This window comes from Anopheles cruzii, chromosome 3 (genome assembly GCF_943734635.1).
Source record: "Anopheles cruzii chromosome 3, idAnoCruzAS_RS32_06, whole genome shotgun sequence".
In the NCBI taxonomy this organism is placed as follows: Eukaryota; Metazoa; Arthropoda; class Insecta; order Diptera; family Culicidae; genus Anopheles; species Anopheles cruzii.
Window position 1 is genome coordinate 9,138,472 of NC_069145.1, and position 112,936 is coordinate 9,251,407.

The following is a 112,936-nucleotide window of genomic DNA, read 5'->3' on the forward strand; positions in this document are numbered from 1 at the left end:
TGCTCGTCGTCGTCGTCGGCTCTAAAGGTCCGCGGCGTTAGCTCGGCTGATTCGTTCAGCCTCGTGATCGTGCGCCAGGCCAGGCCGCGACCGACCGGAGGGGTGATCTCAGCAGCAGCAGCAGCAGCAGCAGCAGGTTCGAGAGCTCGTCGAATAGTCCGGCTATCTCTCCGACCGCGGGCTTAAAATTCCTGCCACGACCGCGCGAAGCGCACCTAGCTAGAATGGGGGCCTCGCGTCGCGGGGGCTCGGAATTGTCAGATATTTCTGAACGAACGTGCTCCAAGACACACACAAACACACACGCGCACAGAGGCACACTCGCACAGTTCGATCAACTTTGTAGAGCCACCGTAGAACACTGGGCCAGGGAAAGCATAAATCTTGAACCTGCACGTACGCAATCGCGCTATCGCTCTCACGCTTACGCCACCTCCGGCGGGGGGGTTGAAAACATAAAATTGCACACACCTTGCCGGAGAACACACTGTGAAGCGCACGGACACTAGGAAGGCACGGCCGACACGGAACAACGCGATCACCGCGAACAAGAAAACAACGGCCAAAAATTACACACAATTTTATCGCTCCGTCGGTCGGTCGGTCGGTTGGTTGGTTTGGTTCTGCTCGTCGCCGGAGATTGCCGCCTGGACCCCCGGGGGACCTCTGCACTTACTTGATTTACGCAGTTTTGAGGCACACAACACACACCAACATGCGCGAACCCACAAACAGCCTCAGTATCAACGATCGAGCTGCATTCGGGGGTGCATTCGACAGCCAGCCTGCGCGACAGAGATTTCCCTTCAACCCCTTCACTTCGCGGGCGCCAGGGCCGTTCGGTGGAGAACTGTTTGTGGCACACACAACGGCACAGAGAGAGCAACCAGAAAGAAAAACAACGACGAAACAATCCAGACGCTCCAGAGATCGACCAAACTGCTCGACGATCGTACGGTGACTGGTAGCTGAAACCTGCGTGTCCGCGGCTTTCGAGTTCCCTCCGCGCCGCTCGACACAGCTGCTTCTTCGACGCGATCGCGGCTGACCTTAGAGAGCTCGCCGTATAGAGCTGGTTGGCGCCGAACACGAACAACCGCAACGCTGTGTCCTGCTCACGCTCACGGTGCTCTCGGATCGTGACGGGAAGGTGACGGCTTCTTCATGCGACCGCTTGTGTGTGTGTGTGTGCGATGGTGTCTTGAGACACCAATTTTATGACTCCACTTTGTGTGTGGTTCTCCACACGGTCCGCGCATTCCGTCGCAGGAAGGGGAAACAGGTTTAGGGTTACATGCGCGGCTGCCTCACCAAACACGGAACGGCTTTCGAGAGAGAGAGAGAGAGAGAGCAAGAGAGTGAGCTGAGAACTTCTTTGCCGAGACTGCTCGAATCCGTGAGCGTATCGTTGTGTATGTTCGATCGTGCGTGCGATCGTGCAGTTTGGGTGCACCTTTTAAGCTCACTTTTCACGGCGAAGTGAAAAAATGGCCACCTTTTGCGATATGTGATTTCAAACTGCTCGCAGCGCATCGTTTGAGCTTTCGAGCAGTCGATCTCGAAAGCTCAGCTCAGATGAGATTTGTTTCGAGCACTTGCGAGTAGTAAACAAAAAGTCGTCGTTTGCTCTGATCACCGACAAGGCTATTGGAATTGGAAGCCTACATCGAATCGAAGCAACCTATGGTATGTTGACAAACGGTAAATATAGAATTTTATCTTGCTCGATGCTAGGATTACAAAATTTAACTTAATTTAACCTTACTAACCTCTTAATCTAATCTAACGACACAAAAACAATATCTTTGCAGTTGTGAGTTGCGGACAACATTGTCTCTCACCTTTACTGTGCCCACTATTGCAGTTTAGTACGTCGTTCTTGTTCTCCTTTCTGGATGCTGAACAAACACCTACATCCTTGGGGATGAACCGATTCATTTCGCCCCACTCGGATCGCAAATCCGATCCGATCATCCGATCGCCATTCGTGCGGTTGTTCAACCGGATTCACCACGCGCGCCGCTAGGAAATTATGCAAGCCAAGGAAACACGCTTTCGCAGCCAGTCACGGGCACCCAGACGGTTCCAACGAAACACGAACTCGGACGGTTGTTTCATAAAACAAACGAACGAGTTGCGTCGTGCATTGCGAGTGAACCACGGCGGTGATGATCTTCATCCCCGTACGCGGGCTGGGTTTTGGTTTCGCGTGAAGGTCTTTCGAAAGGTTCCGCGATCAGTCTCAAGAGTTGCTCAGCACCTGACGGGCACACATCGGCACCGTCAAGAACACCTTCTGCCCAGTTGCAACTGGGAAGCCCTTCCCTTCGGTCTTCGATCTTGTTTGTGCCTACGACGTAGAAAATCTGTGTTTACGACGAAATGGCGAACTCGACGCAGTTGGTGAGTAATCCTAGCCCCGATCCTAGCGCCATCGTGGTGACGTTTGCGTTTTGCAGTGCAAATACGTGGTACTGGCGCTGTTCGTGCTGTTCACCGGAACCTGTGACGGTGCACGACGCGATGTGGCCCACCTTCCGCGCCAGATTGTGGTCGTGGAGGAGTACGAGCACGAGAAAGTGACCACGCTGCCGCCACCACCGCGTCCGTACGCCTTCACGTACTCGGCCGGCCGGGCCCCAGGGCACGTCGATCGGACGCACAGCGAGGTGTCGGATGGCAACGGAGTGGTGCGTGGGTCCTTCTCGTACGTTGATCCTCGCAATCAGGTACGTACCGTCGATTACACGGCCGACGCGCACGGATTCTATCCGGTGCTGAGTCACCTGCCGAAGAGCCCACAGCAGACGGAAGCGGTTGCACGTGCGCAAGAGAAACACCACGCCCTGTACGCCAAGATCGCCCAGCAGCATGCGGACGCCCACGGAGGGCTGGTGGTGAGTCGAGCCGGTTCGAGCGAAGGTAGCGGTGGCTTTTAATATGCGGCCGTTCGATTGTTTGCAGGAGCCAATTCTGCCCAAGGACACGGTGGCTGTGGCGAAGGCAAAGGATCGCCACCTGACGCTGTACGAGAAGATTGCCAACGAGCACGCGCGAATCGGAGCGGAACAGGAGGCGCAGCGTTTGGCCTTCGAGGCTACGTCGGTGACATATGATGAGCACTGAACCCGAGCCCCCTGAGATCGGATAACGAAACCTTTAGACCCTTACTGGAACTGCACACCCTGCGGCATGGATTTAGATAAACGAGGATGGAAAAGGAATGGACAGCAAAACTGAATTAGTGAAAGAAATTACTTTAAAATTCATTCGAACCAATACACCTTTAATGTTTTGATTTTCAAACATCCTTGTACGATGACTACAAAACAGGATAGCTTCGGAATATGTAAACAGTTCTGTTATTGTAGGTATTTTTCCGTCCTCTTGTTCAGCGGAATGAGAAAATGAAGTCACTGCGTCAATCAACGAAGAATTTTAACACATTTGGTGGCAGATAGTGGTAAACACAAACATTTGGTATCTGTTTCCACCAAATCACATTTTAAATGGTGCTGCTGACGATCGGTGACAATTCCGCACCCGGGCAGCAGGTTTATTACGTTCGCATTACTTCTACTAGACAGTGTGGCCATTGTTATCATCGTGGTCAGTTCAATTCCGTACTTGAAGCATGAAGATGCTTTTAATTTTCAGCGTTGCGGTAAGAGTTGCTGTGCTATTCGTAAACTTACTATCTTCTGGTGATCGTTGGTTTGTTAGTTTTTCAGCTTAGCTTACGGGCAGACTGATTACGGGAATCAGGACTACACGACGGACCCTTACTCGTACACGACCGATGGCGAGGATTATCAGTACACCACAACAACAGACTACCCCGACTATAGCTACGTGGAGGATGTAACCACAACCAGACGGACCAGGCCAACCGTCAGAAGAACGGCCCCTCGCCAGACTCCACGTCGCCCAGTGAATAGAATAGTTCGATGGTACTTCCTGAACGATCAGGGCATTCCGATTCGGATGAGACGACGCCAACAGAGTTCGAACACGATACCGTCCCCGCTGAACTCGCTCTACCTCAACCAGATCTCAAACAGACGATACAGAACAGGCACCAAAGGGCGTCGCTTCAGACAAGTCCGCACAACGTGGTGGTTTCTGTAGTAATCCGATCTTTGGCATTAATATGGTCCGAAAGTTGTTTCTCGGTGGACTCTAAATAAAACACATCGTTCTTCATACGATCCTCTATTCTATTAGCCCATTGCGCCCATTAGGGCGCAAAAGCTACAGTGGTTGGGAGCACTAAACCCTGCACCGTATATTGTTTCGTAGATGTTGGCGGTCTCAGTTCTCGGTCTAGACGCTCCACGGAGCCAGTCGTTGGCGTAATAGTCACCGTCGTAGTAATCACCGTAGGTAGAGGCGTTGTCGGCATAGGATTCCTCTCCGTATGACCCTGTCGGTTCCCTGCTGTCGTAATAGTACTGGTCCTCGGTATTGCCAACGCCAACCGGTGGTGTGGCCGTGGGTGCTGATGTCACGCCCTTATAGCGCCGGTCATCGACACGCACGACGACGTTTGGGTGTGATTGCGCTAGACTTGACCCACCCCACGACCCGAATCCGCTATACGAACCGCCGGTCGATCCTCCCCAGCTGGATCGGACGGGAAACCGCGAAGAGCCAACCATGTTGTACCACCGGCAAAGGCTAGGCATGGAGGCAGTTTGCACCGAGCTCGAGCTCATCCCTGCGTCCGGATAGAAGTTGTAAATCGGAAAAAATGCGTCCGCTTGGGACACGATCTAGGGTGGGAAAAGATGCCTCAGTTGCGATACTGGACGGAGCGACATTACGTGTTTGACCTCACCAACAGCAACCCCAAAACCTTGGCGCCCGTCGAGAACATCCTGTTCAGTTCACTTGAAGCTTGAAAGTGATTACAGGCACCGCGCCGGACGTGTCAGTATCCGGGTTTGATGCAAAATTAATCATTCCAACAATTGTTGCCCACTCACTAAGTGTAGCTAAGTGGTGAGAAATTTTGAATGCTGACTGAGCTGAAATGCTTTTATCCTTGAAAAATGTCAAACAATAAAATACCTTGTGGAGCATCTAAAAATCCCACCATGAGGTCATACATAGGTTTTACCGCGTTGTTGATGTTGATGTGTTATTGGCATGTCTACGATTTGCCATTTTTAACAGAGATCATTTTCGTATTAACGTAATTTTAATAGAACCCCACAATGCAGAGCGTAGCCTTTAAAAGAGCAAACCTTCGGCCCCAAGGTCTAGTGTTATTAGTGTTACTTCAGTCGACCATGCAAGCGCTGTGCTTTGTGATGATCGTCCTCCTGGGGATCTACGCCCGGGCAGAAAGCGACAATGACTACGCGTATTACGACGAGGAAGTTTCAGGCATCTGGAGTCCAATTTACCCTTTGGTGTCGATGCTGACAACTAACAAGTTCCTATTTTGCAGAAAAACCAAGTGCTACGAATGTCACGACGGTAATACCATTGACCAGTCCATACGATGAAATCTTGGACTCACAGGAGGAAACCTCACAGGCGCCAGCGCAAGCCACCGTAATTTCGTTAGTGAATGTGGACACATCGGTGAATCCTGTAACTCTTTCTCCTACTTATAATATTACGGGAATCAGTGCCGTCGTTATTCCTCCTTTGAGCAATGTGGTTCCTTCAACCAACATTCCTGCTTTAGTTACTGATTCGCCTTTAGTAACTGACCCTCCTTTGACGGGTTGCAACGGTACATCCAACAGCACCTGTCGTAGGAAAACTCCAACAACCAGCAGTAAGACTTGACCTCTTTAAACATTCATGCCATTTAATTTACAACAACAAATACGTTCCAATTTGCAGACCGAAGGTTGGGACAACGCCAGCTTGTGTTCAACATATTTACCGGCATGTACGGCATGTCGAGCCGAGGAGGAACTAGCCGTGGAACCAGCCGAGGAAGCAACGTCCTCACTGGCCGCAATCGCTCTTGGTCTAGTGGCATGAATCCTTTGCAGGGTATTTATGGTTTGCAGAGAACTAGTAAGTGGTTTGCCCAACATCGCTGTTGTGGTGCAGCAGATAATGGTTTTTCTTCTTCTTTGCATTCAGGTGGCAGACAATCGTGGCAACAAAATCGAGCCAACCCGATCTACAGAGGGCGAACCCCGATGTACGGAAATGGCAGCAATAGAGCCAACTCCCAACAGGCTAACCAAGCGTTGTACAATTTTCTGCTGAACATGCTGGGGTCTCAAGGAAGTGCTTCGAGGACCGTTAGTAACGTTCGAAAATCGAATCGTAGACAAAATTAAAGCACAGAAAGTGTGGCAATCTAATAAAGAAGCAACGGACACATGGAAGCAAGGTGGCCTAAAGTATTTTACTCATTCTTTACATCCTCTTATAAATTAAGTGCATCTTGTGTGCATCCTTTCGTAAGTCTATTATGCTTAGAAGAACTTACGCAAAGTCAACGGTTACTAATTTTTCAAACAATTCAAACGGTTAGCCGCATGAAATCTCTACACACAATAATCAACAATAATGTTTGACAGTTGACAGCCGACGTCAAATGGCTCTCTCTGATTTGTGAGCATCCTCTCACCGTTTGTACTTCTCGCGGTCACGAGCGAATCGTGTTTTGTCGTCTTCTGGTGGTCGCACAATTCACAATAATTTTGATTCGGTATCTCGAAGCATGGCTGCGCGATTGATAAAGAAAATTGTAAGAAAAAAACCCAAGTGACATTTCCAAACTCCCTCCCCCGGTGGTGATCCCGTCGTGTGTAGCTTTCTGTTTAAAGCCGTAAACTGAAAGACCTTCCGAGGCGATTCGTGCGCGTGTTCAATATACACATTATTCCATAACACGGTGCTTCCCGAGGTCACGGCCTTTACGTGCAGTGTTTGGCGATCAACCGACACCCATGAAAATTCCCATACGCCTCCTCACACCCTCCGTTGATCCTTGTGTCTTCTAGTTGGATGGCGAATTCGGAAGTTTGCTGGCGAAACTGTCCAACCAACTGAAGGACAATTGGGTCAAAATTTACATAACCTCGTCCTCCCGAGCAGACGTTGCGAGAAGCGACACGATTGTTAAAGTAATTAATGCCTCACGATCTGCACTCATTGTTTTGCCAGTACTTTCGGATGTGGCACGGAAAATGGCTTCCAGGTTCATTTTCTTAAACTCTTATCACCCCCTCCGAAAAGCCCCTCTTGTCATTCTACTGTGCACTGTGTAGTAGACAAACCAGGCACTGAAGTGTCGCGTCGCTGCGCTTACGTAACGGAGAACTTTTCGTTTGCGGTACATACTTTCCCCGTCTGTTTTCTTCTTGCCATCTAGACGGTCACCCCGTTCGGGGCGCGTTCGTTTGCGTCCGGCTCCCGCAAAGTGACGCTCATCCCGGGCGACGGGATTGGGCCGGAAATTTCCGCTGCCGTGCAGAAGATTTTTGCCGTCGCCAGCGTACCGATCGAATGGGAAACCGTGGACGTGACCCCGGTGCGGGTAAGTCAACAAATCTGCGGCGCTGATTGATGATTTTCGAAGATAAATAATTTGATGATTTACGTTGCAGAATCCGGATGGAAAGTTTGGTATCCCTCAGGGGGCCATCGATTCGGTGAACCGCAACAAGGTCGGCCTTAAGGGCCCACTGATGACGCCGGTCGGTAAGGGCCATCGGTCGCTGAACTTGGCCCTGCGCAAGGAGTTCAACCTGTACGCGAACGTGCGCCCGTGCCGCAGTCTGGAGGGCTACAAAACGCTATACGACAACGTGGACGTCGTGACCATCCGAGAGAACACCGAGGGCGAGTACTCCGGTATCGAGCACGAAATTGTCGACGGAGTGGTGCAAAGTATCAAGCTGATCACCGAGGAGGCATCGAACCGCGTGGCGGAGTATGCCTTCAAATATGCCAAAGATAACAACCGCAAGAAGGTGACCGTTGTGCACAAGGCCAACATTATGCGCATGTCGGACGGTCTGTTCCTGCGCTGCTGCCGTGATATGGCCCAGAAGTATCCGGAGATCAAGTTCGAGGAACGGTATCTGGACACGGTCTGCCTGAACATGGTGCAAGATCCCCGAAAGTACGATGTGTTGGTAAGTGGTCACCGCAGTTCAGGGTTCAGTTTTCTGTTTTTTCTACAAATGTTCCATTGATCCACTAGGTGATGCCCAACTTGTACGGTGATATTCTGTCCGACATGTGTGCCGGACTTGTTGGTGGCCTCGGTCTAACGCCGTCCGGTAACATGGGCCTCAATGGAGCGCTCTTCGAGTCGGTGCACGGAACGGCGCCGGATATCGCCGGCAAGGATCTGGCCAACCCGACGGCCCTGCTACTGTCGGCCGTTATGATGTTGCGGCACATGGAACTCAACCAGCAGGCGGACAAGATTCAGAGCGCGTGCTTCGATACGATCAAGGAGGCAAAGTACCTTACCGGCGATCTGGGTGGCAAAGCCAAGTGCTCAGAGTACACGAATGCCATCTGTGACCGGATCAAGTAGAGGGTGGCAATGCCATAAACACCTTCCGCCCGGCCATCGTCAACGGTAAGAAGCAAATGAGTGGCTGTTCTAGTGAATTGTGACGCAAAACGGAAGACAACCGAGAAGCAACTAGAAGAAAACTATTTATTTGTAATTTTAAATTCACAACTTCAGTGGAGTGCCGCCGTAGTCCATCCCATCTCCCTTCCGTTTTTTTTTTTTCTTGCACCGATCGGTCATTTTTGTTTCTGTAACATCGAAAGCAATAGCAAAAAAAAATGACGCGGAAAACAAAACTGGCTTTTGTTGAGCGGGAGACGGAACCCAGTATTACAGTGACCAACACCAAGTTCAGTATATCGAAGGCAAACTATCCATCCACCACCGATCAAAAGATGCTGGTGTCTACCGGTGTATCCGCTGTTCTGCGCCAAGCTGACAATAACAACCCAACTGGCCATCGAATGACCCGATCGTACCGTTTCCACGCCATAGCGGAGCGCTAGAATCTTGTACCACACAGAGCCCCACAAGGAAAATGAATGCATACTTAAGATTTGAATCGCGGTAGGCCTCGCCCGAATAATGGTGATTCTCGTAGCCAGAAGCGGCTCCTAGAGCTGCTACACACCACATATGCCGAAAGTAGGTGCTGCTGCGTTGGAGACGCTGATAAATGTGGGAAAAACTAAAACTATTCTCGCCAGCGCCACTTGTGTTGTGTACGCCACGATAAACGCTACCCCGAAACTGGAATAAAATTGTTTCAAATTTAGCTAATTCGAATACGACAAGCCTACTTGACTTCCCAGAATGAAAGAACGAAACATTCCTTCCTCAAACATTCACTGTTCTGACCAATAACGATCTACAGTAGGCTACTTTTGCAATATGCCACAACACATTTTCCATCAGGCTTTGCCCCGAATGACCTTCACTATTTCGCACAAGCATTCAAATTAATAAATTTACGCGTCGCTTGGAACGGTGACTCATACCAGTCCTCACCTAGTGCACAGCAAAATCAAACACAAACACTCGCGCCCAGTGTAGAGTATCGTACCATTGTTTTATTATCCGTAGCATGTTATAGATGTTGCTAAATATAGTCGTGAGTGTATATATTTTTTGTTCCATTTCTTATTAAAATGCATCCGTGAAGAAAAAACAGTTAAGCAGCAAGAGCTTTTCGTTTTCGTTTTGTTTGTTTTTGCAATTCTTTGATTATTCTATACACTTGAATTATATACCGTGTATTTGTTTTTAATTGATCTCGATGCAGAAAAAGGAGCTCAACGTGAAACGGAAGTGGCTCAGCTAATTTATTATTTTGTTTCTATTTGTATGAGCCCATGCGATTTTAACTCCCCGTCACTGCAGTTTCTGCGATAGGAGACGCTATGCAAGCAAAATGTTTAGTAAAACAGATTCGGAAAGAAAAGCAGAAACAATGAGCCGAGATGATAATTATCTTTGAATGTCTGACACAGAGAGAGCACATGTCGACAGCACGGCACTAATTTTGTTTCAGTTGTCAGTTATCAGTACAAATGGAGAAAAAAGCATAAAGATGGAAAGTATTTGTTCGTTTTGGTTACCGTTACAAACGGTTTCGCGCTTCGTCTGTCTTTTTACCCATCCATCACGTCACGTCAAAGTCATTGTTTGGCGTCGCCTCTACTATGCATCGCATTCGTTTCCTACATCTAAAACTGGGTTCTTAAAATTCATTACTGTGGCGTGAGTTATGCTTCGTTTTACTGTCGGAACCGAAAGGAAATACATAAAAGATAGCATATTAATCGTGAAACGTGCGGGGATCACCTTGAAGAGAACCATTGCCCACGGCGCCACGTTCATAAAATTCAACAAGAGAGCACCGGTTACACGTGTGGTACACTGTCCACCCAAAACGCAAGTGTTGGCGATTTCGCCACGTGATTGGCAAAGCCATACAGATGAATGAAAATGGTTTTGAAAAGAAACAAAAACACTAATATACGATCGAAAATAAAAGGCTTAAGTCTACACCACACTCTACACGCATCGACCCTGAGTCTACCCTATTGCTATCGGAGAATTTACTGCGGAACTAGCGCACAGATTAACATTGGCGCATTAGATCTGCTTACACAGTGCTTCCGTATCCGACAGTATCTATTGCGAACAGGGGGAACGAGTTGAATTCCTGTTTTGTTTACTTGTCCTACACAACAAAATCGATAGAGAACACACGTGGAAAAACCGCTCGCGGCCACGTAAGACGTAGTATCTTTTCCGAAGTCTCGCGCAACATGCTCACGGTGTGTAATATCATTATTTTAAAAATGGGACCACATTGTCTTCTTCTCTATCGGATGTCTTCATTATCTTTGTGTCTGTGTGTAGATTGTTATTTCTTGTCCTTAAGTTTTATCGTTTATACTTGCTTCGTTAAATCCCTCCTGACTTAAATCTTGCTCATCATTTTATGCTTTCATTTCATGGAACGCTGCAACTCACCGACGGGAGGGCAACCAAAACAATAGAGTAGAAAATGCAACAGAACCAGAACTTGCTGTCTGCATGCAGTGTGTGAGTGAGAGTTTGAATTTGTTTCGTTTCTTTTTAATTAATTTTTGGTTTCCATTTGCCTTCACTGCGCCAGCACGCTTCTGAGCGTGCATCACCACCAGTCGTATCAGTCGTATTTATGCCTAAAGATAGTTTATCCTGAGTCTCGATAATCAATTGTCTCACACTGGGACACACACACACCGATCTGGGCGTATAAAAACAGCGAAATGTCGCCAAAGAGCGAAAAAGTGTGTTTTTTCCATAAAAATAATCAGACCGTCGCGCGGAAGCTTCAGTGACCCACATTCGGGGCACAGTTCTTCGATCTGTGTCTTCTACCAATCGATTTGTAACAAATCGATTAAACAACTATAAAAAAATTCGACCAAATCAATGCCAACCAATTCCAGATTACTGGCGTGCTTTGTAGATGAAGGAAGGAAAACGAAGATACATACTCGTTGTACGATTTTAGCGCGCTATACCGGACGCTGATTAGCTTATGATTTCGCGGTACTTCAGCTTGTGCTTCGACAGCATCTCCGTGACCGTGACGAGCTTCTTGAGCGAATTGTTCGTCTTGCTCATGGCTTGCAGTTCCGGTAGGTACGAAACGCAGATGTGATGCAACGTTGCAAGCTCTCGACCTTTAAATAAAACGATCATTAGACACGATGGCCACTTGCCAGCGAAGGATATCACTAACCTGCATCCGAGCTGGACAGCGTACAACAGCTGCTCGGTTCCGGGATGCATCCCGGTGGTGGGTTCGGATCCGTTACGGACGACAGCTGATCAAGAAAAACGATCATACGCTCCTTGTTTTTCAGTATAAACGGGTTGACCACTTCCATGTACGGTTCCTGTTGGATGGCAGGATAGAACCGATTAAGGCTGAAGCTTACTTAATTTCAGAACCGGCCCCATTTCGCGGCCCTTACCTTTCCACCGAACTCGACCAGATTGGCCAGATTCTGCAGACATTTTGCGACCATAATCAGCGATCGGGTCGCCATTTGGTGTGGCGTTTCATTGACTAGACCGAATTGACGTGGGTTGAGCAGCGAGGGGCAGAGCAACCGCAGAAAGATGAATCCGGACACGACGCGCGTACGGACGAGCCGTTCGTTCGGCGACGGCCACTTGGCCACCACCGACTTCTGCAGACAGTTACAGATGTAGCGCACCGTTCGCGGGCACGCGTCGGGCGAGGTGAAGATCGATTGCGTGACCTGATCGAGAATCATGAGCAAAAATTCGGCGTTCGAGCACGCGTCATCGCTGACGTCCATCTTGGTCGGGTTCAGCTCGGCCGACTGCTTGCTGTCCAGTATCCGCTGGATCGTGTCGGAGACGGCCGACTGCAGGAATAGCGTGCACTCGGCCCGCATGTACAGATCCATGAGCGTCGTCGCGAGTGAGGCACCCCGAAAGAGGGTCGATGTTTCGTTTTCGCGACTCACTTCGCCCTGGCACAGGATCCGAAGCAGCTCCGTTTCGCGTTTCTCGTGCCGAAACACCTTCAGCAACGAGGTGGCCAACGGGATACGATCGTTGTGGCATATTTCCGACAGTGCGCGCACCGCGTTCAGCTCCGATTCGACCAGCAGCTGCTGCAGCGGGCTGTACTCCTCGCACGGCATCACCAGGTCGTCCAGGTATCGTATACGCAGTCGAATCGAGCCCCACTCACCCATCGGTGTCATTCCGTTCAGCGGGAACCATTCCTCCGTTTCCTGCCCGTTCTTAAGGCTGCACAAGTCAACCGTCAGGTCGGCCACTTCCGAATCCTTCCCACGCTTGCCGCGACTCAATACTGTGATCGTTATCGTGACTACATCCGGTGGAACGTCACTAGTAGAGGGAAAAAGTATCAGTATACAAACGAGCGTGAGTGAACAATCTAACGAAGGACTTTAAGGCACTTACTCCAGGACAAATTCCTCCTCCCAAACCGGATCCGGAGCGGTCTTGACACGCGTTTTGCCAACCTTGACCTGGTTCAGTGACACCACGCAGTACGGATGCGGGACAAGCTTGAACGGTAGCCGGTGGGCTTCGAGAATTTGCAGATTGAGGCAGCGAAGCTCGCGCAACCGTGGAACCTTCGATTGCGCTTTGCTCAGCTGCGACACGCAATGCGACTTCAGGGCGGAAATCCACTCGATGTAGCTTTCCTGATTGTTGGCACACAGATAGGTGATCGTCGCTAAGCATGGAAGCGCACGTTCGACGATCTGGAAGCAGTGCTGCCGCTCCCAGAATGATTCATGGCACTAGAAAGTAGAATTCAGATAGGAATTATCCGCTTCTGTCGATTTAAGCAAGCGCCACACACCTACCTGATACAAATAAGCACACGACAAATCGATCAAACCCTTCGGTTTTGTCTTTTTGGGACTGTCGTAGAAGCACAGGTGTGTCTCTGACCCTTCCACCAGCAGGGCAAAGAACAGCTGCTTCCATTTGGCCGTCTTGTCGGACTTTTTCAGCATATAACCGTGATGCTTGATGCCCTTTGTCTTTTTCAGCATATTCTGATCGCGGCACTCGCGCAACGTGGCGTAGATTTTCTCCGCCGCACTGGCCAAATTCGTTGGCGGATGATACTCCGGCTGGCTACCGTTAATGACCGGGTGCATTAACGTGTGGCCCTCGACTATCTGCTCCTTCCGGTAGCGATTGATCACTGCGTCGAGACACTCGAACGTTCGGCCACCCATCAGGTACCGGACGCCCTTCTTCTCGATCCGGAACCGCTGGATCTGGTTGTTGATGTGAAAGAAGAGCGAATAGTCGCCGGGTGAGTTGTCGCTGGGGCGCACCAGGAAACTGCCCGGGCCCGCCTTTACGAGCATATCGACGGCCTCGTTCTTGGTGCACGTCGGATGAAACCACGGGAAGACCGTGTTCGGATCGATGGCCGGGTCGAGGTCTTCCACTAGCTCCCGGAAGATCATACCCTGCTCACCGGTCCGGTGTGCCGTTACCCACAGCCAGCCGTCACCCATATCGTTGTGAACGAAGAATATGTCCCCCTTCTGGAAGGTCAGTTCATCCGTGTCCGGCATCTTCGTGTAGGGTAAGATTGCCACCACACGTTTCTTATCGTTGACCGGTTCCGGCGGTGGTACCGGAAAGGCGAGCCGTTCGCGCTTCAGCAAATCACTGCACGACGTGTAGTAGCCAACCAGGTCACTGAGCGAGAAGAACTGTCTGCCACCGATGTAGAAATCACCGCACACCGCCGTGATGCGGAAATGGTTGATTCCGGTTCGCCCAAGGTAGCTCAGCACGTACGATCCTGGCTTACGATCACTCTCGCGAACTATTCGAACCGCGGAAATGGACAAAGCGAAGAAAACACTATAGCAACACGGACAAAATGTGTGTGTCCCGTAACTCACCCAAATAACTTCCAAGTCTCGACGCCGTCTTTAGCCGCTGCTCGGCACTGTACCGATCGAGCCGCCCGTGATACCATTCGCTTTCCGGCGGAGCAACAATTGCCGGACGATCGCCTGAGGATTGATCGAAAGTTGGCAAAAAGGCATAAAACAGTCGGCTTCCCATTGGCCGGACGTCTGGCCGCTTACCGTTCAGTGTTTGAGGACCATCGAACTCGTCGTGATCCAGTGCTTGCACGATGTCCTCCAGATCGATACCTCCGCCACCGTCCTCCGAACCGGTCGACGGTGACCCAAGTTTGTCGCGCTGGAAGCCCCCTCCCAGCGCTCCGCCGCTGCTGCTCAATCTCATCATATCGGCCATGATTTCCGAGGCCGTCCTTCCCGTATTTGATCTTTTTTTCCTTTGTCTCTCACCCAGCCTGCGCCTTTTGTGATTCTGTTCCGTGCCGACGGAGATTCTCTCGCTTACTTTTTCTTTGTCTGCGGCGTGTCACTGACACCCTAAATGCAGCTCAGTGCATTACACCATTGCCGAGGACCGAGACGACACAACCGAGACTGCAACCACTGCACTGCAGGGAGGAGAAAAGAAACGAAACACATAATAGAAACAAGAAAGCCCGACCGAGTTCGGTGATCCCAATTCCTTCCTCCTCCCCCCATCGAACGGACACTGGATAAGATACGAAAGGAAACGAAACCAATCCGCCGTAACGGAAGAAAGTGGAGTGATTCTGCTTCGCCACCAAAACTGACCCCGATGTTTGGCACACGAACGGGAGGAGCCGATAATAATCAAACGCACACACTTCGGCGGCTGGAAGGTGGAACTGGATTTGTTTTTCTCTTCGTACGGAGCACGCATTACTTCCGCACCAAGGCCAGCTCGCCGATACTCACATCACACCCATTATTAGCAGGACCTCCAGGGACACTCGCGGTCTCCTCCCTCTGCTACACCATTTCACGCACAGCACACCGAAGCGGATGGTTGGATTGGCACGCCGTTGGCTTCCAAATTTCGATCTTTCGACCGTCACTCAGCCGCAGCGGTGACACGACGCACCGATTTCTCTTTGCATATGAAAATGGATTTTCCACTTCGCCACTCCGATAGCGATGATTAATCCATCCACCCGCGAGAGTGAAAACCGCGAGCGCAAAGTGAGACGGTCGGATGAGAAGCTCGCTCTCGCTCACGTCCGAGCTGTCAAACCCAGAAGGAATCCGATTGTGCAGAATTCGTTTTTAGAGTTTTAACATTTTTGCGAGAACCACAGAGAAGAGCTCAAGAACAAATATTAATCGCAATCCTGCAGAAAGACGGATCGAGTGAGAGAGAAAGACAGAGCGAACGTAAATATGGTGTGTTCCAGGAAGCTCCAGCAGACTCTGAGTCCATTGTTTACATGTGCGTTCATGCCGCCTGCTTCAATTCTACAGCATTGTCAAATCGGGGTTCGGTTGGTTCAGCAAAGCGTTTGAAGGAAAGTGTATGGTAGCCAACAACAAGATTTATTTAGAACAATCAATTGCTATACTAAACTAAATTGTATATGTACAGTTGTCACACTAGCATTACAAAAACAAACTCTAGCACCTTCCATGAAGCCTCCAAGCGATGCGGATACTTCTAGCGAGAAGATTCGGCCTTAAGAAACCAGGCCTATGTCGAGCCGTTGGCTCTCACATTCAGATGCTGAAGGATTCTCCACAGCCGCAGGTTCCTTTAATATTGGGATTGTTGAAAACGAATTCGGCCGATAAATCTGATTGCACAAAATCCATTTCCGTTCCTGCAATGGGGTATAGAGCGAGGTTATTTGATGCCGATTTTGAGCCGCTATCAACCGCCTACAACCTAACAGAGAGAGTTGAGCTTTCTTGTCTATTAAAACCTTCACTCCATCCTGGACCACTTCCTCGTCCATTTTGTCTGCAGCACAAGAAAAGGAAAAATAATTATTCATTAAAAGAATAACGCATTACGGGTAGACAGCTCGCAGGCAGATTGTGTGGGTTTTATATAACCCCTTGCGATTGGAAAATAATGCTGAGCTGTTGTAGTTAGGCTTATGCAATGTTCAAGAATTTTGCACACCTTTAGTTGCGGCATAATCTAACGTGTAGGACAGCCCATTGCAGCCTCGTTGCCGAACGCCAACCTTCAAGCCAATCTGAAACGATGATAAACAGATGTAGATTTGTTTTCGTTTCCCCAATTTCCACCACTTACGTATTCGTTTTTGCCTTCCAATAGCTGTTTTATTCTGTTCACTGCCGCCGGTGTCTAACAAAATCAAAGAAAGACAATGTGAAAAAACCGTGTCCCAGTCCCAGCAATCAATAACCTTCCTACCAATGATAAAGCGGCCCTGATCGGAAGCAGTTTGCGATTCTTGACGGCGCGCACCGTAGCCGTGGCCACTATTTTGGAAGCCATTTAGCACAGCTCTGCACACCACCGCCTAAATATGTTGTGAAGCAGAGGAATTACGGTCGATTTGGGAAACTTTTCGTCTGATTTCTTAGTTATTTCGCAATTTTGCCACACTCACTTGGATTTGGTTTGTTTTTCCCACGAAGATTGACGTTCGGTCTATTTGTTTTGAAATTCTCTCTCGTTACGCAATGTTTGAGAGGATAGCTGGACAGGCTGTTCGTGTCGCACATGACAGCAACTTTGGTGAATTTCCATTGCCAACCATATGTTTGGTCGGTTGAAATACAAGTAAAGTTTTACTATCCAATCGCTTTTATGTAGCACTTATTTTTACTAGAACTGGGGAACTAAAAAGTAGTTTAAAACAGTCGCTCGCGAGATACTTTTTTCTCACTCGATCCCAAAGGTGGTGAGTTTGAATGTACCACGTGCGAGTAGCACCAGCAAGAGAGAGAACAGAATAATAACATTCATCTTCCGTTTCGCTCATGACAACGTCCTTCGAGTTGTCACATCACCGCAATAGAGAGTTTCAGATTGTTTTCCGCGACACGATCGGACAACGGCTGAGGCTGAGGCGGAGAAGCGATAGCTTTTGTCTTATTTCACGGCACCGCGCTTGGTACGTGCGTATATAAAGAGAACGAAATTCTTCGCGAGAGGTTCATTGTGATTTCAATTCATGGCCGTGCCGTTCACCGTACACTTGGCTAGTGCTGCGTAGCAGATCAGTTGCGGAGAAAGAGTAGAGAGGAAACAATTCGGCCAGTGCGCGGCAGCGGACAAGCAAAAGTCAGTGGCCTTTCCGAGTTTTATCCTTTCTATCACGATGGGACAGGACGAGGACGATGCTGCTTTCTGCGAAAAGATTATCAACGAGATCGATGCCGTGTTCGTTCGCGATCCGGAACTGTAAGTACGCAGGGCGCCCACTATCCGCAGAAGCGCAGTATCTTGCTAAGAAGAAAGTAGATCAGCCTCGTAGCAGCATCAATCGAAGAGGTCAAACGAATTAAAACCGAGAGCCCACTGCTCGGTTACTGCTCGTGGGGAATTTAATGTCACAATTTTTCTTTACACATTACAATAAAGATCTGTTTTTTGGTGGAACCTTTGTTATGATGTGAAGAAATAACCTCGTAAAACTTTCGTACATTTTCTTTGCTACTCAATGTAATGTCGGACTGTCTTTTCCGGGCCTGTTTTGCTGATCGCAGGCACACTCTTCGCGTAGTGGCCTTGAGTAGGCAGAGCGCCGAGCGGGCACGCAAGCAGCAGCACCATCGCGTAGCGATAGCGGCCACAGATAGATCTGCAAAACGATCGCTTAGACCCGCCGCTAGTGACCGTCACATCGTTCATTTGATTGAATGTAATTCCGCATAATTGGTGGCAGCAATTTATTTTGATTAAGATAGTTTCTCGCGTGCCCAGAAATGTGGTATTCGGGTCGGAGGTGGATTCGAAAAAAAAATTCACTGAATGGCGTACGAACTGGCTACACCACGAGCTAAAAAACTCTCTCCCTTTCGCTTTCGTTTCAGAATCGGATTCGAGATTATACCGATGCCGCTAAACCAAAATAAGTCGCCCGTAATTCACGTCGAGCACAATCTGGGGCTGCAATCGTGGTGCGTCGAGTTCATCTACGCCTATGCGCACCGATTGATCCTACGGTATCGCACCGAGTGGTTGGCATTGAACACACTGCCATCCGGTTGTGGCGCAGGATGTTGGGGTGCCGCCGATAAGGGCAAGCTTACGGGAGGAGGAAGCCTCAGCGGGACGGGTGGTGGTGGTGGTGGCGGAAATGGTGGAAACCCCCCGAACGGTGGCAGCGTCCCGATCGTCAAGTATCTTAACTGTGCCATACTGATCAACCCGGACGTGGCCACCTTCTGGAACCTGCGCCGGCAGCTGTTTGCCAAGAATCGGTTAGACATTTCCAAAGAGTTTTACTTCTCGGCACTCGTCCTCAGCAAAAAGCCCAAATCGAACGAAGCGTTTGCGTACCGGCGGTGGTTGTACCTGTTCCAAAGTAAGTTCGCAGGTCGTGAAATGTGGCACCGGCGGCTCTAGTAGCCGTCGGTAGCAGTTCAATCGGAGCAGATCGATTATCGGTTTACTACTACTTTTTGCAGGCTACGATGCCATCGATTGGTCGTTCGAGATTAGTCTGAGCGAGAAGAGTGCGGACAAGAGCACCACCAACTACCACGCGTGGTGCCACCGGCAGTGGGTGCTGATGAAGGCTCCCCAGCTGCTCAAGTACGAAGTGCACAAAACGGAAAAGTTCATCCGCAAGCACATCCACGACTACAGCTGCTACAACCATCGTCAGTTCGTGCTGGCCAAAATGTTCGAACTGTGCTACTTCGACGACGAGGATGACTTCATCGCCGGTGACGCCGCTAGAGAGGGCCACGACGGCGAACCGGGAGTCCGGAAGCGTCGGTATGAGGCACTGTGCACGCTAATCGAAACGCTGACGGGTAACAGCAGTGCCGTTCCGTCGGCCACTCCGAACGAGTCTCCGTTGCACAATCTGCTCTGCTACCTGTTACCTGCCATCACCAAAGAACACGAGTTGAACCAGCGGCGCGTGCTTACGTTCCTGTTTTGTGTGAATCTCGCCGCGTACGATCTGCGGATGTGCGAAGAGCTACGGGCACTTTTCAGTCCCTCGCAGGCCCTGGAAAACCATCGGAAGTTTATGGTGAAGTTTCTCATCGATAAGCTGCGGCTTGCGCCGGGCTGGTTGCTGAAGGCGTCGAACGAAGCGCACGCATCAAGCCCTGTCTTTCAGCAGCCACTGTCCAAGATTACTCGCCTGGATGAGGATGCCAGTGAGCTGCTGCAGGCACTGAAAACGCAAGAACTGCGCCGGACGGCCAACGATCCCCGGCACGGGCAGTGGTGTAAATATTTTCTAGGAATCGAATCGGAGCAATAGGGAAGGTCGACCTCGTGTTCCTAGTCAGTGTGCTATTAGCCTTCCTGGAGAAGCTAAGGCTTTCGAGGACGGTCCGACCGAGTGGACCGAGGATTGTTTATTTTTTAACTGCTACTAAGTATGGCCACAGACGGCCATGGCATGACACGTGCACCCGCTCGACTTGTTAGGAATTAGAAAATTTTACTATAAAGCAATCAATAAAACAAAATATTCTTAAATTGCCTAATCAAAGCCAATTCGGATATGGGAGCAATAAGTACATGATGACTTACGATTAAACCACAATGACCTTTGAAGAAATTGCAATAGTCTTAATGTTCAAAACTTAATGAGTCCGTCGTAAGTACCTGTTGAGTATAGTTTTCGGCTGCGGTTTAGTTACTTCTGGACGTTTGTTTCCACGGTCGGAATTCGAGCCGACTCGGTCGAACCATCCGACAAATCGAGACATTGCCGATCACAAGCACGGGCTGTTGCATAATAAATAATCGATCAGCATTATGCTGCGAACATAAATCCGCCCAACCGATGTGAACTTAAGTGAGCAGCTCGCCGTTCACCGCGAACTCCGGTGAGAAGCGTGAGCGGGACGGAGCGTTTCACGTGCGTTTCCAAGTCGTACGCTTGCGCGTGTGTTGTGCCGGCGTTCTCGGTGTTTCTCGCGGCAACGCGAGAACCGCGAATGCACATCGCGCGCTCGCACACCGGACGGAAGTGTGCGGTGAGTTGGCCGGTCAGTGTGTGCGTGCCAGTGCGACTCGCGGCACCCGTTTTCTTGAAGAAAGTTATCCGGCGGCGGCGGTACCTGTCAGATAGTGATTGAAGTGATTGGAATCGAAAATATTCAATGAAAAGTTGCAACCAAGGTGATGCCACGGGCTGCTTTCCGTTGCACGGGCCTGCCAACATTTGCCCGTGAACGGGGGGAACGTGAGTGCAGAAGGTTTACTGTACGCAAACGGCGTGTTGCGTATTTTGGGGTTCGGCCAAGTGCTGGTGAATTTTGCAACCGAAAGAGTACCTGCTGGGTGCGCGCTAATCATAAGCAATCGAAGAAGTGAACAGTGTGAACGACTGGCGCCGCTTCCTGTTTCGATCTTCGCGGAAACCCTCGCACCCACGGCTCTGCTGGGCAAAAAGGTCCGTGGGGTGTTTTGCGTGTTCGTTTCTGGCTAACCCCCCGGAGCCGGGGCTTCGCCCCTTCTAGTGCCGCAGTCCCTCGTCCGTTGTTTGTGGTGCGCAATTTTGCTTTTTAGATGATTGTTTACTTGCCGTACACAGATCGGGCCATGTTCCATGCCCAGCGCGATGGGGTTGTCAAAGGAAGGCAAATAAGAGCAAAAAAATGGGGTGCTGTGAGCTGCGGATGAAAATGAAATCGGGCAAGGATTACATCACACCGCGTGTATTGGTGAGAATGAAGTTGTAGAGAGTAATTGCTGTCCTGGTGGCAGTTTTTCACCTGGCCGCGGTCGCGAAAGGCGCGTCACTCTACTGCCTAGTATTGATTTCGAGCGGACCGTTATGCCGATCGCACTACCGAGCACTAACACCACCGGAAATGCCAGTACAAAACACACAATACACATGCGTTCCAGCGTTCTCCGTGGTTCGCTCTTGTCAACCGGCGCAACATTATGCTGCTCCCACCAACCCATTTATCCTTTCGACAACATTAATGAAACTGTCGCCACGATACAGCATATCTCAGAGAGAGAGGGACAGAGAGAGCGAGAGATTGAGAGAGTTAGGCTTTGCAAGAGAAAACCATCGGAGCGAAGAACGGAACTGAGACTTGAGCAAGAACCTTCCACACTAAGGATTTCCCTTCGAATTTCTAGTCTTCCACCTGATTTTCTTGAGGCGTGTTGCAGTCCACGTCCTCCCGGTCGCGGTCGCACGCAGAGTCGGTTGACACCTGGTTAGTGTGTAGGTTTTATCTGGCTAGATTGAAGAACAGTGAGTCCGTTTCGCAGGTCACGAAGCCCTAGGAAGGAGCGTACCGCAATCCGCGAACCAAGTGAAACCGTTGCAGTGTGCCAAGAAATGACCTAACCGTTGCTGCAGATCGATCCGTAACCCCCTTATCGATACATACCGTCCACTAACTGGCCGGACCAGCTAGGCTCGGTGCCCTAGCTGATGCCAAGATGAACCGGTTCGAGCCCAATCCTTCGCCGAGCGAGGCTCGCAGAACACTTCCTCCTATCGGCCGATACCGGGATCACGGGCCCTCCTCGGTGGTGATCGCGCACCGTGAATAGTCGCAGTTCCTCCACGGCGACGGTGTATCCGGTCGCGTTCTAAGGACCTCCTCCGCCGGCACGGGGCAACCCAAAGCCAAACGTAACCAAAGAAAAATGCTTCGCAAAAATCGCAGCTTGGCCGATTTGAAGGGGTATGTCTGCGATTTTGTTTCTAATTCTGTATTTATTCCGTACACGAATGGCGAACGGAGTAGATTGGAGGCGCATCGTCCTCCACGAAACATATCTCACCGCGTCACGGTTGTATATAGTGTGCCTCCCGGAGACCTCCTGTTCGTCCTCCTGTTCCGGCATCGCCATCGTTCACTTCATGCGCTCGTACGCGGGCTGGAAACATAAAATATAGTTTTATTACATAATTTGAGCCCACACACTTTCATTGATTTTTCATGCCACCCACCAACACCGGGCCCGCCCGCCACTCGGTGGCTGAAACGTGGGTCATCCGTAACCTTCAGAAGCTTAAATATCGTTCGTTTTTCTTTCGTTTTTTCTTCTCCGTCCCGTATCCGTGGGGCCAGTTCGTGTTGTCGAAAGCCACCGAAAGCGGTGGCTTGGGAGGAAATCCTGCGCGCGAGAGTAGCAAATAACTGGCCAAAATGAGAGCCCCAGCGAGACGAGAATACACAGAGAGCTAATTCTACACATTTGGAGTGTTTTATAATAATTTGGGGAGGAAAGTTACCCGAGCCCGATGCAGAGTCAGCCCTTTTCTGTGTATTGTTGAAACGCTCTGTTAGTTCATAGAAGTAGACCTTCCGTTCGTGGGTTGTTTTATTTATTTTTAATTTATTCTATTAGTTCAGCCAATGTCCATGAAACGTGTGAGAAAGTGAGGCTCCTTGTGTGAAGAGCATTACGACATTATTTCATGCACATTTCTGTACTCGACCCCCGAGAGATCATCCTTCTCATCTAAAAACTCACGACAGCATGTAACTAAAGCAAACTAAGCACCAAATCAAAAACACTGTCCTCCCAAAGAACTTGCCGTTTCTTTGGAGTTGGTCTCGTTGGTCCCAGTTAAGACAGGTTTCCGTTCCCCGTTCATTCCAGATCGCCCCGCAAGGGTTTGGCGAAAACTTTTCATGCCAAGGGCGGAATAGTTGCGGCCGAATGTGCTCGTCTGGACATTGAAGGGTAAGTGTGGCTTTAATGGCTTAACTCCGTGCGATGCGTGTAGAAAGGCGCTTGTTGCTGCAGGCAAACGGTGCAGACCAGTAGACAGTGCTACGCATGTGAGTGTGCTCAATTTGGTCGCGGCTGAGTGTTGCAAAAAGCGAACCTAGAATAGGACACTTCACCTCACGTAATCCGTAGCAGACCGCAAATGAATACATCATTCACCACATAAAGTTGTCGCATATTCTGGCTGTTTATCGTTGCATGAGAACATTCTCCTCACGTTTTGTCTCAATCTCTTATTCACCAATTGATTTTTCTCGTCAACACAACGGCACACAGATTTCTGATTATGCTGAAATAACAGCTTTTGTTTCTTCAGTTAGTAGTGTACAGTTGGGTTGACCTTCCGAAGCGGAATCAGCACACCCTGTGCCGCATTTTGGCTTCGTTTTCGCGTGACTTACAAGTGGGGCGCGTTTCGACAACCCACTCCTTCATCGTGGCTGATAAGACACACGCCGTCGTCTTGAGCAGGTGTTCCGCTAAATCGGTCGGTATCCCTGCCACGAGGCCCGCACAATCTGGCAATCTCGTCCGCAATCGCCAGCAAACGGACCACCACCTGTGGCCGCCACCGTTTATCATGTTTGACATCAGCAGCCGGCGGATAACACTTGAGCCAAATGCCCGCCAACTCGAGTTGCCCAAAAGTAATGCTAATTAAAACATAGTAAAAACGTGTTCAGCCGATGCGAACGATGTTTTGCCAAAAACCCACACACACACGTGTGTTAGGCCATTGACACGGTTCAATCCACTGCCCCCGGCAGTGAACTCTGGCGAATGCGGCCAGAAAGTGTTATGCTCGTTGTATGCTCGCACAGCACACAATGGTGATTTGATGGTCCACCGGAGCAAAACTGGGCCGGAGCTCATGATCCGTCAGTCGAATCGAGTATCGCAATAGAGACCCAGGTACCGCGGTTGGATTAACCATTTCATGGCGACTCAGCTTCATTCACCGTTCAGTACGACGGCGGCGATAATTAGAGGCTTAAAAAAAACAATGAATATTGAAGCCGCGGATCTTATCTTGCACAACAACCACCAGCGCACGGGGAGGTGCTCTATGCTCGTCACGATTGCTCCACAATCGTACCATGCGGCCCACTCGCGAATGTATGGGTTATGCTTTGCTCAGACGGTGTGTTGAGTGGGGTGGAGCAACCCGCGTGGACCGCGAATACGCGAAACAAGAACCGAGGCCTTTCATTAAACCCTTGACGACGGTGCGCCGCGGTCGTTTGGGTGTAAAGTTTTAACGGTGCCACGGTTCCCCCATATAGTATCTTCTTCTCGATTCCTGGTGGACACTCGACCGACCGACCTGATCGTTCGGAGTGGTTCGCATCCAGGGGTTAATTATGTACCACGGCAGCAGAGCAGCCGCCGATACCAATACGTGCAGAATCTCGCGCAAAAAGTGGAACGGAAGGCGGAATGGTGCGCGCCGGGGTCAGCGAAGAGAGAGAAAGGCAACGGCGGGCATCACGGACTCCCTCACCCAACCCACGGGCGTTGGGGGTGGAATAGCCGCAATTGGAGAGCGTAAACATTTACCACCCCGCGTCGTGACAGTCGCGCGCACGCTTCACGGGGCCGTTCACGCACCTCACGGGGAACCTGGCTGGTAGTCGGCGTTGTTGTCTGGCGCGGTCCGGTCTGGCAGTTCGACATCGCGACTGGCCTGGCTAGTGCTCTGGCGTGGCAGCCTGCACAACCCAATAGAGAGACACAGAGAGAGTGTTAGTGTGTGCGCGGTCGAAATTCGTTTTCTTTGTGCCGTGTGTGCGCGGTGGACAAAAAAGAAACGCACGATCTCACGACGATCGCCAGTGACCATCCAGTAGATCGCAGTGACGTTATCGCTGCACGTATTGTTTGCAGTGCGTGCGCTTCCGTTTTGGAGGTGGGCTATAGGCAGCTGCTGAATGTTAATAACACCACCCTAAGTAGGCGTTGCGCAACTTGGTCCAGTGTCCAGTTGGCATTTGACCGTTGCCAGAAAAGATCCCATTGCAGCCCCCCATTTTAGCTGATGGCCATCAACCGCCCCTTTTTTGCAATCCTGTCAACATCATCAAAACGATGCGCAGCGCAAGGGCACAGGGTATTTTTAGCGTTGCGTGTACCGCGGAGGCGCAGACCATACGCACCACGTTAGTAGCAGTTTTCAGCCGAGCCGCCGCCGGAGCTCCGGACCTGGTGGTGAACCTGGTCGGTGGAGAAAGTGCTGGCGAAAGCGTGATTTTTTTTGCTGCTGATGATGCTGCTACGAGTTGACCTCCATCTATCCGCCATCGTCGCGATCCACGCCACGAGATCGGAATGAGTTCGGAGCCCCCTGGCGGCTCCCGATCTACTACGCACTCGGAGTGAAGATGAATTTTCTACTCCCCGCCGTGGCGTGGGTGAGCATGTTTTCCTTTTCGGTGCCCCCAGACGTTGTTGGTGGTTCGGGGGAGGGATCGCGACAAACAAATTTTCAAAGTAAACATCGTGACGTCTCAACCAATTCCACCCTCTGGTTGGCCCTGGTTGTTGTTTATTTTCGTGTAGCCTTCGATTTTCTCGAGTTGAGTGATGGGAAAACTTTTGGCGAAGAAAAAGACAAGGTCCCTGTCAGGGTCTGGTCACGTCTGGGAATATCCAATGACCAAACACCCCGCAGCCGGAAATTTATTCCCTACTAATTAGTTGCTGGAACGTGTTGCTTTGCGACGTCGGTCGGTCGGGCGACGGACGACGGAAACGTCACAGACCCCGGACATCCAGTGTTTCCGGTGTGGCCATTTGTGTCGTGACGTACGGGTCGGCAACGGCAAAGATAAAGCGCCCGTAACGTTATCGTGTACCGATTAAGACAAGCCAACCCTTTGATGCGTCGGCGCCACTGGTAGTGGTGTCGATCAACGGCCGACCGGAACCCGCACACACACACACACAACCGACACGAGGTCGCGATTTTCGCGAGCCCAGCTGAGTTGTGTTGCGGGGTTGCAGCAAAAAAGGAACACACACGCCGAGCGCACGCTGGTGTTGGTTTGCGCAATTGTGGCGTGGCTTGTGTGTGCGATCAGCTGACGGTCTGCGTATCGGTGCGCGACGCGCAGGGTGACCAGCATGCGCCACGCGCGCACCCCCTATTGGGTTGTTCCGAAAGTTTGTCGCTCGGAGCGCGAAAAACACTAAGCCTATCAGTGAGATGAGTGATGCGTACTCGAAATGGTCATCGGAAAGTGACCTTTCGCGGGCTCGCTTCAATCCGTTAGCGCTGATAACAAGTAACTTTTGCCAAACATTAACAATATTTGGGATGGCGGGATGCTTGTCTCCGAAACGCTAATCACACGCAGATAGGAAGAGCCAAGAGTCCATTATGTCACGGGTTGCACGGGTCGCAGATTATGTGTCGTCTGTCCGGCACGCCGCTAGTCGGTTTAGCAAACGGTTTAACAAACAAATTCACTTCGTTTTTGTAGTGGCCGATTCGGTGCAGTGATAGAGACGCGGCCGTTGGTGAACTGTTGGTGAACGGCGCAGGAAACGGCGTTATCAGCCTCCCCTCGGATAGTGCATAGAATGGCAAACGCTAGGTAGTGTAACTGTGGAACTGTGAACTGAACATCTCCGACTGTGGTGTCAAATCCTTGCGCCCACACAGTCTCTCGTGCGTCGCATAATCTCAGCTAGAGACGTACCCCGGGCGGGCCCACTACAGTATGGTGTCCGTGCCGAGTGACCCCGCGTACTATGAGGCGGGGCCGAAGCGGAGCTCCAAGTTCCTGACGCACTTTGCCCGCCGGCTGCGCATCGGCAAGGGCTCGTCGTCGTCGAAGTCGAAGTCGGTGGTGGGCGGCGCCGTGCTGGAGCTGGACTCCGAAGAGGACCGGCTGGTGGTGGGCGACACGGACGAGATCGTGATCCTGCGTAACGGGGCGCTCGCCACGGACGAAGCCCTGACCGGCGGCAGTTCCGGGGCCGAGTCGCCCACGGTGGTGCTGGTGGTGCCGGCCGTCATCGCCCGGCCACCCTTCAAGCGGGGCAACTCGTTCCGCCAGAGCCTCAACTATCTGCTGAAGCGATCGACCCGGTCCAAGCCGACGGAACGGTCGTGCACCAGCGACAGCGACGTGGTGCACGAGCTCGACGAGGACATGGCGAACGCGCGGCACCGGAAGCTCCCGGTGCTGGATGCGTTCCTGCCGGAGCAGGTGCCGACCAAGCGGCACAGTACCGGCGACATCTTCAACGAAGACCTGGACGCCGGTGGCACCCGCGGACGGGAGTCGCGCACCGCTGGACGCCACCGGCGCGTACACTCGGACTCGACCAGCTACGGAGCGGCCGGGGCCAAACATGCCAAGGCCACCGTCGTCACGATCGCGCCGATGATCGGCGGGCCGGGTCAACCCAAGTGAGTGCTTTCTTTTGATGAACTCTATTTAACGCTTTCGACCGGCCGGGGGGGCAATTTCTTTCTTTTTGTGGGCCGGTCAATCTGTCTATAGAACTAAATCCTCGGCCCAACCCGGCTTCTGATATTGCCTCGGTGTGCTCATTACTCAGCCGTTCGGTGTTTATCTACATCCGGTTTGCGAAGCCCCAAAGGATCTCCGGCCAGAGCCCGAACCCCTGACCTTCGCGGCGGATCTCTTGAGCGGGTGCCATTTTCCTGTTGTTTACTCTACAGTACCGCTCCCCTTTTTGCATAGGTTCACCGTTACTATTAGGAACTATAAATTAATTCATGCAGTTTGTATTGGACAATTGGCGCCTAGCTACAACAACAAAACATATGACTACTTTAATGAATGTCCGTCGTTAGCTACTACTTTTTTCCATTTTTCAGGCAATTTCTCAATTTCGTGTCGATAGAACTTCTTGTCTTTAGAAGCGATCGAATCAGAATATCTTGCACTAATTGTTGTCGATAGTGTTGTCCATTAATAATTTAAAATAATAATTAGTGTTGTCCATTCATTATCATTAGCTAAAGTGTTGTTTACACTTTAACCAAAAAATTTTCACTCCGTTAGATGCGTTATGACAGGAGCTGTCAAACACATATTTCATTTTAAAAAAATTTGTGACATTTAGTGAGTAATGCCGTCTATTGTTAAACCGCATGAATTAATTCAAAGTCCAAATACCACTGCACTAATTCAATTACATTACTGCTTCAAGTATAAATAATGCATTTCAATTTGTAACCATTTCGGTGGCGGCCACCATCGCGCCCAGTAGTTGTTGCATGCTTTGCTGTTGTTCTTGCTTTAATTATTGTGTTATGTCCATTTCTTCACTTGCGTTCCAAAATAATTACCAGCAGTAGTGGGCGCTGAAAGGTGTGCTCGCTCGCTCGGTCGCTCCGAAACATGGCACAAAGGTTATGGTGTGGTGTGGCCCACATCGCAGCATACCTCCCGGACCGGTGGAACCAGCCAGAGTGAAGTGGTTACTGCTACTGCCGCCACCGCCCATCGATTCAGGTCAAGGACATTCGGTTCGATTCGGACCGATTCGGAGCTTGGTCCGGTGTTCTGCCACCGTTCTCCCGTTGCCCTTTTCGATCATATTCTCTACCTTTCCGCCATCGGAAAGGAGTGCTGTCGAGACCCCTTAACGGTGGCTGTCACTCCCCGAAAAGTTAATGATCTCCACGAACCCGTTCGAGAGTGCTCACAAAGTCACATTGAGAGGGGTTTTTTTGCCTCACCGTGGGGTACCGGCCGCGATGGGCGGTGGAAAAATACGGATCTTATGCATAAAAATAGAAAAGTGGCGATCGATTGGCGTTCTGAGCAAGTCCTTTACGCGCGCCTTCTCGATGTTGGACGCCGGTTTTTTTCGTGCTCCTGGTTGACTCATTGCGTCAACGTAAAGACGCATGCCAGGCTCGTGTTGGCTGCTTCCAGTCTCAGAGACCATGCGCAACGCTGGCAATTCGGCGACGCACCTGTAGACGCACACGCGGCACATGTCTGGTGGCAAGTCTTCTCCTTCTTTTCGCACCGACGACTCTCTTGACGTTGCGCCCCCAGTTCGGCCCACCAACCATGAACCGGTGCCCTTATTTTTGGCCTCTTTTCCTCGAGCGTGATCGTGCTGCTGCTGCTGCCTGCTGCTCCGTCTAATTATCCGTCCAACGATACCAGTTCCATCGATGTTGGATGAGGTTTTAGCATCTAGGAACGTCTAAGGCTTTCCACAGCATCCAAAGAGAGCATTATGCTTGATCGTCTCTGGGTATTTGATAATTTCTTTTTGGGGTTTGCAAAGTATTTTGAAATTCTCGCAGCGCACGAAGAGAGTTTCGGTTCCCTCTTGGAGCTATCGTTTCTGGACACCGGCAACCGATTGACCAAGTTTCCGGTTCCACGCAAAATTTCCTACACACACACATACAGTGCCAGCTGCTGTGTGCGTGCGTGTGTTTGCGCTGATCGTATGTTGCAGCTGTCCGTTGTTTTTTTTTTTTTGTTGTTTAACTTCTCCCCTTTTTCATGCGTTTGCCGTTTGCCACACAGCACGACACATGCTTCAGAGCCCCGCGCGGAACCTGTTTTTCAGTCCAACGGTTTTTGCTGGGTTCGAAACGGCGGTCGTTGGTTTGACCGCGTGTGCCGGTTTAATGAGTTTTCCCCGTCATTTTGCAGCGGACGTCTTTGCTTCGACGATCGATCACACATCGACATCGAACCGACCCAGCCGAAGCAATAAGATGATTCTCGTTCGATCAGTCGTGCTCCGGTTTCGAGTTCGATTTTTGCGTTTTAATTTGAAGTTAATTTGTTAAACGAAAACATAACAGAAAAACGGGTTACGGCACCGGGACCGTAATTTATTGTGCAAATTTGCCATAGAGGGAAAGAGAGACAACGAAGACAATGTGAGGATGAGAAAAGCGATGTTAATGAGAGCGAAGAGTGAAACGCGAAAACCACTCTCCGCCGTAAGCCGGGCCGGACCTGGGACCACCGTTCTCGCCACACGCACAGCCGGCCGGGCAACGTGTTGTTGTTGTTGGGACTGGCCGGTACCAAACACTCCCGGGTACCCACACCGCTGAAAGAGCGGCCACCGGTACTAACACCAGCACTATTGTTTACGCCACATGCTGCGCTGGTATGTGGCGCCCAAGCGGATCGCCATTGTGGTTCCGTCCGGCCCGTCGGAAAGGTTGTTTAGCTGTCGAGTCGCGCGTGGTGTTAAGGACTGCTTATTGGCCGCCCAAGCAGCCATTGCAAATCGATCGATCGTGTTCCGGTGATAACGTAAGGGGACTGGAGCACGAATCCGCCCCTTGTCGCGAGTGCGAGAAAAACACGTAAACGGCGGCAGTGCTGTGTTGGATGCACTTGCATCTTCCTGCCACCGGTTTACTACTACTTCCGGCGCGCATGGTTATGAAAAAAACGGTGTGATAAGAATCGGTGGTGGCGCACAAAACAGCGGTCTACGTAATTGCATCCCACGCGTGTGAGATAATAACCCGGGGGCGGCTATTAAGCGTGGTGTTGGAGGGCTCCGTCGGAGGGCGATATGTAATTCGCAAAAAAAGGAATTCAATGTATGATCCCAGCTGGCAACCATTTGCCCTGGCGCTGTGTTGTAGCCGAGTGTGTGCTACCGAGAGCTGTCAGAACAATTGAAGTGAACCCGTTCCGTTCCCGGGTGGCGGGTGGCGGGTGGCGGGTGCTCCTTTGTGCTCCTCCCACTGGCGACCCATTTTTCCCGTGCGAATCCGATATGCACATTGAATTATGCAACGCCGCCATCCCATTTATTTGGCGCACGAGCGGATGTGCCAACTCGCGGATCGCGGACAGTCAGTCTCAACACCCGTCCCCGTCCGTCCGGTGTATCGATTTCGGTGTTTTCAGCATAAACCACTCGACGTGCCGTGTTGTTGGAACAAAATCGCTTACCTCGCACCGCGTGTACCGCGGGTTCCGCTTTCCGGTCGGGCGAAACCCCGCTTACAGCAGGGTGGTGGCCCACCATAACTCCCGGTCATCGACCGGTCCAGTTTTTGACGCCAGCAAGTCGCCACTCCGGCTCGAGTCTATGATTAAAGGAACGAGCAAAGCAAAAAAGTAAAATACGGAAGCAAAACCGCGCTGGGCCGTGGGCCACTGCCTGGGGAAGAGGTTATCTCGCCGGCCGGCCATTTTGCGCGAACTCTTCACCGCCTCGTCTCGTGCCAGCGGCGCGCCCGCTGGGTAGGCGGCATGGCGGCGATAGGTTCTTCGCTGCTGGTGGTTGGCTTCCTGGCTGGAGCTTAATGCTACTTTAATCTATCCATACCCCCAACCGGATCACACGCCCGGTGAGGTGTGGATTTCAGTCGAGACCAGTGGGGCGTACGCGGCGCTGCGTTCAATTAGTTCACAGGACAAGAGTTAACGAGCCCTAGTGGAGGATACTTTGTCAAAGGACAACTGATCCAATCGGCCCTGTGCCTATGAGAGGCCACCAGGTTCTTTTTTAAATACACCCTAAGCAAGCAAGCTTCAACGGGCCTTCCGCTGACCTGTCAACTGTCAATTTCAAGCTGGAATCGCGATTGGATCGAATATGTGGAACTACAGTTGTTCTCAGACAAATCGCAGAATGAGCTCCCCGTAGTTGGTATCTCCTTGACGCGGAAAATAGCAATTAGCGAGCGGAGCAAAATATTTTGCTACATTATCTTTTAGCCTCGACATGCTTTCAGAGATTCCCGGCAGCCGTCCCCACCGTTTGTTGGGTAAATATTTGGGTTTTAAAAATAAAAACGTAATTCACGGCCACCGATCGGCCACCGGCCGTCGGACGCGCCTTGTGCTGCCAACAGCGCTGCTCTCCAGCATCGACACCTGGTTGGTGGGGTGCTATCAGGTGCTGCCCCGGCTGATAAGAAGCGGAAATGTTGCTTGTTCTAATAGTGCCTCTCTGGCCGCGGTCAACACTGTCGCTCGGTAATAGAATAGAACAACATAAACATGCACGGTACAAGGCGGTGATACTGTCGCCCGCCCGTCGCTGTCGTCACAGCGTTTTTTTAAGCACCTTGACACCTGGCGCACCGCAGCCAGGCTGTCGGGCGAGTCGCGCAATCGGAACATGATTGCCGCTTATCTTGCGACGATCTGTGTCCGCCGCTGTGCTGTGAGAAGTACAGCCAAATGGTGGTGGGCCCGACCGCCCGGCATGTGGCAAAACCCCCCACGGGCACACGCCGTCAATTATTCAACAAAACTGATTCATAAATTATATTCTGACTCATCATCCATCTGCCTGGCGGGCTCCTTTTGTGACCCAGGTCCTGCCCAAGAACAACAGGTGCAGAGAACTAGACGAACAGTAGGACCACTAGTGGCCTTGAAGGTTGGGTTGGGCCGGGCTTGGCCGGGGAACATCAACAAGTAGCGCAGAGCGTGGTTCGTGCTGTCATCGTCTATGGCGACGACGATTACACGACCGGTACCTCTATCTTGCGGTCCCTCGCTGGTTATATCACGCGGCACGACGACGATCACGTAATAGGTGGCGGTCCTTATGGTTCTCATAATTTTCCGCTCCAATCGCGGGCATGCCCAAGAATAGGAGCCCTCACCACCCTAGGACTTATCGTTGACATTAAGGCATATCGCGGTCCGCAACGGGCCAGGAAGTCCGTTGTAGCTCCCTGGGCTAAACTTAGCACAACCCATTCCCCGTGTAGAAAGCCCAGCTGCAATAGATGTCTGACAGTCTCTAACGGCCCATAACAAACGCCTCGCCGCAAGTGGAAAAGTGTACGCCTCGTGGTCAGCTTCGGGTGGACACCGTGTTACGACGACCCTCCCCCCGTTGGGGATACTGCGTCAGCGGTGTGCAACTACCTCCGCGTATGTGTGTGTGTGTTTGAAGGGTGGCTGAATCCAGCTCGGCCAGGATCATGCTGTGCTTTGTGCAGGGTATTGCCAGCATGAACCACAGTGTCGCCGGTGGTAGCAGCAGCAGCAGTGGTTCCGCGATGGTCCGAAGAAACAGCAAGCTGCTCGGCTCGTCCGAGGTTTCGTCCACGTCGTCGGCCTCATCTTCGTCGCCGGCCGGAAAGCGGTTACACAAGGCGCGCCGAATCATGCTGCGAAAGTCCAGGTACTACCGGATTCGGATCGGTTGATCGCGCGACATATTGACTCCCCGTTCCTGCGCGATTACTACGAGGATAACTGTTTTATGTGCCCAGTGTCTCCTCTGGGGAACTGCGTCTATATTTACGACTGGGATTCCGTATTGACGTGCCCGTTGGTTCGCTTGTTCCATCGAAATAGTAAATCCAATTACTCGACAGGAGCCACCGCCTGACCACCTGATTCACGGTTTTTGGGAAGTGATTATTTTTGAAAACAATCACGTGACACACGGTATTGATTATGAAAAGCCCACCGAGCAAATGTGGCCGCGCTGTACGTGCTATAAATAAAGCGAACCAGAGAGATGCCCCATTTCGGAATTAGATTCCATGCGTCGTAAAGCGGGGAAGGTTTTATGTTGTGATAGTTAAGCATGGTTGGTAATGGTTTAAGTAATGTAACACTTTTTAATGTTTATGCTTCTGTTTCTTAATAGATGTTTCCTTAATGTTTTAATGTTCCTTAACCCTTTAATGTTTTCTTAATGCTTGGGAAATACAGAGCAAGTATTAAACATTTCATTTGACGATTTGTCGAGTTTGCTCGATTGATCATTGTTCCATGAAAGTCTCGAAAAGCACCCATTACGACGAAATTCCAACTGACCAACAAAACCATTACAAAAGGCCAATAATCGAAAGAGGTGCTAAAGTCGATAACTGCCGTAGCTTGTAAAAAGGTATGAATAATTACAGACACCGTTGAAACAATCGATCGCAAGAAAATAATCGAATCGATAAGAAACATTTTGGATGACTAATGTACTAGGTCTATACGTTGAGAAGTGAACTGTTTTTAACACACAAAAAATGTTTATAAAATTTTTATGCGATTTTCTATTTTATTCAAAGTATGTGCCATCGCTAGCTATACATTTCTCCTATCTCTCTGCTAAATCATGGATTCCCAGACGAAAGAATTCTTCGACTTTTTAAGTAAACTAATTAGTCATCCCATTTCGAGTTCCTCGTAGAAAAACGAAGGGCTGCTCAGCCAATACATGTCCCATCGATGAAAAAGAATGATATTCGGAAAGAGCCAAGTCTGGTGAATAACGCGGGGACGAATAGCAGCTGCCATCCAAGTGATTTGGTTGTATTCTGAATCAGTTCTGTTTTTTGGGGTGCCTAGTGCTTGATTCCACGGCCTACTAGGCGCCTCCATTGTTGATAAAAAATGGTCTTTTTGGTTGTTTTTCGATCAATGCATGGTTCAAATAGGGCATTTGTTATCAGTAACGTTCGGAATTAACGTTTGCATCAGGTTTGAGGAGCTTGTGAAACACCACACCTTTCTGTCCCATCAGAAAGTCCGTTTTTTGGAGTCCTTCGACGCTTTTTTTTGTTAAGTCAAAATCGCCATTTTGAAATTTTTAAACCACTTAAAGCACTGCGGTTTTCCAAACACAAGTCCCGACAAGCATTTGGTGCGATTTCGAAGCAGTTTTCTTCAAAAGGAGCAGAAAAATAATAATCCCCGCAAAACGTCATTTTCAGGCACAAAAGTGGACATAGTTTAACCCTTTTATTGATGAGTTGCACACCGAAATAATTTTTGTTTCGACCTGAAATCATTTACCTGATGTCAAAACAAGGTAATGATGAATGAACAGCAAAACTGGGAAGTCCCAATCGGCAGGTACAGCCATCTTTTTAACAGTTCACATCTCAACGTATAGACCTAGTACATTTGTAGCCTTTCAGTTCTTCAAAGCTTCCGTTCTTTGTTTAACATAATGTAGTACCTGTTTTTTCCGCAACTTTAGGCCGTCGCTTCGCCAGGTGTCGCACAGTGATTCAAACAATTGTGTCACAACGTCAACCAAACCTTTCTAATGCCATTCCGCTTTCTTCATTGGTTCTTCCTGATAGATCCGCCAACAGCGTGGGACTGGGAACGCGGCCCCTGCCGCTGTCCTCCACCATAGAGCCCCTGAGTGGCGTGGAGCCCTCCGGACAGTCGGAAGCGGTGGCCCACCTCACCGTACTCTCACGCAGCCCTAGTCATAACACATCGAAAAGTGATGCCAAGTAAGTGAAGTTGAGCTATGACTAGGTTCGTTATCCAAAAACTTGATCACCAGGTGGCGCGCGACAGGGGAAAAGATCCCTGCGGCGAGCCTGCATGAATCATTGATTGCAAACACCAATTTTCACCCTTATCAAGGCGCTGTTTCCACCGTCCCGGAGTGAGTCACGGCTGCCGAATAGTGTAGCGATTTTGGCAACAATTAACCCTGCCACAGCTATCTCTTCCGATGACTAATAGCGACGCGCCAAATGAGCCCACTTTGCAAACAGTGGTACAGGACTGCTCTAGCGCGCCTTCTTCATGTTTCGCACGCCCTAGAAGCTTACGAATCCTTGGATTTTTTTTGTGAATTTGAAAAAGTCCTTAAGAACTATGCTGATTTGGAATGCTTACACTACACCAAACTGTGGTTATCGTGTCGCAATCATCAGCCATTATCACTGCAGAGCAGGTGATGCAGCCCTGATGTTATCAGTCACATCGTCATACCGGTGCCAGGTGTTCCGGTTACCAGAAATCCGGATTTGGTCCAATTTGTGGGAAAAAGAGATTATTGTCTTCGTGTCTGCGAGGTGTGGGGTCCGAAAATTCGTGCGATAAGGTTGCAACAATCGAGGACGGAACTAATTATCAGCCCGATCCTAATTAATTATCTGCCAACCACGAGCGAGTTCTCAACGTCAGCGATCCTCATCATCAACCACGAGCCCACAGATGCTCGTGCCTTCTACGTACCATCGTACCGGAAAAGGCCATAACGGCTCCGTTCTATCACACACCCGTGACAAACCTTTGACGATTGGTAATCACAAGACCGTTCTCAATATCAGCCCGAGAAAGGAATGAAAAAAAAAACCATCTGGTATCGCTTTTCGTCGATGCTGACCATAAAGTCATAACCGGGCCTTTTTTAGCACACTCTTCCTTATCAGCCTTTTTCAACGCGAAAAAGGGCCCTGTAAACACACCGTTTCGACGGTGTTAAACCGCCAAACCGAAGGATAATGATGCAGCAAAACAAGCGTGGACAACCCCCCCGAAAAATGACATTCACATTCTGCTTATCCGACCCGAATCCTGTATCCGACAGCATTACGGTGCGTGTTTCGCAGTCGCGTGATCTTATCGTGCGCGGGCCCTCCCCGTTCGGATGTTATGGCGTCCCTCGGGCCGTCGTGTGGGAAAAGTTTGCCCTTCGACCTCCAGCGGAAAACTGGGAATGTCGGCAGCGGCAGTCTATCGGACCACGCTAAGCTAACTGTCCAAAATGTGTGCGCCCCGCTTGACGGCGGCAACCCGTTCCCACCGGGCGGGCGGGCGGTCTGGGTAGCGCACCGGTTGTTGATAAGATAATCCTTATCAAAACTATAGAGATCCCTCCGTGGAAGACGCGGGTACAGCGCGCGGGCTCTTACAACTCTTTGCCGTGACGATACGAATCGAACACTTCTTGTTCGCGCGCGTAGATCGAGCGGGCGAGCACTCGAATGGGAAAATTACGGTTCAGTTATCAAGTGGCGCTGCATTCGACCGGTTCGCCAGCGGACCGCAACCTTCGATCCTTCGCTGGAATGTTGGCGTATGGTGCTGTGGCATCGAGTGCTGCTACTGCTACCAGCTCTAGTGTATTTCGCGTTCCAACGAACTAGAGTCGGGTCGGGACGATCGGTGAAAGCGATCGTGCACCGACAAAGTAAACATATCGTAACGCCCGTGACGCAATCCTGTGCCAAGATTAGCACGTGTAGAGAGCCGTCTCAAGCGCTCGCCTTTACGGGGCAAGAATAATTGCCCCTTTATTGATTGCTATGCTGGGACACGTGGTACGATCGTTTAAACAAGTGCGCGACGCCCGTACATTTTGACTGTACCGCAGCATAAATTGAAACGTTTGTGTAACGCCGGGTACAAGGGTGACAAAGTCGACACCCCGTTGCACCCGCGTTGAACCGTGCGAACCCCACCAAGGGTTAGTTTTATCTGGTTTCATTGCGTGCCAACGTGTTGCGGGGCTTATAGTGCGTTTATCAGTAGAGCGTACCGAGAGCAACCGTAGCAGCACCGCATCGGTCGGCGGTTTACGCGGTTATTGATTCGCTGTGCCGCTTCCGATACTCGTTCTTGATCTTTGTGCGGCAACAGTTTGGTTCTCGTACCAAACGCGTTTGATATCCATCCTGTCCCAGAACCCGGCGACGATCGAGTGATGACGATCGGCCCTGTGCCGAGTAACCGCCAGCAGCAGGAACGTCAAAGCGAGATGCGCGCACGTTGTTATTGATGAACGTGTCATGTTTTTGTTGATGCTGCACTCGGCCTTTCGGTCGGCCTTCGTGATGCACTTCGCTGGCCCGGTTTGGCCGCGGAACTGAGACGGACGATCCGTGTTGTTATGAAAGCGTGCAGCGTGGGCGAGAAAACTATCAATAATACGGACGGCACACGAAGCGGCACACGAAGCGGCACAAAGTGACAGTTCAGTGTTTTGCTGCTCTCCGAGTGCTCCGATAAATCCGGACACAACATTGACTGTTGAATGTGTTCGGACTACTATACCGGCGTGTGTGTTGCGATTACTGCCAAATTTATGTTTCTCGTGACGATGTGCGTGCTGTGCTAATGGGTGTTGTGTGTGAACTGGCGCAACAAAACGATCGTGCACTCACCCGCTCCGTGGACGAAGTGTTGTGACACGGCACGGGTTGACACGGGTTTGTTTCCAGCCCTAGGCTTAGCTTCGAGCGCCAGGGTGCGCCGGACACACTGATACAGTTCGAGCAGTCCTTCAACGACGAAGCACGATGCCTCTGACTCCAGCATACTCCACCCCGAACATCGCTGCGGATGACGATCCGGAAGAGGGTGGTCGGGTGCGTTTGCGGAAACACAGTGCACTCTATCGGTAGGTGGAAAACGCGGTGTTGTGCAACACCCCGTCGATCGTGTGTGCGAGGTGATCGGTGATATGCACTCTTCTCACTCTCACCGCGTTCTAAGCCGATCATTGCAGGTGGCAAAACCATCGGCCTCTCGAAAGCCGGGGATGAAAATTTATATTTATAAGAAGATCATTTATTTAGGTCACAAACTCAGACATTAAACTCATCTTTAAGCATCGTCCCCTGTCTCGTCGAAGTGAGTCACCCTTTTACACACAATGCGGCGGCACTGGGCCACGAAGGAATCGAGGTGGTGCGATAAAAATAAGCACAATCGGCAATCACAGCTGGCTGACCGCAATCCACCGCGCATTGCCGCGGATGGTGCCGTGAAGGTTTTGATCTTTATTTTTACAAAAGTTGGTGACACAACCTCCCTTATGATTCGATGCAGTCGGTTGCAGTCACAATTTTAAGGTTTTCACCCAACAGTAATTGTTTCGTGCGCTTCACTATTTACTTCTTTGGTTATAAACATATCAAGGCTAAGGGTCGTTTTCGTTAAGGGGTTGTGACGCGATTACGGTAATTTATCTGGTTTGCTCGTTAATCAGGTGGAGGCACGTGTTTTTATTGGCTGCGAGGTATATCAAGCGGATCAAGCAGGCCACGTTTCTACTAATGACACGTTTGGCAGTTGGCAGTGAAGTGAGGCATTAGAAACACGTTTAGAGCAACGTTGCCAATCATCATGACCGTCCTTGCTTTGTGAGCGTCCATCAGTCATTCGACATTCGATTTCTACTGAATCGTTCACCTTAATCGTTAATCGTTCCACGGCAAATAAAAAGTCATTGTGTACCGTCGGGAATTATGGCCACGTCAGTACCGGAGCACGTCAGGGAGGGTACGAACTTTGTCCAAAAGATAAATCGAATGAGTGCATTGCTCAGTAATGGTTTATATTAAATCGATGCTCCTTCAGCCAACTATGAATCCTTTTTCGAGTGTTGGAACTCACAGTTTTGAAACTCCAAACGAATCGGGTGCTATTGTCTAGAATTTTGATTGGCAACGTGCTGCAGCATTCGTATCTTCCTGTCCCCGGGAGTGTGTAAATTGTTTTTGATATGCTTGTTAACATACCGTCACACAGTGACGGAGAAATCTACAAGCGTCAAGCGTCAACAAAGTGCTAACGGACACGCAACCGGTGTCCGCGGTCGGTTGCACGCCGTGGAGCTAATTAAATGCAAATCGAATGTAAATTGAATTACAGTACATCTTGTTGCATGCCCGTATCGCGGGACATCGCCACCGGCCGACACACACACACACACCCATATCCTGGCCCTATGATCGTGGCGTGGCTAGTGGTTGTCCGGGACAGCTGTTCCTTGATTGGCACCACCTGGTGCGGGGTGGTTAGTCGCTGACCCCCGTCGCGTTCGCGAAATAACGACGACGATTTGCTTCGAACAAGCCGTCCGAAGTGCGCCGGTTGCATCTTTTCGCACACATTTATGACCGAGGGGACGGTAGTAGAAATGGTACAAAACGGTCGATTACACAGTCAAGTCGTTGATTATTTAAATGCCCGCAGCTGGTCTAGACCTAGACCTTTGCTATGAAACTCACCCCGGTGGGTCTCCCTCACTAACGTGTTCCGCTCTTCCCGATCCGTTATTGCAGATCCCTTAAATCGTTGTCGCCATCGGCACGATCGTCCACCATTCGGAGCTCCAGCCCGCACCCGCTGAAGTCGTTCAGCAGCACCCGTGATACCGTCGATAAGCCGGAAAAGCACCATAAGAAGAAGGAGGGCGGCATGTCATGGGAGCAAAAAAAGTTTGCCCAACACTTCGCCCAGGTACCGGACGACGAGGTGGTGCTCGACTGTAAGTGGCGCACGAGATGCGAGATTGATCGGAAGAACCGTCCAATGTTTAACGACCGTTGTCCATTTCGCAGACTTTTCCTGCGCCCTCGTCGGCGACATCCTTCTTCAGGGCTACCTGTACATCACGCAGAACTACTTCGCCTTCTACTCGAACGTGTTTGGTTACGTGACCAAGGTAAGGATGCGCGATCGGTCGTGAGTTCTTTACTCCCTAACATTCGGTGTGTGTTCTCTTGTCTTTCTTCAGCTACTCATACCAACCATCTCGGTGCTGGACATTTCGCGCGAAAAGACGGCCTACATGTTTCCGAACGCGGTCGGCGTGAAAACGCGGGACGATCGGCACGTGTTCGGTAGCTTTTTGAGTCGCGAGGCGGCCTTCTACCTGATGTGCAGCGTCTGGGAGCGGGCCACTTCGCCGCAGAGTGATTCGTTTAGCGTCATCCAGCATTCGCGGCTTTCGGCACCGCTGCACGCTGAAGGGTCAGAAGGTTCGCTCGATGAGGACAGCAGTTGCTACGACGGCAACGAGAGCCTGTTTCACGAAAAGGACGACATACCGGATCTGCTCGATTCGGGCGATTCGAACGGCCATCAGCTCAATGCAACCGAAGGTGGCACTAATCAGTCGTCCGATGGTACGTGCCGAGTGCGAACGTCTGAAATCCCCGTCAGTGTAATAACATTTTCTTTCCCTTTTTTTGTATATTAGATTCCATCACGAGACAAAAACAGAAGAAAATTAAAAAGGAACTGCTCCTGAAATCGCCGGCAATCGTCAAAAGCCCCGTGATCCTCAAGGTGGCAACCGGTCCCGGTGGATTGGAGAGTCTCAAGGCGGATAAGGGCTTACCGACGCTCAGTAGCGCACTGGCCGCTGGGCTCACCGGTGATCGCGGTGCTTCCGGCGATCAAACGTTGTCCGGTGGCGGTGGTGTGGCCGGTAGCAGCAGCAAAAGTAGAAGTAGATTTTCTATGATAAAACAAAAGCTCCAGCACATCCTTCCCTCCGATTTTGGTATTATACACATAGGCATAATATTGACCGTCATCCTGGCGCTGTTTTCCTGCTTTCTGGCGTACAAGATAAACACGCTGCAGGCACGCCTCTCAGCGCCCCGCATCCGACTGGTAAGTGACACCTCTCGCGGTGGCTCGTCCCCGAATCGGACAACTCTCTGACGCTAGGGGGGGTCGTCTTTGTTTCCGCAGGGCGATGATACGGACTTCTATCTCGACGTGCTGCGGTGGCAGAAGCGTCTGCATAGCAAAAGCAAAGAGGAAGCCCAGCTCGTGTTAAACTCTAACCTGGAGCAGATCGTCCGGGTGCGCAAGAGTTTGGAAACGCTCTCGCTACTGCTCCAGGACACACCGTCGGTGGTGGACGCGGGCAGCGGAGTCCTCGGAGAGTTCGGTACTACGACCGATGCCGATGGTGCGCCCAGTGATGCCACCACCGCCGGAAGCATTCTGGCCACGGCAGCCGGCAGCATACTGGATGACGATAGCATAAATCAATACTTCCACGAAGATGCCACATAGCAAGCTTTAATCGAGGGAGACCGCCGCTACTGGGCACATTGCGACGAACATCGACATCGGATGGCCACCGAGCAGGGGCGGCAGCGTCGGCGGAGAGAGATAAAACATGAGACAAACGCGTGGTTCAGCACCCGCGGTGAAGTGATCGGTGGCCTGTGTGATTTTGTGTAAAGAGAAAGAGAGAACGAGAGAGATTAGCATATAAGCGTTTCGGTTAAACGTTAATTTATTTTCTACGCGAGGATTAGTTTCGTAAGCTATCGTACGCGGGGAACAGCGGCAACAGTCAGATCCAACGTGGACGAAGAAAGTGTAACGGAAGACTTGTGGCTCCACCACGCACGCTTGGTTCGTAAAGGGCTAGATTCTAAATTCCGCCTGCACAGCGTACGGTTTTTGGGGAACCCGAATTTTTTTCGCGGGAAGCTATGTCACTTAAAGTTTCAAACAGGCACAGCGATCGTGGTCGTGTGCGTGTGCGAGGTGGTTTCTTTCGATGCATTTACTACCGGACCGACGATAGAATTTGTTAATGTTTTTTTTTTAAGTTAGTTGAGCATAACTATTTGACACAGAGAACAAAACGATTCGGGACTACTCCAGAACTCCGCCAGACAACTCCGAAAACACCAACCGGCGAGAGCACACACGGGTTTGGAAGGAGATCCTTAAGTATATCATGCTTTAGACAGACAAGCTGTAGTTCCTCGACGAAGGAAGCGTAGAACTAGGGTCAATCAGTTGGGTTGCGTGCCCCACTGGTGACCGAGGCGACCGATACCGGCTCATTTTGAACGATGCCTTTCTTTTACATTGCCGTGCGCGTATTACGTAGAAACTGGGTACACAAATTCAACCCTCAACCAACCAATAGTAACGGCCTTTTGTAGCAGCAGCAGCAGCAGCACGGGGAGCTTTTTGGCTTTTTTATCGTATTACATCCTACCGAACCAGCGTCAATTGCTATTGCTACCGTTTCTTACAATACCGGGCCGGGGTGTTCCATCAATTATCATCCATTGTGCCATACGCCACCACCATCGTGACACGAACTGCAGGCGCACAATGTTCAACCGGAACCAATACCAACTGGCTGGGGAAGAACGATTCTACACAAAAACACAGCGCGCTTCTCTCCTGCTGTTCCCGGTTTCGTAACATTATCCCCTTAAGATCAACACTGAACTTGGACGCGATGAATGGGTGTGATTTTGTGCAATATGATTGCACAAACGAGTGTGTGTGGCTTCAAGGCACTGAACTGGGAAGCGCGTCGCGCACATGCTACGTGCGCGGAAAGGAATTGGAAGCAAAGCTTCAAACAAAGAGAAACCATTGCATCACGAACGGCTCCATTTGGGGACATGCTTTAAAAAGTTCGGTGCGGTGCTGCGCAGACAGGCCCTAGGATAGTCGCACCATAACACTGCTCCTTTTGTACTCGGTTTGGGGTAAATGGTAAATTTATGCGTACGACGATCGGGGAAAAAGACCATCCCGTGGCGAAAAGACGGACGGACTTAATTTCGGCAAGTGATCAACTGAAGCGCGAAAAGCATTGTAAACACGTAATACAGCTGACTGTGATATGTATGCAAAATACATGAGGAAATCGCCAAGACCCCGAAAGGGGCAGAAGGCTTGCCAGGAAGCGCCGCCGCACCCCCGTGACTTCGAACTACAAGCAATGGTCGGGCGCGAGATGCAAAAACAGAAACAATGGAATGCGGGATAACCCTGTGCACAGATTGGTGTGTGTGTGATTTAGGTTTATCGGTTTTGAACGTTTTTTGTCTGTTATTTTGATTTTCGTTCATATGGTGAAGAAACAGAAACCCCAAACGCTTGTTTCCAGAAGACTTTCGTTGGCTAGGGACATAGGGAAATGCATCTATTTTCATGAACCGGGGAAACGTTATGACGTAGGATAAAAACAAAGACATACGAGCTAATAAAAACCGTATCTTGAACTATGACCTGCTGAGCGTGTTGGAAAACGGAAAGAAATATTTGAACATTTTTGTAGTGTCTACTTTTTGCCAGATCTTAAATCACGAACGAACAAGGACCATTAAAAAAATAATTTCATGTTAATGCGCAAACAAATTATGTTTACAAACTGTGGACATAAATACTACTCCCAGTTGCGTGACCAAGATTCCATTGAGAACGTGTGTAACATGCTAAACATACCATCATAGTCGGCGATGATACAGATCGTTTCGGATGTCTCCTCGGACGGTGGCAATTTTCATCACTTGTTTATGATGGTACCTCCTTTCTTTTTCAGAGGTATCAGCTCATGATGCTTCAGTAAGTAATTAGTTTACTCGTCACTTGTCGCAATTCCGGTGTATCAGGCGCAAATAATTTATGTGGGAATGTCCCGCATGGTTCCCTAGCATCGGGTACTTTAAAGCAGTAACAACAGCTGCTTGGTCGTATGATCTATGTTCGGATTTCAACATTAAAAAATGAGTAGTGCGAGCCGGGGTCCAAGTTGGGATTTATCCGGATCCGGTTTTTTCTGCCTCTTTACGCTAGGGCGAATGCATTATGCTGGCAGCTAGCGCCACTTTCGCCAGCATCCGCTGCAGCAACACCGCGATCTGGTGTCACAACGCGTTAGATAAGCGACATTGAGCTTGCCAACGTACGCGAACCCGTAAAGCAAACTATTTTTTATGTATAAAAGCCCGCGACCCGAAGATGCAGATGAGCAGACGGGCAGTGATCGTGCTAACGAAAGATTGTGTTCCCCCACAAATCTGCGCCCTCCTGTCGGTGTGTCGTCGAGCTGACCGCAACTTGTTTTCTCCCGCATTCACCGCACGCTGGCGGGCTTTGGGTGATTTTAAGTCGGAAAGGAAATTTCACTCGCCTCGCGTGTCTCCGACCGGTCAGTTTCACTTTTGTCGCTGTGCGTGCCGTCCACGCAGCTGGCGCAAATCTCGCGTGCCGTTTTTTTCTTCACTTTCGCGCTGCATCGAACGGGATATCGGAAGGAAGTGCTGCTAGAACTGTTTCGTAGAATGGCTAGCCTGCGAAAATGTCGAGTGTCCGCAGACGGTAGCGCTGTGGTTTTGGTTTTAGTTCTTGTGGCTCTGGCCGGGACCACAGCGGTAAGCTTGGATGCTGAGCCAACATCAGTGTCCGGTCTGCCAATGGACTGGGAACCTTCATCGGCCGTGGAACTACGAGCTGTGCTGAGGTGTAAGTATGGCGGGCAACAATCAAATGTAGTATACGGTTAGTGTTCGGTTACCGAAGAGTGTTGTAGAACCGATAATACTACGAGAAAAAGTAGAAAAAGCAGCGCCGAGGGTTAACTAAAGTTAATTTGAGATGCTTTTAACCCATGCAAGAACCTGTGTCTTTTCCACCAAATAGCCCTTAGAGGAAAGACAGTACCCAGCAGCGATCAGCCGGAAGGAAAACAGATACCCACGTTCTCCGCAAACCCATTATTTAGCCCGTCCAGTCCCTGCAAGTGTGTCAACGGAATATGTAGCTGCTGCCTTGGTGAGGCCCGTTTTTGTGTTGTTTGCAAGTGCGGTGCACGGATATAACATTCCCCCAAAATGCTTGTTCCTTCCCAACAGGAGTGTTTAGCATGAACGGGTGCGCAAACATTACCTACATCCCGGAGGACTTTGCGTTCGAGTTTCGCATGATTTTCAACAATCGCGTCATGACCAAGCGCCGAATTAGTGGCAAAAATCCGGCCCCAATCTGTGTGCACCCGCCGCGGTTCGATTTTGTTGAAGTTTGTGCCAATTTCTACGACGTTTATTTCGTCGGCCGGAACATGCACGTGTGTATGGAAATGAATGGAAGTTTCGAAGGATTTGAACTGTTCTCGAGGTAAGCGGTCGGAGTCTGAAAAAATGAGGGCACCAAACGCTAACGGAAATGTTTCTCATTTGCAGATCCTTCAACTGCCTACGAGTAGGCGATGCGGGAGTGAAAATTTTGAAACCCGGTGAGCAGATTGGAAGCTCCGTTAATCCGTCCCTGGAGGCTGAAATTGATTCCGGCGATGATATCGAGGACTACGACGAAGCGGTCGTGTGACCCGTGGGAACACATGCTGTGGGCTAAATACAAGCTGCATTTTATTAAATAAATTATTTTCATTCAAATCACACATGAGTTTTAAAAAAATACAATACAAAACAGCCGCCGCCGCCTACGTTTGTCGGTGCTGAGTCCTGTGTGTCGGGCGGCTGTCAAGCATGACGTTTGAATCGCGCGTTCCGTTCCGAGCAAAACAAAACACACCGATTTCTGTTGCCTAACGAGCCGGCAAAATGAATCTATTTCTTCGCACGTTACGTGCCCACTGTGATGGAACCGTAAGTACCATATGTGCCCCACTGTCGTTTGCCTTCGGCCATCACGCCCCGTACACAACGAAAGTACGGTGCGAGCTTGACCGGGTCACCGAACACGAGGTGACCGTAAACGGGCTGAAGCCTCGCAAGCACCGAGGACGCATCAAGTGCAGCAACACCGCACTGCCACCGGAAATACAGGATGCGATAGCCAAGTGTGCCAAAGATTTCCCACTGAAAAGCTTGATCACCGATGGGCGGCGGCTATCGAATTGTATCCGCTCGCGACACTGGCTTCCCCTAGATCCGCCCACCGGCGGGCGGCGGAAGAATGCGACCACCGACCGAGTTCCTATCAGTGCCGAGCGGCAACCATCGTCCGTTTTCGATATGCACGACGAGTACAGCTGTCTCACGCAGCTGGTGGGCCGGGCCGATGCCGAGTATGCGGTGCTGACGCGTATTTTCACCGAAATAAAGCAGCGTGATCCGGAGCTGCGGCCACGCAGTTTCCTCGACTTTGGTGCCGGTGTCGGCACGGGCACGTGGGCCGTGTCAGAGTTCTGGAAGAAGCATTTGTATGAAATTTTGTCCGTTGACAAATCCCGCCACATGAACGATCTGGCCGAGCAGGTGCTGCGCCACGGTGATCCCAATAAGGCCATGATGCTACGCAACGTGTTCTACCGACAGTTTCTCCCGGCGAATCCGGACCGAAAGTATGACATCGTGCTGAGCGCATTCGCGCTGTTCGATCAACCCACCACGAAGCGGCTTCTCGAGCTGGTTGACCAGCTGTACGCCACCTTCGATCGGTATTTGATCCTCGTAGAGCAAGGAACGAACGCCGGCTTCCATCTGTTGGATGGTGTACGCGAGCATATCGCACGGACACACACCGACGACGGTTCGCATTTGTTTGCCCCCGTAAGTAACTGGCCAAGCCATGGCCAAATGGTGGTGCTGATCGGTGCCCTCTTTTCCAGTGTCCACACAGTTCACCCTGCCCTCGGATAGCGCAGAACGACGGAACTCCGTGCAACTTCGATGCTACGTACCGGCACAGCTTTGTCCCGGCGAGCGAAAAACAGTTTGGCACCATTCGGTACTCCTACCTAGTGTACACGAGAAATCCTCCCGACAGTGCGCAACGTTTTCCGCGCCTGGTGCGTCCGACTGCGGTGCGCTCGAAGCATTGCGTTTGTCACGCTTGCGGTGCCGATGGCGCACTGCACGATGCAACGTTCACAAAGTCGAAACATGGCGAGTAAGTAGCCGCGAAGAGGTGGTCATTCGAGTTGTGATGTCTTTTGGAATGTTCATTTTTTTCAGAACCATTTACCGCTGCGCCAAAGCTAGTCGTTGGGGTGATCTGTTGCCAATGAACGTCCAGTGGGATAACTCCGCGGGTGCGCCAAACGAGGACGAAAGTTAAACACTTACCGGTCAACTTGCTTCCGTTACACTTCCCCCTAGTTCCAAAGGGTTCGAAAGGACCTAGAGAAAAGAACCGCAATAAAAGCGTTGGCGTTGGATTAAACAGATACCGGCAAAGTTCCCTTTGCTAAGCGACTACATAAATTGATAGCCTCGTGTAGAATCGACTATTGACGACGATACATCGAATTAAAAGACGCCCGTAATGGAAAGAAGCTTCGGAAGGAGATAAACTTTAGTGTTATGATTCAAGTAAAAAGACACGCATGTAATCTGTTTCCATAGAATTACCGGAATAAACCAAACCAAAACCGGCCTGCCAAATATTTGTTGACGTGTTTTGGTGTAAGCCTGCTAAGATGATATCCTTATGTAAGACTACAATCCTGGACTTCGGTCGAGTAATCCTGTTTTTTGACATTCATTCTGACAGCGCGGTTAACACTGTTTAGATCTAGCCAGCGTCACTTTCGATCGTCTGAGTACAAATCGTTTTTGCGCAGTGAACATTCGTGGAACAATATGAACCTAAACGATTTGCCTGACGAAGTAAGTCCATTAAAGTAAATGTAAATGTAGCTTACTAACAAGTGTTTGCTTTCGGCAGGTTTTATGCATGATTTTCGACAACCTCGATCTGCACGAGCTGAAGCTAGCGTCGCTCGTGTGCCATCGGTGGTCGACGCTTACTTTTGCTGGGACAAGGATGGACCGAGTGTGCTTGGTGCCCTCATATGAAAAATATGAATTTTTGTTCAATACACAAAGGAAGTATCGCAACGTGCGTGAAAGGGGTTATTGGCCGCACGAAGGTGGATGGTGGGTGCTTGAAAATACATCACTTACCCGGATACTGCACACACTGAAGCTGCCCATTCGAATGGTGGAAATACGCTTCGTTCAATCTTTCGAACAATTGCGATTGATTCTGATGGAAGTTCCTGAACTACACCATTTGAAGATTCATGACGATATTAATTTTACGGTCGACTGCAAAAGGTCGAATAGACCGTTCCCAGCTTTACCGCAGCTCAAATGCCTGCAGCTCCTCAACGTGCATATGGGAATGAATTTATTTAATGATTGGTCCTGTACCAATATGCCCAATTTGCAGTGTCTCTACATGAACTGCGCGACAGATCGTGACCTGGAAACATGGAAAAGCATGAGTGGACAATTAAAACTCGTTCACGTGTATCGGTTTAGTGCAACATACTTCCATCCTTTTCTCGAGCAAACTTTCGCACTTCTAGAGGATTTCACCGTGGGTGAAGTTTGTTGCGCAGCTTCAAGCAGCAGTAGTGACTTTTTTCGACGTCACCCCTTACTTCGAAGATTCTCCATCTCCGTGGCTGTTCCAGTAGAATGGATTCGAAGCATTACTAGCCACTGTCCTGAGTTGACGTATCTACACCTGTATTTGCTGAATCCGGAAGCAGGATTATTAGCGTCTCTGGCGCAACTGTCCAAGCTGAAGGTAAGCAAATAGGGCGCCGAAAAGAATATTTTACTTAACATACCATTTTTTCCAGCACCTGTCTTTAGAAGGAGAAGTGAAAAGAAAGCTGTTTCGTGGAGTTATCGTATCACTCAAAACCGTACATTTAAATGTGCGCTTTCCTGTGGTTCTGCTGAAGAACCTTTGCGAAGTCGCGCTACAATTGAGCTGTCTAGAAGTCAAGAAATATCGCTTGTCCCTCACTATGTTACAGTTCATTTTGGAGAGGTTTTCTAGTGTCCAACGGCTAGAACTATGTTTTAGAAAAGGGGTAAGCTTAGCCATTAACCCTAGATCCTTCGTTGCTACAACGCCGCCGTTTCATTGTCTTTGATTTCTTTCGCAGATTCAATTGCGCGATTCGGTTAGGTTTGATCGATTAGAACATTTGCAGGAACTGATAGTATCGGGCGCTCATTCCATCAGTTGCATTCATCGCAACAACGCTCGCTACTTGACAATGTTACACTGTGAGGTAAGTGTTCAATGTATCAGACAGAGAGAGGGTCGTGATGTTTAATAGAATAAATTCTTCCCCACTCTTTCATCGCTCAACGCTACACCTTCGACGCTTAAAGTTAATGGATGATGATTTGAGCGAGCTACCGGAAAAGTTCCCTTTGTTAAAGAGATTGATCCTCGACGAATACTCGGTGTTTCGGCATATGGTCGAACGGCTACATAAATTGATGCCCTCTTGCAGAATCGACTATGCCGACAAACGCTTCTACCCCGTTTGACGATGTGACTGCGAATTGAAAGGCGTTCGTAGTGATAAGAAGGTGCAGCTTCGAAAGGAAATAAAGCTTATTTTTCTTTCTCGACGAAAGAAGCTCCAACACAACGCTTTGTTTTAAATATTTGTATGCCTTTTTGTTTATTACCTTTCAAACAACATGTGTACAGTTCACATATGATCGCCTTCCTAGGGTTCCGATTAACGTTGCGTTCCGTGTTTTTTGTGTGTTTCGTTTGTTTATTACCTCTTATTGCCCCGCGCTCCTTCCTGTCCCTAGAGCCCCTGTTGCTGCTGCTAAACCTTAACGGATGTTCATTTTAAATATCTATATCAATAAAGCGCGACGGTTAATAATGCTGTCCAGACACTATGTTATTACTACACACGCTTGGCGAGAACGAGTAACCCTGTTCGCGTTGCGGACAACCTTTCCCCCTCACGGACAGACGGCATTATTCGTATAAGAAATTACTGAATATTTGGATACCACATTTTACCCTCGCTTTCGCGCTTCTGTTGTCTCTGTTGTCGAGGATCAGTTCCCGTCCGCCCGGTAGCAGCCGCTTGGCGTGTCGGCCAAAATAAACCTCCCTATCAGACACGCAGAAGATTCCCTGTCACTATGTTCGCGATGCGTTACACTACACTCTGAACAAACGAAGGAATTAAAACGTGATCAACGGATAACGAGCAAAGTGGGACAAAAGACGGGTGCCACGAAGCAGCGGTGTAGCGGTGGCGCGGTACTTGAGAGTGCTCTTCTTAAATACTTACACAGAGACGCGCGCGCCTTTTGATTATCCCTTTTGACATTACTTTAGACTGCGCATTCCGTCGGGAGGACCCCGATCATCCCCGAAACGTCCTTACATAGCTACGACGCACACACGCGTTACACGATAATTAAGAAAAAAGAATAAACATGTACAATACACAACTAAGACCATTTTAAAAAGGGGATTCGATTCGCTTCGCCAACCAAACAATGACTCTTGGGTGGACTCGGCTGACGTGGTGCTGCCACACAATCGATCCGTGTAGCCGGACTGACACCCAAACAATTGGTAGAAACTAAATGCAATGTAGAAATTTTTAATGAGAACAAATTACTGACTGGCACTGCCTTCATCTGTTCGGCCCTGCCCTGGCCCCATGTGTGTGATCGGTTTAAAATCGTTGCGTTTGAGCAATGGCGTTGTAATACACAAGAAAAGGCACACTACAAACGTGTGCCATACAGGAAATGTGGCCGTACGGGCGGGTCGCGATCCCTGCATCCCGGTAATGTTCCCGGGGGGCGGCTTTGCCTCTTAAAAACAAAATGATTCTGAAACAAGGATTCATCAAACCTCAAACCTCTTTTTGACAGCTCCGGCCGGTTCCGGCGCAGAGTTCGCTTTTCCCTTTTTGGCTATCTACTACACTATGTTCATGCGTTTTCTTTACAATTACGCCACCGCGGCGTGTCACCTAGCGTCTCATGGCTGGCAGGTAGGCCGAATATGAGGAATACATGGAGTTTTGCTGCGCCCGCTGGATGGCACTGGGGTCCTGGTACTGGGACTGCATGTTCATCATCTGCACCGGCCCGAGCTGGGCCGGGTTCTGGATGAAGCCGGCGGCCGGATTGCCGATGTAGCCACCGGTTCCGGTCGATTGTGCCGCCGTCATCCGGTACCCGTTGAGTGACCCGTACGGCGACATTAGGTTGGTGCTGATCGCCACGTTCGGGCTTACGCGGCTGGACGTGTTGGCCATGTGCTGGATCTGGGCCGACGAAGCGTTCCGCCGGGCAGCGCCCGCAACGGCGGCCGCGGCCGCCGCATTCTGGGCGATCGTCGGCACGTTCATGTTACCCGCGTAGTACTTGTGGTAGTTGATGGTGGACATCTGTGCCGAATGGATCGGTGGTGTCGCGATGTTGCGGGCCACATTCTGCACCATGCTGTTAGCACCGGCCCCACCCGGTGCGCCACCACCACCGGATCCTGCGGCCCCCGGACCGTGCGGGTGGGGAGCATGGTGCGCCGACGGCGGTGGAGTTACGGGCGAATGGCAAATGTCCACGTTGGTGGTTAGTTGCTGGAGCTTCGACAGGCAGGATAGTGAACCACCCTGCTGCAGCTGGCCACCACCGGCCCCCGGCGGTCCCTGGCACGATTGGGGTTCGTGCTGTGGCGTCGGCGTCGGTGTGGGCGTCGGTACCGGTGTTGGTGCCTGCGGGATCGGCGTGTGCGAACCGGGATGGCTTACACTGGCGCCGGATTGTTGTTGTTGCTGTTGTTGCTGCTGCTGTTGCTGCTGTTGCACGTAGAAGTTGTTTGCCGACGAAACGGCACAAGATGACACGGGCGAAGCACCCAACCGCTGGTGCGGACTGTGCAGACTCGCCGGGGTGTGATTGTTGGACATGCGGTGCTGGATGACACTGCCGTAGGAGGTCGGCGACTGCGGGTACGGTGGCACGGTTTGTCCCGGCAGCCCGAGCTGCGGACCGAGGTAGCCTCCTCCACCGGATGCGACGGCAGCCGCAGCGGCAGCGGCGGCCGCTTGATGCATGTTTTGCGAGTGCGCCTGGTGATTCAACGACTGACCGTACGATTGGTGCATCTGTTGCTGGAGGGCCAACTGTTGCTGCTGCTGCTGCTGTTGATTCATACTGGCCGCTTGCATTGCGGCTTGCTGCTGTTGTTGCTGTTGTTGCTGCTGCTGTTGCTGTTGCTGTTGCTGCTGCTGATGCTGCTGATGATGACCTGGGCTGATGATCGGTTGAATGACGTTGCTCACGACGGGTGGCGTAGTGCGGCTCTGGTGCCGCTGCTGCTGCTGCTGCCCACCACCGCCTGGGGTTGGTGTGTTGCGGGACACCTTCGGAGTGGTGGAACGCTGCGTCGCGGCATTTCGACCTCCGCCCGACGCAGTGTGTTGTGGAATCTGTTGCTGCGCCAGATGGGCCGGATGTTGCTTGCCACGGTTGTTGCCACCAGCACCACCTGCGCCACCGCTGTTCGCGATTATGGTCATCTGCTGCTGCTGTTGCGCATGCTGAGGACTCGTTTCCGGTAGGTGTGCGTGCATGTCCGGGAGGTGCGTGTGCATATGCATCTGTGTTTGATGCTGTTGATGTTGTTGCTGTTGCTGCTGCTGCTGCTGATGCACGGAACAGTCCGAGTAGGATCCGACGTGCTGCGAGACTACACTCGGTGGCCGGATCGCGTCGGCCGAGTTCTGTGAAGTCATATCGCTCGATATACTTGCCGGCGATTCGAGCCCGAGCTGGCTGACGTCAATATCGCACTGACCGTACTGGTGCAGGCTGGTCACCGAGTTGCTGGTCGATTCCGGTGTGTACACACCGATGGAATGTACATCGCTCTGCGGAGGACCGCCACCGCCGATCGACGAGGCCGTTTGCTTCATGTCACCGGCCGGATTGCCGGTGGCGCTACTGTCCGAGTGAAGATCCGGTTCACCCGATCCCGGGAACGTGGCCTTCATCAGATGAAGGGTTTGCTGCTGCTGCTGCTGCTGAACCGCCGCATGACAAGAGGGTGGCTCGGTCGCCGTCGCCGCTTGCTGCTTGGTGGCCGCCACCATACACGAGGAATCGCTCAGCTTGTTGGTGGAATCGTTTTTGCTTTTCTGAATCGACTTATGCTGCTGTTGCTGCTGCTGTTGCTGGTGCTGCTGCTGGTGCTGCGGATGTTGGTGCTGGGCGTGTTGGTGTGGATGCTGCTGATGCTGTTGTTGCTGGGGATGCTGAAGATGCTGATGCTGTTGCTGGTGATGTTGCGTATGGTGCTGCGGGTGTTGCTGTGGGTGCTGCACTAGTTGGCCCGACAGGTGGTGATACTGATTCGCACTAGCCACGGCCTTCGAGCACAGCAAACTACTATCGTACGGCGAGGGACAGAGTTGACCGTGTTGCTGTTGCTGCTGCTGTTGTTGTTGTTGCTGCTGTTGCTGTTGCTGTTGCTGTTGTTGTTGTTGCTGCTGTTGCTGTTGCTGCTGTTGTTGGGTGGAATGTGCAAGATGATGAACTTCCGCAGATTGGTTGCTGGTCTTGAACTTCCCGGCACCACCGCTGCTATCGTCACCGGTGGCCGCAGCAGCCGAGGACGATTTCGACGATTTTCCGTGCTTGTTGGTCGATCCGGAACCCTGGTCCTTCCGATCTGCCTTCACGTTCGAGCGCTCCTTCGCCTGGTAGGGCGTTGGGGTTGGTGCCGGCGCCGGTGGTACCTGCTGGTACTGCTGTTCTTGGTGCTGAAACGTGGAGTACAGATTGGAAGGGAAACTGCTGTACGCCATGCTGGTGGCCAGATCGAGATGGAACTTGTTCGGTGACTTCTGATTGCCCGTATCGAGATGGGACAGGTTGTAGCCCTGATGGTAGTACGGATCAAGCTGCCAGTACTGCGACGGGGCATAGCTTGGCAACTGATTGATGCCCGCAAACTGCGAGGTCACCTTGTTCAGATCGATGGTGGTTTTTGGATCGTGCATGGCCGTATGCTTTGGGGTGTGTTTTTCTGGCCGACAGGCCGCATTCGAGTTCATGCTCATCATGTACTCCGAGCCCGGCTTACTGGCGGTGCCCATCATCCCCGCGCCGGACATCATCATACCTCCGCCGGTCACAACACCTCCTCCGGCAATGCTTACTGCAATGCTGCCTCCCATCGGACCCATGTTCGGGCCGTTAGGACCTACGATAGAACTCGGATTCCCGGTCCCTCCCAACGATCCACCAACGGTACTGTCCATTTGTGGCATGTTCGATTTGCCGGCACCGGGCATATGGTACTGCTGATCCGGGGCCACTTTGCAGTGATTCATGGTACTATTGACTGCCGTTGCCATCGGTCCCACTCCGTTGCCCCCGTACGAAGAGGCTACGTTTTTCATCGCTTCCTTCCGGCCACTATCCTGCCGCTTGCTCGAGGCAACCGATGAAGACGTCATCGCAGCGGCCGACGACAATGGGTCACTCTTTGCGGTAGCGGCGTTCGTCTGTGAACTGGATCGTTTAACGGACTGTTGCTGCTGATGCTGGTCGGCCATCACCGATGAAGATCCTTTGGCGGGCTTAGCCACAACTTGTGCGCTGGTCTCTTCGGGAAGGCTCATCGATGCACTCAAGGCACAGCTGTTGGTGGTGGCGCTGCTGGCAGCGGCACTGTTGCCGGCAGATCTATCCTTTCCGCGCTTGGTCGGAGTGCCACTGACAACGTCTCCGTAGGTGCTGTTCCTTGCTTCGCTGACGATGGAGTTACCTGCCGCACTTGTAACGATTGCCATGGCGGAGGACGTAGACTGCGGAACGCCGTTACCGGTGTGATGGGTGCCCAGTTTCATCTGTTTCTCCACTGGCGCATTCGTTGGTTCGTTTTTTGCCGCCTTTGAAGCCGCTAGTTGGAGGCCGTGGACCGTGTTTGTACTATTCGTCGATTTTTCCTTTTTCGCATCTAAGCCACCTGGGGCATCGTAAAGCTCTTTATTTTGCGTCGCCACAGCTGCAGCACCGTCAACTGCTGCCTGTGTTTGCTGTGATGGTTGCGTAGCAATGGTCGGGCCGCTGCTGTTACCCACCTTAACGCCCGTTACTTCGTCGTTCTGTTTGATGACGGACAGCAGATCGGTTGGATCTGACTGGTCAACAGGAACCGTTGTTGGCGTAGGTTGCAGTGTATCCACCACCATTGGTTTAGTCGACGGTGGATCCGCTTCCATGGTCTTCATAAACTTCTTTTTATGCATCGCCATTTCATGAACGGCCACATTCATCCCGCTGGCCATCGTCGAGGACTGCTGTTGCGCCGCGTGGTACGACTGATGTTGGTGTTGCGTTTGTTGAATAATTCCCTGCTGCTCGCCGTTACTGCTTTTGGAGGAATGTTTATCGTCGGACTGTAAAGTGTTCGCACCGCCGGTGGCGACAGAAACTTCAGACACCCTAGCGACAGCATCTTGCTGCTGTTGGCTCCTCGTATCGATTGCGGGCTCAACTTTTGACGCTTCTTCTGCTCTCGGCGGCTCACCAACGGCGGTGGACGGTGGTAAGTCAACAATCACCTTCGGCCGACGACCCTCCTGATGGTGGTGTTGATGCTTATCGTAGTTTTCGTTAATTTTCAACACACTGGCCGTATTGCTAACCGCTGTTCCTCCGTGTGCCACACCTGCGTCGGTCCCCGCGGGAATGTTCGACGATCGTCCCACTGGTTCCTCCACTCGAACGGGCTCGCCAACGGCGTCCGAGCCAGCTTTGATGGTATCGTCGGCAGGCGGAGCTACCGAAACAGAATCATCAACATTTCGTGCTGTTCTTCCACTTTCCAATGGTTGCTTCGGTGCGGCCTCACCGGTCGCCAAGTTACGGACTGCTGTGGTGTTAGTAACGTTCAAGCAGTTTTTTGACTCTGTTATCACCGAAATCTTTTCGTTGATTTCCACACCGTTCACGAGGGACTCGTTTATGACGCTAGTTCCGTGGGTGGTCGTTTGGTTCACCAATCCATCTGAACCAGAGCAGGTTTCCGTTGATTTTTTCCGGCCAATGGCTGATTGTTTTTCTTCCTTCGTTTCGCCACCATCCAACTTCACGCCGTGCGCTGCCGGGGCCTGTAGGATAACGCCATCGGTTTGTTCGCCCTTTGTCGGACTTTGTTTCTTCTCCTCGATCCTATCGGATGTTGGGTTCGTTGGTTGTGAAGGTACTTCTGGCACGATGGGCCGACCGATGGTAATACTACCATCCGTAGGCAAATGTTTGCGCGGGGTTCGCTCTTTGCCCGCAGCAGCAGCATCGCTCTGATTCTTTCTTGGCGAATGATCAGTAGTCATTTTTGACGGTGCGACCCGATCGTTCCTTTCTCCGACCTGATGGCTTGTGAGGCGATTCGCCGAAGATTCAATATCCCGATTGAGCGCCTCGCTGCCGACGATACCTTCTTTCGATCTCTCTCTTCCTCCGATCGCTTGTTTCGCTTTCATTGCAATCACCGTGTCTTGAACCGATTTCTGCCCAACTTCCGAAGCAGCTTCTTTCGGTCGCCGTTGTTTGGGGAGCGCACTTCGTTCCTCCGGTTCGTGCTTTACCCGCTTAGTGTCTGGGCTGGACGATTGATCACCTAACCGGGGTGAAACCTTGGGTGAAACAACGCCAAGCTTGCTGGCGGTTTCGGTGGCATTGCTCGGGGACTTTTTAGCCGCGACCGTCAGCGGTGGACGTCGCGTTTCTTCCTCCATCTCGTCATCCGCTTCACCCGACGAGCTTTCGCTCGCTTCGCCCATACTGACGATCGGCTTCTTGCCCTGTCTTGCCTTTTTATGGCGCCCTGCGACAGTTGCCGGAGGTGGTTTATGGCGAGATTTGTTGTTCGTGTTGCCGCCAGTAGCCTGCGGTGTGATGACTGGCGCGAGTGAAGCTTTCTTACCAGGCGACACAGAAGCGTTGCTAGCCGCAGGCAATAAGGAACTACTATCGACCGGAGCCGATACTTCAACGATTGTGTTGTGATGCTTTTGTCGTGTCGATCCCGCCGCCGCCGAGATTGATCGAAAAGGTTTCAATTTTTCGTCCGCCACCATCGAAGCCACTTCAGCCGGTTGCACCGTTGGTTCCACCGGTTCGGTGCTATTGGCCGGACTGCTGGCACTAGCTAATCGCTTTGAGTTGCGCATTCCCAACCCTCGCTTTACGCTCGCCAGTGTCGCTTCCGCATCCCGTGTCTTCATCCTCTCGTGGTCCACCGTGCGCTGCTGATGATCATCCAAGTTGTTGTGTCCACTGGTTGTCTCATCTTTCAACGACTTCAGCCCCTGGTTCGACGTTCTGCTTCTGCTAACGGGCGTCATGGGTAATGGTTTGGGTTCCGCACCTTCCTGTTCGGAGTCCGACAAACGAAGGTTTAGCCGTTTCCGCCTGAGACCACCAGTGCGGGCCAGCACGGGTGAGGAATCCTTCGGCGCATAACTGCTGCTGGATTTCTCTTCCACATTCTCTTCCGAATCTAACCGACGTCGTTTACGAAGCCTCTCGAAAGTGTTTCCAGCGTCGCGCTTTGAGGATTGCTCCTGTTCCGCGCCCCGAATTCGTTTCCGGCCTACATTAGCGGCACCTCGCGCTCCGATGACCGGTGACTCGTCGCCATCGGAATGTTCCTCAAGTGGAGTTTTGCTACGCGTAGCGTGAGCGACTCCGCTGCCTGTGACTTCTTTCGTCGTTCGTACAGACGGTTCCGGCACCGGGGAAAGACCCTTTTCACGGCGTTTTCTTTTTCCCATCTCCCGTGCTGGCTGCTGTTGCTTCTGTGAAGCACTAACTGCGCCACTCGTCTCGGGCATCGGAGCGGAGACACTTGCATCATCTTCACGATCCGATTCCTCTTGCTTTGGAGTGCTGCACGTTTCGGTTTTGGTTTTTACCACACTTCCGTCCAAAGCTCCACTTACGTCCAGCGCTGGACTGGTATCCTGTTCCGAAAATGAGGCGGCCGACGTGAAAAACAGTGGCGTCCACCGAAGGCATTCCGATTCGATGCGCAGTCGCATTCTTGCCCGCACCATCCGCTCGTGCTGTTTGTCCACCTGCCGCCAGTCGATGCAGACCAGCGGCTGGTACACCTTGAAACCGCCGCCACGATCAATCTTGCGGTACTTGACAAACGACAGCAGCTGAAGCGCGAGCACGATATCCGGGATGACCATGCCAGTTTCCTGTGAGATTTGCCGCAGCGAAAACGGTGTCCGACCACCGCAGGTCCGGGATCGATGATCGTGCAGGAAGTTCAGCACGGTCGACTTCCAGTACGCGTAGTACGAGACGCGCCCCAAATCGGAGAGCGGCTTTTCGGGGGTGCCCGGTTGACCCTCTTCTCGGCTCAGGAGGTAGCTAAAGTCGATCAGGAACCGACCGTAGCCCTGCCGCTGGTACTGCGGCATCGTCATGATGCATGACACATTGTACTTCTGTTGACAGTGTTTTTCCTTCGAAAAGTAACCGACCAAGTGGTAGCCCTTGCGATCGTAGCGCGTGAGCACGTAGAACAGAAACGGTTCCACGTCGTAGTAGAGGGTTTTGTGGTCGAGAAACAGTTTCGCCAGTAGGCACAGGTTTTGACAATAAATTTTGTTGGCGTTGCCGTCCACTTCGAACACCGACACACCATCGTGCCGGTAGATTTCCGTTCCGGGCGGGTTGCGCCACGAGCACTTGTCTTGGTGTCGCTGCAGAACGGCCTTGCTTTTCGTGTACTTTAGACAGAACTCGCACAAAAACAGCTTGGGAAGTCTGTAATGGGAGAGAATGGGAGTGTTGACCAACCAGTTCAGACCAACCAACGGCGTGTTGCCTACCTAGCATACTCCTGGGGAAACGGACTCGAGTACCAGGTTTCGATTTCGTACTTTCCAAACTCGATCGCCGCCGGGCAACGTTCCTGCGCTGCCATGAGCTTCGACGGTGAATGCTGCAGAATGCTGCCACTGCTCGCTGCCAGCGCCAGCTGTTGGTTATGGTGGTTGTGGTGGTGATGACTGGGTGGACGTTCGGGCGAAAAGTGTCGCCCTCGATCGGCACTACTGTGGCTGTTGGTGCTGGGATGTTTGTTCGACGATCGCGATACGCCTACCACGATCTTCGTGGACTGTTCCCTTACGTGCTTGTAAAGTTCGGCGTCTTGCAGCGTAACACCATCGGGAAGCGTTTGTTTCTCTGTAGGTCGGAGACAGAGAAGATATGTGTTAAATGATCAATCCAGCAAACATGCTCAGTAATCGACATTACCTATCGCATCCTCGATCGGCGAGTCATAAGGATTTCGGTAAGGTACTGATAGACTCGGGGTATCGGCACATCCCTTCGCTTCCGTGTCCCCCGTGAGCAACCTGACAAAATTGTACAGTAAACCGTTGGGATCATTCAACAACAGACATCTCCACCCGTTGCCACACAAGTACCTTTTACGCTTCTTTTCACTGGCCACTGGTCGCATGATGCCCGATTTTCTGTCGCTGTCCTTCGAATGGTTCAAGCAGTCGGAACATCTGTGAGGAAACGATATTCGAGGCAAAGTGTGTTGATTACAAAGCAAAGCCCAGGCTTTCCGCGCGCGCACTACTAACCTCCATGGAACTTTATACTTCTTAGTGTCCGGCAGAGACGGATCTAGGCAGGAAAGGTGAAAATTTTTCTTACAGCTCCAACAATCCAACAAACAGACGCCCTTCGCGTCGTCGTCCTCGTCACAGGCGTCACACGTCTTGCATTCCTCGCAGTGCCAAACGTTGCCTTTGTCGAGCAATCGCGACAACCGGACCGACGGTGGACATTTACTGTTGCCGTCGGTGTTGGTTGCACAGCTATCGTGCAAACCGGCCCCACAGCCCCGGCACTGGGTCAGCGGTTCTGCGTCGTCGTCGGAAACGTTTCCATCCGCGTCTACGCACACCACACAAACACTGCCTTCGCCGGAACGCTAGAAAGGAGAAACGAGAGGCGCGATTAACGGCGATGCTGCGCAAATGGTTCGCAGCCTACCGCGATCTATCCAACTTACATTCAAGTGCTTGGCGCCGCGCTTTTTCGGTGACGCTGATTTGCGTTTCGTTAGCGGTTTAAATACCGGCCCGGGTTTGTACAGTCGGCCTTCCTGCATGACCGTGTCCTCGCCGAGCGCGATGCGGAGCGAATTTCGGATCACACTCTTGAAGTCGGTATCGGGCGAGATGTGCAAATTGTTCGTTTGCTGCACATAGTTTTCGATGGACTTTTGCGTGGAACCATCGAACTCGCCGAGATCGCGCACCGCTTTGGCGACCAGCCGCGACAGATTGCTGTCGTTCGTCACGTTAACGAGGCGCCGCTGCGTCGACGTTGGTGCCTTGTACGAGTGCAGTCCCTTGTTGTACACTTTGATCACCGAGCCGGCCTCGACCGCTTCCTCCAGCTTTTCCGCGACAATGTCCTCGTGAAACTTGTGATGGCTACCGATGGCTTGGCAGATGCGCTGTATGCTCGGTCGTTGTTTCTGAAACCGGATCCGTCTGATTGCCTCCAGGATCCACTCTTTCCATACTTGCGGGCTCACGTCATCTTGATTTTCACGCATTTTTTTCCTCTCTTAGTTCCGTTCGCCACCGCTACACGGCACGAAGCCAGGGGAAGGGGAAAGAAGAAACGCGAAAAAACGAATGAAATAACAGATCACCAGCCCACAACCGTATCGCTCCGGCGGAGCAGCAACACGCAACACACATCCGATGCAGTCCGTCTTTTCGGGCGATGAATCATAGTAAACATTGCCAACGACTCTCTTCCAATATCTACGAACGAATGACGACGCTAAAGGTATCGCGACAAAACACACACGCGTTCTGATCAAGGACAGAGCGGTACCGAAAGGGGTGCCGAAACGGGAAAAAAATGAAATGTAAAAATACGGTCTGCCGCAAAAAAAAAGAAAACGATCACACAAACGAAACCGAAACACGAAACACAAGGAACTACCGGCAGGAGCGCCGCGCGTGTGTACATCACACCGTTGCTACACACAGAGAGAGAGACACACCACACCAACACCAGTTTGCAAAAAATAAAGAAAAAAAACCTGTCGGTACCATAGGCGACGTTCTACACGCGAATTTTTGCCATCGTAATAGCGATAGCCAATTACGGTTCCTCGCGGGTAGATATGGCAGCGGCGGCGGCGGCACTCGTAGCAGCAGTAGCAGCAATAGCACCAGGCAAAAATAGATTCTCACCGTGTATACGATTATTAAGGCAGGATAAACACGTACTAACGCCAACCGCAAAGGCTAGTCCTGTGATCGGGAGCCTGAATTAATGCATTTGCGGCACCACCTCGCGGCGGCCATTTTGATTGTCTCTTTTGAATAACAAATTGTTTAATTACACCGCCACCGATAGGCGGAACCGATTAACAGCGACCGGAACTGTGCGCTTCCTTCCGTGAACACGGGTTCTTCGACGGTTCTGGACTTCGCCTGCGTCCACGCACTGTGGCGAGCCTCCGCGCACGGTTCGCCTTCGCCTTCGCCGCCGCTGTACACTTGCTCCGCACACACGTACGAACGGCGGTGCTAATTTTGCACCGGAGCCACCGTCCCTGCGGTAGGCCACGACGAGATGTGTAATTCACGAAACAGCTCAAAACAGAAGCATCACGAACGCTCTGTCACATCGCCTGGTAACCGGGTCAGGGAGCACCGTTGAATATTTATATACATGTTCATCACTTTCTCGCGCCCATTCTGGTGGCTTGCTGTGCGACGGGGTAACGCGAAACGACGAAAAACGCGAATCGATATCGCATGAAAACCCACTCGAAAGCACCTACTGGGTAGGGATCGATGCGGCCGTGCGAACCCCGTGTGGGCCGTGGAACGCGGTTTTCTTTTCACTCGCACGATGCGTCACTGCCACTGCCGCTGGACAACTTTCAAATCCTCTGATTAAAATGGCTAGTTTCGTCCAGTTCCTATGCACAATGTAAAATGAAAATAGGGTGCGTGCAGCATTTCAGGACGGAGGGAATTCAGCTGCCCGTCGCGTTTATGCTGTCGGCTTCAAAAGTGCCACTCGCCTGACAGCGCCATTGATGGGCGATGTTCAAAACACATTCAACCAAAACGAAACAATTGGCGTTGACCACCAGCCACCTTCCAACAAGTATTGTTCACCATTAGTCACCACAATGGCTCCTACGTGTTTTTCATCAATCCTTAACACTAAAATCTTATACCTAAGTTCTAATGCGATTGGAGTCTTCGAGTCAAATTACCGTAGCAAGATGATGTGTCATGTCTAGTGCCTAAGTTCACCAAACCTTCGTCACGAGTTCAATTCCTTCCCCTAATCGCCTATTGTTCCGTTGCAGTTGCACAAATAATCCGCATAACCGTTGCACGGCACTGCACCGCGGGAAGCCCCTGCAAGCCAGTTGAACTCCTCGGCGCGCCAGTGTGTACGGTTCGGAGTTTGACGTTGTGCATGAACCAATCGCGGTTGTCAAACCGGGCCGTAAACGGTTTGTTGGTGTGGAAAGTTTGTTTTGTCTGTTGATTTGCAAACGCTGCCCCAGTGTCGTAAGTGTTTTCGAATAATTGTAAATGAATATTCCTTTGTAGGCGAGCACATTGGCTTTGTTTGGGCTTTATCTGCGCTCGGGCAGTGTAGGAGGGGTAAAGCCGATCGATTATCAAAGTGCGTACCGTTTAACGCCAGCTTATCTTCGCCAGCTTAGCTATGACGTCAGTTCTAAAAATACAACTGATTCGACATGAACCGCTTGGCTGTACACACAGGATGGATAGCTTCATTCATCGCCGTCGCGTAGCATAAGGGACTTGGTTCGATTCTGAAGACATGAGAACAGTGTCAGAAGCAGTCGCCCTGCGTCAGGAGACTGGAAGTGTGCGCCATTCGGTTCGAGTTCTAGCTAAGCCTTGTGCACTCGAGAAAGTTGCTGCAATTATGCTCAGTGTCTGCCCTAGCAATGTCCCGTCGGTGGAGTGTTAACGCGCTGTCCAGTGTAACTTTCCCGCGTGTCCATCCTTGAACCGTAACGGTGCCGTGGTGGAACGTAGCCGTGTGTCGCGGTCCAGTGTACAGCCGTACCAGGTGGCGGTGGTCTATCGATTTTTCTTCTCGCCCCAATTGCTGCTTACGGGTGGAAGGTGCCCAGACAAGGTTAAAGTGTAATGAACACATGCTTCAAATGTAGGTATCAGCGCGCACTGGGAGGGACGGTCACCATATCTAACAGACAAGGCGTTTCAGTATCAGCAACCGTTAACCACCATATGTCACCGAGCTGCGGTTGACTAAACTGGCTTTCCCCCCCACCCGGGGGCAAAATTGCGTAGTGGCCAAATCGATATTGAAGCGCAAAATAGCATGATTTAATTGTGCTTATTATAGATATGAATGTATGATCTTCAGCGCAATCTCTCTCGCTGCGGTCACGAGGATATGCGGTTAAATGGCGCGCAAACCGCATCATAAAGCATAGTATCGTCGTGTGCACCTTACCACATCCGCTAAACGGGATCGGAAATGATCTAACGCGGTTCGCGATGACGAGTTCTGCCCTCTGACTAAGCAGATGGTGATGGAGTCGTGACGAAAGCCAATAGCAGTTGTTTCCCCCACTTCAATCTGTCCCGTGCCGTTGAAGCGAAGAAAACAAAATGTGAGTTCATGCTCCCCGGGAGTTTGAAGTTGGCCGTGCGCCTCCCACGGCCCAGTGTTGGACGCATAAATTAGCAGAACGGGACAATTTTACCAGTTTTTTTGTTGGTTGGGCCCCGTTGGGCCAACGCTTCACGCGACTATTTCTTTCCACCCCTGGATATGTGCCTGGGGAGTGGTTCAGCATGGTTCGGGCGAAACTTTAAGCCAACTTTCAAATTTTCAAAGTGCCACTCGTTGACCATAACCGCACCCCCCACACTCGCTCGTGCTGGCAGTTGTTTACGTGACCTCCAGTGAATCATTTCCGGGCAACCGTACCTGGTGGGGAAACGGTTTTCGGTGACCGTCTCCACGTGCCCCAATGACGATCGCTGATGAGAGGAATGGTCGATGATTTATGATACCCTATCGAACGGGGGAAAAGCGTTTTACGCCGTGTCTGTAACGTGGCATTGTTTGTATTTACTTCGTAGCTATCTCCGCGGTCATCATGCGCCCGAGCACGTTGGATATCAGAACGAACTATCACGATGGATGCTACACATTTATGAGGTAAGGGATTTGAATGTTTATATGGGTTGCGCTTCCGCGGACTGCGTGCACGATTTATTGTAGCCAACACGCGGTTGTTGACTTCGGGATGCTTGCATTTTGAACGACGAAGTACGCTAACGTGATGAAGAAATTCGAGTGCAGCGATTTAGTGCAAGGCATTAAGATGCATTCTCTGCGCATTCGGTCCGCGGAAACTCTAAATTCGGTAATAAATCGTTCAAACGTGATCGTGAATTTTTTAAATATTTTATTTATTACTCGATTTGAGATGCTGTAATGAGAAATTGAAGATGCTATATATTTTCATCGAGATTAACTGTTTTTAAAGACATTCAAATAAATAGGGTTTTTTTTGTCGTACCGCACACGGCCAACTTGATGTGTGCAAAGCGGTTCTAGCAATTTCTTCACTTCATCCACTGCGCTTCATTGCAGGGACATTTACCGATGTTGGAAAACGAGGACGGAATCATGCGAACAGTCCTGCATCGAAGTACTCTTCGGCGATCTACAACAGCCCTTGTCGAAGAGGCAAGGTAAGTCCATACTTTGTTGAACTTTGAAAATACTGTGGGCAATGCAAGATTACGCCCCACGTTGCGAAAAATTAAGTAACGGGACGCTACATTACGACAAGCAGCACCCAATTGTGAAATATGAAATCCAATCATCTTCTATTTATGTCGATTAGCTCAATTCGTGTGCGGTGCGGATATTACGCACTTATTCCTACCAAGTTGTTGCATTGCATATCGTTATCTCTTTTCGTACTGTTTTTCACAGTGCCAGGCCAGTATCACTGGCCAGTATTCTCCTAAATTATCACTCAACTTTCTGATTTAGCCCGATTTAGCCTAATCTGCGAGTGGATTGATAAGGTTTTCTCCTCCCTGCTTGGTGCTTTCAGTGCGCGACATAGAGTTCACCATGAAAACCGTGACACGAGCCGTCCCATCCGGCTGTTTAAGCAGCCAGCAACCGACAGTAGCATCCCTTTCGTCGTCCTTGACCGTTGCACCGAGCCAAAATGGACAACGGTTGAGCAATGGTCAGCAAAGCAACCATCAGCAACCATCGGCGGAACGGTTAACATTCGGTGAATTCACTGCGATAGCATCCTGTACGAAATGTTTTGGGTAGTTGGTCTCCTTTTCGTTCGCCGTAGTCCACCGTTGAGCCGACTTCCATTAACATTCCTGTTTCTTCTTTGTTCGGCATAAACGCAACGCAACGGTTCCACTTTTAGCCGACAGTCATCGTTTCATGCAATGCGGCTCCGCAACGGAGAGGACATTGGAAGCGCGCTAGTGAGCAGCGAGACACAGAGCCTTGAACCATCCGCGGGTCCGGAAGTGTTTCTTGGTGGCTCGTGCAATCCAACCACCTGGCGAGCAGATGTCGCCATACCGACACTGGACCAACTGGGCATTTCCTTCTACAATCCGGTACGGTTCACTTGAAGATGGTTTTGTTTTTTGTTTTCCTGATTTTCACATTGCTTACCCACCATGGTCGGTTTCGTTCTATCTTCGCTGTTACAGCAAGTCTCCCACTGGACACCAGATCTGATTGAGCTCGAACACCGTGCCAAGGAAAAGGCAAAGGTACTGTTCTTTGTGCTCGACTCTCAGACCCGTTCCACTGCCGGGGCGATCGAGGTGGCGCATATTGCCGGACAGAACTCGAAATATTTACTGCTTGTGCTGCTGCCGTACTCCAGCAGACAGAAAATTCTCAACGAAACCCTCTCGGAAGAGTAAGATCCCGCAGATGCTATCTCCATCACAGAGCGCGCAGTTATTCACGCAGAGTTTAATCATATCTCTTGATTTTCGGTTTCAGTGAGTACATGGATCTCATGAGCAATCAGTTAATTCTAAGACAACTAGTCCTGCGCCGAGGCTTACCGGTGTTGGATAATATTCCCTCGGCGCTGCAACAGGTCAAGGATGTTTTGATCGGCAACTGTTTCCTGCAGCCCCCCCGCAATCTGGCATCGCGGTTAATGTGAGTTGTTGGTGAAAAAAGAACCCCTCGTACACGTTCATAATTCATTGTACCGTCGGTTGTTTGTTTGTCTTCCACAGCTCTCTGCGCCGAACGTTTGAACGCGTAGCGCCCAATGTGACCGACACGGTTCACATCAATCTAGCCCAGTGTCAGCGGGCGCTATCTAGTTTGGGTTACCCTGAAACCGTCACGTCGAGTGGTAACCTTCAGAACATACTGCTCTGCTACGAGGAGGTTACGGGGAGAAGCGAGCAGACCGAACACATCAGGCACGGCCGGGTGGAGCAGATACTTATCAGTTTCGAGGAGTTTTGCATCATCGATGCGTGCGTCTCGATTTTGATGCTCGACTTCTACGAACACAACTGCACATCCCCGATCAAGGGCACCAACCTACAGCAGCCCCCAGTGTATCTTACGGATTTGCAAGGTAAATCAGTTCCGCGCACCGGCGGACAGTGGCATGGTTTAAACATTTGTTGTGCATCTCATTTCACTCCGCGCTAGCATGGAATCAAATCAATCCCGAACATTCTCCGTTCGAAAACGATTCCTCCAAGAGCCCCCGAAAGTTTGTGCTGCCGCAGAATGGCGACAAAGCGGTGCTTCCGCAGAACGGAAGACCGAATCCCAGTGAGCCGAGCCAATCACAAGAAAACAACGTTAGCAACAACAGCAGTGGCCCAGAACGAGCGGATGGAAGCAGCGTATCCGGTACGGTGCCGAAAGATGCGGCGAAGCTGGCTCCAGTGCTGCCATGCTCGTCCGTATCGCTTCTAGATCCGCGCGCATTTACATTCGATGGCGATGCCTTCGACGACGACGATCCGTTGCTGGGGCGGATCGAGGCCCGTGACGTGTACCTCGGTGGAAGCTGCTGGATGAAAACCAGCTGGCGGCAACAGTGGGCTTTTCCGCTGCTGCAGCGACACAACCTTAGCTACTACGTTTCGGCACTCCATGAAAGCTTCAGCTGTAGCGAGGAGGAGCCCAGCGGGCAGCAGCGTGATCCGCAGCATACGCTGCGCTACGACGTCGCCATGATTGATGCCTGTCGAATCGTAATCTTTGCGATTACGAATGAAACGCGATCTTTAGCTCCCATGACAATGGCCGCTCACTATATCGGTCTAGGGTACAATGTGGTCCTGTGCGTGCAGATGCTTACCTCGAACGAGGGTTCACCTACTGCACACAAGCCAACCGTAAGATCTGGTCACAATGCAATCAAACCCGACGCACGAACCCGCTAATCTGTTTCTGCCTGCCTTCCCGCAGTTATCGTCATCCGCCATCAAGGACTACAACCGTGGGCGAGCCTACTTAATTGATTTAGCCAACCGGCACGGCATTCCAGTGTACGAGGGGCTGGAGGAAACGTTCGAAAGCGTTATCAAGCGGTTAAGGAACTGTACTGTAAGATACTCAACTTAGCAACATCAACCCGTACCCGAGCATTGTGATTTAGCGTTTATTTTATTGTCATTTTTTTAACAAGTAAAACCAACCAAGAACTTCACAACTAACTATACACTACGAGAAGATAATGTAAGAGAAATAAAAATAAACATAACATAATTTAACAGGTAAACGCACTCGTGCAAACTCATGTCATGCCGGCATGCGAAAGAAAGTGGCGCTGTGGCACGTGTTGCCGTGCGTCTCCATGTGCCGCCGTCTCACGCCCAGTTTTTTGTCGCTACGAAGTTTATTTTCGGTGCCCTTCACGGTGGGCCACCTGGGTGGGTGGTGTGTAGAAATGCTTGGTCGCTCGAGAAAGGTCACGATGCTGTGTGGATGGTTTTATTTTTTCCGAGCACGCCTCAAATAATTTCGGTCCCAATGACAGGCAGTTAGAAATTGAAGGGCCAGGTCATCGCATAGAAGCGTAGACAGTAAAGAAGGGAAAAAAGGAAGCTGATGAGGCGTTGGGGATGGTCATGGTGGAGCGAATGTGGGACAGTTTGGCCACGGTGTAAGAATCCACGGATAGAATGAAGCTTTGTGACTTCTTTCAGTGTGCAGTTGCGGTCGGGTTCATGCATTCGAGACATTGCACAGATAATAGCCTACTGTGCACCGACGCGGATTGCGATTGCGCGGAAGGAAAGCGAAAGATTTAAGATTTTCACGATCTAGAGTTCTTTGTTGATACACTGAAATATTACGTCAAACTTACTTTGGAATTCTACCAACAGTTGTAATGAAAAGTGTCGATGAACACATTTCCAACGCTATTCAACTACTACGTGGCATTAATTCTTCGTAATGCACAAGTCAATACGGGATTTGGCACCGACTTTGCGGGAGATAGAAAGATGAGAAGAAAAGAATTGTTTGTTTCAACTCAACCATAACGCGTAACATTATTTCATACACATATTTTACAACGTTTTCTACAATATATATTCAACATGTCGATTTACTTATTTCATTCAGCCAATTTACGTTACGTATAACTTTAATACAATGTTTTTACTACACGCTCACCGAACAAACGAATTTTCTTAGGCTGGGTGTGCATCCATCCATCCATCCACGCGGTATCCGTACGGGCGATTTTGGATGCATGCACGTTTGAAATAATAATAAACTATTTTCAATGATACTCGCGACTGGCCGACTAGCTACACTCAGAAGCCGTAACCCATACTGTCTGCACTGGTCCTTTGATACTGAACAAAACTATTACTTTGTGCAGTACAGCATGCACCAAACACCGACTCACATGCGTACGCACCCAGCGTTCTATCCCTACTTTTGCAGGGGCACTATTTTTAAAGTATACGTTATTGTCGGGTCTGGTCTAGAAGCGTCTAAAAATAGTTCGCTAGGGAAAAAGTTCATCTACATTCCCTCAGCAAAGCCAAGCGCGAACGCTGTTTGGCCAGACATTGCGCTTCTTGCGTTCTAGTCAAGCGCCGCGCGTTCGTCCGCGATATTACGATCCCGCGAAAGTCCCGCCGTCAAACCTGAACGGCATCGGAACGGTTTAGAACTTTAGTTTGTTAGCAGTAAGCTCCGAACGAACCATTAAGACATAGTTTAAGAAAACGTGCACACGGAGCTCCAGTGGTTTGACAAGGAAAGGGTGGCTGTTGGCGGCTGTGCAAAGGGGAAGAAAACGAATTGGCATCAATCCCGCCACCATTTGCCGACGAATTTGCGTTCGTCCGATTTCGTAATGTGAAGTGCGGCCGAAGAAATCCTCCCCGTAACACACGAGGTGTGAAGTGTGCCCTGAAAGAGTGCAAGTGGCCCCGCTGTGAAGCAGCTCTTTCAGTAGTGACCCCGAATCTCGCGAATTCGAAAAATCATTCAGACTCTCGCTCACCAACTACGTACTACGCACCGCGCATCTGAGCACCATTTTGCAAGACGTGGCAAACGGTGCTTTAACGGTGTACCAATTGTGAACAATTTGTTAGTGAAACGAAACACATCCCGCTAGCCACGTCCTTGTTCACGTCCTGCACAGTGGGCGAGACTGCTGTAGGCAACTGCTGGACGGACTCCACAACAGCGCTGCCGCTGGTGGTTGAACGAAGGTTGCGCAACTAGCGACATCCGCCAGCATGGGAAGCAACTGCTGTAAGGGCGAAGCTGGCGCCCAGGTTTACAAAGGCAATGGCACCGAAATATCCATTGGACCTCGGCTCCGGAAAAGGTATGGAGTCCAAGCCACAACCCGTTTGGCAGCGTGTGTGCGCATCGTGTCATTGTTACAGCATTGTGTGAGGGGGGATCGCGAACTTGTCGCGTTTGTTTGGTTGTCGAACTGTGCCCCGCAATGTCACTGGCGGGGTATCACCGTAAACGATTAAAAATAGATACAGCCGCCGGTGTCCCGTCTTTGGGGTTTCGCGCATCGTTGTACGGTGCCGCGGCGCCTCGCTGACCCTGTTGCAATCGATCAGCCACAATATAAACACTGTGACCTTCAGGGGAACACATTTAGGCCCCCCACGAACGCGTGTAGATAATTCGAAACACACCACGCAAACTATCCAACCGACTGTCACCAAACAGGCGAAAAACAGTCTCGCCAACATCGCACCACATAAAGGTCGTAATGTGAAACGATGCGCCCTACGCCGGTTAATGAAGGAGCATAATCTGCGTGCCAAATATTGTGATATTTTAAGTCTCATGCGTGAGCTTGAGTGCGGTCCGGCTGCCTGGCTGGCTGGCCGGTATGCGTTCCGGAAAATACTGCACCGTCTGGCTCGCTGGCTGGTCCTGCTGGCTCGTTAGCGCAAAATGAGTCCGAAACGAAGCATGACTTCATGGTGGACACGTCGGTGGCAGCTGCAGCTGAGTTTTCAAACAAATTAGTCTAGCCCGTTGTAACTCCATGATCGCGAGTACTCGAGGGCGACTGTCTGCGGCGGTGCGTCAGTATAGCGTCTACCGATAGGCGTTAACTAAACTCCTGGCGAGAAGCTACAAGTGTGAACGTAATTATGGTCCATTTATTATCCCAGCTCAGGAGCGCACTGGGACGATGGCAACAGCAACGGATGCTTTTCTAATTTCACATACCAGCCGATGACACTCCCACAACTGCCCGCGCTGCCAGCGCGCGTGAAGACATATTTTTGACGCTCCACAGTCTGATCAAGTTCACAGTTTGCGGTCAACGCGTCATCAGCGGCCGATTATAAATATAGCATTATCTTGAGCACGCCATACACGCACACGCCATGGATAACGACGCGGAACGTATCAGACGGCGGCGTGTTGACGAAATCACATCTGTGTCACGTCACGACCTAATCTAACCACTAACTGGTCATGGTCGGGGGAGGTTTCAGTCGCGCAGATCGATGGACCAGCATCGTCAGCCTGTCAATAACTTACTGGTCGGTTGCGAAATAATTTAATTTTATTTTTAGCCTCCCTTACACCGCATCATTACTCTTATCTTGGTATCGCCCAGTGGCTAACGCTACTTTCAGAAAGCGTCATTTCAAGCATTGGCCCGCCTTCGCTACGGTGAAGCGAAACAGAAATTAATAAATGTGACTCACCTGTTGCATAATAAACTATCCTATTACTCTTGTTGGCTGGACCACCACCATTGGGTTCCGTACAGTACGCACTTTAGAACCCTTGTCTCTATTTTTAGCCCCGTTTATGCGGAAATGATGCGCGAGGAAACATTCCAAGGTAACACAGTGCGGTTCTGGAGAGTGTGATAAGTTTACGATGGTACAAACCCTTCCGGAACCTTTCTTGCAGTGGACGAGACGCCACACATTGGAGCACCATTCTTTCTGCGGAAGCTGACCGATTACACGGTGCTGGTGGGGACGAAGGCGAAACTATCTGTGCACGTTTCCAACACCAAAGACGTCAAGGTTGGTAGGAAGACGACTTGGCTTGTTGCGGTTTCTGAAAGGTTCTCACCACATGACATAGGTTACATGGTTAAAGGACGATGCGCCTATATCGACAACGGATCGCTACGTCTGCACTAGCGTGGGGCAGCTGCACTCACTCGAAATGGCCACTGCACTACCCGAGGATAGTGCCAAGTGGTCTTGTGAGGCTGGCAATTCGTTGGGCAAATGTGTATGCAGTGGGCAGCTCACAGTGCGCGGTTGGTATCAGATGCATTTTGGCCATGCCCGTGTTATCGACAGCTGTAGCATCCGATTCTTTACAGTCCCAGAAACATACAAAGCCCCCGAATTCGTGGATGAGCTGCGGGCGATTCTCACGAGCCAGGGAACGATCTCGCTCGAGTGCAAAGTGATCGGCTATCCGACCCCCGAATTGCGCTGGTTCAAGGATTCGAACGAAATCAAAGCAGGGGACATGTTTGGCTTGACCATCAACGGAGGCGATCTAGCGTCGCTTGGAGTGTACACCTGTGTCGCCACGAACTGTGTCGGGAAAAGCAGCTCCAGCTCGAAGGTGCGCGTCCAGGAGCCGGACACACTGCCGAAAGCGAAAGCATCGGACAAGTACGTTGTGGTGCACCTATCGACATGGTGACACATTTTTAGCGCAGTTCTTCTCCTCTGTTACAGAATTTCACCAGTTTTTGTTGAAGAACTCGAACGAATAAAAGGAAAAATCGGGGACCGGATGGAGCTACGCTGCAAAAGTATGTATCCGATGCCGTTTGCAACTGCAATAGGGAATCGTTCTGTAATGCTTCTTTTCTGCCTTTTTACTTGTTGCCAGTTAATCCGTCGGCTGTGCCGGTAAGCGTTAGGTGGTACAATCAAAGTGGCCTCATCGAAGCAAACGAAAAGTACTCCATGTTCGACGACGGTTTGGGGTGCTTTCTGGTTGACATTACCGCGGCGGAGCTGTGCGATGCGGGGGAATGGAAGTGTGTCATTACCTGCAAAGATGGTCTCATCGGAATTACATCGAACGTAGTGGAACTAGACGGTAATGGAGTGCGACTTTCGAGGCGGTCGATTGTTCTTTTTCTCATACCAACCCGTTACTGTGTCCACAGTGCCCAGGAACTACCGTGCGCCACGGTTCATGGAGGGACTGAAGGCGGTTCTTACGGAGGAAGGACTCGTATCGTTCGAGTGCAAGGTAATTGGATATCCGACTCCCATTCTGCGCTGGTACAAAGACGGTAAGGAGTTGAAACCGGGAGATGTGTACCATTTGACCGGGGTAAACTCACTCGGCTCGTACTGTTGCGTGGCCCGCAACAGTCTGGGCGAAGCGTCGAGTACCACTTTTCTCTCGGTGAACGATATCAAGGCTCAGTTGAACGAGGAAGAATGGCTGAGCCTGCTGCAAGTGAACCAGTCACCAACGTTCAAGACGGGACTGATCAGTCGTGATGTGTGCATTGCCGAGCCGTTCCGAATGTCGGTTGTGGTCAACTCAGTGTCAAAGCCGACGGTTAACTGGTACAAGGACGATCTGGTTGTGGAGAGTTCCGAAAACTATCAACTGTCGTCCGACGACAGCACCTACACCTACTCCATCGACGTGGTTGTGGCACAGCTCGACGATCAGGGAGAGTGGAAGTGCGTGGCTACCAACGAGTTCGGACAGGCGGGCACGTCCTGCTTCGTGAAGCTCATCATACCGAAGCACTACCGCAAACCGAAATTCCTCGAGAACCTGAAGGCGGTAATGCTGCGTGATGGGACGGTGAATTTGGAGTGCAAAGTCATCGGAGTTCCGCAGCCCGTGCTGAAGTGGTACAAGGATGGTACGGAGTTGAAACCGGGCGACATCCACCGCATCATCACCGGTCAGGACGGTAAATGTTGTCTCGGGACGTACACGTGCGAGGCGGTGAACTGCATGGGCTCGGTTAGTAGTACGGCTTCGCTGCACGGGTACGATGGTATCGCCGACGAAGGTCCATTACCTCCCGAAGGGCTCGGTGGGCTCGTTAAGGATGCGTCGCTGTCGACGATACACGAGGAACGAACCTCGGAGATGTTCGACACGGCCGCATCGTATAAAAGCGCGGGGAGCAGTAGCCGCGGCGAGATATCGTTCACCTTCGACGGTAAGGAGGTTTCCGTGTCGTTATACGAAACGCCCGAGCTCACCAACGACGAGGCCTTGCAGATCGTGCAGATGTTCGCCGATCAGTTGCATCAGAACATCAACGAGAATGAGAACGTCACCACCATGCCTTCGTTGCGGTTCGTTAAGGAAACGTCCACCTCGGGCCAGTTGGTAATGGAAGCTTTGGTCATCGATGTGCCCGTCGTGGAAGATACCAACCTACTGGAGGACGACCGGCGAACCGATTTCGATATCGACGAAATGGTCGATGAAAATACGTTCACCTTCGAGAGCGGCATTGCCTCGTCGAAAGGGCGTGTGCATCGGCGGAGCAGTCGCGAACAGGATGATTTCCGAAGCATGTCCTCCTCGGAGCATTCCGATCTGGAGCGAGACGTCATGATGAGCATCTTGAGCAGGGATAGTCTTCCGGTGCTTACGAGCCCGGGCAAGACCACCGATGCAGCCACCGGGGATGACGCGAAGGAGCGGCTACTATCCCTCATCGAAACAGTGGTCTTTCACCTTGCGTCCATCCGCGAGGAAGTTCGAAACCAATCAGATCTCGCCCTCTCGGTGAACTTCTCGGAGAGGAGCGAGAAAATACTGACCGACGTACTGTATCCGGTGCAGCAGTTACACAAACACCTTGCGACCACCGGTACGCACGAGGGTCTGCTGGACCCGTTGGAGCACCTAACTAGAGGCTTCAGTGTGATTGAAAAGTGCGTCCAAATCGGTGGATACAGCCGAACGTTCGTCTACCGTACTAGTGTGTGCATTGTGGAAGGTTGCGGCAAGCAGCTCCTCAACTGTCTCAGCGATTTGCGAACCTTCCTGAGTCACCAGACGGAGGCTGACTTCGTCGTGCAGCAAAAGATGTACATGCTGATAATGGAAGTTCAGACAAGTCTGGAGTCCGCGTTGGAAAGTGTTAGATCGCAGCGCATACTACAGGAAACGGATTCCGTGGCCGCCCTGCAGGAGCTAACGAGTATCGTGACAACCCGATCCATTTTCGAAGATATCGATTTCCTGCTAAAGTCCGAAGAGCCGTTCGGCTTGTTGCAGGTCAAAAACCTACAAATAACGGTGCTGGAGTTTGAAAAATCATTGGCCACCATTCTAACCATCGTTTCGCAATCCGACAACTGCAACGTGCGATCGGAAATCGCTAGATTCGGCTTGACGGAAGTTCTGCTGGAACTGAAAAATAAGACCGAAGCCTTGTTGGTACAGTGTACCGAAGAGCGATTGCAGAGGATCGTCGGCCGGGAAATGAAACCATCGGTAGTGGAGTTGGGCGGCCTGGTAGAGCTGATTGAATCGAATGAATCGTACGCCGAGGTGATAACGTGCCTCAATGATATGTTTGTGCCGTTGGAAGAGATGAAAACGGCTTTGTCAAAGTTGTCGAGTGAAGTACGCCACGTTCCGGAACCGGAGTACAGCAGCAATCAGGCTCTGGAGCAACAGATTGAAGAATTTTACGAGCTAATCGTTCATCTGAAGGAAGAAATTCAGGGTGCTGCGAAAGGTTTCAGTCACCGTTCGGATTTGTTCGAACAACTGGAAGATTGTCTTAACCGACTATTCTGCATACACACAGCAGAGTCGATTGATAATGAAGAAAGTGCCAGGATGGAGATTGTATTGATACAGCTGCTGATGAACCACCTCACCAAACTAGAACTCTCTTTGCAAGAAAAGACCGAGCAGAGTATGCTGTCGGCGATGTTGACAGCGTTTCTCAACGTACACGACAATTTGCAGCATTTCAGTTATATGCGATCGAACTGCAAGTACGAAAAAATTCGTCAAGACATATTGCAGCACGCAAGAAGGATGGCATTTTTCCTGATTCAGAAGGAACCGGTATTAATGTCGGATGACGAGAGACATTTGCCCATCTACGAAATGGCGCTAAGCTCCGTCCAAGCCGATTCGGCTAAAATGGTTGAATTTGTGAAAACTTGTGAAACTCAAGACACATGTAACACTGCTGTTTATGAACATTTATCTACAGCCTTCAAAGAATTTGGCCAATGCGCTGCCGCAACAATGAAGCTGCAGCAACAGTCACTTTCGGAGGAAGTATCTGTAACTTTCGATCCATTACTGAAACTTGCAGTTCATTTGCGGCAGTCTTGTGACATTTTAGAGGCCCATGCATTTACCGACCAAATCAATTGCTCTAATCTGAGTGAGTGTTTCCATGGTATGCTTACACCGTTTGAAAACTATGGACAGTCCAGTACATCTTCTATGACAGTAGCAGGACGGGAAATCGAAGTAGTAATGCGATGTTTGGTGGAACTACAGGGAACAAACAAGGAAACGGTGACAAAGGACACACAGCTCGCCTCATCTATCGAAAGTGACACTATCGCTTCGAACCTTTCGTACCTCGAAAACCGAATACACGAACGATTTCCAAAAAATGATGCCCACAATCACCTAATAAACCTTCAGAGTTCGATCAGCGAGCTAGTTGCACAGTCTCTAGCAAAGGAGAGTATCGAGTTGGTGAACGCCATCGCTTCACCTATTGCGAAGGTCACTGAGACTCTGAAGAACATTGACTTGCAGACTTCTCGAGTCGAGCCGACTGCTGTTTTGGATGATTGTCTTCTTCAAATGTGCGAATCGTTCGAAAAGGCACAAACCGAGCATCCGTTGGAGCGTGCTAATGAAAGTACCGCGCACAGTAAACTGCTCGAATCAGTCACACACGTGCAGCATGATATTCGTGAATGTATTCAGATGGAAAAGGATACCAGAGAAAAAACATCTCAGTTCCAACAATGGGCTCTAGAATCATTGAAGCATTCCTTATCTGATGTCCAACAACTTGTCAAGGCAGATATTGTGGTGAACGAGGTTGCAAAGCCCCTGTTTGCTTTGGAGACCACGATCAATGAACTCATCGGTCAATCCATGAAAGCAGAGCAAGAAGGTAAAAGAAAGCTGAAGAAGCTAATAAGAAGGCAGAGCAAGAAGCCAAGAAGAAAGCTGAAGAAGAAGCTATGAAGAAAGCTGAAGAAGAAGCTAAGCAAAAGGCTGAAGAGGAAGCTAAGAAACAGGCTAAGGGAAGCTAAAAAGAAAAAGGAGCAAGAAGCTAAGCAGAAGGCTGAGAAGAAGAAACTAAGAAGGCTGAAGCAGCAAAGAAAAAGCAGAGCAAGAAGCTAAAAAGAAGGCTAGAAGCAAGAAGCCTAAGAAGAAAGCTGAAGAAGAAGCTAAGAAACAGGCTGAAGAGGAAGCTAAGAAACAGGCTGAAGAGGAAGCTAAAAAGAAAAAGGAGCAAGAAGCTAAGCAGAAGGCTGAAGAAGAAACTAAAAAGGCTGAAGCAGCAAAGAAAAAAGCAGAGCAAGAAACCAAGAAGAAAACAGAGCAGGAAGCTAAGAAGAAAGCTGAAGAAGAAACTAAGAAGAAAGCCGAAGAAGATGCTAAAAAGAAAGCTGAAAAGGAAGCTAAGAAACAGGCTGAAGAGGAAACTAAAAAGAAAAAGGAGCAAGAAGCTAAGCAGAAGGCTGAAGAAGAAACTAAGAAAGCTGAAGCAGCAAAGAAAAAAACAGAGGAAGAAGCTGAAAAGAAAGCTGAAGAAGAAGCTAAGAAAAAAGCAGAGCAAGAAGCCAAGATGAAAGCTGAAGAAGAAGCTAAGAAGAAAGCTGAAGAAGAAACTAAGAAACATGCTGAAGAGGAAGCTGAAAAGAAAAAGGAGCAAGAAGCTAAACAGAAGGTTGAAGAAGAAACTAAGAAGGCTGAAGCAGCAAAGAAAAAAGCAGAGCAAGAAGCTAAAACGAAAGCTGAAGAAGCTAATAAGAAGGCAGAGCAAGAAGCCAAGAAGAAAGCTGAAGAAGAAGCTAAGAAGAAAGCTGAAGAAGAAGCTAAGCAAAAGGCTGAAGCGGAAGTTAAGAAACAGGCTGAAGAGGAAGCTAGAAAGAAAAAGGAGCAAGAAGCTAAGCAGAAGGCTGAAGAAGAAACTAAAAAGGCTGAAGCAGCAAAGAAAAAAGCAGACCAAGAAGCTAAAAAGAAGGCTGAAGAAGAAGCTAAAAAATCATCCGAGAAAGAAGCCAAGAAGAAAGCTGAAGAAGAAGCTAAGCAAAAGGCTGAAGAGGAAGCTAAGAAACAGGCTGAAGAGGAAGCTAAAAAGAAAAAGGAACAAGAAGCTAAGCAGAAGGCTGGAGAAGAAACTAAGAAAGCTGAAGCAGCAAAGAAGAAAGCAGAGCAGGAAGCTAAGAAGAAGGCTGAAGAAGAAGCTAAGAAAAAGGCTGAAGAAGAAGCTAAAACGAAGGCCGAAGAAGAAGCAAAGAAGAAAGCTGAAGAAGAAACTAAGAAAAAGGGTGAAACAGCTAAGAAGAAAACAGAGCAAGAAGTTAAGAAAAAGGACGAAGAAGATGTGAAAAAGAAAGTCGATGATGAAGTTGACAATGCAACTAGAAAGAAAAGCGACCAGGAACAAAATAAGAAAACTAGAAATGGGAAAAGAAACCAGGCAGAGGATGAAGCGAAGACAACAACAAAAGGCGCAAGCAAGGACTATCCACAAGAAGAATCAAACCAGAATGCTAAGCGAGCTGAGATAAGCACTAACCAAACGGAGAAAGAGGCCACGAGTTCGGCTAGCAAGAGAACCAGAACCGAAGCCGAGGCCATTGTTGATCGCAAAGAGCAAGCAGAGTATGAGATCAAACCGATGCTTACTCAAAATAATGAAGACGGTCCACTTAACATACTCCTAACATCCTTCCAAGAGTTACTTCTTGAAATCAAACGAATATTCGTCACCGAGCACATAAGGAGTGAGTTCCACAGTGTGGTTAGCAATGTGAAAACTAACGTCATGGCTTCCAAGCAGGCTGATCTCGGTGACGACTTATCTCTCAAGCAGCACCTTCATTTTTCTATTGAACATCTGCTCAGTATTCTTTCCAAGCACGAGGTTAAGGTGTATTCCTCCGCTACCATAAACATCATGGAAAGCAGTGTGCTTCAAACACTGGAATTATTCGAAGAGCTGCTTCGGCATGCCAATATCTATACTTCAAACCAGTTCAAAAGCATTGCTCCAATTCACAAATCCATAGTGTCTCTGTTGGCTGACATACGACAATGCATTTATCAAAAGAAATCTGCCACTGCGGACACTGGCACTGCTGAGTGCAAGACCGTTGTCGAGCTTCAACTTCTTCAGAAGGATATTGAGTACATAAAGTTGAACACCGATGGGCACCGGGATGTGACATCGCGGTCAATCGAGTCCTACTTTGGCCAAGTTTGCCAAACGTTAACTCTCCTACACTCTTCCATTGTGGCAACAGTGGACAAACCGAACTATTCTACCAGCGTAAATCTGTTACTTCCTCTTGTTCCTCACGTCCATGATGTGGTGCAAAATTTACCGGCTCGCAGTGTCTCGGGCAGCGAAATTGTGACTCCAGGTTTGAGGCACAGCTTGAGACAATTGTACCGTGTGGTTTCATCAGCGGCGCAACAGCACTCGGCCAGGGTGCGCAATGAACGCGAAGTGGTAATTGTGGAAGAGATTAGGCGGCATTTATTAGCTCTAGATCGGGTATTGAAAAGTTTCCTAGACTTGTGCAGCAAGACGGAAACGCAGAAGGAGCTCCTAGAAACGATTAGGAAAAACTTGAACACGCTTAAGGCGGACGCACGTAATTTTAGGGCCCAATGTCCCGTTAGCGCGCTACCTGAGAAAGATGATCTGTTGCTGGCCGCGTTTGAGCTGGTTATCGAAAGACTGGCCCTCAATCCTCTGCAGCTAGATTCGATAGACTACCTTAGGCTACTCGGCGACTCATTGGCCCAGTTCTCCGGCCTGGTACGAAGACTTAGCGCCGGTCCAGCGGTTTCCGATTGGTTACTACGTTATCAGTTGCAGTTGTTGAAAATCTTTGACACCATCGAGTTTTGTCTCAGCGAGGAACAGTTTATCGTGATTGGCAGCAAGGAGAAGTACTGCAAAACAAGCACCCAAGAGGCCATCCATGCTGCCAAGCAGTTGATTACGCATTACAAAATCACGAGCGAGCAGAATGCGTCCACGAGGAAAGAGTCGGACCGTCACATTCAGGTGGTTGCCGCGCGCCAAGGTTTGACTGATACGGTGAACCATGCCTCAGCCTCAGAGGTGCGGTCCAGTTCGCAAGCAACTGCTCAAAGAACCATCCATGAGACGAGCCAGCGTAGGCCACACTCACAGCATCACCTCGCCGGGCGACATGCCCGGACCAGGAGCCCGCTTAGCTTTACCGATGATAACCCCGATCGCACGCCGCGAAGCTCGTCTCGGTGCAGCCTAGGAGCGCTGCCGTCTAAGCGAGGACCCTCGTTCGCGGTGTACCTGAAAAATGTGTTCATCGAACGAGACCACGGCTTCAAGCTGCTGTGCGTGGTGCTAGACGCGGAGATCGACGTACGGTGGACGAAGGATGCGATCGAACTGCTCCCATCGGCCCGGTACCGGATTCAGCAGAAGAATGGCCTAATTACGCTGCATGTTGAGCACGCCGACTACGAAGACTCGGGCGTCTATGCGTGCCATGTTTTCAACAACTATGGCCAATCGTTCAATAAGTGCACGGTCGAGGTGTACGACACCAGCGATGATATCATCTGTCCGTCATTCAGCATACCGCGCAACATGGGTAAGTGCTTTTTGCTTTCTATTTTTACCCCATGATGATTTGTTCAACGATCACACACCTCACCGTCGACCACGCTTATATCGCCATAAGTGAATCGCTTTGTACTAAATTTATCGAACCTTGGGTCGAACACCCAAAGCCCAAACGTGTGTGCGAAGCAACGTGGTCGAAGCGCGTGTGGCGATCGGTTCGGTAAAGCAGCCTCGCGGATCGAAGCCTCAAACATGGGTTTATTAGATGAACCTTCTCTAGGCGACACCATGACATGGTCGGATAGCAAACACTCGATTGGCAGTAGTGGCCAATCGTGGGCGGCAAATGTAAAAATATCGCTCCAAGCGTAATCCGATTCCGATCCTTGTTCGACGAGTCGACATCGTCCCGACCGACCGCTGATGAAGCATTGCTTTGCGCAGAATCGTGATCGAATGATCAGCATCGGCTTCGGTCGCGTTGTGTTGAAAATATTTCAACTATTATGCACAAGTGGGGTGAGTGTGTGAGGTTTAAGGTCGTCAAGCGGCCACAGTCCCGTGTGGCACAGTGTCGAGTTTTCGGTTTTGCAATCAATCCGATTTTAAAGTAAAACCGATACAGTACGAAGCTTACCGAGGCCAATTTCACTTACATGTTGACGCCTTACATTTGAGCCTTTGCGTCAGAGCGAAGAGAGAGTTGTGCTTCGTTGAACAAATCATATTTCCATAATGATCGCTGACTGGTTATCTTCGGTAAACGTAAAACAACGCTGTCAATATTAGGGGTCCTTTATGGGAGGGTGTTCGTCATGCTGTACCATCCAGGACGAATTTTTTACGATGACTACTAAAACTATGACGCTGAACGAAAACTGTTCATTGTGATCGTAGCTGGATGGCATAAGGACACGATCACGATCATGATCCTTCGTTTGGCTGTCCGTCCGATGGATCACAGTGACTAAATAGTATGTCTTTAAACTAGTTTTAAACTGCCATTTGCAATTCAATCAAGCCTAGAATGGAAAGGACTAAAGTTAGTTGATTATTCTTTGTGCATAAATATAGTTTTGTTTTTCTTACACGTTTAGACAATGTGGAACTCAGTTTGAAAAGATGTTGCTGCTCGTTGCACCATACGGCCGTGACCTAGAATCGCCGTAAAGAAAGGCGCAGGTAATCTAACCGCGAAGGAACTTGTAGTACCCAATTTGTTTTTCCCAACTGAAGCAAGAATGTCCCCTGAGAGAAGAGATGCTAGTGGAAGCGTGATGCGTGCCGTCCTTCGTTCGATCGCACGGCAAAAGATGTTGTCCTGCGGAACAAAGGAACTTATAAATAACTGTTCGCAATCCGCCAGCCTGTTGATCGACGCGACCTTCGCCGAATTCGATCTAGGCAGAGCCCGCCCAAAGCTCGCCCGAGCTAGACCTGGAGTGCGGATCAGTTCCTGCGTTGTTCGCTCCGCCGAACATTCCAACATCCCGATGGTAGAACCACAACCACGTGATACGATCGTTTGTCATTGAATCATTTTGTATGTTGACCCACTAAATATAGCGGGGAAGGGAGGCCGTTAGGTGTCAGTTAATCAGCGACGGGCCGGTCGGAACTATAAATATTTTACTGTAGACCATTGGACCATTGGGCCGGCGGGGGTGACTGTAATCTGTGTCACAGCCGCACGGCGTTGCGTGCGTGAGCACTGACACTCGATCGGACACTCGATCACGGGACGAGGGAAATCAATCGGATGCATTCGTCGATGCGCTCCGATCGGCTGTGACACGGTTAGAGAGGGTGTGTTGTGATCGGCCGAATAGGCGTACATTGCCCGACAGGCGATTCACAGCCTATTTCGGCCTATTAAGGCCCCCGGGGGTGCATCGGCCATCCGACGACGACGAATCGGACTGGTCCGGCCGGCCGGCCGGAAAGGGTGTGCCGAAAGTTGGACTTTGCGTGGTGCGCTCACTTGGCCGACAGCTTTCGCCCGTACAGCGTGTGCCGTGTCGAGCGAGGTGCCTATCGATCGATCGGGGCAGGTGATCCGCCGTCGTGGCCAGTGTTCGATTACCTAATATCTCTGTCTCTCTATCACCCTTCAAAAGATTCGTTTCCCCCCAGACGACGGGTGCTGCTGCAGGTGTTCCGGTTCCGGTGCGGTGTTCCGGGCGTTCGAACAGGAGCGTCACCCCCGCGGGAGAGGGTCACCTCGTGGGTTCTGGGATCCAGTGTGTGTGTGTGAGTGTTTGTAAGTGAAGTGGCCAAAGTGAGGGCTTTTGTGTGAGAAGCTGGTGGAAGCAGCGAAGAGCTCCAGCAGAAGGGTGCACCGTCCGTGAGTGTAGCCAGATTACTTACCGGGAGGGAGCGGCCACACGATGACGGGGAGACGGGAGCGTAGGTCGCGGTCCAAGAAGGGCATCTCGGAGGAACCAACACCACAGGTGGCGGTGACGCCGGCGGAGCCGGCGATGCTGGACCTGCTGAAGATTCCGGGCCGCGGCGACTCACCGCGCGACTTCCGCAGTCTGCACCGCGAAAAGTCCCCGTTCGAGATCGGCGAAAAGCCGGACGTGCAGGTCGCCTCGCAGAAGGCCATCATCGACAAGGCGCTCATTATGGACATCTCGGGCGGCGTGACGAACGTGGACGAGTATATCTCGCTGTTCTTCACCGACTCCTGCTCGCTGGATCCGGCCAGCTGTGGTGACATCTCGACCGTCCAGGTGGTGGTCGTCGAGGAGGAGGTCACCCCGCCCGAACCGCCGAAGCCGGCGGAGGAGCACGAGAAAACGGAAGCCCAGGCCGCGGCCGAACTGGCGCGCATCAAGGAGGAGGAAGAAGGTAAGTCCGCGGCGGAAGAGGCGGCGCCGCCGCCACCGGCAGAGCCGGAGCCAGTGCCAGAACCGGAGCCCGAGCCCGAGCCCGAGCCCGTCGTGGAGGAAGAGGAGGAGGAGGAGGAAGAGGAGGAGGAGCCCGAGCCCGAGCCGCCTCGGGAGCCGACGCCGCCGCCCCCGAAGGCGCCGTCACCCGAGCCGATAAAAAAGACGCCCGAGCCCGAGTATGACTCAGACGTAGAGCTGATCCCGGTGAAGGAGGAGTTCGATCCGTCGGTGTGGAAGAGCATCGACAGTCTCGAGCAGCAGCTGCAGCAGCAGGCAGAGGCGGAAGCGAAGCCAGCGAAGCCAGTCCCGCAGTCCAAAGAAGGCTCCCGGCGGCAGTCCGAGACGATCGAGATGACGGAACGGGAGCGCGACCTGGAGTGGCAGCGCCAGCGGCAGATGATGCGGCCGCCGCTGGTCATCTCGCACCTGAAGTCCCGGGCCGCGCCCAAGGGCTCGACGGTGAAGCTCACCTGCACCATCTCCGGGCCGGGCATCACGGTGCGCTGGCTCAAGAACGGCAACCCGATCGAGAAGAGCACCAAGCACACCTTCAAGGTTAGCGAGGGCCTGCTCGGGCTCGAGATCAAGGACGTGGACAGTGTCGACGCGGGCGAATACTGTTGCATGATCAAGAACAAGAACGGCGAAACGTCCACCAGCACCACGCTAACGGTGTACGAAAGTTTCGAAACCAAACCGACCCCACCGACGTTCATCTCCATCAAAGGTAACGACCCTTCCCCACCCCGTGTGCAGCTTGTGTTCTCTACCAGTGGTTCCAGGGCCTCCACCAGCTCAGAGGGATGGTGGTGGGACATACGCCTCGCGCGCCCGCTCGTTCGCTAGTCATGTGAAGAAAGGAAGTGCCTTTCGCCGAACCGCTTTGTGTCCGATTGTTACTGAGTTTCTGTGCCGTGAACGATCGCCATCGCGCCCCGAATCACTAGAGCCTGCTCTCTGTGTCCGTGTGTCCGTGTCTGTGTGTGTGTGATTGCGTGTGTCTATTGTTGGACGTCCGTTAGTCGCTTGGCGGTGAATTCTAATTCGATGTATTGTATTATCTTACTAATACATTAAGATGATGTTTCACTAGAGGACAAGCAGGTAGCTCCACCGGTACCGGCGGCTCCCGAACCGACCGCACCGGCAACGGAAGCGCCTGTCGATGCGCCACCAGCCGCCGCCGCCGCCGAGCCGGCGGTTGACGGTGTTGCAGCCGCTGCCGCCGCCGCACTGCCTCCTTCGGGTGCTCCAGAAAAAGCTCCTCCCCCCGAAGAACCCTCCCCGACTGCTGAGCCGCCCGAGCCACACGAACCTGACGCCGCAGAAGCCGCCGGAGAAGAGGCGGTAGATGGGGATGCGGTGGCCCCAGTGTCGGAAGCCGCTGGCCACGCCAAGCACCGGCGGTTGCTGCCGGAGAAGTCACCGTCGCCGCCACCGATCGGGGGTGACATGGCGCGCTACTACCACAAGAAGATCCTGCACCACCGGGACAAGCTGCAGTGGTCGGTGCACCTCACCAACCGGGCCATCGTGGCCGGCAATCGGCTGAAGCTGATGTGCGCCGCGACCGGCTTCGAGCCGACGCTGGAGTGGTTCAAGGATGGCCAACCGGTCGAGTACGATGACCACGTCGTGGACATGAACGATATGCATCGCGGAGCATACGGATGCCTGTGGGTCAACGACGTCACGGTGAAGGACGCGGGCGAGTACACGTGCCGGGCCAAGAACGAGATGGAAGAGATCGAGACCGTCTGCAAGCTGACGGTCGTCGAGCCGGTCACGGCCGTGCAAACGTTCCCGCCGATGTTCGTCCGCTCGGTCAAAGGTAAGTACCGCCGTTGTGCACTCTGTCGTCCTCGCGCGAACCTAACCACCTGTGGACCTGTTTGCTTCCTTTCCTTCCGCCCGATAGAAAACTTCGACCCGTACAGTAACATCCTGAGCGTGGAGTTTATGATCCGGGCCAACCCACCGCCAACGCTGACCTGGTACAAGGGCATCATCAAGCTGGGCGTCTACCCGGACAGCCACATGCGCATCTCGCAGCACTTTGACGAAACGGCCGAGCACACGATCGCGGCACTCGTGTTCTACGATCCGTCCTACACGGACACCGGCGAGTACACGTGCCTGGCGACGAACAGTGTGGGCGAGGCCACCTGCAAGCACCATCTGGACTTTTGCTCCAAGGAGCAGTACTTCGAGTGGCTCGCCAAGAAGCGGCCCGGGTGGTTCAAGGCCGAGTCGTACATAGCGGTCGACCCGGTGCCGACTTTCGACGGCGAAGATGATGAGGACGAGGATGAGGACGGGGAGGAGGAAGAGGAACAGGAAGGGGGGGAGCAGCAGCCCGAAGGCTCCGACGAGGGGCCACCGAGGGAGCCGAGAAAGAAGAAGAAGCGGGCCCCGAAACTGCCGGAACTGAAGGAACTCCCGGAGGAGGAGGGTGGCCAAGTGGCCCCGGTAGCGGCACCGGAACCGGCCCCGGCCGCGGCGCCGGAGCCAGCAGCCCCGGCGGAACCGGATGAACCACGGGTGACGTACCAGCGGCGCAAGTCACGCACCCAGGTGGCGCTGGAGGAGTTTGAGAAGCGCAAAAAGTTTGACTTTGTGTCGCACATGTCCAACGTGCGCGTCGAGCTCGGCAAGACGCTGCGTCTGATCGCGTACGTCAAGTGCCCGGAGGAGGTCAGCTCGTACTGGAAGCGCGACGGCCGGGCGCTGGGCAATGGGTTGCGGCTCACGCACACCACCATGCGCTGCGGCACGTGCGTGGTGGAGATCGAGAAGTGCAAGTACCGGGACGCGGGCACCTACACGTGCGTGGCCAAGTGCGAGTCGTACGGCGAAATCGAGCAGTCCTGCACGGTGACGGTGGTGGAGAAGGCGGAGATCAAGGGCGAGGCGCCGGTCTTTACGCGCCCGATGCTAGGTATGACGCGGGCTAGGACCCGGAAGAGGACGGCACTGGAGCGCGGAGATCGGAGACCGGAAGAGGCTCCCCCCGGAGAGCCGGAGAGAGAGCAAGAGCGAGCCGCCTCATGGATTGACGTGCGGGTTTCTTTTACATTGCAGAAAAGTACGATCCGATACAGGACGAGCTAACGCTCGAGTGTTGCGTGCGCGGCGATCCCGACCCGGAGACGGTGTGGATCGTGCAGGGTGTGTTCATGCGCCACAACACCGGCGGCCGGCTGTACTTCCGCAAGCACGAGGACGGCCGGCAGCAGCTGAAGATCTTCCAGCCGTCGAAGGAGGACAGCGGCCGGTACGTGTGCCGGGCGAAGAACAGCGTCGACAAGACGGACATGGTGTACTACCTGAACTACAAGAACAGCGACGAGGACGTGCTGAAGGTGTTCGAGGACGAGCTGCACCGGAAGACGGAGAAGCCGATCCTGAGCCGGCACCTGCGGGCGCGCGACTGCGACTACGCGCCCGAGGACGAGGCGCTGATCAAGTGGTCGGAGACGCGCAGCCAGCACGACAAGGAGTACGAGTACCGGTACAAGCTGCACTTTGTCACGCAGCTGCAGGACAAAACCGTGCCGGAGGGCTCGAACCTCAAGTTCACGTGTTACGTCGACGGCAAGTTCCCGCTGTTCATGTGGTACAAGGACGACATGCCGATCGTGCAGGGGCGCAAGTACCGCCAGAAGACGCGCCGCGACGGCAAGGTGACGCTCGAGATCGTGAACGTCACGACGGAGGACGCCGGCACGTACAAGATCGAGGCGCGCAACTACGCCGGCTGCATCGAGTCGAAGTCGGTGGTTAGTGTTTACAAAAATCCGTACACCAAATTCGTGCCCCCCATCTTTGCCAGCAACATCCTAGGTAATGAGAAGGGGGACGGTGGCAACGGATCATCAAGCGACGGTGGCGGTGGCAGCGGCGGCGGCCACTGCCTCCGCGCCGCGACTTACTTTCTTTTCTTCCCCCAATTTTATTTACTCACCCCCGAGTACACTAATCCAAGCTGATTGTCAATCTGTCAAAACTGTCACTACGGGTCGGAACGTCGGAACACGCCGAAGATAACCAGTAAATAGTGCAAAAACCTTCTGCTCTGTTAATACGCGCCGGTCGCATGTGCATGTGTGTGTCGGTTGTAATTTGTTTCCATTGTTCACCTGCAGACCACCGAGCGTCGAGCGCAAACCGCCAGGTGGCTCATTACACAGACAAAACATACCTTCACCAGCTACGATCGTCCAGCTCAAGCCTCGGTTACGATCGTGTCAAAGTTAGAGACTCGTACGGTAGCCGCCCGGTGGCGACGGATTACAGTTGGCGGCAGTCCAGCAGTAGTGAGGCACGGTCGGTGGGTCGTCGATCCGCTGGTGGCCACCCCCATGTTCCGCCATACCGGCCGGCCGGGCGTGACGTGACGGCGGCACTCGAGGCCTCGAGGCAACGGCGCGGCTACTACCATGACCTGATGAAGGCAAAAAGCGTCAGCGAGTATCGGCAGATGATGCGCGATCGGGTGCAGCAGGAGCTGCGCCAGTCACCGACCGTTCCGGAAGCACCGAGTCAGGGCTTGTCGACGACGACGGGACGGGACTGGGCGCGCCGCCGGCCCAGTCCGACGGTGGGCGAGCATCGGGAAGAGTACGGCAGTGGTGCATCGCAGACCCGGATCGTGCAAGGTGAGTGCTAGAAGGGGGTTTGTTGTGAAGAATGTTGTCTAACGGTCACTTTCATCAGGTTCCATGATCGAGTGCACCTCGACGCGGGAAGACTCGAGGACGGTGCGTGACGTGACGAGACACAGCGGCGTTACCCGGTTGGCATCGCCACGGCCCGGTACCACGGATGGACCGCCGCCGGCCACCGAGTCACTCGCCGCCGCCACCGCCGAAGCGGCCGGTGGCAAGCGGTCCCAAACCTTCCCGTACCACTACCGCATGGACACGTTCTCGACGCCGCAGCGGTACGACAGTTTGGGCTCGCTGCAGATGTACCAGCCGATCGTGCAGACGGTGCTGCGCGATCGGATGGTGAAGCGGGGCTCCAACCTGCTGCTGGTGTGCTCGTTCTGGGGCGTCAACTGTGCGGTCGAGTGGGTGCACAACTTCGTGAAGATCGGCAACAGTGCCAAGTACCGGGTGTCGCGCCACCAGGGCATGAGCCTGCTGGAGATCTACGACATCACGCACCACGAGGCCGGCATGTACAAGTGCGTGGTGCGGAACGACTGCGGCGAGGACGTCACCAACTGCTGCATCCTCGTGCTCGACCACATCCGGCTGTCGTCGACGAAGCACACGCGCCCGGAGCGCCGCTCGCTGGCGAGGCGCTTCTAGGCACGGGGGGCCACTGTATTGTTCACTCATTCGTGCATCATTCATTTAGTCGGAAGCTCATCCTCGATCCCCGTCGGCTGCCGTGCCGCGTTACGGGTCTCCATTTAGTTCGTACACGGGGTGTTTCGATGTTTTGCGATGTTATTCGATGTTATGTGCGAAACGCGAACCCTGTTGCTTGTTTTACTACCCTTTTTAGTCTATTTGTTGCGTGTTTCCGTGTTTCTGTGTGTGTGTGTGTTATACATGACTGCGAACTGCGGGCTGCGGCGGCGGACCTGAGTCGGTGGGGCTGGGCCACTGTGTCCTGTGTGGCCATGTTCGCTAATGGGGGGGCCCGGTGCGAACTCCGTTCTAGAAACCTACTCGCTCCACTCGGACGAGATCGTGCTGGAGTGCCGGGTGCGTGGTACGCCGCGCCCGAACATTGCCTGGATCAAGGATGGGGAGTACATTATCCCGGGCGACAAGTACGAGCAGTACGACCACGCCGACGGTACCTGCAAGCTGATCATCACGGCACCGGGCGAAGAGGATTCGGGCACGTACACGTGCGAGGCCGAGAGCGGTGGCTGCAGCGACGCCATCAGCCACAACGTGCAGTTCGTTAGCAAGGAGAAGGTGCAGATGGAGCGCACGCACAGCGTGTACCACCGGAACCCGAATCTGCCGCACTTCTTCCAGGGCCTGGCCGACTACTCGATCCCGTCCGGCGGCAACATCTGCCTGGTGGTCGAGGTGCAGGGTAACTGCGAGGTGGCGTGGTTCCGCGACCGCTACCCGGTCACCGGGAAGCCACCGAAGACGCGCACCTACCACGACGGTACCGGCCTCTTTGCGCTCTGCATCACCGCGGCCACGATGGACGCATCCGGGCGCTACACGTGCCGCGCCACGAACGCGTTCGGCAAGGCCGAGTCGTCCTCCAACGTGGACATCATCAACCCGAACGCGATCAAGGGCGCGAAGCCGCCGATCTTCATGTCCCGCCCGCAGCCGGAAATCAAGATCAGACAGGGCGACTCGCTCTCGATGGCGTTCAAGATCATCGGGGATCCGAAACCGAAGAGTAAGTATCGGTACCACCTTCACGGGTTGATTAGAATCACACCATGCATGTCTCTCTCCGCAGTCCAATGGATGAAGGGTACCAAAGATTTGACCAACTTGGCGCGAACGATCAAGGAAGTGCACGCCGACTACATTCGATTCTCGATCAAAGAGGCAGTGGTAGCGGACGCGGGCCCGTACTTTATCGTCGCCCGGAACCGATACGGCATCGATCGTTCGTTCACCACCGTGTCGGTACGTGTGCGGCTGGGTGGTCGGCGAACCCAATCCCAATTCTCCCCTGATCTCTAACTCTCTCCCTCTCTGTTTCGCTGCAGGTCAAGCCACCGAGAGGCTACAAGAAACACTTGGAAGACGATATCGAGCGGGGCGGACCCGATAAGGGAAGAAAATAAACGCTCAAACCGTACATCGCTGGAACTCTACCTTTCGAGGTACGTTTCCGAAGCCACAGGACGCCGCTTCCCCGTTCGCTGGTTCTAATCCATGTCCCGGATCTAATCCTCACTTGCAGTTTCATCGGATTGTTACTTTGTATTTTGGCGATGCGTTGCTTCCGCACCCTGGCAGAAGCAACCCTTTTGTAGAGTTTAGGCGCAGCTAAGTTATCATTATATCATCGTGATCGTCGTGACCAGCTGGGGCAGCGGCAGCACTTCTCAACACCCTACTTTTCATCTTTTCGTTTTAACTACTAAAGTCGATGACGCGTGGATGATTCTAACGCTAGAAGTGCGAGGATACGTAACTGGTTTTTTATAGGACTTTATTACTCCCCCCCGGACTTAGTAAGTGAGAGGTTTTCGAGTTTATATAAATAAAACGATTTGACAAAAGAACCAAGAACCCGCGGCGTGCGGTCTCTTTGTCGGCTGCTTCATGTGGTCTTATGTGGTAGGTTTCTTTTATTAACATCGTATTGCTTACATGCGAACAAGGGAAACTTAAACGATAGACTCCCCTCTAAGTCTCTCCGACAAGCGTTTTGGCCGTTGCTGGGGTGCGTGTGTGCAGACTTTCGGCGTGAGTGTGTGTGTGTGTGTGTGTGTGTGTGTGTGTGCGTTTGGGCGAGCGAAGTGCGCCTTCGGTCGATGTGGCTACCATAAGCTTTCGCGCAGCTCGTTCGAAATGCGATAGGCCGACGAGTAGGCCGAGGACAGTGTCAGCGACACCTTCGTGATGGCCACCAGCAGCAGGATGCCGCCGAATGCGAGCAAACCATGCTTCACCACCAGATCGCCGACGGGCAGGATTTTGAGGTAGAATATGAACCGCGATAGCAGCGTTTTCGGCAGTCCTGGCATCGTCTGGCGTTAAACAGGGAAGAGAGAGCAAAGTGAGAGAAGATTAAATTTGGCCGGACGACGCACTGGCTGGCTGTGGTCGAGCCTGTTGACGGAATGTTGCATGTTGGTGTCGACCCATCGACGGATGGGGGATGATCGTGATGGATTGATGGTAATGGAAGTCACCGGCAGTAAAAGCTTGCTTTGCTACCGGTGTCTTCCCACAATGTTCCCGTCGTGATGGCTCGAGTGGTTTTGAGGGTATTGAGTATTGTGCGCGGATTATGTTGGTGGCAATGAAATGGAAAACGAGATCGCAACGATGGTTAAGTATGCAAGTGGTCCCTTATGGGAGAGATGTAACGTTCGTGCCGTGTCCACCCGTTCTACTCTCTCGCAGGAAACTTACAATTTCGAACCACAGCGCGGGTACGACGAGATTGGAGAACCTCTCACAGTGCGTGATGCCGCTCAGATCATCGAGCACCATGTTGATCTGGAACTTCACGGACAGCTGCAGCGGGAGCCCCGAAACCTAGAACGGAACGCACAACGGACCCGTTAGCTTAGCTTGCGCTCGCCGGCCGCGCTCAATTGAGCGGGGGGAACCTACGGGATTGATCATGAAGTGGCTCTGATGGGCCACCGGGTCTGGCCGGGAACCGTTCACGTGGGCCAGCACCTTCGGGTCGGCATCGAGAAAGTGTGGGTAGCTGAGTGCGATCGGAAACCCGTAATAGCAGCTCGTTACATCGATCAGCCCGCGCGGTAAGCAGTGGCCTGCAGCAGGTGCCGGTGAGAACCAAAAAACGAATTCCGTTAAGACACAGTTCACAACAACCAAACGGCACTGCCAAAAGCCGAGCCGAGCCGAGTAAGGTTACCTTTCCGACAGTAGCACTTGTTGCGCGGATCGTACTCGCCATTATCCAGAGCGTTTCTCTCGAACACAAATCTGGTCGCCTTCAGGCCGTCCACCTCGTAGTCCGTTCCATTCTGGATCTGCGAAGGACAGCGGTTTTACTGTTTACCATCGCTCGCTCGCTTACTTGCTAGAGCTAGAGGGAAACTTACCAGTCGCTGCGGCCGGCACATGCTCTTCCGGAAGAACAGCAGCTGGTCGGTGGGTTCAATGAAGCTCTTGAATTTGGTGCCGTCGGACGCGTTTCTTATGTTGCTGCAGTGCTTGCCATCCCACTGGGCTAGATCGGGCGACCCCAGGTAAGTGTCGTACAACCCGGACATGCCGGCCGACGATTCACCGGTGTAGAACGTCTCAAAGTCGTCGTCGAAGTCGTACATCTGCAGAGGACGATAACAAGTGTCACAACAGTCTGCAGCCACGGACCACTTACCGGATAACCGGAGCCCACTTACCCGATCGATAAGGCCGACTTTGTCGAACGATATCCAGTGGGGCAGGAACGTGTTGCCCAGGGTGGTCAGGGTCGTTGGGTAGCCGTACATGAACTCTCGTGCTGTCTGCCGCTCCAGGGGCTGAACTTCCGTTTGCCTTACCAGCATATTGATCGGCCACCGGAGAAAGTACGGCTTTTTGGAAGCTACGTGGGCTATGCTCTGGATTGTTTTTTTTGGGAATATATAAAAAACGCTGGTTATTGTGAGACGAAGTGCTCCGCTCTCTATTTCAGACATTGAATGAAAGGATAATTCACCAGACTCATTGCGTTAAGAAGGGCGCCCAAATGTAGGCAAACTGCGTCGCATTACTTTTGATCAATTTTCATTTTCCATTACCAAAAGCGCCTGAAGGTATGCAACGGAAGCACCTTATTCGAACCTTTCACATTGTTTGAATTTCTGTATTGAGTTTCTATTGAGCTAAATCCTTACCAGCAGCGCAATATTTGGCATCATAAACACGTCGTCCTCTCTCAGGTTGCCGGAAAGACTCTTCTGGAAGATTAACGGGTGGTGCGGTTTGGTCGATACCGTTCCATTATCGTTAAACACCAACTCATCGTGTGACATCAGTTCCCTTTAGTAAAAAAAAGTATTCGAATGGTCAGCAATCGAATGGCGAGTCTTCCCCTGTGCTCTCTCACACTCACCGGTACACGTACGGGCCCACTTCTTCTATCTGCATCTTCTCAGCGCGCCCCGCAAGGAAGTCTTCCGCGTTCGTCACGTTGAACAGGTAAATCTTGATGTACAAATCGACCGGCGGGGTTCGCCATAGGTTGAATATTTCCGATCCCTCCTGGAACTTTAGTTTCTGCAAATAGTGCACCGTAGCAGCGCGAAGAGGATAAAAAGTTGCGTTACAAGGAAGACACGGCTCGAACGGTGGGCTCGTTTAAACAAAACAGAAAGAAAATGTCAATGCACGGATCATGCACTTCCCGGTGCACTGCTCGGTGCCCATTCTAGGATCGTCCTTTCTCGGAAGTGCTTTCATGCATCCCGTCGTAGTATTTATAGCACACTCACCGCGGCAACAACCAGCGAAACTTGTTTTTGCCGTTGTGAAACCCAGTTGTGTTGACAAGCGATGTGACAAGATCCTGCGGCTCACACGTTCAAGGTTATCTCGAAAGCGGTTTTCGGCCCGCGCAGAGGAGGTTGTTTGCGCAAAACGTGTTGTACGCGTAAACGCGCGCGCTTTGAATACCTGAGCAGAGGGCTTGGACCAGATACCAGCTGAGCCGGACCATTGGCGCCGACTTTGCAGCGCCCGAAATATTTTTGGGGATCGTCTTCAGTTACGCCAAAGGTATTCAAAAATTTGGCCATTTTACACGGCGAGGAAAGATTCGTACACTGGTTCACACTTACCCATTTGAATATTAGCAGATAGGGATCGAGAATGTGTAGTACTGTGCCGCAGATGATGAACATAAAGCCGGCGGCCATCAGCATGAACGTTCCTGTGGTGGAAGAGAATGTTTGTTGGAAATTAGCTATCGATTGGGGATTTTTTTTTACTAAATTCGTAGAATCCTCGTAGCATGAGTCAAATTATGCGATGTAAAAACGATTGCTCATATTGCGCGCGTAATTTGCGTCACATGCTAGCGCTTATTAGAACATCGTGCACGATTAGAGAAAAGGCAATAAAACACGTGCACTTCCGGGCAAATTATCCCCCACACGGACGGGACATTAATCATTATCCTCGCGCCCACTTATCGCTGCCCGGCCACAGAAGCACGTGTGGTGCCAGCACTTTTTCCCTTTATCTCAACGTCATCGCTGTTCCGCGTTTGGTCAAATCTGCCGGGTAAATCCCTCCCGGATGAAGAAGCACACACGTTGCGCGGACACCGGACACTCATCGCGGTCGGTACCGTTGTCTTTGCACCGCCTGGCTCTCGCTGATTAGCCGACCCCGGTCCCCGGTGCAGGCAATTCCTGGCAATTGGCGATTACACCGGGCATCTCAGCCTCAGGGGTAGAAAATAATTGTCAGTGGCAAAGGTTGCCCCATTAACCGGCACTTGAAATTGAATATTACGGGCTTCGACAGTCGACACGCGGCCCCATTACGGGCACCCGGAGCGGCTCAAAGATCAAACGTGTGCGATCTGTTGGAACCAGTTTTTTGCGGAACGAAACAAAACGCACATTCCAGCACCAGAAGAGTCTTGGCGTCTGTCATAAACAAATTATCGGGTAACGGGCAGACGTTCATTGAAAAATCGCCCTCGAGACGCCCATTCACGTTTTGACGCGAAACAGGGTTCTGATTAGATTTTCTTTTCCGTCCAGCGCGAAACGACCAGGCTCGGAGCTGCATCGGTTGCCGGCCGTTGTACCGGACCGTGTTAACCACATAGCATTAGCGAGTACCGCTCAATTAAGCCACCGATGGAAATAAATTAAACCATCCGCCGGAGGCACTATAATGCCGCTGCACCTCAACAACAACCAGGGCCCGGGTCGTGTCGTGCCGGGCTGGGGCGGGCCGGGGCGGCCGAAGCCCAACCGAACCCCGGATAGAAAAGGATAAGGTTCACACAGCAATTAAATAGCGATTGGTTACGCTGTCAACTTCCCATTAATGCACCACACTTGCGGGCGAAACGGTGAAAACGATGCTGATGGTGAAGTCAGGTCCGATCAGTCAGTGCCGGCCAATGAAGAATCCGACATGTTCAAGCGTATCATCGCGCCATTAGAAGAGTTCCGCTCGGTTGGGCTTCGCCCCATCACCGCTAATGCGTGGGCACGCACCAAACCGTGTGTGGTGTGTTTTCCATTGCTCGCGTAGCCACCGCTGGCAAAAATTATGTATGTTTTCCATTGGAAAACAAAACGCCACGGTATGCGCGACCAGGCCGCACGCTATGCCGGCGTGAGGAAGCCGCGCTCCTCGAAATCGAGCCCGACCCTGGCCACGTCTCGGTGGCCCTAGACTCGGCGGCGTTCAATCGCACTCATTTGCGTACGTCGACGAAAAGTTCAAGGCTCCACGAGCCAACCGAGGGTAGCAATTTTGCTCTGCCGAACGATCAGTGTGTCCCATTTCTGGCGGGTCGCGGGTCTGAAATCGATTGACCGAAGGAAATGCTATGCTAAATGTCATGCCCTCGCCAAGCTGCGGGTTTTATGTGGTTTTTGATAGGTCCACACGCGCTTTTGTCCGCGCACTGCTTTCGGACTGCCACACCTCTGTTCGAGCATCAATCATCGAGCGCGTCCAGCGCGACAAAGTGCCCACCGCCGGCAGGACCGGCTTGACAAGTGGACACGTGAGCTACCTCAGAGTACGCCGCCCGGTACAGGATTCATGGAGTAATTACACGGAGTTATGATTTACACGAAGCCCATTTGCATCCGAACGACATTCGTCGTAACGGTTAGACGTTGTTTTGTTCGTTGTTCCTCCAATCGATCACCACCCCGGGGGCCGAATCCGCCCGCTGGGCGATCGGTCGATCGAAATGCAAATCCGTTCCTGTGCACGCGAGGCGCATGGTGCGCATCCAACTGATTTCATGCTCACACTAATGGGCCAGCTTCTTGTATGCACATATTTTGAGGTGACGACTTATTTACCAATGAAACAATTAAATACCGATCATGGAAACAAGTCGTACCGATTGAGCGTCACATAACTCTAAATTGATGATACTCCTTTATAGCGCAGACGATGGTTTGATTATCGAACGATCTCCAAAAATGTTCAAAACATTTGAATGAAACAGGACGTCTAGTGTCGCACTAGGGAAGCGCTTTACTGAAGGAACCTTATTGAGAAGCTAGACAGTGTAGTACTTTGGAAATTGGCAATAGAATTTCATAGAATTCATAGAGTTGTGGATTTATAGTTTGTTCAGTTCTTCAACAACATTTATTGTCCTTTCTTTCTTAACAATTCAAAGCCCAAGTCAAAGTGCGGTCAACAGATCAGAGGATGCGTGGATAAAAAATACGGTCACTAACCATCAAACATCGAACACTCACAACGGGTAATCGAAGAAGCCATTGATTTGACAGTTCAAGGTTCAAACAGTTCCGAACGCCGTGTGAAAAGTCAGAAAGATTTTCCTTTCGACTCCCGGCTCTATTATCCTAGGTTTTGCCTTAAATTGCTCAGAGTGTCCTATTAGCCTGCGGTCTGGTCTGCGGTGTACAGAGTGACACCGTTTATCGTGCGGCATTGAGCGTAAAGAGCGTAATGGACCGCACTGTCTAAACCTAACTGATACCGTTCGCCACGTTACGCCACATTAGGTCCACTGTTCGGCGCGACCCACTGTACTGTACGCAGCCGCCTCTCGAAAGATACTTCAAACGCCCTGCCCAAGGTCGAGGATCGGTCGAGGATCAGCACCACGTCGTCCACGCGTCTACTCGGTACAAACGCTGGTCCGGCCAAACGGCTCGTGGCCGACCGGAGACCAGAGCACCGAGTTCCGCGGCGTTCGCTATCGGTGGCAGTCATGTGGAAATCATAATTGAAAGTGCGCACCTTCAAGCGTTTGGTGTGGTGGCTTTGTTTGCTGTTAGCCCTGTTAGGGTATGGCGGGTCGGTTTTTTTCCTTTACCAGGCAAGCTTCCGTTAGTTTTGCATTTCAGAAGAAGTGCCCGTTTTTTTTGGGTAGTTGGCCGCCAAGGCACTCGCAGTACTGGCGGTGGCGGTGAAGAAGGTTGAGAGCAGCCTGCGGGCGAGAAGCATTTCACGCTTTATCGATTATCGAACAGCTACCGGAGCGATCCGGGGGCGCTGATGGAGCCAATTGCAGTGGCGCATAATGGATGGGCCGACGGAATGGGCACACCTCCTCGCGTGGTCCTCAGGTCCTGATGATGCCATCGAGATATCGAAGAAGGTCGCAATGCGCGCGCGCACGCGCAACTTCAATTAGCGTGGCCCGCTGCACGGCGGCGTTGACGGAGAGTTTCTGACCATGAAAACGCACCACAATCGTTGCGACGCACAACAAAGAAACCGGCCCCGCGGCCGCCGTTGCCAACAGGTACTCCTTGACCCTGGGGCCGCACAGGACATTGGGCGGGCGGCCGGTTTGCGTGCAATGTCATGCACAATGACAAACTCACGCGGGCGAGTGCACCAGGTGGAGTGCGCCAGGTGTGACCGGTTCGTGTCGGCCAGGGATGCTTAGTCGTACGTCATACCGAGAGGCCTCATTAGGCCTCATCCTGGAGCGCAATTAGCATTATGCATTTGCGCGACGCGATGCGATGACCAACGGACGTCATCTGGAAGCTTCCCCATCGCGGGCGTCAATCGCGTAATCCCAGCCGACCATTTAATTCATTCCGATTCCCGACCCCAAACGCTCGACTCATTTATGTCCCTTACATAACAAGTGTGTGGCAGGTATTACCCATACCCATAGTGCACTATTGTTCACAAGCGAGATACGTGGCCACCCGACGCCTTGTCAACCCTTCTCTGACTCGCCATTAGCCGGCAATTAAAGTGGAGAACTTTCTCGGCTCAACTCACAGTGGCCCTAGGCCCTAGTTAGGGTGAAACATGACTGGCACTACGAGCGGCGGTTAAACGCTTCGCGTAACCGCGTCTCGAGGCGGGAGTCAGAGATCGGGTTACAGGATACGCTAATAGTACGATATTACGCCCCTTTCAATCAGGTGCCGGTCTTCCAAATGATCCGATCTGAACTTTACCCTCAGGTTTTGCGTAACCCATTGTTGGGCAGTGATCGATCACGGGTGAGTTTCCCTGGATCCTTCTGTGGCTCCTTGAACCATCAATCCCCGGTGTGGGCCTTTCACTGCGCGGGCCATAAGTCACCCCGCTGCGTGGGCCGCTTCGATCGTGCCTCGATCACCTTCGATGAAAATACAGTTGTTGTGCGCGATTGATGGCGCAACGCACCACACGGCGTGTCCATCAAACGGGCTAACAGGCCGTTTGGCCAACCGTACCCGCTGGTCTCGTGTAGTTTCTGGCATAAATCTATAGCCCGTTCTACTCCACAGATTTATCGGCCACGCTTGAGAGCCGTATCCTGGCTGGACGTGCGAAAACGTGCCGGCACCCAACGTGTTCTCCACCGTCGTCCGCTCACCGTGGCGTGGGGCAGCGATAATAATAGTGTCCCCGCTTGTGTGCGCGCGACACCCAGTTTTTCGAACGGACCACCGCTGGGCCGCGATCATGCATATAATTCAATATTCTTACGACGATCACGGGCGGCAGTAGTAGCCGCGGCAGCCCCACAATTAAACGGTATACGAACCCCCCGACTCGAAGGGGCAGCGAATGGCGCGGCGCGGAAGAATGTGTCGAGAGAGCGTCGTCTGAAAGATGCAGCGCGGCGTAAAGCGCGTGTTTGCGTGCGACGACGACGAATGCGGAAACGCGACGGCGATGGTACGGCCTCCGTCGGCCGCGGCTGACCACTTCCGAACCCGTCTCGGAGTCGGCCAGGGTGTGTGTGTGTCTCTACATCCTCCAATGCACTTTTCTACACACAATGCAGTGCACAGTGGGAAGCAGTGCACCGGATCGCGGGCTCACTTTCAGCTCACAGGCTGTCTGTCTTGGTGGGTCATCGCACTATGCCGAAAGATCTGGGATGTCTTTTGGGCTGTCAGGTTGTTGGACATGTTTCACAGAAGTTGGTTCACTCAGGGGTTCGAACAGACATTTAGGACGTAAAGTTCTTTGTTGGCTGACCAGCAAGCAGCTAGTAAGATTGTGCGCCCGATGGGCCGTACAAAGACTGTCTGTGACGGGTCACTAGTACTCGTTCCACTGTGATCTTTAGTAAGTTATCAGGCTGTTCAACAAGTTTTAAGCGTGGTGGTGTGAACCTTGTTCTTCGCCTCCGAAACGAGTTCGTGTCCAGACATCGGCCAAGAAGGCGTTAGCATCAGTTTTGTGGGATGCATAAGAAATTTTGTTTGTGGATCACTTAAAAACTGCTAAACCATTCATTCCGATTATTGTTGTAGCCTTTTAGGCCAGTTGCAGGGGAAAATTGTAGAGAATTGTAGGATCATCCACCGTATTCACCAGATTTGGCTCTTAGCGACTTCAATCTGTTTCCAGACCTTACGAAAATCATCCGTGGAAAGTGATTTTCATGCTGTGAGGTCATATCAGCTGTGGAAGCGTATTGTGCAGCCCTTCCAGATTCTCATTTCAGGGCTGGAGTTCATAAATTGTAGCCTCGTTGGAACGTTGGTTCAAAGAGACTAAAAGGAATAATAAAGTGTACTTCAAACCATAAAATTGTGTTTTTCTTGAACAACTTTTTGAACAACCCAGTATAAAGCAAATTGATGCTTCAGCCTTATAACTGCATATTAGATGAATAACTAATAAGATGAATGTTAAAGGTACTTAGATCATCTTTTATGATACTCTTGAGCTTCAAGTTGCTTGAGTAGGTAAATATAGAGCGTCTTCCTGCTCAAGTTGTTTGAACGAATTTGAACGAAACTTATCGTAGAACCGTCACTAGAATTTCCCGAAAGCTTGCTGTTCGATACCTGACACATCAGCCGACGGCCGCCGACCGATTTTCGAGATTCTTTTGGTTGAACCACGAACTGCCGGCTGTTGTCTGCCTCTCAGAACAGTCAGTCTTCGATTTTTGACCAACCCTCCCGTCCGGAAGACGCACCGTGCAGTAGGCGACGGCGAAAAGTAGGAAAAACGGTTGCGCTTGAGTTGCTCACTTAACCACGATTCTCATTCCCTCGATTCTAGTCCCCAGCATCTACTACTAATCTGCATGCTGCAGAGGTGCCACTCCACGGCGCACCGAACCGAACAACAACAACATTCTAGCGTCGTCTAGCGTCGCAGCATCTGCGTACGGCAACGTGGCTCGGTGGCCGCTACCAGAACCGAGAACCGAGCGCGCGTGACGTGACGTGGTGGGCTCCCTTCCACGTGGAAAAGGCAAACAAATTTGGAGAAACACCTCTCCCCCCCCCCACCGAAGGGGGAAGAGCTACTCGATAACGGTGGCGCGATGGCGGCCAAGGGGCCGGAGCGGATCGCGATGGGCTTACACTTGTTGCCCTTCGAAGCATGATGCTGATTGCAACATAAAACCTCTTCGCTTCGCACCACACACACTCTCTGGAAGTGGAAGTGCACCAAGACCGCACCGTGGTGGCCCCCTCCCTCCACCCCACACCCCGTCGTGGCAGCCAGCCAAACCACTTCCAACCAGCGTTCGTTCTCTCGCTCGCTCGGTCGGTCCGGTTGCCGGTTCGCTCACTTTCGCTTTCTGCGACGGTTCGATCGATATCCCTTTCGCTCGGTATCGAGAACGGGTGCTGTCCGCCCCTATCTCCCCGCCCCCGGCCCGCTCATCTCGGATGGCCGGCAAGGCCACACGGACCCACGGCGGCGGTCCTAGCCCCGATCCCAAACCGGGCCGCATTCTCCGTGCGCGGAGTGGCGCAATTCCGCGATCCTCGGCCGGCCGCGGCTTGCACCAACATCCGCCCGGTGGCCAGTTCCCGGTGGTTGGAATTCGGTGGACGGTTACTTACGATTCGGGTAGCGCGTGTGTCGTCCATGTTTCGGTTGGTGGAAGAAGTAGTCGAGCAGGGACAGCTCGGACCGGAGCCGCCTCCGGAACGGGCCAAGGCTTTCGGAGCGCCGACGCTGCGGGGTGCAGCCACCACCACCTCCGCCGGAGGACGACGAGCTGCCACACTCGATGCCTGCATTACCGCAGCCCGACGAGGCCCCGCCGAAGATCGACTGGTACTGGCCGCCGAAGATGCTCGCAAAGTCGCGCATTTTTGGGCGCCCTTGCTTGTGTTGGTGTGGAACTTGAATCGCAAATTAAATGTCTGTGGTACACTTGAACTTGGACGTGGGCGTTGGAACCGGACCACAATCCTATAATCGCACTCACTTAAACGCTCTCTTCTCTCTTTCTCTGCTCTCTCTTTCACTCTCTGTTTTGGGGGTTACAAGGTGACGCATCGGCTTCGGCCGGACTATAAATTATCCTTTTTTTATTCCCCCGTCACGTGCCCGCTCCTGAGGGCGAACCACTTGGCCCCGTGCAACGACAAACAGCGCCCTCTGGAACTCTGGTGCAAACTCTGCGGGGACACTCCACGAGAGAAAAGCGAGCGCATTGCCGTACGCTCGGCCCCGGACTGGAAAGGACTTCTCGAGCAGCGAACTCCGCGATGCGTGTGTGGCGTGTCGCGATGTCGGCGTGCGGTAGTAGACTGCTCCGTCCGCTGGGTGCGCGTTTCTTTGTAGCCGGAGCACACCGTGAGCGCAGCGCACGTAGTAGCCGAAGTTAAGTAACTGCCTCGCTGCTGCCACCTGCCGCCACCTGCTGCGGAACTTGCTGGAAGGTGGCTCGGGCCTCAGAACGCGCCACGGCGAGAAAGAGAAAAGGATACGTGCGAGCGGTGCGAAGCAGAGAATCAGGTCCGGTGCCCGCGCACACGCTTAGTAGCTCCGGTAACCCCGCGCGCGCGCACCCCGCATTGCGCAAAACCTGTATTGATACCGCACACTCTGCCGCTGCTGCGTCTGTTGTTGGCCACCCTCCGACCCCGCAGCAGCATCAAGCAGTCCAGTCGGGGGTCGGCAGCGGTATGCTTCGGAGATGACACTGCGCAGCCGGACGGGCGGCGGACTTGGGTCGATTTCCTGGGCCTGCGCAAGTCGCACGCACCGTGAAACCGGAGACCCAGAAGAACAAGAAGTGGAGCACCAGAGCTTCTGGTCAGCTCTCGCAATAGGTCGGCGTGGCTCGGCCCGGCTTCGGCGAAACCCGCCAGGAAGGAAGGAACCCGGACAGGAAGGTCCTCCGGTGGGTGTAATTACGAGACATTAATAGTCCAGCCCCTGCCCAGGGTTAAGTGTGCGCGGACCGGTGCGCGATCGGACAATTAGGCTGGGGTCGAGGACAGTTCCGGGGCCCACCGTACCGAGCCGGCCGCGGTTGCATCCTCCTCCGTCGGTCGGTGTTTTGCTCGAGATATTCGCCAAGATGGCGGCCGCCCTGCTGCTGCTGCTCGCTGCTGCGGTTGGGGGCAATAACCGCACTTGAGTCCGAACGTCCAGTCCATTGCCAAGTCCGCTAGAGGTGCGCCTTCGGTCACCAAGAATCTGAGACACTGCGCGTGAGCGAGCGAGCGCACGGAGCATTATGTGGGTTAGTCGTTCTTGCGGTACCTCGATCGATCGCGATCGATACGTCGGCGACAGTTAGAATCGTTAGCCCTCGTTAGCGCTCCATCACTGAGCGAACCCAGCTCAATGCCAGCACGGCCTACTACAGATCTTCGGCCGATGCGTCTCGTGACATTGATTCGATTCTTCTCGCATCATCATCGTCACCAAAACGGGATCTTCGGAGTAAAGCGTCACCTACATTAGACCCCGCTCTCGGTAGTGGCATCCTGTAAGTGTGTCTTTGTTACGAAGCCAGTCGCCAGTCGATCGAAGCCACGATCGTGAGTTGAACGGACGGAAAAGTTCTACGCAGAACCTCGGTGATTTTGCGGGGAAAGCCCAGCGAGACCATGTGCAATGCGTAATCGGAAACCGGGCACCGGGCCCGGAAACGGCCGGGTCTTGTTTACGCCGGCGCCACCAGCAGTTCCAGGAGACCCACACACTCACCCGGCGATCCGGTGAGTACTTTTCCATCGGCCCGCGGTCGCGGCGTCTACTATTCTCTCCGCTGTCTGGGCCGGATGAGTAACGGCGATCGGCGATAAGTGGATCATTGCGCGTCGCTAAAAATAGGAACGCGATTAATTACAGAGTACTTGGAACTGTAATACAGTCGGTGTGTCACGTGAGGAAGAATTCCGAACCTCCGGTGGCCACCAAAGATTCCTCGTTGGGCCTTTCCTTACCGACCATGTTGACTGTTAATCAATTCTTGTAATAAAAAGTGGCAATGAAACCGATGTCTTTCCGAACCCACCAGGAACATAAACAGTGTCCGCGCCGGGTCAATAAAAATCGAATTAAATTCACGCACTCCAGCGTCACCCGGGTATGTAAAATAGTGGCACAGACTAATGGCCCTATGGCTTCGGAAAGTAACGGACAACGGAGGCGCCCTTGGACGGGGCCGACGCTTACGGTTTCCTCAGTGCGTCTCAGTGCATCGCTAGCTCGAAGCTCAAGCTCTCTGCCTGTCACACGTCGCGATGCACCGTTGCAGTCGCGGCCTACAAAGCTCCACTTCATCCGGTAGACTTACGTATCTTCCGTCGTCATTCCCGCTACGTTCCCTCCGATAAGCGGGCGCGTTAAGCTCCGAGTAAAGCACAAAGCACCGATCGAAAGCTCGAGCGACCCGATGCCGAGTTGATGTTATTTCTTTCACTCGCCGACGCCGCGACACTTCAGTGTCCCGCTTTGCGACTTCACGATCAAGCTGACCGAAAGCTCTCGATCGGCCGGGCCGGAAGCTTTGCGCGGCTTACGTTGCTCGCGGGTTAGGGTTTGAATTTTGGAATGTTGATTTAATTGATTTCGATGCCTGATTGACTCACCAACGAACTCACTCTGAGCTCAGCGCAACATCAGAGTTGTGTTTTGTAGTCACATTTTTATCTACCACCGCGTGGGACAATAAACAGCGTATTCTTCTTTATATCAGTTTGACGGATTTTCAACGTATTTGTCCAAAATACCCTTTGTCGGATTTCGGGTTCTACTTTGGATCTTTGTAACCTCTTTTTTATAGTAACTAATGGGAAGTAATCGCTAGAGAAGGCTAGAATAATGTTGCTAGACATAACAGTCTAAAGTTCAATCTATCAATCTTCATACTCTGTTTGCGATAATCTTCCTCCGGTTGATAGCTAAGATACGATAATCTATAAAAATAACACTTTTTTAAAATTTTCTTTATTCCTCTAAATCTATGTCGTTTCCTTTGAAATGATCTCTACTCTATGCGTTACACTTATGACTACATTTGTTCCAATTTTGGAAACAATCCGAAAAGTTTTTTGAAGGGAAAACCTCAAATACATTCTTCGTTTCGATTCTTATCTCAACTATCGGCACTAAATGGTGTCCCAGGAGCAGTCTCTTGAGTTTAGCGAATAGCCAAAAGTAACATGGTGCTAAGTGAGGCGAACCACGAAATGATCACGAAAATGAGATGCAAAAATATCATGAGAAAGATCACATCATGAGAGCCAAGTCTCTCCACAAGTCTGGTCTTTTTTGGTTCATAGCAAAGCATGCCTAACACTCAAATAGTATTCTTTGTTGACAGTTTGGCCGGATGGAAAGAATTCATGATGCACCAATCCACGATAATCAGTGACAAATGGTCCTTGTTAATTTTGGTAACAGTAGTACAGAAAAATGTAGAAAAAAGCGATTTCTGATGACGTAGAATTTGACTACAAAAACGAATAATCTGTTATGTGTGCGAACAATCAATTTGGTTAGTTAAAATCAAACAAGGTCACATCTCTAATCTAATAATCTCTTTGGACGTCGGACTTTGGCTTCTAATCTCTTTGGACGTCTTCTGGCGTGTTGATCACGCTCGAAACCAAGAGTACGGACTTTTCGTTCCCCATTCTGGTTCTTCAAGTGCGAGGTTTTGGTCCAAATCGCTGGCCATCTATATTATGTAATCCAACATCATAGTCCGTTCCCTTCTGTGACTCTCTCCCACTAACTCTAGGGTTGGGTTTTTGTTTAAAAGCTGCGTTGAGGCTACGCGTCCTCAGAACACGCATTACATCAGACCGTGCCACGCGGTTCACTACTTTTTGACACGGGCGTATCCATTTTATGGTACCGTTTTTCTACCACATTTCGTTTCCTCAGAGGGTCACCCGACGGTTGCATCCCGCCAGACGGCCGCACCGTGCCGGGTGTGTGTACAAAAAGTTTAACACATGGTTACACGCATGCGGCCGCGGGGATGTGTTAATTCGAGCTTCTCGATTCACCACCCCGATTAGGCAATGTTTAACGGTAATCGGAACGCTCAATTGGTACGTTACCCGGTTCCCGATTGGGAAGGGGGAGATTCCGGCCCCGTCTCCGTCGGGCATTCTGGACGGTCGTTGTCGTCGTCGGGTTATTAGAAAGTTCCTGGCTCGAGCTAAACGCTACGCAAGGGCTCGGTCCGATTTTTCTCCGTCATAAAATTCCGAATTAAAACAAACCCGCACCGCCCCGCCCAGCTCCGGTCGGTCCGGTCCGGTCCGGCACCCCCCTCCAATGCGTGGCCTCCAAACCGGGTTTCGTGCCGGATTCTAGCGGCGAGCGAGAAACAAACTTGTCGCCATTAGGTCATTCTTTCGAACCGGTTCCCGGAAAAGTAAGCCCCGTCCCCGTGAATGAATCAACGATCGGTGATGATCACCGCCACGCAGGCCCCCGGGCCCGCGGCAAATATTCGAAATGGTGCCTGTGATTTGCATTTTGCGCTCCGTTCCGTTCCGGCCACCAGAGGAGCCTCCCCGAGGAGCAGGTATTTCGGACACTCGTCGGGGTGGTAGGTATTTCAGACCCGCACGGTGAAAACGGTCCCACGTGACGACCGTGCGTGGTCGGCGATCGCGACACACGCAACGGGGCCGACACTTTTGTGACCGCAGCGCGCATCGCGCATACAAACGACTTGAGCGCCCGCCTAATCTCAAGCGACGAACCCAGTGAGCCGTCGCCGATGATGCTCCCGAAAGGAATTTGGGATGGGAGTTTCACTGTCCAGGACGCCAATTGCGTGTACTTGCATGCCTGTGTGTGTGCACGCGCTTTTACATTATCCTGCGCTGGTGCCATCACCACGACAAGTGATCGTCTTCCTGATCGTTGCGTTACGTCGTTGCGTTTATCGGGCCGGGGCCCTTTATCTTGGGCGCCCCTCCGAGACTTTCTCGTTCTTCCGGACCTTCGGTGCAAAGTGGGATGGAAGAAAAGGGCACAAGCAACTGCCGGACCGACTGCGCCAGTGTGTGTGCGTTTTGCGGGACGTGCAAGGTGCGTTCCTTCGCGCTCGACGGTGGGGTAGCCGTTTTAAGGTGCGCACCACACCATCATCATCGGGACGGCAGGTTGCCGAGGGAAGAAAATGGTCCCTCTCGGTCTCTCGCTCACTCACTCGCTCGCTCACTCGCTAGCCCTGTCTTGCCACAGTCATTTCTCATTTCCTACTTTCCATGCCCGGGCGGCCCAGGTGCCCAGCGCAGAGCCCGGGCCCGAGCCAGCACCAATACCACCGTGGCGGTGGCGGCTACGGTGGCTGCGACGGCGGTGGCGGCGGCGTGCTCGCGAGTTGAAGAATTTCTTCTTAAGCCTACGTTGACGGTCTTCAGTATGCTGCAGCCAGTGGAACCAGCAAGGTGTCCGCGCGCTCGAGAGACTCGAGAGAGAGAAGCGTGTGTGTAAGAAGTGGTCTGCCCCACAGACGGTCCAGCCCCCTCCCCACCCCCTGCGTGGTGTATGTGCGCCCTTTCGAGCGGTTCCCAAACGGCGGACTTGGCGGCGTGGCATGCGGACCAATCGAAGCCGCAGCAACGCAACGCGGTGGTGCACGGGTGTCGAGTGAGTCACGGAGTGATTGTGAGCCCGCGGAGCCAGTGACCTCAGCAGTGATCGGTGGTGATCGAGTGCTTCGAGTTGATGATTATCATTTTTCCCAATCGATCCTCCGATCTGTTGTCTGTTGTAACTATCTGTGTCCGAGGAAGGGGCCGTTTCGGCGGGCCGGTGTGTGTGGCGGTGGTGGATGTGTGTGCCCGGTCCAGTCCGGTTCGGTGTCTGTGACACAGCGCGCGTCCTCAATCGGGCGAGCGCCAGAGGGTCGAATTTGCGCGATAGAAAGCTCCGAATCCCCCAGTGAAATTGAAGTCGTTCCGTCTTAGTGTGTGTGCGTGTGTGTGTGTGTTTGGGAGCTGAGCGCGCCACCCCTTCTAACGCCAGGGTGTGTGTGTGCGCGAGTGTACGTGCGCGCCCGTGCGCCCGGGCCGTGGATGTGAAATCGCCAAGGAAGAATCGAGGAACGAACCGAACGAACGATCCGAACCGAGAAGCAGCGGCAAAAGGCACGTAAAAAACTGGGGACGTAGACAGTTTCTAAGGTATTCATTTCACATTTCTCAGCCTCTCTCGCTCGCGCACCCGCCCGCTCGGGTCCGCGATGTCTTGCGCTCCCGGTCGCTCCTCGGCGGGGCGGCATACCGCAGCCAGCCAACCAGTCAGCCAGCCGCTTAAGATGCTGCCATCCGTGAGCGTGAGCGTGTGGTGGTGAGCGTCCACGACGGTGGCGGGAGATCACTCGATCTCACACTGGGTTCACCCGAAAAAACACGATCTCACTTGATCTTGCTCACTCTCGCGGCCGCTGGCTCACTCCGCGGTGCGGTGTTTTATCGCGTCGTCTCGCTCGCTCTCTCGCGCGCTACGATCGGGCTGCTGCTGCTGGTGGTGGTGGTGGTGGTAGAAAGGAATTTACAGTTTGTGAAATGCGTGGAACACTCTCGGGATAAGTTGCTTGACCCATTTTTTTGAAAATATTTGATGAGTTGGCTAATATCGGTGTGCGCGCTGTGGTGTGTGGGCTGAGCTGTCAATGGGCGCTCGTGCAACAGAGACAGCGACAGCGATCGGTCGTTGCGAAATTGGAATTCGGGAATCTGTCCGGCCGAAGGAGGCCGTTCCACTTTTTGGTCCCAACTAGGCTCTGGATTGGTCACTGCACCGCTAGTCCTGGGACTTATCGCGCCCGCGGAGCTCGGTTACGCCAAAACTTTCCCTTACAGTCAACAATCGACGAATCGACGAACCTTTCGCCGATCGTCGATCGTCGTTGTTTATCAAAACAAACAACGGATCCGAAGGCACTAAGTGACGGGTGCTTAATCAAACAGAGTCCGGCGCCGTGAGTGCGCTGCGATTGCAATCCAATCGTCTGCTGCTGCCCGGCCCCGATTGCCACCTGGCACCTGATACCCTGATACCCCCTGACGCTGCGCAAGTCAGCGAACTGTGAAGCGAGCGGGCTGTGAAAACGAGTCTCAAAATCTGGTCCCATGTAGCATTAAGGAATGCTGCGCGCATCGCGCACATCGCCATCCATCACCAGTCGTTGTCGTCGTCGTCGTCGTCGTTGCGCAGTCGATCGGTGCCTCAGCCCTCCGTCTCAGGCCCTGGTGTTCGATCCCCCCATCCGAACCAGTCCGGGTGATGATGGTGATGATGACGATGCTGGCGGTGATGGAGGTGATCAATCCACTGCGCGACACCACCGTCGCAGGTGACGATGACTCGTTTGCCCGGCCTGGACGGACCATGGACCTTTGGTCATCGCCATCGGAGTGCCGCCCCCCGCCGCCCTCGGGAGAAATGGCTAAAGACAACAAAATGAAAAGCAAAAACCACATACACACACACACAGTGACGGATGATTTGAGCGTGCGGAGGGCAGGATTCGAAAGTTCGCGCAACTCCGGGTGCGCCATCACCACCATCGCAGCCGCCGCTGCCACCACCGGGACAGGGACGGGGTGGCCACCCGCAAAACTTCACCGAAAGTGAAGTGCGAACGGTTCGGCACAAAAATTCTCACGTCCAACGGGCGGGCGGCTCGGGGGCTCCGAAACCGGACCGAACGGAATCGATTGATTCGCCCGACGGCCCGGCCAGGAGCCGACGGGGTGTCCAGTATTGTTGAGGCCCCCCCCGGGGGGGAAAAGGCCCCCATCATCCATCAAAACGGAGAGTGCAAGTGGATGGGATTATTTTTCGGTTTCTTTTTCGGAGCGCGCGCGCTCGGTGCGTTTCTCGCACCGCACACCAAACGAATAAATATCGAGTTTAGCCTGCGGCCACCGAAAAAGGGAAACCGGGGTTCGGGGCCGAGGCCCAATTGTTGGCTGCCCATTGTTGACACCGCGCGATGATCGGACCAGAACTTTGGCTGCCGGGCCCCCAGCCCAGGCCCGGCCGGGTGAAATTCGGTCCCGTTTTGTATGCCCTTTTCTGGAGCGCGCGTGCCGCGGCTAGGTGAAACGGCGGCCATCAAATGGGCACATCCGGTCCGGGGACGGAAATTCCTTAAACGGGGGCCCGCTTCCGGGGCGAGTTGAGCCGATTGGACACTTTCCGTTATGACGCAAATTAGGAGCATCGAGTTTGTGCTGGGAATCGGCAGAAATTGATTGATGTTAATAACCCAGTGGCTGCCGTATACAGAGCGGGGTATGGGAGTGCTTTGTCGTCGGTGCTTGACTCATCGAGAGTCATGAAGGTTTCTTTCTGAAAGCGTACAGTTGAGGGGGCCTTGCAAAAGTTGCAGGATCTTCGGTGTTGTCGCTCGTTACAATAAGCTTACTTTGATAGGTATATAGCTCAACTCGCTGAACAAATGTCAAACAAAGGCCATACAGCGAAGTGCCTACTAGTCTTCGTGAACACAACTGGCGATGTTGGCAGTGAGATACTGTCACTGTTTGGATCCCCACTGTACACTTGACTTAAGGAAAAAACATTAGTTTTGACCTGAAAAAGATACCGTACCATACGACCCTGGAACAAACTATTAAAAATATGTTTGTAAGAATTCAACTCAAAATGTTAAAATCCCAGCCAACATTGTGTGACAATCCAGAGCGCGTGTCCAACATGAAAACTCGTGGGAAAAAAGATGCGTTTTTCAGCGCTTACACGCTATCCACACAAAGCTTACTTTGACGAAAAATCTTCCCAATTGTCAAACCGCCCAGACAATGTTTAGCCCCACTGTGCAAGGCACACTTCCATAGGACCAGCTTCCCCAGCAGCCGGTTGACAGATTGGTCGTTAAGCCTTTCAGAGCGTGCTGCGGCCGACCACGCATTGCAGTGCACAGGCCATTCCGCAAACAAACCTAAATTAAGAAGCTCACCGGCCCATGAAAGGGTGGTGATATAATTTCACTAATTAATACACGCGCGCCTAAGCGCATTGCGCTAGGCTCACCGAGCGCTCACTGGGAGCGGAGACTTCAACGCCCGGCCCGGACGGTAAGCGACGAACGCCATCGTGAGATGGCTCGCTAATGGTTGCGGCTCGCTCCATTGAGGTTGCGGGGCCCGTTTTGTCACTCCATTTGCCACACGGCCAATACTCTCGGCTCGGGTGCGGTGGATGGCGCTGTTGCAATCTCGCAGCCACCAAATTATTATTCATTCAATTCCCTTCGGCTCCTGGCCGCGTTCGACTTGGATGCACACCCGTGTCGGCGCTGCTGATGGCCACACCCGGACCCGGGCCGGCGGTACCACTTTTTCTGGTGACAGGCTCATTTTCCGCACTTGTTGCCAGCACTTGATTCGTTGAATTTTTCATTAATCACCATCGACTGATCGGTCACATCGCGGCAAACGGGCGCGCGCGCGGTAAAAGTGATTTGTTCGATTGTCTGGTTCCGCCGCAGATCGACGCGCGATCCATGCCCGATCGGTGCGCAAGGTGCGGTTGTGCATTTTCGGTCCGGCGAGATATTAGCATTCCATTGGGCGGTGCCGGCCCAACAAAGCCCGACGGTTTGGGAGTGGTAAAAACCGCATGCCTTTTGCCGACATCCGACTCCCTATTTAGGGTTTGCCTGTAGTGTCCGCCGACGGGTAGTGACCCTTTTTCGGTTTCCTGCTTCCTCGGAGAAACTTTGACTCTCTCTCACAGGGATCACGTGCACGGCCGGCCGTTTCGGATCGCAGGTAACGAAGGGCTGGTGATTGACTCTCCATCCGGTCCGGTAACTCGATAACGTCGGCCGTCGATGACTCCGTCAGGTCAGGTGGTAACATTGTGGAATGTGTTTTGGGATGCATTTCATGTGTTGATTCACCACGTGCACTCGGAGTCCAGGTAGCGACCAACGACAGGTACGGCCCTATTCCGGACTGAGGGAACCGTAAACCTTGCACCGAAGCGATCTAAGATCGTGTGAGCTACCCAGAATAAAGCCTGATGCAAGGAACATCAATCAACGCCTCTCGGTGTGAGAACACCGAACAGACGGACTGAACGGACAAGTTGTAATGGAGGCAGAATTGGTCCGGAAAACGTACCCGAAAACCGAAACACAGAACAAAGAGACACGACACGGCCCCCGACGCGGGAAACATAATTTTACGAAATCATAAAATCATCAACACACACAGACGGACAGAAGTTGCCGTGAAGGTGCATTGGTAGGGTGTGCAAAAATGGTCACCGCGTTGTTCGCTCGAGAGCGCAGCATCTGGTGGTGGTGAATGTGTCGATCAAGGACACGAGAGAACCGGTACGGTCACTAGCTCCGGCAGCTGCTGCTGGAAGCTACCAGTCTTCGAGCCCAGAATCGTGAACACCGCACCGTGGCCGCACCTCTTCCAACGCATTCTGAACCCACCGAGATACAGATACTAAAGGCGACACTGGCGGCTACACTAACTGGCTGTGTGGGGGCTAGAATGCCGCGGTCTTTCCATTGCGACACGGGCCACCAAGGCCGCCCCTCCGTGATTGGTTGGGTTCACGCATTCTGACGCCATTTAATTTGGAGCTCCGGCCGTTGGGAAGGGTTGAATTTTCAAACCCACCCGAGGCCAACCTGTAGCACGAGAGCTGCAACCACGATCGCGAGAAGGAAGCTTACCGTCGCCCCAAAACCCACGGCTCCGGTCTACGCATCCGTGGGTGACGCAGTGCAGTCGTTTGGGCCTGCATTCTTAAGTCCCTCGTTGCGCTCTCTCACTCGCGCTCTCTAGCTCTTACTGCATCCGGCCCATTTGCGCTCTTGAGTGTGTGTGCGTGAGGGGTTCTTCTTGACTGCGACCGCGCGAAGCGTTTCGAAATAATTAAAACCCGCAGGCGTAAATCAAAAAATCTAAGCCCCAAAGCCTACAGGTCCGGGTTCCCCTGTTTCAAGAGCCCGCGATGAAGACAAGATATGTTGGGTAGGCCGTACGGCAGAGTGTGATGTGGCAATCCGTGACTCGGCTTCTTTTTACTTTATGTTGAATAACAGACATAAACGTGAAGCGCGCTCGCTCGCCACCGCACCAACATCATCCTACAGCTGGCAGAACCGTTGGCTGGCTGGCTGGCTGGCTGGAAGTGGATCATGCGAAGTAATAGACTCTGGCCGTTACAGAGCTCCCGAGCGCGCACTCGTGGCTCGCG

The 112,936-nt window shown here is 51.9% G+C and overlaps 14 protein-coding genes and 1 long non-coding RNA gene across 18 annotated transcripts; 11 read left to right on the plus strand and 4 right to left on the minus strand.

The window, feature by feature from the left end:
* Positions 1 to 2,147: 2,147 nt before the first annotated feature.
* Positions 2,148 to 3,425, plus strand: LOC128272105 (uncharacterized). Its single transcript, XM_053009839.1, has 3 exons — positions 2,148 to 2,403; positions 2,460 to 2,897; positions 2,965 to 3,425. Exons 1-3 carry the CDS (start codon positions 2,383 to 2,385, stop codon positions 3,124 to 3,126), a joined length of 621 nt encoding a protein of 206 aa, XP_052865799.1. The 5' UTR covers positions 2,148 to 2,382; the 3' UTR covers positions 3,127 to 3,425.
* Positions 3,426 to 6,620: 3,195 nt separating this feature from the next.
* LOC128274691 (probable isocitrate dehydrogenase [NAD] subunit alpha, mitochondrial) lies at positions 6,621 to 9,303 on the plus strand. Of its 4 annotated transcripts, none has more exons than XM_053012963.1 (5): positions 6,695 to 6,738; positions 6,998 to 7,100; positions 7,349 to 7,513; positions 7,584 to 8,114; positions 8,183 to 9,303. In XM_053012963.1, the coding sequence occupies exons 1-5, from the start codon at positions 6,695 to 6,697 to the stop codon at positions 8,522 to 8,524; spliced, it is 1,185 nt and encodes a 394-aa protein (XP_052868923.1). In that variant the 3' UTR covers positions 8,525 to 9,303. The 4 variants fall into 4 exon arrangements, with proteins under 4 accessions (XP_052868924.1, XP_052868923.1, XP_052868922.1 ...); XM_053012962.1 differs by having other exon boundaries at positions 6,695 to 6,721; positions 6,978 to 7,100; XM_053012964.1 differs by lacking the exon at positions 6,998 to 7,100 and having other exon boundaries at positions 6,621 to 6,721; positions 8,183 to 9,302.
* Positions 9,304 to 9,571: 268 nt separating this feature from the next.
* Positions 9,572 to 14,833, minus strand: LOC128271302 (ras GTPase-activating protein 1). Its single transcript, XM_053008764.1, has 7 exons — positions 14,659 to 14,833; positions 14,470 to 14,583; positions 13,405 to 14,390; positions 12,992 to 13,338; positions 12,004 to 12,916; positions 11,769 to 11,925; positions 9,572 to 11,709 (listed from the first exon to the last, which is right to left on the minus strand). Exons 1-7 carry the CDS (start codon positions 14,831 to 14,833, stop codon positions 11,558 to 11,560), a joined length of 2,844 nt encoding a protein of 947 aa, XP_052864724.1. The 3' UTR covers positions 9,572 to 11,557.
* A 1,133-nt stretch (positions 14,834 to 15,966) lies between these two features.
* LOC128272072 (iron-sulfur cluster assembly 1 homolog, mitochondrial) lies at positions 15,967 to 17,086 on the minus strand. Its single transcript, XM_053009802.1, has 6 exons — positions 17,031 to 17,086; positions 16,832 to 16,940; positions 16,709 to 16,762; positions 16,574 to 16,649; positions 16,334 to 16,408; positions 15,967 to 16,268 (listed from the first exon to the last, which is right to left on the minus strand). The coding sequence occupies exons 2-6, from the start codon at positions 16,913 to 16,915 to the stop codon at positions 16,165 to 16,167; spliced, it is 393 nt and encodes a 130-aa protein (XP_052865762.1). The 5' UTR covers positions 16,916 to 16,940; positions 17,031 to 17,086; the 3' UTR covers positions 15,967 to 16,164.
* A 537-nt stretch (positions 17,087 to 17,623) lies between these two features.
* Positions 17,624 to 20,088, plus strand: LOC128272364 (uncharacterized). The gene is made up of 3 exons (XM_053010159.1): positions 17,624 to 17,827; positions 18,460 to 18,953; positions 19,057 to 20,088. The coding sequence occupies exons 1-3, from the start codon at positions 17,745 to 17,747 to the stop codon at positions 19,866 to 19,868; spliced, it is 1,389 nt and encodes a 462-aa protein (XP_052866119.1). The 5' UTR covers positions 17,624 to 17,744; the 3' UTR covers positions 19,869 to 20,088.
* Positions 20,089 to 27,045: 6,957 nt separating this feature from the next.
* LOC128271785 (uncharacterized) lies at positions 27,046 to 43,785 on the plus strand. Its single transcript, XM_053009426.1, has 7 exons — positions 27,046 to 27,740; positions 35,361 to 35,519; positions 40,092 to 40,297; positions 40,371 to 40,474; positions 40,547 to 40,937; positions 41,012 to 41,430; positions 41,512 to 43,785. Exons 1-7 carry the CDS (start codon positions 27,046 to 27,048, stop codon positions 41,839 to 41,841), a joined length of 2,304 nt encoding a protein of 767 aa, XP_052865386.1. The 3' UTR covers positions 41,842 to 43,785.
* Positions 43,786 to 45,005: 1,220 nt separating this feature from the next.
* On the plus strand, positions 45,006 to 45,915 carry LOC128269777 (uncharacterized). Its single transcript, XM_053007181.1, has 4 exons — positions 45,006 to 45,054; positions 45,232 to 45,363; positions 45,444 to 45,705; positions 45,771 to 45,915. Exons 1-4 carry the CDS (start codon positions 45,006 to 45,008, stop codon positions 45,913 to 45,915), a joined length of 588 nt encoding a protein of 195 aa, XP_052863141.1.
* A 236-nt stretch (positions 45,916 to 46,151) lies between these two features.
* On the plus strand, positions 46,152 to 47,868 carry LOC128273331 (methyltransferase-like protein 17, mitochondrial). The gene is made up of 3 exons (XM_053011273.1): positions 46,152 to 47,102; positions 47,162 to 47,442; positions 47,508 to 47,868. Exons 1-3 carry the CDS (start codon positions 46,152 to 46,154, stop codon positions 47,608 to 47,610), a joined length of 1,335 nt encoding a protein of 444 aa, XP_052867233.1. The 3' UTR covers positions 47,611 to 47,868.
* Positions 47,869 to 48,735: 867 nt separating this feature from the next.
* On the plus strand, positions 48,736 to 49,887 carry LOC128274195 (uncharacterized). The gene is made up of 4 exons (XR_008269293.1): positions 48,736 to 49,089; positions 49,145 to 49,381; positions 49,457 to 49,585; positions 49,689 to 49,887. It is a non-coding gene; the product is annotated as an uncharacterized LOC128274195 (long non-coding RNA).
* A 565-nt stretch (positions 49,888 to 50,452) lies between these two features.
* LOC128269778 (platelet binding protein GspB-like) lies at positions 50,453 to 60,963 on the minus strand. Its single transcript, XM_053007182.1, has 7 exons — positions 60,412 to 60,963; positions 59,978 to 60,330; positions 59,813 to 59,899; positions 59,640 to 59,740; positions 59,210 to 59,567; positions 56,926 to 59,144; positions 50,453 to 56,370 (listed from the first exon to the last, which is right to left on the minus strand). The coding sequence occupies exons 1-7, from the start codon at positions 60,961 to 60,963 to the stop codon at positions 51,320 to 51,322; spliced, it is 8,721 nt and encodes a 2,906-aa protein (XP_052863142.1). The 3' UTR covers positions 50,453 to 51,319.
* Positions 60,964 to 63,065: 2,102 nt separating this feature from the next.
* LOC128271642 (uncharacterized) lies at positions 63,066 to 68,199 on the plus strand. Its single transcript, XM_053009253.1, has 10 exons — positions 63,066 to 63,593; positions 64,541 to 64,619; positions 65,058 to 65,158; positions 65,530 to 65,758; positions 65,869 to 66,067; positions 66,164 to 66,378; positions 66,465 to 66,629; positions 66,710 to 67,062; positions 67,140 to 67,837; positions 67,911 to 68,199. Exons 1-10 carry the CDS (start codon positions 63,575 to 63,577, stop codon positions 68,064 to 68,066), a joined length of 2,214 nt encoding a protein of 737 aa, XP_052865213.1. The 5' UTR covers positions 63,066 to 63,574; the 3' UTR covers positions 68,067 to 68,199.
* Positions 68,200 to 70,207: 2,008 nt separating this feature from the next.
* LOC128269779 (uncharacterized) lies at positions 70,208 to 81,934 on the plus strand. Its single transcript, XM_053007183.1, has 10 exons — positions 70,208 to 70,299; positions 71,761 to 71,801; positions 71,874 to 71,992; positions 72,054 to 72,234; positions 72,301 to 72,601; positions 72,668 to 72,744; positions 72,825 to 73,037; positions 73,108 to 75,672; positions 79,730 to 80,803; positions 81,873 to 81,934. Exons 1-10 carry the CDS (start codon positions 70,208 to 70,210, stop codon positions 81,932 to 81,934), a joined length of 4,725 nt encoding a protein of 1,574 aa, XP_052863143.1.
* Positions 81,935 to 82,760: 826 nt separating this feature from the next.
* On the plus strand, positions 82,761 to 90,899 carry LOC128272741 (muscle M-line assembly protein unc-89-like). Its single transcript, XM_053010609.1, has 8 exons — positions 82,761 to 84,396; positions 84,748 to 85,500; positions 85,588 to 86,607; positions 86,751 to 87,512; positions 89,343 to 90,053; positions 90,117 to 90,289; positions 90,373 to 90,489; positions 90,570 to 90,899. Exons 1-7 carry the CDS (start codon positions 83,163 to 83,165, stop codon positions 90,448 to 90,450), a joined length of 4,731 nt encoding a protein of 1,576 aa, XP_052866569.1. The 5' UTR covers positions 82,761 to 83,162; the 3' UTR covers positions 90,451 to 90,489; positions 90,570 to 90,899.
* Positions 87,659 to 89,311, plus strand: LOC128272743 (uncharacterized). The gene is made up of 2 exons (XM_053010612.1): positions 87,659 to 88,327; positions 88,386 to 89,311. Exons 1-2 carry the CDS (start codon positions 87,766 to 87,768, stop codon positions 88,982 to 88,984), a joined length of 1,161 nt encoding a protein of 386 aa, XP_052866572.1. The 5' UTR covers positions 87,659 to 87,765; the 3' UTR covers positions 88,985 to 89,311.
* Positions 90,900 to 91,094: 195 nt separating the features above from the next.
* Positions 91,095 to 101,865, minus strand: LOC128272742 (scavenger receptor class B member 1). The gene is made up of 10 exons (XM_053010611.1): positions 101,311 to 101,865; positions 94,138 to 94,229; positions 93,414 to 93,577; positions 93,196 to 93,340; positions 92,719 to 92,919; positions 92,416 to 92,643; positions 92,226 to 92,343; positions 91,955 to 92,121; positions 91,751 to 91,876; positions 91,095 to 91,362 (listed from the first exon to the last, which is right to left on the minus strand). Exons 1-10 carry the CDS (start codon positions 101,561 to 101,563, stop codon positions 91,153 to 91,155), a joined length of 1,704 nt encoding a protein of 567 aa, XP_052866571.1. The 5' UTR covers positions 101,564 to 101,865; the 3' UTR covers positions 91,095 to 91,152.
* Between the last annotated feature and the right edge of the window lie 11,071 nt (positions 101,866 to 112,936).

Coding starts and splice junctions, on each gene's coding strand:
- LOC128272741 (XM_053010609.1), top strand. CDS start 83,163: ATGACGGGGAGACGGGAGCGTAGGTCGCGGTCCAAGAAGGGCATCTCG. Junction 86,608..86,750: donor CTTTACGCGCCCGATGCTAG/GTATGACGCGGG, acceptor TTTACATTGCAG/AAAAGTACGATCCGATACAG. Junction 87,513..89,342: donor CTTTGCCAGCAACATCCTAG/GTAATGAGAAGG, acceptor ACTCCGTTCTAG/AAACCTACTCGCTCCACTCG.
- LOC128269778 (XM_053007182.1), bottom strand. CDS start 60,963: ATGCGTGAAAATCAAGATGACGTGAGCCCGCAAGTATGGAAAGAGTGG. Junction 59,741..59,812: donor AGTGAAAAGAAGCGTAAAAG/GTACTTGTGTGG, acceptor CAATTTTGTCAG/GTTGCTCACGGGGGACACGG. Junction 56,371..56,925: donor GCACGAACCGGAGGAACGAA/GTGCGCTCCCCA, acceptor GCTCTGGTTCAG/ATGGATTGGTGAACCAAACG.
- LOC128269779 (XM_053007183.1), top strand. CDS start 70,208: ATGGGAAGCAACTGCTGTAAGGGCGAAGCTGGCGCCCAGGTTTACAAA. Junction 70,300..71,760: donor GGACCTCGGCTCCGGAAAAG/GTATGGAGTCCA, acceptor CTCTATTTTTAG/CCCCGTTTATGCGGAAATGA. Junction 72,235..72,300: donor TGGGCAGCTCACAGTGCGCG/GTTGGTATCAGA, acceptor GATTCTTTACAG/TCCCAGAAACATACAAAGCC.
- LOC128272743 (XM_053010612.1), top strand. CDS start 87,766: ATGTGCATGTGTGTGTCGGTTGTAATTTGTTTCCATTGTTCACCTGCA. Junction 88,328..88,385: donor GCAGACCCGGATCGTGCAAG/GTGAGTGCTAGA, acceptor CACTTTCATCAG/GTTCCATGATCGAGTGCACC.
- LOC128272364 (XM_053010159.1), top strand. CDS start 17,745: ATGGGACAGGACGAGGACGATGCTGCTTTCTGCGAAAAGATTATCAAC. Junction 17,828..18,459: donor TTCGTTCGCGATCCGGAACT/GTAAGTACGCAG, acceptor CTTTCGTTTCAG/AATCGGATTCGAGATTATAC. Junction 18,954..19,056: donor GTGGTTGTACCTGTTCCAAA/GTAAGTTCGCAG, acceptor TACTTTTTGCAG/GCTACGATGCCATCGATTGG.
- LOC128272072 (XM_053009802.1), bottom strand. CDS start 16,915: ATGGCTTCCAAAATAGTGGCCACGGCTACGGTGCGCGCCGTCAAGAAT. Junction 16,650..16,708: donor TGGAAGGCAAAAACGAATAC/GTAAGTGGTGGA, acceptor TCATCGTTTCAG/ATTGGCTTGAAGGTTGGCGT. Junction 16,269..16,333: donor AGCTCAACTCTCTCTGTTAG/GTTGTAGGCGGT, acceptor ACCCCATTGCAG/GAACGGAAATGGATTTTGTG.
- LOC128272105 (XM_053009839.1), top strand. CDS start 2,383: ATGGCGAACTCGACGCAGTTG. Junction 2,404..2,459: donor TGGCGAACTCGACGCAGTTG/GTGAGTAATCCT, acceptor TGCGTTTTGCAG/TGCAAATACGTGGTACTGGC. Junction 2,898..2,964: donor ACGCCCACGGAGGGCTGGTG/GTGAGTCGAGCC, acceptor GATTGTTTGCAG/GAGCCAATTCTGCCCAAGGA.
- LOC128272742 (XM_053010611.1), bottom strand. CDS start 101,563: ATGCGCGACTTTGCGAGCATCTTCGGCGGCCAGTACCAGTCGATCTTC. Junction 93,341..93,413: donor GTGGGCCCGTACGTGTACCG/GTGAGTGTGAGA, acceptor TTTTTACTAAAG/GGAACTGATGTCACACGATG. Junction 91,363..91,750: donor CCGCGCTGTGGTTCGAAATT/GTAAGTTTCCTG, acceptor GTTTAACGCCAG/ACGATGCCAGGACTGCCGAA.
- LOC128274691 (XM_053012962.1), top strand. CDS start 6,695: ATGGCTGCGCGATTGATAAAGAAAATT. Junction 7,514..7,583: donor TGGACGTGACCCCGGTGCGG/GTAAGTCAACAA, acceptor TTTACGTTGCAG/AATCCGGATGGAAAGTTTGG. Junction 8,115..8,182: donor CCCGAAAGTACGATGTGTTG/GTAAGTGGTCAC, acceptor TTGATCCACTAG/GTGATGCCCAACTTGTACGG.
- LOC128269777 (XM_053007181.1), top strand. CDS start 45,006: ATGGACTGGGAACCTTCATCGGCCGTGGAACTACGAGCTGTGCTGAGG. Junction 45,364..45,443: donor AATATGTAGCTGCTGCCTTG/GTGAGGCCCGTT, acceptor CCTTCCCAACAG/GAGTGTTTAGCATGAACGGG. Junction 45,706..45,770: donor GGATTTGAACTGTTCTCGAG/GTAAGCGGTCGG, acceptor TCTCATTTGCAG/ATCCTTCAACTGCCTACGAG.
- LOC128271785 (XM_053009426.1), top strand. CDS start 27,046: ATGGTGTCCGTGCCGAGTGACCCCGCGTACTATGAGGCGGGGCCGAAG. Junction 27,741..35,360: donor GGCGGGCCGGGTCAACCCAA/GTGAGTGCTTTC, acceptor TCTTCCTGATAG/ATCCGCCAACAGCGTGGGAC. Junction 40,938..41,011: donor CACTAATCAGTCGTCCGATG/GTACGTGCCGAG, acceptor TTTGTATATTAG/ATTCCATCACGAGACAAAAA.
- LOC128273331 (XM_053011273.1), top strand. CDS start 46,152: ATGAATCTATTTCTTCGCACGTTACGTGCCCACTGTGATGGAACCGTA. Junction 47,103..47,161: donor GTTCGCATTTGTTTGCCCCC/GTAAGTAACTGG, acceptor CCTCTTTTCCAG/TGTCCACACAGTTCACCCTG. Junction 47,443..47,507: donor ACAAAGTCGAAACATGGCGA/GTAAGTAGCCGC, acceptor CATTTTTTTCAG/AACCATTTACCGCTGCGCCA.
- LOC128271302 (XM_053008764.1), bottom strand. CDS start 14,833: ATGGCCGATATGATGAGATTGAGCAGCAGCGGCGGAGCGCTGGGAGGG. Junction 14,584..14,658: donor TGGTCCTCAAACACTGAACG/GTAAGCGGCCAG, acceptor ATCAATCCTCAG/GCGATCGTCCGGCAATTGTT. Junction 13,339..13,404: donor CGTGTGCTTATTTGTATCAG/GTAGGTGTGTGG, acceptor TCTACTTTCTAG/TGCCATGAATCATTCTGGGA.
- LOC128271642 (XM_053009253.1), top strand. Junction 66,379..66,464: donor AACGAAACCCTCTCGGAAGA/GTAAGATCCCGC, acceptor TTTCGGTTTCAG/TGAGTACATGGATCTCATGA. Junction 67,838..67,910: donor CTACTGCACACAAGCCAACC/GTAAGATCTGGT, acceptor GCCTTCCCGCAG/TTATCGTCATCCGCCATCAA.